The 144,179-nt window shown below is 40.5% G+C and overlaps 1 protein-coding gene and 1 pseudogene across 4 annotated transcripts; one reads left to right on the top strand and one right to left on the bottom strand.

The window, feature by feature from the left end:
• Positions 1-1,672: 1,672 nt before the first annotated feature.
• SLC25A24 (solute carrier family 25 member 24) lies at positions 1,673-59,726 on the top strand. Of its 4 annotated transcripts, none has more exons than XM_030868871.2 (11): positions 2,079-2,183; positions 5,874-5,964; positions 20,951-21,077; positions 24,571-24,658; positions 28,941-29,052; positions 31,006-31,164; positions 33,430-33,582; positions 39,712-39,819; positions 41,292-41,459; positions 56,205-56,355; positions 57,615-59,726. In XM_030868871.2, exons 2-11 carry the CDS (start codon positions 5,947-5,949, stop codon positions 57,797-57,799), a joined length of 1,269 nt encoding a protein of 422 aa, XP_030724731.1. In that variant the 5' UTR covers positions 2,079-2,183; positions 5,874-5,946; the 3' UTR covers positions 57,800-59,726. The 4 variants fall into 4 exon arrangements, with proteins under 4 accessions (XP_030724730.1, XP_030724731.1, XP_069902834.1 ...); XM_070046733.1 differs by lacking the exon at positions 2,079-2,183 and adding an exon at positions 5,546-5,564; XM_030868870.3 differs by lacking the exon at positions 5,874-5,964 and having other exon boundaries at positions 1,673-2,183.
• A 9,877-nt stretch (positions 59,727-69,603) lies between these two features.
• Positions 69,604-70,116, bottom strand: LOC115859898 (protein LTO1 homolog pseudogene; annotated as a pseudogene).
• Between the last annotated feature and the right edge of the window lie 74,063 nt (positions 70,117-144,179).

Here is a 144,179-nt window from a genome sequence, read left to right on the forward strand (position 1 = left end):
ATTTAAGTCTGAGATGACCATTTCAAGCAGCTTCTCTTTAAGTACAGAGTGTTCATAGCAGGGATTGAAAGAGGTTTTTAAAGACGGATAGAAAATCTGATGACGTTTGAAAGCCTTTCCAAAGGAAGAGGATAATTCTTAACAAAACTGGAAATTGTAAGTAAAATAAGCAAACAAATTGGTTTCAAGATGATTTTACTCAACAAGCAGTCCTCAGTTTACAAACTCTCGATTTGCATATGTCTTAAATATATAAAATAGTATGAGGGGAAGTAAATTCAAGGTCTGAGTTCCTGGATTTTGTTGGAACTAGTTTTTGTTTAGTGTTTCAGAAAACGTGGGCAGATCCTTATTTATAGTACAAGTACAGATCTGTATCCCCTGCAGGTAACAGGAACACTGTGATAGTTTCTATAAGCAGCTGTGGATGAACAGAGAATTATTACAATTAATATCTCATCTGATTGGCACTTGAGAGTGTTACGATCTTTCACATACAATATACAACCTTGTTGTTATGAGGCAGATATTCATACTCTCATTTTACTGAGGAGAGAGGCTACCCAGGGAGGTTATGCCACATCTCCAAGTTTACACAGCTGAAGGATTAGGACCCTGTCTGGTATTTTCTTTGGAGGTCCACTGTTCCTTTGCTTATCCCATGTTATGCAGTAAGAATTTCTGTCTTTCCTGGGCAATAAACCCCAAGCCTTGTAACTGCATCCATCTTGAGAAGGAGGGGCCTGAGGTTTTCCTAATAAGTGCTGATGGCAGATGCTCCCTAAGATTTATCGGGGCAGATCACACTAACTAAGCTGTAGGGCAAAGTAAACCCTCTTTTTACCACTGCCCACCTGGATGGATGTTGATAATTTCTGCAAAAGACCCTTGAGTGCCCCCTAACCCCGCGCCCAGTTTTGTGGAGCTATAATTATATGATACTGTATTAGTTTTAAGTGTTCCTTTTTGTTTCTTAATTGCTTTCAGATTTAACTCCTCTGCTTCTTAAAGCTTAATTCCCATCCCAAGTGAGCAGCCACCCAACTCTCTCATTTTTTGTAAATAGAAAACAGTCCCACATATATACACTAACAAACGTAAAATAGATAGCTAGTGGGAAGCAGCCACATAGCACAGGGAGATCAGCTCAGTGCTTTGTGACCACCTAGAGGGGTGGGATAGGGAGGGTGGGAGGGAGGGAGACGCAAGAGGGAAGAGATATGGGAATATACGTATATGTATAACTGGTTCACTTTGTTATAAAGCAGAAACTAACACACCATTGTAAAGCAATTATACTCCAATAAAGATGTTAAAAAAAGAAAAGAAAAGAAAACAGTCCCAGAGATGTGTAGTGTCCGTGGAGTTGCACGAAAAAGTGCGAGATCTGCGCGAGACAAAGCCCGAGAAGGCCCGGTGTCCCTGCAGAGAGGACTGTTTCTGGGCAGTTCGCCAGGGTACCAAGCCCGATGGGCAGGGAGCTTGAAGTTAAGTAACCTGAGCTTCCAGCTGCTCCCTCAATCCTCCCGTTCACCACCACCACCACCCCTCCTCCGTACCCCGTCCCACCTTTAATACCCTGATGCAGAATCCCACAACCTCCCGGGACTGGCTCCTCGGGCCGCACCCCTGACAGCTCCAGTAGGGACGCCGCAGAGCTTACCTCCCAGGTCCCACAGCCCCTCCCGGGCCGCACCCTGCAACCCTTTTACTTCCTGCCCGCTCAAGGCAGTGCCTAGCCCGTCCCCCGCGCCTATTGGGGAGGCCGGCGCCGGGCGAGCTCCTCCCCAGGCAGCAGCGGGAGCGGCCACTCCCCGTGCACCGAGCCGAGCTCGGGTGGGGACTTGGCTCTTTTCAGCTTGTGCGCCGCGGGTCCCTTACAGCCAGGCCGCGGGCCCCTTACAGCCAGGCCTCGCGCCCCTTACAGCCAGGCCTCGCGCCCAAGCAGCCTTCGGCCTCCCTGGCTTCCCTCGGCTGGGCCGGCCCGCGCCTCCGGGACCATGCTGCGCTGGCTGCGGGGCGTCGTGCTGCCTGCGGCGGGCTGCCAGGACGCGGAGCCTCCGACGCGCTACGAGACCCTCTTCCACAAGCTGGACCGCAACGGGGACGGCGTGGTGGACATCTGCGAGCTGCAGGAGGGGCTCAAGAGCCTGGGCATCCCCCTGGGCCAGGACGCCGAGGAGGTGGGTCGCTGCGGGGCCTGAGGGCCGGAAGGGCTGCGGGGACTCTGGGCGCTTCCAGGACGGAGGGCGGCTGCCCGCGGCTCTGCAGGAAGTAACTGGAAGTGTGGCTTCCAACCCGCGAGTGGGTTCAGAAGCTCGGGAATGGGGCCAGGTACCCCGGAACGGATGCGCATCAGGATCTGAAAGGCTACCGGTACTTTTACAGAAAAATTAGGGCAGTGGACCCTCTGACTCACTCTGAGAATTAAAAATCCTGTGCCCAGTACTTTTGGTCTGAATGCATCCCAGGGCTTTTTAAGCCTATGCAAAAATTTAGCCACTTTTTTTCTTTTTTCTTTTTTTTTAGCTCTCACACTTCAGTGAGCCCCAAGTTCTGTAAAAAGTCTCACATTTTGTATCTCTTCGAAGCTGCTTTCTTACACCAGCTAGTTTGTCTACTGTTTCAAAACTGTTTGAAAACCAGTGGTATGTTTCCCCCAACCTCCTGTTGAGGAGGAGAGGCAACATTCCATTGTTTAAGACATTCTTAATGCCCTAAGTACATAAGTTGACCTGAAGGGTTGGCCCATCCTACGAGCAATTTCAGCTTCTCTGAGTCATTTTAATTGTGTCCCTGAAGTGCAGCCCCTATCAGCAGAGATATTTGGAACCTCTCCAACCCCACTGAAACGTAGGAGGACACTTTGGCATTCCCTATCCCAAGAGTAAAGTGCTATTAAGCTATAAGAGCCAAAAACTTTTTATAGTAGTTATATTTTAAGCTACTCATTCAATGTCTTTAGTAGTTACAGGCCTCTTCAGGTTACTATTTCTTCTTGAGTCAGATTTAGTAAGTTACAACTTTTAGGAAACTGCACTTTCTGTCCAAGGCTCATAATATTTATATTCACTTGTGATTTTTAAAAAGTTCTGACTGTTCTGTAGTTATGTTCTCTGTTTTATTCCTGATATCTCCCCCCCCACCCCTGTTTCCTCTTCAATCTTGCCAAATCTTTTTTTCTTGCCAACCTTTTTTTTTTCCCTTTCAACCTTTGTCTTTTTTATTCATACACTGAAAGAGCCAACTTTTGGTACTTTTTGAAGATTGTCTCCATTTTTAAAATTTTCTTCCATTAACTTTTATTTCCTTCTACTTTCTTTGGGTTTACTCATTTGTTCCTTTTCTAATTTCTTGAGTTATTAATAAATGCTTGATTTATTAATTTTGAGCTACAATATCACTTTAATCACTTCTTTAGTTGCATCCCGTAAGTTTGTACTTTTGTTGTAATTTAGTTCTAAGTATCTTCTAATTTCCAATATGATTTCATCTTTGACCCATGAATTATTTGTGTGCTTTAAATTTCCAACTATATGCTTTTTTGGTTGGTTCTTTGAAAATATGAATAAAATAGACAAATCTCTGGCAAGACTGATTAATAAAAAGAGAGAGGAACTCAGGAATAAAAAATGTCTTTAATTTTCCAAAATTTATATAAGAACAAATTATAAAATAAGTTGTATAAAACTGTGTGTATGCAAACATATAGAACAGGATGGTGTATATTTGTCACACACACAATATATGTATTCTATACATATACATAAAATATATTTTATACCTACATACATATACATAGTATCTGTGCTCATGCCAGATATTATTAACTGTTCCCAGCACTCTTTTTTGATGGGTATATTCTTCAATTAAATGTTAATAATAATTACTTCTGGATGGTAGGAGTTAAATTACCTTGTTACTTTTTTCTTCACAATTTTTGTATTATTTCAATTTTTTAAAATGATCATGCATTATTATTTTTATGATTAGGAAAAAATAGAGTTTGTTTTTTTTTTTAATAAATATCACCTCCTCTGTGATGAGCTTTTCTGGACCACCCCCTATAGAAGAGTTGGTCTCACCCTACTATTTGTAGATCTTTGTCTCCTATATCACTACTACTATAATTTTCAAAAGGTACTATTTTTATTTATTGACTGTGCCCTCCACTAAGACCAAACATCTTGAAGATGAGGGTCATGTCTCAGTGATCTAAGCACAGTGGTACAAAAAGATTTAAGGCTGTGATTTGAAATACCCTAAACAAGACAGTGGCTCATTTGAAATAATTAAAAGAAAAAAAACCTTAACGGTAAAGCAGTTGTTAGTGCTTTTATTTCCAGCATATGTAGGACAAGAAAACCAAAAATTTTCCTGTTGCTAGATACCTAGAAATGTTGGATAAAATAAGACAAATATATAAAAGACTATTTTTTTAGAGCAGTTTTTTGTTTACAACAGAATTGAGAGGAAGGTACAGAGATTACCTACCCATACACCCTCTGCCTCTAAACATCACATACATAGTCTCCCCCATTGTCAACATCACTCATCAGAATGGTACATTTTTTACCAAAGGTGAACCTACATTGACACCTTATTATCACTTTAAGTCCATAGTTTACCTTAGGTTTCACTCTTGGTGTTGTATGTTCTATGGGTTTGGACAAATGTATAATGACATGTATCCATTATTATAATATCATATAGAGTATTATTACTGCCCTAAAAGTCCTCTGTGCTCTGCCTATTCATTCCCACATCCCCAACCACTGATCTTTTTATTGATTCTATAGTTTTTCCAGATAAACATCTTTTTACATACATAGATGAGCTTGTAAGAAAAATCTAGTCAAACCACCTGGGTTTAAATCTTGGTTCTGCTACTTACTAGTTAACTTTGGGCCATTAAAAATATCTTTTTAGCTTCAGTTTTCTCATCTGTGACAGAGGTAACATGAGTACTTATAGGGTTATTGTGAATAGATGAATTAAAATACGTAAAGTATTTAGAATAATTCATGGTACCTAATAAGCAATCAGTTAGCCTTTAAATTATCTAAAACTGTTACTACTGTCAAAATTTCCTCTATAATTGCACATTTGCTAACTTTCCTTTATAATTCTGTTGATTTTCCCTTTTATTTTAAAAACAGACTATATAATGGACTATACTGCTGGTGTATTCAAATTTAGCATTGTTTTAGCTTCTCGGTGAATTGCTCCTTTCATCATTATGCTTTCTTGCCTACCCTTATAGCATGGTTCCCCCCATATTTTACAAATGCCTGAGTCATTGCACTAGCCAGGTGTTCCCCTTAAACAGGTTGTTTTCCCAGGTCACCGCTGGGAAATCTTCAGCTTTGGGCTCCCGCCTTGTACAAAGCATCATCCTTCCCCCATGTTCCACTCCGGGCTCTTTGCCTGCTGGGCAGTGAATGAGCCAGTTTCCAAACCCCATGTTCTTACCTCTTGTCTTGGGCTACTGCTGGTGCTAACTGCGTCATTTCTGATTCTCCTAGGAGCAGAAACCACGATGGGATTGAGTGTGCAAAAGAAGGGTAAGGGAGAGGAAACAGGAGTGTTCGCCTGTAGAGTGATCTGACCTGGCCTCCACAGGCCACTCCATGGCACCCACAGATGTGCTTCTCAGCATAGGTGTGGGGAGTGCTCCCTTATCGTTCTCAGCCTCTCTTCCTCAGGGAGGACAGTGGGACAAACTACGGTCCCCGTTGCTTCACTTGGTCACAACTGGTACTCATGATTTCCCTTCTTGACTATCTATTTTAAATTCCACTCACATTCAGCTAGAATCTCTGCAGATCTTTGTGACTTACCTGGTTGTGTGACCTAAACTTTCCTTTCTGCAGTATCTGAGCTTCTCAGGCCAATGTTGCTGCATGTGCCCATTCACAGTTATAACTGGGCATCCCTGGAGTCCACATGGATCATCTGAGTTCCGTAAGTATTCCTCTCTGTCTCGGTGGTGTAGAAGCAGCCCTGCTTCCTGCTGATCAGGGCCAATTTACACCTACTAAGAGGGTGACTTCTTTTCTTGCCTGTTGGTCCCTGGACACAAGGAGTTACAAATGTCCAGGTGGAAGCTATAGCTTGTAGTTCAGTGGGACCCTCATTGTGTTCCCTGACAGGAGTGTATCTATCCTGCTTGGGGACCAGAAGCTAACACTGCAGAGCCCAGAGTTGTGGGGATGGGAAGCAAAAAGTTCCCATTGGGTCATTGGGAGTGATAGTAAGTGGGACCACTCCTGCTTCCACCTCTTAGTTCCTGGACTCATGTGTTCTTCCTTTTGGGGGCACAGAGCCACATGGTAGGTCTCTGATTTAGTGTACATAACGGTATCCCGAAGGGTGGCAACCCATTTTTGCCAAATATTGTCTCCTAGGTGGTGCTTCGGCTGTGCTTTCAGTAGGACATTGCAGCATTCTGTGAGGTTGGCTGCTTCCTGATGGTGTGGGGTGTGAAATGGCCAGTGGATCCAGTGGTCTCGGGCCCAGGTGCACACCTCTTACACTATGACGGGATCCCCTGGTCAGATGCTGTGTTCTGTAGGGATTTCACGCCTGTGGATCAGGCATTCCACAAGCCCCCAGATAGTGGTGCTATCTGAACCTTTGTGGGCAGGAAAGGGAAACCCCTACCTTCCTCTGAGGAAGACCCAGTGCCCCTTACACCACAGGAGGCACCCAATATAACTGACTTTCCACCGAGTGACCAGTTGGCCTTCTTGAGGAATAGTGTCATGTCAGGGCCAGGCAAGGGCCAGATCATGAAAGGCATTGAGGACCTGCCAGGTGGTTTGGACTTTTATCAATTGAGTGATGGGAGCACTTGGGAGATTTTAAGCAAGAGGGGACACAGGCAGACTTATGACTTAGGAAGATCACTCTGGTGGCTGTGCAAAAACAGGAGGAAGAGAGGGTGTGGAGGGGAGCCTGGGTGACAGTAGCCAATCACATACTTGGAATTAGGGTTACATGGTCAGTCTTTATGGGGGAGAATTTCAGAGGCGTAGGTCAAGGGTTTGTATAATGTCAAGGATTGGGGAGATTACCCACTGGAGTATCTAGAAATGAGAACTATGGGGTGATTCTTCAAGGGAAGGTTTCAAGATAATTTGCATCTAAAACAAATACTCAGCCTAAAGTGAAATCTCTATAAATTTCCATCTGACTTGATCTCATCTCCATGTTGCCAAGCTTTTGTAACGAATTTGGCAAGTAGAAGAGAGCAAATTTCTATTTAAGTTCCTTTAGGCCTTAAATGGAAAGAATGTGGAACATAATAAGGAATACAATAACTAATTGTTACTAAGTGTTCCAAAAGTATACAGGGAAGGGAAAAGACATCAAGGCAAGTTCTGAGACAAAATTAAGAACCAGCTAGAGGCGAACTCACTATGGTTTCTTCTGATATGAGTGACCCTGGTTTTCCATGTGTTTCTAAATCTCCTCATTATGAAATTAGTGTTTTAGAAGAGATAAAATTCACATTAAGTTCTCCTGTGACTCAGGAATTGAGAGTAGAAGGTAGTATGAGGAACAAGGAGATACAGTAGTTATTACTAATTTTCCCATAAGAATCTAGTAATCCTGTCTGCTTTTTGCATTATTTTCCATCGTTTCCTCCCTCCTCCCTCTTTGCCTCCCCCTCCTCATTGTTTTTCATCAAAGGCCACGTTAGAACATTTTAAAAGGCAATCCCAGTGTTTGGATGTCACTTGAGGTACTCTGAGGAAAAAAATTTCAGAACATCAAAGAGCAGAAGAAATAATCTGAATTTTAATTTACTGAAATGGAAATCAGAAAAATAAACTGATGATGAAGAGTCAGCAGTTTTAGCTGGAAGTATGCTTATTTTGGTTCAATTTAGGCTTGGAAGACTTCAGAATAGTGTAGAACCAAAAAAAAAAAAAATCTGGATTTAGAATTAAGGCAATAAAATGATGAGATGATCAAGTCTATGTTTTGCTCTCTTCTATCAGTTATATAAAATGCTGTTAGTCTGTTTTCTTTATTCAGAAGTCTGGCTGTGACTTCTATCTTTTCTACTTGGTCTTAAGACTCTTGCGCCTGCCTGGATGTCTGTCTTCTATGACTCTTTGTGACTACTTGCATTCTCTGCAATGCCCAGGGAAGGATCATTCCCTGTGGACTGTAAAATTCTCTTTTGTTGGAGAATTCCTTGTTGATTGGGCCACAGCACATCTTGTGAAACAACATTAGATGTTTGCCACTGCTCAACAGCTCTGGGGAGAAACGTTTATTGCGAAGCTTGCAGTAGTACTTATGACTAACCATGGCATAATCTCTTCCTGGCAAACGCATGGGTAGTTCAAGGACATGGGATGGTCCTCTTTGTGTTTTCCGTACTTGACATGATGAGTAAATAGAGCAAAAACTGACAGATAACGGCTTGATTAGATTATCTTTATGAATTAAAAAAATTTTATTTTGGGGGAGCAGTTTTATGTTCACAGCAAAATTAAGAGGAAGGTCTAGAGATTAACCATATCTCACCTGCCCCCACGCATGCATAGCCTCCCCCATGATCAACATCTGACACCGAGTGGTAACATTTGTTACAGTTGATGAACCTACATTGACATATCACCCCAAGTCCATAGTTTACCTTAGGTGTTGTATATTCTATCGGTTTGGACAAATGTATGATGACGTGTATCCATCTTTACAGAATCATACAGGGTATTTTTCACTGCACTAAAAATCCTCTCTGCTCTGCCTATTCATCCTTCCACCCATTTCTCCAACTGTCTGGCAACCGCTGATCTTTTTAATGTCTCTATAGTTTTGCCTTTTCCAGAATATGATATTGCTAGAATCATACAGTATGTAACCTTTTCAGGTTGGCTTCTTTCACTTAGTAATATGCACTTAAGATTTCTCCATGTCTTTTCATGGCTTGATAGCTTTTTTCTTTCTCGCACTGAATAATAGTCCGTTGTCTGGATGTACCACAGTTTACTTACCCGTTCACCTACATCTTGGTTGCTTCCAGTTTTGGCAATTATGAATAAAGCTCCTACAAACATTTGTGTTTAGATTTTCATGTGCACCTACATTTTCAGCTCCTTTGGGTAGATACCAAGGAGCATGATTGCTGGATTATATGGTAAAAGTGTGTTTAGTTTTGTAAGAAATTGCCAAGCTGTCTTCTAAAGTGTACCATTTTGCATTCCCACCAGCATGAGAGTTCTTGTTACTCCATATGAATTTTAACATTCAAGTTTTTAAAGAGTACTCCATATTTTTAAAAGTAACTTATGTAAAAAGTGGAATTTTGACTGTGAAACTATACTTCCACATTTCCAGTGGTGCCCGATGAGGGACCAACATGTATGTGTATAGGGAAGCCAGAGCTCTCAGTGGTTACGGAAAGTGGCGATTAAGAAGACGCCATAAACATTGTTTATGAGTATCTCCTGGACCCCAGTTGACTTAACTTCTGCCCATTTTGAGATTATCCTCCCAAGTGTGCTGCCGGAATCTGTGCAGATGGAGATGGGACTCCTGTTCAGCAGCCTTGCTCTGGAGCCACTGCAGATACTGAGTGAAGATAAGGAACTGGGGGAGAGGATCACAGAAGGAAAGGCCCACATGGTCAGATTTTCATTCTGGTCCCAAGCTTCATTACAATAATTCCCAAGTGCCTTAACCTTAGAAGAAGAAGTCTTAGGTGTGACCAGACAACTTAAAAAACAAAAAAATGTTGGACCAACACCACCAGTCATTATGGCCCCACAGTCCATGTCTCAAAACTCCCCTACCCACTTTTCTCTAAAAAGAAGTTCTACCTTTAGAGACAGACCTGTGTGGAGGTCTCTCAGGAAGCTTCTGGAGACAAGGCTCCTCCTGGAGTGAGATGGGAAACAGGGAGTCTGATTGGCTGATCTGGGAGTGAGGCCGGAACTCCATGGCCTCACACTTCTGGCCTGGCCTCCAGCACCAACCCCTCCGAGGCTCCCAGCGCATCTCGTGCTTCTGCTCTGGAGCCGTGGCGATGAACCGTCCCCTTTCCGTTCTGTACCTGGCCCAGGGGCTTTGGCTTTGGTAGCAGAGAGGCAGCTGCTACCTTAGGTCTTTTCCAACTCGGCCTGTGGTGGGCAGAGATCACCATCCTCCCTCTCACTTCCAGCTCGGGGAGACTAACGGGGGTCAGAGCGTGGACCACCCGAAGCACCTCTGCCGCCAGAGACATCCCAGATGGACGCCTTCGATGAAGAACTGTTTTCATACCTAGACCATAATGAAGATGGGACCCTGGACATCCTTGAACTTCAGGAAGGCCTGCAGGACGTAGGGGTCATTCAGGACGAAGGGAAGGTGGGCTTCAGTGGGGCTGTGGTCAGAGAGATGTTGGGTCTGAGAATTCTGGAGGGGCCTTGGGCAGAGAAGGGTAAAGCCAGATTTACACGTTCCCAAGCTTGATGCTGGGCCCCACTATAGTTTTCAGGTCTGTTACCAGCGTTACTGTATGAAGAATAACAACGTTACTAATACTCCTCTCAAGAATTTTTCTCAATTTTCTCCCTGGCTCTAATAACACTTCTAAATTCAAATTGCTCTCAAGATGTTGGCTGCAACCTTGTTTTTGGAGTCACCTTGTTCAGTGTACTCACCTGTTATTAGTAGCCTAGATGTGCATTTAGGCCAAAGATGCTCTCTTCCCACTTTAGGGAACTGGCATAATCACTGTGCATTTTGGGAGTTATGTGGTAGTTGGAAATTCTCTAATAGTGTATTTTGGTTTCCGTTCTTGGAAGGAGGGCAGTCAGTCTGAGTGGCTTGTACTCTTGGGGTTTCTCCCAGGCTGATGTTTCCTCATAAGGTGCCTTTATCATCACTTTTTTTTTTTGCGGTACGCGGGCCTCTCACTGTTGTGGCCTCTCCCATTGCGGAGCAACAGGCTCCAGACGCGCAGGCTCAGCAGCCATGGCTCACGGGCCCAGCCGCTCCGCAGCATGCGGGATCCTCCCTGACCAGGGCACGAACCCGTGTCCCCTTCATCGGCAGGCGGACTCTCAACCACTGCATCACCAGGGAAGCCCTATCATCAGACTTTTGAAGAATGAGCTTGGGCATTTTTTCCTTTGCAAATCTTTTCCCCAGCAACCTAGATGAGAGGATCCTTCTCAGTATGCCGTGCCTAATGCATATTTCTATCAGTATATTTCCAAGTTATCTTCTGTTCATAAGTTATTATTGAGTATAATTATTACTTTCCAGTGATCTTTGCTCTTTGGATGTTTAACCCAATAGATGGAGATCCATGAGAGTTAAAGACTGGCAAATTCATTTAAGATAATTGGCACTTCATGCTCAAAAAACTGTCAAATGAGTTCTGTCGTGTTAAGATTTGGTAAAACTCTTCCTATTAGCCATGTGAACTTTGGGAGTCTTTATTTTGTCATTCACTTAGTCATTGATCATTTGTATTTTTAGCGCCTTCTATATGCCAAGTACTCTGTCCTGGTTTCCTCATTTGTAACATCAGAGGCCTGGACTGGATGTTGTCCATGGACCAGACCAGTCCAAAATATTATCTCTGTAAAGTTTACTTGGATTTTTTTTTTTTTTTTTGCCTCTAGGTTTTTATTCTTTTTTTTCTTTTTTTCATTTTAACATCTTTATTGGAGTATAATTGCTTTACAATGGTATGTTAGTTTCAGCTTCACAACAAAATGAATCAGTTATATATATACATATGTTCCCATTTCTCTTCCCGCTTGCGTCTCCCTCCCTCCCACCCTCCCTATCCCACCCCTCCAGGTGGTCACAAAGCATCGAGCTGATCTCCCTGTGCTATGCGGCTGCTTCCCACTAGCTATCTACCTTACGTTTGGTAGTGTATATATGTCCATGCCTCTTTCTCGCTTTGTCACCGTTTACCCTTCCCCCTCCCCATAGCCTCAAGTCCATTCTCTAGTAAGTCTGTGTCTTTATTCCTGTTTCACCCCTAGGTTTTTCATGACATTTTTTTCCTTAAATTCCATATATATGTGTTAGCATACGGTATTTGTCTCTCTCTTTCTGACTTACTTCACTCTGTATGACAGACTCTAGGTCTATCCACCTCATTACAAATAGCTCAATTTCGTCTCTTTTTATGGCTGAGTAATATTCCATTGTATATATGTGCCACATCTTCTTTATCCATTCATCCGATGATGGACACTTAGGTTGTTTCCATCTCTGGGCTATTGTAAATAGAGCTGCAATGAACATTTTGGTACATGACTCTTTTTGAATTATGGTTTTCTCAGGGTATATGCCTAGTAGTGGGATTGCTGGGTCATATGGTAGTTCTATTTGTAACTTTTTAAGGAACCTCCATACTGTTCTCCACAGTGGCTGTATCAATTTACATTCCCACCAACAGTGTAAGAGGGTTCCCTTTTCTCCACACCCTCTCCAGCATTTATTGTTTCTAGATTTTTTGATGATGGCCATTCTGACCGGTGTGAGATGATATCTCATTGTAGTTTTGATTTGCATTTCTCTAATGATTAATGATGTTGAGCATTCTTTCATGTGTTTGTTGGCAGTCTGTATATCTTCTTTGGAGAAATGTCTATTTAGGTCTTCTGCCCATTTTTGGATTGGGTTGTTTGTTTTTTTGTTATTAAGCTGCATGAGCTGCTTATAAATTTTGGAGATTAATCCTTTGTCAGTTGCTTCATTTGAAAATATTTTCTCCCATTCTGAGGGTTGTCTTTTGGTCTTCTTTTTGGTTTCCTTTGCTGCACAAAAGCTTTTAAGTTTCATTAGGTCCCATTTGTTTACTTTTGTTTTTATTTCCATTTCTCTAGGAGGTGGGTCAAAAAGGACCTTGCTGTGATTTATGTCATAGAGTGTTCTGCCTATGTTTGATAGTTTGAGTTTGATAGTTTCTGGCCTTACATTTAGATCTTGAATCCATTTTGAGCTTATTTTTGTGTATGGTGTTAGGGAGTGATCTAATCTCATACTTTTACATGTAGCTGTCCAGTTTTCCCAGCACCACTTATTGAATAGGCTGTCCTTTCTCCACTGTACATTCCTGCCTCCTTTGTCAAAGATAAGGTGACCATGTGTGCGTGGGTTTATCTCTGGGCTTTCTATCCTGTTCCATTGATCTATATTTCTGTTTTTGTGCCAGTACCATTCTGTCTTGATTACTGTAGCTTTGTAGTATAGTCTGAAGTCAGGAAGCCTGATTCCTCCAGCTCCATTTTTCGTTCTCAAGATTGCTTTGGCTATTCGGGGTCTTTTGTGTTTCCATACAAATTGTGAAATTTTTTGTTTTAGTTCTGTGAAAAATGCCAGTGGTAGTTTGATAGGGATTGCATTGAATCTGTAGATTGCTTTGGGTAGTAGAGTCATTTTCACAATGTTGATTCTTCCAATCCAAGAACAGGGTATATCTCTCCATCTATTTGTATCATCTTTAATTTCTTTCATCAGTGTCTTATAATTTTCTGCATACAGGTCTTTTGTCTCCTTAGGTAGGTTTATTCCTAGGTATTTTATTCTTTTTGTTGCGATGGTAAATGGGAGTGTTTTCTTGATTTCACTTTCAGATTTTTCATCCTTAGTGTATAGGAATGCCAGAGATTTCTGTGCATTAATTTTGTATCCTGCTACTTTACCAAATTCATTGATTAGCTCTAGTAGTTTTCTGGTAGCATCTTTAGGATTCTCTATGTATAGTATCATGTCATCTGCAAACAGTGACAGCTTTAATTCTTCTTTTCCGATTTGGATTCCTTTTATTTCCTTTTCTTCTCTGATTGCTGTGGCTAAAACTTCCAAAACTATGTTGAATAAGAGTGGTGAGAGTGGGCAACCTTGTCTTGTTCCTGATCTTAGTGGAAATGGTTTCAATTTTTCACCATTGAGGACGATGTTGGCTGTGGGTTTGTCATATATGGCCTTTATTATGTTGAGGAAAGTTCCCTCTATGCCTACTTTCTGCAGGGTTTTTATCATAAATGGGTGTTGGATTTTGTCAAAAGCTTTCTCTGCATCTCCTGAGATGATCATATGGTTTTTCTCCTTCAATTTGTTAATATGGTGTATCACGTTGATTGATTTGCGTATATTGAAGAATCCTTGCATTCCTGGAATAAACCCCACTTGATCATGGTGTATGATCCGTTTAATGTGCTGTTGGATTCTGTTTGCTAGTATTTTGTTGAGGATCTTTGCATATATGTTCATCAGTGATATTGGCCTGTAGTTTTCTTTCTTTGTGACATCCTTGTCTGGTTTTGGTATCAGGGTGATGGTGGCCTCGTAGAATGAGTTGGGGAGTGTTCCTCCCTCTGCTATATTTTGGAAGAGTCTGAGAAGGATAGGTGATAGCTCTTCTCTAAATGTTTGATAGAATTCGCGTGTGAAGCCATCTGGTCCTGGGCTTTTGCTTGTTGGAAGATTTTTAATCACAGTTTCAATTTCAGTGCTTGTGATTGGTCTGTTCATATTTTCTATTTCTTCCTGATTCAGTCTTGGCAGGTTGTGCCTTTCTAAGAATTTGTCCATTTCTTCCAGGTTGTCCATTTTATTGGCATAGAGTTGCTTGTAGTAATCTCTCATGATCTTTTGTATTTCTGCAGTGTCAGTTGTTACTTCTCCTTTTTCATTTCTAATTCTATTGATTTGAGTCTTCTCCCTTTTGTTCTTGATGAGTCTGGCTAATGGTTTATCAATTTTGTTTATCCTTTCAAAGAACCAGCTTTTAGTTTTATTGATCTTTGCTATCGTTTCCTTCATTTCTTTTTCATTTATTTCTGATCTGATTTTTATGATTTCTTTCCTCCTGCTAACTTTGGGGTTTTTTTGTTCTTCTTTCTCTAATTGCTTTAGGTGCAAGGTTAGGTTGTTTATTCGAGATGTTTCCTGTTTCTTAAGGTAAGATTGTATTGCTATAAACTTCCCTCTTAGAACTGCTTTTGCTGCATCCCATAGATTTTGAGTCGTCGTGTCTCCATTGTCATTTGTTTCTAGGTATTTTTTGATTTCCTCTTTGATTTCTTCAGTGATCACTTCGTTATTAAGTAGTGTATTGTTTAGCCTCCATGTGTTTGTATTTTTTACAGATCTTCTCCTGTAAATGATATCGAGTCTCATAGCGTTGTGGTCGGAAGAGATACTTGATACAATTTCAATTTTCTTAAATTTACCAAGGCTTGATTTGTGACCCAAGATATGATCTATCCTGGAGAATGTTCCATGAGCACTTGAGAAAAATGTGTATTCTGTTGTTTTTGGATGGAATGTCCTATAAATATCAATTAACTCCATCTCGTTTAATGTATCATTTAAAGCCTGTGTTTCCTTATTTATTTTCATTTTGGATGATCTGTCCATTGGTGAAAGTGGGGTGTTAAAGTCCCCTACTATGAATGTGTTACTGTCGATTTCCCCTTTTATGGCTGTCAGTATTTGCCTTATGTATTGAGGTGCACCTATGTTGGGTGCATAAATATTTACAATTGTTATATCTTCCTCTTGGATCGATCCCTTGATCATTATGTAGTGTCCTTCTTTGTCTCTTCTAATAGTCTTTGTTTTAAAGTCTGTTTTGTCTGATATGAGAATTGCTACTCCAGCTTTCTTTTGGTTTCCATTTGCATGAAATACCTTTTTCCATCCCCTTACTTTCAGTCTGTATGTGTCTCTAGGTCAGAAGTGGGTCTCTTGTAGACAGCAAATATATGCATCTTGTTTTTGTATCCATTCAGCCAATCTGTGTCTTTAGGTGGGAGCATTTAGTCCATTTACATTTAAGGTAATTATCGATATGTGTGTTCCCATTCCCATTTTCTTAATTGTTTTGGGTTCGTTATTGTAGGTCATTTCCTTCTTTTGTGTTTCTTGCCTAGAGAAGTTCCTTTAGCAGTTGTTGTAGAGCTGGTTTGGTGGTGCTGAACTCTCTCAGCTTTTGCTTGTCTGTAAAGGTTTTAATTTCTCCATCAAATCTGAATGAGATCCTTGCTGGGTAGAGTAATCTTGGTTGCAGGTTTTTCTCCTTCAACACTTTCAATATGTCCTGCCACTCCCTTCTGGCTTGCAGAGTTTCTGCTGAAAGATCAGCTGTTAACCTTATGGGGATTCCCTTGTGTGTTATTTGTTGTTTTTCCCTTGCTGCTTTTAATATGTTTTCTTTGTATTTAATTTTTGACAGTTTGATTAATATGTGTCTTGGCATATTTCTTCTTGGATTTATCCTGTATGGGACTCTCTGTGCTTCCTGGACTTGATTAACTATTTCCTTTCCCATATTAGGGAAGTTTTCAACTATAATCTCTTCAAATATTTTCTCAGTCCCTTTCTTTTTCTCTTCTTCTTCTGGAACCCCTATAATTCGAATGTTGGTGCGTTTAATGTTGTCCCAGAGGTCTCTGAGACTGTCCTCAGTTCTTTTCATTCTTTTTTCTTTATTCTGCTCTGCAGTAGTTATTTGCACTATTTTATCTTCCAGGTCACTTATCTGTTCTTCTGCCTCAGTTATTCTGCTATTGATCCCATCTAGAGTATTTTTAATTTCATTTATTGTGTTGTTCATCATTGTTTGTTTCATCTTTAGTTCTTCTAGGTCCTTGTTAATTGATTCTTGCATTTTGTCTATTCTATTTCCAAGATTTTGGATCATCTTTACTATCATTATTCTGAATTCTTTTTCAGGTAGACTGCCTATTTCCTCTTCGTTAGGTCTGGTGGGTTTTTATCTTGCTCCTTCATCTGCTGTGTGTTTTTCTGTCTTTTCATTTTGCTTATCTTACTGTGTTTGGGGTCTCCTTTTTTGCAGGCTGAAGGTTCGTAGTTCCTGTTGTTTTTTGTGTCTGTCCCCAGTGGCTAAGGTTGGTTCAGTGGGTTGTGTAGGCTTCCTGGTGGAGGGTACTAGTGCCTGTGTTCTGGTGGATGAGGCTGGATCTTGTCTTTCTGGTGGGCAGGTCCACGTCTGGTGGTGTGTTTTGGGGTGTCTGTAGACTTATTATGATTTTGGGCAGCCTCTCTGCTAATGGGTGGGGTTGTGTTCCTGTCTTGCTAGTTGTTTGGCATAGGATGTCCAGCACTGTAGCTTGCTGGTCGTTGAGTGAAGCTGGGTGCTGGCGTTGAGATGGAGATCTCTGGGAGATTTTCGCTGTTTGATATTATGTGCAGCTGGGAGGCCTCTTGTGGACCAGTGTCCTGAAGTTGGCTCTCCCACCTCAGGCACAGCACTGACTCCTGGCTGCAGCACCAAGAGCCTTTCATCCACAGGGCTCCTTAATTTGGGATGATTCGTTGTCTATTCAGGTATTCCACAGATGCAGGGTATATCAAGTTGATTGTGGAGCTTTAATCCGCTGCTTCTGAGGCTGCTGGGAGAGATTTCCCTTTCTCTTCTTTGTTCTCACAGTTCCCAGGGGCTCAGCTTTGGATTTGGCCCCGCCTGTGCGTGTAGGTCGCCGGAGGGCGTCTGTTCTTTGCTCAGACAGGACGGGGTTAAAGGAGCCGCTGATTCGGAGGCTCTGGCTCACTCAGGCCGGGGAGGTAGGGAGGGTCACGGAGTGTGGGGCGGGCCTGCGGCGGCAGAGGCCGGCGTGACGTTGCAGCCTGAGACGCGCCGTGCGTTCTCCCGGGGGGAGTTGTCCCTGGATCCCGGGACCCTGGCAGTGGCGGGCTGCACAGGCTCCCCGGAAGGCCGTGTGGCTAGTGACCTGTGTTCGCACACAGGCCTCCTGGAGGCGGCAGCAGCGGCCTTAGCGTCTCATGTCTGTCTCTGGGCTCCGCACTTTTAGCCGCGGCTCGCGCCCGTCCCTGGAGCTCTCTCAAGCAGCGTTCTTAATCCCCTCTCCTCGTGCACCAGGAAACAAAGAGGGAAGTAAAAGTCTCTTGCCTCTTCGGTAGGTCCAGACTTTTCCCCGGACTCTCTCCCGGCTAGCCGCGGTGCACTAACGCCCTGCAGGCTGTGTTCACGCCGCCAACCTCAGTCCTCTCCCGGCGCTCCGACAGAAGCTGGAGCCTCAGCTCCCAGTCCCGCCCGCCCCGGCGGGCGAGCAGACAAGCCTCTCGGCTGGCGAGTTCCGGTCGGCCCGATCCTCTGCGCTGGAATCTCTCCGCTTTGCCCTCCGCACCCCTGTTGCTGTGCTCTCCTCCGCGGCTCCCAAGCTCCCCCACTCCGCCTCCCGAAGTCTCCACCCGCGAAGGGGCTTCCTAGTGTGTGGACACTTTTCCTCCTTCACAGCTCTCTCCCGCTGGTGCAGGACCCGTCCCTATCCTTTTGTCTCTGTTTAGTTTTTTCTTTTGCCCTAACCAGGTACGTGGGGGGTTCCTTGCCTTTTGGGAGGTCTGAGGTCTTCTGCCAGCGTTCAGTAGGTGCTCCGTAGGAGTTGTTCCACGCGTAGATGTATTTCTGGTGTATCTGTGGGGAGGAAGGTGATCTCCGCGTCTTACTCTTCCGCCATCTTCCTGGAAGTCTACTTGGATTTTTAAATTGTGTTTTTCCTTTTAAACCTAAACGTCCTTCATGCTTTTTTAAAGCTACTCTTGTACTTAGATTTTCACATGTGACTTGTATTGATATTTGTTTATTTGATACAAACCTTTCATAAGAAATTCAGGATTATGCCATAAACAAGTTTAACGCTTTAAAACACATTTCTTCTTTATCAAAACAAATTTTTTTGCATATTTGTCTTTTGTTTTTGGTAAGAGGTGGTGTGAGCCATATAAAGGCTTTTTATGACTGATGATGTCTCACGTATCAAAACTCTGGCAGTCTCTGCACCAGCCACATAGAACCGTATATTTCAGGGAAACTGCTGTGGCTTTTCCTCAGGTGATGGTGACATCTCTAGGAAGTTTTGATGTGAGTTTTCACCCCCATGTCTCCAGATTCCGTAGTAGAAGTTTATTTATATAGATTGAGAATTCAATTGATTTTTTAAATATAGAAATGGTACTTACATACTGCTAAGAAAGAAAAGATACAACTTTTTATTCTGATAACAGATTTTTTGAATGATATTTGATTTGGTTTGTTTTTTTGCTGTGAAAGGTGAGAGACTGAATATGCAAATAGACAGTGTTAGACCATATTTAAAATTGAACTTTGAATTTCATAATGTGTGCAAATGTCAAATCACTATGTAGTACACCTGAAACTAACTTAATATTGTATATCAACTATATTTCAATTAAAAAAATTTTGAACTTTGACCTAAGACCTACCCAGAAAACTACACCTTGTTTATAATAAAAAATCCAGGAAGCCAACCCGCTGTAAGTCAGACTTACTGGAAGCCAGAATGCTATCTCTAGTGACAGTCCAGGAAGCTAAACAATAACTTGTGTAACAGTCAGCCCCAAATGGCCAGAAATTAATTGATAACTGACATGTTCCCCAATTTTTGTCCCTGCTTCCAACTTAGGACCAACCAGAAAAAGCCAAATATGCCCCCCTAACCAATCACACAGGATGCCCCACTTTTGCTTTAGCCCACCTACAGTTTTCCCAGGCCAACAGTCTCCAATCAGGGCACACCCCAAAACTCCTTTTTTTTTCTACTATGAAGCTTTCCCACTCTTCTTCCTGCCTTTGAGCCAAAATACAAGTGACAGTGGTTGACTTCCTTGCTATAGTAATCTCAGAATAAACAGCCTTTCCTTTTCTCCTCTGACTGGTCTTTATTTCCACAGAGGGAACAGGCAAGAAAACTCAAAAGTCAGAGTCATTAGACAGTTGTAACTCTGGGAATCTTTATTTACCGTAACAAAGGCTAATGAAATATGGGTAAAAAAATCAGACTGTTCAAAGATAACGTTAGAGATGTCCTTTAACTTGTAATTTCTAAAATGATAGTTGTTCACTGTTATTTTCATTGACCGAGATATAAACTTCTTAGATGAAACTTCAGTACATAAATGGGGCCCCAGAATGCTGTGACATTTTCTCTTGGATTATGCAAATCTCAGTGTATGTGTGGAGTAATCAGAAAATAATTTCCAGATGAAAATCATCCTCAGTCTAATTTGTAAAAGTAATTAAATAGCAATAATTATTTTTCAGTGACACTACAAATGTATTTGCTTTTAAAACTAAGTAATAATTGATGGCATTTAGGTTGCAGATAAGAGAATCCTAGTCATACTAGTTTAAACAAAAAAGGCTAGAATTCTTTGTAGATACCCTTTATTAGTTTGAGGAAGCACCATTCCTAGTTTGCTCAGAGTTTTTAGTCACAAATGATATTGAATCCATCAAATGTTTTTCTGCATTTATTAAGGTAACCACATGACTTTTCTTTTTTATTCTGTTACTGTGGTGGATTACAAGATTAAAAAAAATATGTTAACCCAACCTGGGATTACTGTAATACATTTATCTTGTGTATGTATGTGTGTCCATATATAGTGTTATGTATATATTTATTATGTACATATGTATATATAATATATAGTATTATATATGTACATATGTGTATGTATAATACATATAGTATTATATGTGTATATATATAGAGTATCAATTTATATATTGTTGTATTCATATAATTATATATATAGTATTATCAATTTTATATATTATACCCATATATATTATGTATATATATATTATGTGTGTGTATATATCAATACATATATTTGTGTGAAATAATATATTATTTCTTTCTCAAAAGGAATGATTTTTCTTAATAGAGATAGACAGTTTGATATGACAGCTTTTTATAAGAATCATCTTTAGGAAAAGATTATTTAATTTTGGAAATTAAAGGGAAAAATACTATTTTAAACATTTAAATTTAGGTCAAGATTTTGTCTTCTATCTTGGGATTTATAAAATACAAGTCTTAATAGGAAAACAGCCAATCTGCTTGACGTACAAAACATCTAGTATTTTTAACCCATATAAAAATATCTCTAATTTTTTTCTTTTTTGTAGAAAATTTTTACTACTGGTGATGTCAACAAAGATGGAAAGCTGGATTTTGAAGAATTTATGAAGTACCTTAAAGACCATGAGAAACAAATGAAATTGGCATTTAAGAGTTTGGACAAAAATAATGATGGTGTGTCTTTCTTTTCTATTTATCACCAGCTATGAAGAAGCACATCTCATGCTTCCAAAAGTCTAAAACAATGTATATTTAGTCAGTCTGTTTTTAGATGATAATTATTACTTGTGTTAATACTTGTTTTTCTTAGTAATGTGATTTTTATATAGAATGTTTTTAGTGAAGAAAAGTTATATGTAGCTTTGCCTAATGAATCATAAACTGTGAGTAGGGCCTTTGTAAAATATTAATTATGGAACCTTATACTGATTTGACTTAAAGCTATGGGTTAAAAATAATAATTATGTTTTTTTGCTCTCTGGGCAACAGAGTTATTTTTATTCATACTAAGCATGAGTATTATATATTCTAAAATTTAAACAACTTTCAGATTATCTTATATTTGATAGTCTTTTTGAAAGAATTACATGTGATCAAAGAAGATGCTCTGATTCTGAAAGTTAAAAAAGAAAATAGCAGATAGACGTTTAAATATATACCTTCTGATTGGGATTATAGTTTTTCTATTTAGATTAATAGCTTAGAGTCCCAGTCATGTGGAGCAAGAAGTAAGGGCCACTGTAGGAGAAAGGGAAGAGCTATCAAACCCTTATCACCAGAGGCAACCTTTGATAGGAAGAGGGCATTTATTTTAAAAATGTATAATGCAGGGCTTCCCTGGTGGCACAGTGGTTGGGAGTCCGCCTGCCGATGCAGGGGACACGGGTTCGTGCCCCGGTCCGGGAAGATCCCGTGTGCCGCGGAGCGGCTGGGCCTGCGCGTCCGGAGCCTGTGCTCCGCAGCGGGAGAGGCCACAACAGTGAGAGGCCCGCGTACCAAAAAAATAAAAAATTTAAAATAAAAAAATAAAATAAAAATGTATAATGCAGCCTCAGACCCCTCCCCACGCATGAGTGGTCAAGGCCATTTCATTCAAGATTTGTTATTCAAGAAACAAGTTAAACAAATAAATTGGGAGAAAATATGGTTCATACCAGGGATAGGCAAACTTTTTTTTTTTTGTAGAAGTCCAGATAGTATTTTAGCTTAGTGGGCTGTGTGATCTCAGTTGCAGGTACTCATTTCTGCTGTCACAGTGCAGAAACTGTCATAGATAATATGTAAATGAGTAGGCATGGCTGTGTTCCAATAAAACTTTATTTACAAAAGCAGGCAACTGGCCTTATTCGGCCAGAGGGTTATAGTTTGCTGATCCCTGATTTTTACTGAACATTAACTTCAGTTAGACTCAAGGCAAGTTCCTTCAAACAAAGAAACAACTAAACCCTTTGAATGGTTTTGATGATCGTTCAAATCTGTGACTTGGCCAGGAAGAGCTGAGTTTGTGGTGGAAAGTAGTACTGTTAGAATATTTGTTACCACCCATAAACCTTACATTGTATGTTCCAAGTCTACCTTAGTCCAATCTTGTAGCAAAATTCAATTCTTACAATCAAATTGATTTCTTCCCACAAACTTTCATCCCACCCTGAACCCTGTAAAGTTCAGCTGCAGAGAAGGGACTGTCTATATAGTGTTAGGGCAGGCAGTAGCGGGAGATGAAGTTACCTCAGGATCATCTCCAGATAAGTAGAGGCTGATCGTTCAGTATGTACAGTATGCACTATCAACGGTCCATTTCAGAAAATTCTAAATGAACCAGAAGAAATAATTAAAGGTGAAATATTTTTATTTTTTATTGAGGTATAGTTGATTTATAATGTTGTGTTAAAGATGAAATTTGTAGTAAATACAAACAGTTTCCCCTCAGTTTATCTTGTTTTTGTAATTTAAAAACACTTTTTCATTACAGGTTCATACTTTTGTTTATTAGACTTTCTTAAAGCAAAGCATATACAGTCTATCCTCATTATTCATGAATTCTGTATTTGAGAATTTTTCTACTTGCTAAAATTTAACTCCACAAATAACCCCCACATCAATACTCACAGTGCTTTTGCAGTCATTCATGGATTTGCGCTGAGCAGCCACAAATTTCATTTTCTCGGTGAGCACATTTCTAAAGCTGAGATAGAAAGAGGCGATGCGCTGCGTTCTTGTTTTAGCTTTTTTATTGTAAACAAGTCCTTCTGCAGTCTACTTGGTGCCATGTGTTTTGCATTTTTATGCTTTTTATTGGTGATTTCACTATTTGCAATGGCTCCCAAGAACAGTGCTGAAATGCTGTCGAGTGTTCCTAAATGTGGGAAGGCTGTCGTGTGCCTTTGGAAGAAAATAGGTGTGTCAGAAAAGCTTCACTCAGGCATGAGTTATAGTGCTGTTGACCATGAGTTCAATGTTTATGAGTCAATAATATATATTAAGCAAGGTGTCTTTAAACAGAAACACACAGAAAACAAGGTTTTGTATTGATTGGTTGATGAGAATATTGTGACCAGAGGCACAGGAGCCTAACCCTGTATTTCCCTTAGGAACAGCGTTTCGGTTCTTTAGTTCTGTGTTCATGGTGACCTTATAGAAAGTAACTACAGTGAATAATGAGAATCAACTGTACTCCTTTGAGAGTGCAGCCATAAAGGAGATTATTCAGAGTGGTATTTGAAAAATTTCATCGCTAACAGGGTGACGCCTCTAACTGCTCTTACATTGTCCAGATTCTCGTGCTGCTCCTTTCTTCTCCCTGGGAGAAGTCTCTCCAAATCCTGTCATTCCTTCAAAGTCCTTCCCTTAAAGGGAGTCTTTCCTTTCACCACTAACAGTAATTTTTGTCTTCCTCTTTTCCTGGAGAACTTTGCTGTTAATCCTGGTTTGGCATCAGACCCTTTGGTTTGTTTACCTGTTCCATGCGTCTTAGTCTTAGGATCCTCATGGGTCTGTGGGATGCTTGAGGGAAATGCAATCTTACATTTATTGCTTATGTTTTCTCTTTCTTCTTCTCTTCTGATTCTTCTCCTTTCTACAACATGCTCTAATTGCTCTTATAATAATAATTTTCCTACTTCCATCATCCTACTATCCTGCTTTATTTTTATTGCCAGATTTCTCAAAAGAATATTCCACACTCTTTGGCTTCATTTAGTCATTTTCTACTTTCTTTTAACTCAGTGCCTTACATATTTATGTATAATAAATGCTTAATCATTTATTAAAATGTAGAAATGCATGCTTTAAAATTAATAGATCCTAGCTTAATTGAATTTACCTCAAAGTCAGAGTATCTTGATTTGAATCTCAGTTCTGCTGCTTCTTAATGTCATTTCTTGGTAAGGCCATGTACGCTCTCAGTCTTTTCTTTAGATGGAATGTCATTATTTACCTACAAGGCTGTTATGACTTTTGAGTGAAATAATGTGTGTATATTTGTTTAATATATTTGTTGAAATTTGAGTTGGTGTTGCAATATGTACTTAAGCAAATCTATAGCTCATCTAAATTCACAATTTTACCTTAATCAGTCCGAGCCTCTCCCTTATAAAGTGAGGGATTTGAAATTCGTGATTTCTAAGGTCCTTATCAGTTCTAAGTTTATAATTTTTATTTTTTAAAGGAAAAATTGAGGCTTCTGAAATTGTCCAGTCTCTGCAGATACTAGGTCTAACTATTTCTAAACAACAAGCAGAGTTGATTCTTCAAAGGTAAGTGCTTCCTCTATTGACAGTTTTTTTTTTTTACTTTTAGTATCCTGTATTAGAGATCTGCCTTTGTAAGTGTGGCTTAAAACAAATCCTTGTACCTTACCATTCCTCACTATGTACTTCCAATATCTTTCTCCCCTTTTTCTCGCTTTTCATTTTGTGTGTATACATATACCTAAAGTGTAGGACTGGGAAAACTCTTTCAAGGCCTCCAGGGCTGGTGCAGTAGAAGAAGCTCTGTTTTCCCTTTTACGTGACTCCTTTACCACTCACACAAAACACTTCACTTCTGAAACTTCTGGTCACTGAGTATGTGGGTTTTTTTCCCCACAACAAGCAATTCTAGCTGACACTAGCTGGGTGTCCTACAACATAACTCAATTCTAACATTTTCTACCTGGAGGTAGTGTCAGATCCCACAGATTAAGGACTCAGTTTCACAAGACTGCTCTCCACTTCAGATGCCAATCGCAAGTAGTAGGTACCCAGATTACCCACATCTTCTGCCTGACTTGACTACACATCAGAGGTTCCCGTGACGTTCTCCCCCTTGGGTTCAGTTACTTGCTAGAGGAGCTCACAGAACTCAGGGAAACATTTACTTATGCTTACCAGTTTATTACAGGATATTATAAAGGATACAGATGAACAGGCAGACAAAAAGATACGTAAGGAGAGGCCTGGAGGGTCCTGAGCACAGGTGTCTTTGTGGAGTTAGGTGTTTCACTCTGCCAGTGTATGGATGTGTTTTCTAACCAGAAGCTCCCTAAATCCCGTGCTATTGAGATTTTTATGGAGGCTTCTTCATGTAGGCATGCTCGATTATTAACTCCATTTTCAGTCCCTCTCCCCCTCTGGAGAATTGGGGTGGGATGGGGGTGGGAAGGGGGCTGAAAATTCCAAGCTTCTAATCATGACTTGGTTTTTCTGGTGACCAGCCCTCATCCAGGAGCCATCCAGGAGCCCACCCAGAGTTGCCTCATTAGAACAAAAGATGCCCTAGTGCTCTTATCACTTAGGAAATTACAAGGGCTTTAGGGGCTCTTGCCAGGAACAGGGAACAGAGACCAAGTTATATATTTTCTATTATCTCACAGTGTTTTAAAAGGCAGAATTGGATTGTGTTTTCAGTAGTGGAAATCACGGACCTTCCCTTGAGTGCTCAGCCATCAGTGTGACTCGTAATACCTCCAAATGTCAGCTTCCTTTCTGCCGTTTCACTGTCTCTTAGTATACTCAAAACTGAATTCATGGGAGAGAAGTCTGAAAGGTGCTGATTGAAACAGCTGAGGCTGAGCCATCAGAGTATGAGAATAGGAATCACTTGGTTGAAATACAGCCTCCTAGTTCTACTTTTTCAGTAGACGATATGGGTGGGGAGTAGCTGAAATAGGTAGGCAGTCGCTCCCAAACATGTGTGCTTCATGTATCTTTATCTTCCGCTCTCAAGTAAAATCCATTTTCCATTTAGGCTTTCATATCCATCCCTCTTTCCTCTAATTTTCTTATCTCTAGTTCCCTCTCCACATTTATTGAGGACCTTGTGGCACTTGTCAAGTAGTCATTTTCTCTTTAGGTCCTAGGAAACTTCAGTATTCGTGCCGGTGACTCCTCTTTCTAGCGTCAGTGTTCCTTGCCTTCCTCAACACACCTGAGACTTTTATTCCATTTTGCTTCAGCAGCCCACTCCCTCTCAGGATTGTATCATAACTTGAAGCCACTCCTCGTCTGACTTCAGACTTCAGACTTCACTCCTCGTCTGAAGTCTTAAAAACCTGTATCCTACCTTCTGACCCTTCTTCCTCCAGATTCTACACTGTCTTGCTCCTATGGTACTTGCGTTTTGACTTACAGATCTCTGGCCCCTTCATTTCCACCAGTCCGTCAATCTCCTCTTGATCGATTCCTTCCACCACTCCTACTTACTTTCCCCCAATCCTGAACCACCCTCTCAGTTGTTCTCTTTGCCCCAGCATTTGGGCTATGAAACATTTCTAGAGAAAAATGAAACCATACAGGCCCAAGAATAACCAAGACATTCTTGGAGAACCCTAAGGAGCTGGGGGCCTGCCCTATCAGATATCAAAGAGTTGTTATAAGCTATAATTAAGACTTAGTGGTATTGCTACACAGATAGACAAGTTGACAGGTGGAACATACCATCCCAGAAACAGACCCATCTGTATTTGGGATTTGTCACATGAGAGAAGTAACTCTGCAAATCCCTGGGAAAAGGAGAGACTATGCAATAAATTGTTCTGGTGCACCTGGTTATCCATGCAGACAGAAATACAGTTGGGTACCTGCCTCACGCCATGCACAGAAATCACAGACATAGAAAACAAACTTATGGTTACCAAAAGGGAAAGGGAGGGTAGGAAGGATAAATTAGGAGTATGGGATTAACAGATACAAACTACTATACATAAAATAGATAAGCAACAAGGATTTACTGTATAGCACAGGGAACTATATTCAATATCTTGTAATAACCTATAATGGAAAATAATCTGAAAAAATTATACATATTACTGAGTCACTTTGCTGTACATCTGAAACTAACATAATACTGTAAAACAACTGTACTTCAATTAAAAAAAAATCAAACTAAATGTGAAAGTTACACTGCAGTACCTTTAGAGGAAAAAGAAGCAAATGTCTATATCTCAGTATAGGGAAGAATTTATTTTAAAAAAATACAGAAGTCAGTAACCATATATGAAAAGATTGATAAATTCATCTGTATTATAATTAAGAGGATCTATTCATGGACACTGTAAATAAAATGAAAAGACAAAGAGAAGGTACTTGCTAACTTATAACTTGAAGGATTAAATCAACTATATAAAGAACTATACATATCTAAGAAAAAGACACAACCCATTAGAAAAATGGGCAAAAGATATGAACAAGCATTTCACAAGGGGAAAAACATGAATAGCAGATGAATATGATGAGATGCTCAAATTCGTTAGTAAGTTGAAGAGAAACGCAATTTAAACCCACAGTGAGACTATCTTATTTAAGAAGTTTGTCAACACTAAGTGTTCTGTAGCTTTAAGCTGCAGAGTTTGGAATTCATTTATTCATTCAACAAATATTTGCTCTGCGCCAGGCACTGTTCTAGACACTTTGGTCATATCAGTGAATAAAATAAAAAATCCTTGCCTTGTGGAGGATGCTTGCATGCGTGTGTGGGGGGTTGAGGGGTAGGGTCAGACAATAAACAATTGCATTAAAATAGCAAATAGTGATTAAAAAATAGAGCTATAAATATTTTAACCCAGAAGAATAGTGTCATAAACATCAGTAGTAACTAGGACTCTTATGCAAATATGGAATGTTAACACCTGTGTGCTGGGACAATTGAAAGTTTAAGTGTAACTTCATGAATGCAATCAAAGTTAAAAGTGACACTGGAAAATATAATCATAAATATCTGAAAATAGCATTTTATCTGACTGCCATCTTTATGCATCACTTTCACACAAGTCATAGAATAAATTCAGAGGAGACACCAAAACTTTTTTTTCAGATATATTCATTAATTCAATAAATAAATGAGCACTTTCTTTGTACTGCCCACTTTAGATGCTGGGTCTACAGTAGTGAACAAAACTATCAAAATCCTGGGCAGTTTAAAGTTGCTTTTAGGAAAATAAACAGGTACAAATGACATTATTACCAAGAACCTACTAAAATAAGCAAAAAGTTAATGGCTACAATATGTTAACATATTAATTAATTAACATATGTTAATATGTTAATTTTAAATGTTGAAGATAAGGTACCAGGATTTCTTAAGACTCAGAAGGCCCAATCACCAAGTTTGATTTTATTTTTTACAATCATTGGTAATTTTCTTAGCTTAGAGAAAATTGGAGAAGGAAATTGATAGTGTATTTTGAGTATATTCTGAAGTCACATCCAAATGTTACAATAGAACATTAAGAACTATCTTCTTGAGCCAGTGTAAGAAAAAATGGATCATAAATTCATTCATTGCTACCCCGCAGTTTTATCTTCCAGCATTAGTGTTTGATAGCTCATTGACTTGGAGTTTGACAGAGCACCAAAAGTAGCCTTTAGTGAGACCTGTAATTTGTGGGTCTATTTTTATCTAAATGATTAAAACAGATCATCGAATGCTTGTTGCTCTTTCCAAAAACCTTTTAAGAATATTAAGTTGGAAGAGAAACTGTCATTCTGCAACATGGCCAATAATGTTAGTTTTATTTATACATTTTATTTTGTTCTTTAATCAGCTTCTTTTTATTTTCAGCATCGATGCTGATGGGACAATGACCGTGGACTGGAATGAATGGAGAGACTACTTCTTATTTAACCCTGTTACAGACATTGAGGAAATTATCCGTTTCTGGAAACATTCTACTGTGAGTACGCTTTATGTATTAATTTATACTTATTTGGAGCTGTAAGCAATTGGTGTGGTTATCATCCAAGAGCACTCTGTAACACTTATGGGCCATGGTGCCCGTCTCAGTAGCTCTTTAACTTGTAGAGTTCTACGTATTCTGTTAGGTGTATACTCAGAGTATATTAAAGCTTTTTTTTTTAAATTAATTTTATTTTATTTATTTTTGGCTGTGTTGGGTCTTCGTTGCTGCGGGTGGGCTTTCTCTAGTTGCAGCGAGCGGGGGATACTCTTTGTTGAGGTGCGTGGGCTTCTCATTGCAGTGGCTTCTCTCGTGGATAATGGGCTCCAGGCACGCGGGGTTCAGTAGTTGTGGCACATGGGCTCAGTAGTTGTGGCTTGTGGGCTCTAGAGCACAGGCTCAGTAGTTGTGGTGCACGGGCTTAGTTGCTCCGCAGCATGTGGGATCTTCCCAGACCAGGGATCGAACCCATGTCCCCTGCATTGGCAGGAGGATTCTTAACCACTGTGCCACCAGAGAAGTCCTGGGGCTTTTACTTTTTATAGATAATATATTGTCTAAATAATCTCAGTACCTCGTGGTTGATAATGACCAAAGATCCCTTCTGAAACTTGCTTGTTCAGTCAACCACCTACATTTATCTCTGGCTTAAGGCACCTATAATAATAATCATGGAAGGTTAAAATATCTTTGGCTCATCTGCTTAGTATTGCACACCTATCCATCTGTATTCTTCTAAACTTTCAAATTTTAATTAAATTACATTAATATCCTACTGAAATATCCTGGGGTAAATGAAATTCATTTCATTCTGCAATCTGTTCCTGAAAACAGTGGGAACTCTTTGAAGGAATTTTTATTTTTCTAATGGGCTTGACTTCTATACATATTCCTGGATTTCAGTACATTTTATATGCACTAAATGAAGCCTAGAGTTCACATTGTTACTAGTAACAATGCCTAAACTTACCTAGAGCATTGTAGAATTATTGGTGACTAATGCCTTTTCAACTATGAGTATAAAATAATACTATATTTGTAGTTCAGTTGCCTTGATAAATTTTATACTTATGTGAAGTCATATTTACATAATCAAATTCTTATTGTATCTTTGGAGATAGTAATAGTTGAGGCTACAATCATGTATCCATTTTATTGATTGTAAAATGAAGAAATAGAGGGTTACTACTATAGCAAAGCTCCTTACCCTGACAGTCTTACCTATAAAATCTTTTACACTAGAATCATTTAGATAATAAAGTTGTAAAAATATTATTATAGAATTTTGTTTCTGTCAAGCTATGTTTGTAACCTATAGTAATATTTAGAGAAGATTGGAAGGTAGATCATTTTAAACAATACCTCTCTGTAAGCTAAATTTTATATAGAATGTATCGCATGTTTTAAATGACAAGTCAGATTTATAAAAATATTTACAGACAGTCTATATAGGAAATGAGTTTAGGGGTACTCAAATTACAGTTTTAATTTAATTTTTATTTACATCTTTAGAGCACATATCATGTTATCAAGTGTAATGTGGATATAATTTTGAGATAAAGTGTGTATCTTTGAAGAACTGACAAATTGTTTTCTTTCTGTAGCTAAGGATTCACTACCTCTGATCAAATGCTGCTCTTTCATTCTGACTTAGACCTAGAAGAGAAAAGTTATTCTGAATCTATTAAGAAAAAAGTTGTGATTTTTGGTTTTGTAAATTTGTAATTACTGTTAATTTTCATTTCTTGCGGACCGATACTGTACTTCATTTAGCGTGAATAGGCTACTTATAATTGCCTATATGCTCAGATTGGTTCAGTACAGTACTTTCTAAGGATTGAAGCTGATCTTAATTATAAAATATGTAATTCTTCTTTCAAAGAAGCAAACCTTCTGGAATGATCTGTCTTTAATTGATGGAGCCTGGGGCTCTTTCTTCCATTTTAACAGGGTATTGACATAGGAGATAGTTTAACTATTCCAGATGAATTCACGGAAGATGAAAAGAAGTCGGGGCAGTGGTGGAGGCAGCTTTTGGCAGGAGGTGTTGCTGGTGCCGTCTCTCGAACAAGCACTGCCCCTTTGGATCGTCTGAAAGTCATGATGCAGGTGAGCTTTGCGATCTTCTAAGTTTGCCCAAAATATCCTGAAACAATGAGAAATACGGTGCTTTGAAAAAAGTTTAAAAATTTTGCAGTGATAGTCATACCTTTAAAAAGAAATCTCTCAATTTTATTGCTATTAATCCTAAATTCAGTCCATGTTAAGTATTTCAGTGTTTGACCAAACTTTAAATTGTTGGTACATGTGTTTGATGAACTTTTAATCTTGGCTTTCTGTGACTATTCAAATGTTTAATTAGAAAAGGAAATCTCTAGCCATTATTGTAGGGTTCTCCTTAAATTACTTATATTTTCCTTGTATTTTGTGTTCTTTCTCAAAAGAGGGTTTTTCTGAAATCTAGAATCTTGAAACAAGGATGTAACTTAAAAAATTATTCTAAAGCTGAGGTTGGCAGGAAAGACCTGGTTTTATAAGCTGACTTTCCTATTTACTAGCAGTGTAGGCTTGGCTGGTCAGAGTGAAAAGAAAGAGGGAAAGGAAAGGATTAATATTTATTTGGTGCTCATTATGGTAACCCATTTAATCCTCTAGTAACCCTGCATGGGGGGATTTTATCCTCATATTATCTGTGGGGAACACAAGGCTCAGAGAGTTAAATAACTTTTCCTTTACAACAGATTAGACAAGGAATGGAGTATTTCTGGCTCTAAAGCTCATGGTTCTCACACTGCATGAAACCCCTGAGGCCTCATTTTCCTTCATTCTAGAATGGGAATAGGAATATCTAACAAGGGTGGTTGTAAGAATTAAATAATGTAAGGTATGTGAAAATGCCTGGTAGGCTGGAACACCCTGCTGGAACATACTAGCTGCTTAAAAAAGGGTTTTAAAAGTTGTGTTGTTATACCTATGGTCAGCACTTTTTATATTTGCCATTAGATTTCTGTACAAAATGATTTCTGACAATATTTTAAACCAGCATCCATTGAGAATGTACCTACATCTCAAAATATGTTTAGGGGTAAAGATACTGCTTTAAAAAAAAAGGAGAGGGAATCGGCCTGTATGTTTTTCTTTAGGAACAATAGTAAATTGACTTTGAGAGAGCTTGAATAAGCATTCATCTTTTCCTTTGTCGTATTTTATTGTGAAGTTTATTTAAAATAAAATGGATATATTTAGACTTCTGTTCCTGAAAGTTCAGGGGTTTCCCCAAACTACCTTCAGATTCATTAATTCACAGAACTCACTGGAAGCTTTTATACTCATGGTTATGGTTTATTACAGTGAAGGATATATATTAAAATCAGCCAAGGAAAGAAGAGCATAGGGCTTCCAGGGAAGTACCAAATGCAGAGTTTCTGTTGTTTTCTCCCCAGAGAGTCAGAATGTATTATTTCCTGACATTGGCATGTGACAACATGCACAGAGTTGCACACCAACCAAGGAGGCTCACCTGAGTCTTTGGTGTCCAGAGTTTTCATTGTGACTAGATCACATACTGCCCTCATGGCTGACCTTTAGTCTTCAGCCTCTCCCTTCCTCCCTTCTTGGTTTTTTTTTTTTTTAATAGTAGTCACTCATTTTGTGTAAGCAGAAACAATCAGAAGCATAGCTGACTTCTTTAATTACTTTTGGTTTATTAGATTTAATCAGTTTTATATAGAGGCAAGCATAAGGTCTAGTTTATTTAAACAACTATCACATCGGTAGTATGAGCCAGATAATTCATCAGTATTCACTGGGTTAGGCAGTTGGTACATGAGATTTCGAGATAAGCTGTAGAAGTTACAATTTTTATTTTTGGTGTCAGGCTGTGTGTATTCTATTCTCTATGGCTCTGATAAACATAACATCCAGATTGTGTTGAGTCCCATTTATATTTCAAGTCAGTATTACTTCTCAGGGGGAGGGATAATATATTACATTCAGTATATTTTTCTAATTTTTCTTATACTGAACTTGCTCATGTTCCAAAGGGTGTTCCATAGCCTAATAAATAATAAGTTGGTTCATTTTATCTTACGAACATTGTTCATAATTTTACTTTTGATCATGCCTTCTCTGTTTGCTTTCCCACACTGAGGGTTACGATTTTTCTTAGTTTTAGATTCAGAGTCAGGCTTCTAAAATGATGGTAATAGTTCTTCCCCTTATATATTTTCTCAGCCTTCTATAGTCTATTTTCAAATACATCTTCATGCAGTAATAAATAATACTGAAGAAAAGAGAGTGGATTGTATGGTTACTTTAGAAATAGTAATAATAACATCCCACCAGTATTTCATATCGTTTTGCTTTTGTTTTTAGGTCCATGGTTCAAAATCAGAGAAAATGAACATATATGGCGGCTTTCGACAGATGGTGAAAGAGGGAGGTATCCGCTCACTTTGGAGAGGAAATGGTACAAATGTAATTAAAATTGCTCCTGAGACAGCTGTTAAGTTCTGGGCATATGAACAGGTAATAGTTATCACCTGTGGAATTTGTTATCAAAGGGGAGTTAATAAACTGATTCAATAACAATTATCATACAATGCTTTTTAGATTATTATTTTAATACATGATAATTTTCCACATATACTCCATGAGGAATTTCTCTTATAGGAGATTAGACTAGATAACCTCAGAGATCCCTTATGACTCAATTCTGGGATTCTGAATTTCATATTACTTAAAAAGACTTTTGTGTTCTTTTCTAAGTAGCTCTTAAAGGAAATGTAAGATTTTAGCTTATTCATTTTGAATTCAGAATAGAAGCTGCACACTCACATAAGTTTTTGTGAAAGTATCCCCATCCGGCATCTGGAAGGAAAACTTTTAAGTTGGAGTCCTTTGTGTAATTTGACATTGCTATAAAATTGAGTTGAATTTAGAGTGAAAGCTCCATGAAGGCAGGGGCTTGGCTTCTCCTCCGTGCACTCCAGCATTTAGACAGAGCCTGGCGTGTGATAAGTGCTCAGTAAGTGTAGAATGAGTGAGTGAATGAGTAAACGAATGAATGCATTTACCTCTGAATCAACTTCTCTGTTGACTTAGATTGTTTAGGATGCTTAGATATTAGGATGCTGCTTCAGCATAACTTGGTGTTAAGAGGAAATACAGTAGTGGATTTTAGAGTTTGGCTTCTCTTTGTCATTAGCAGAATTGTCTAGTTAAGCACGCACAAAATGATTCTTTCCGATACTTCTTCCATCATTGTTAACCATAAGAACCTTGAAATTGAATTCCACCTTATATTTTGTATTATTTCAAATAGATTTTTGATAATTTTGGAGAACATTTTGTTCTTGAGCAACAGAAGACTCTTGAGAAGATTACAAAGTCTAGTGGTGTTTTTTTCTTGGCTTAGGAAATAGAGAAGCAAAGAAAACATTGAAGAAAATGTAGCCTCCATGATTTTAATTACAGCTTATCTTTGGGAAGTATATTTTCCTTCTGTGGATGTTTGAGGATACATATCACAACTAGTAAGGGCTAGCATTTTAGATACCTGTAGGTTATTCTGATCACATACTTGGATTTTATGATAGGAAAACCAGACCCTAAAATAAATAAGTATTCAAGTATAAAACCATTATTCCATATGCAGGAAGTCAATATTTTTGAAAGTCTGTATTATTGCAAGCAAATGTATGTATTATACTTTATGCTACTTAGCAGATTCTTACCTTGAACACTACCAACAGGCATCCAGCCAGGCTCCTTTCTCAGGCCTCTTCACAATATTTAATTACTGCATGCTAACTTTTCTTAGATATCAAGAGAAAGCTCTCTGCACAGTGTGGTATAGTGTTCTTGTGGTCTCTGGGACCTATGATGCCTGTCCATTTTCTGCCCCCTGCTGAAGGTCCTTTCATCCCTCAGGGTTCTCTTAAGTCCAAAGCCCAGCTTCCTATGAGAAGCATTTCCTAAGCATCCTAACCAAAACTGATGCCTCTCCTGCCTGGTTTCCTTAGAGTACTATTTTACAGAAGATCCAATTTTCCATCGGATATGGAAAACCCATTGTTTTTCCCAGTGAGTTGTAAACTACCTTGGCATAAATGTTATGCCATATATATTCTCAAATTTCCCAGAGTACCTAACTAGCTCACTTCTGTATTCAGGTAGGTCTTGTTCATTGAATAACTAATAGTTTAGAAAACGAAGAAAAGAATATTTTCAGCCTGGTACGTAGCTCTCTTAAACACATCAACATGGGATAAAGCTGCGGTCCATTTGGGTCCTCATTGCCATAGCAGTTCAATTGGATCAGGAACAGGGTGGCAGTACGGTGTTGTGTTCTCATGGTTTCAGCTGCCATCTGCATTCTAACTGCTTTCCATTCTAACATTTTTCTCTTCATCTCTATACCTGCACATCCACCTGAGCACTGCATATCTGTGCATCTCCGCTTACATATCCCAAGGGTACTTTACAGTCATCCCTGCCCCACCCCCCACTCCAGTGACACACACACACACCATTCCTCTTCCTATAGGTCATATGGTGGTGAACATCTTTCAAGACTTTGCTCGGGAGTTATTTCCTCCCTTTGTTTCCCTCTGTTAGCACTCTCACACTGAATTCTGATGATCTCAGTACTTATCTCTCTTCTTAAGGAGGCTGTGAGCTTCCTTAGGCAGGATCTGTTTTCAGGTGTGTGTTCCCGGCACCTTGCCCAGTGCCAGTAAATCCTCATTGAATGAGTGTGGGTCTTACGTCCATTAAGATGAAGGGGAAGATGGGTATTTGAGCAGAAGCAGCAGCCTGTGGACAGAAATGTTGGCACAGGAGAGCATCACTCAATAAGGAAGCTGAAGGTGGTCCACTGGGCTTAAGTGTAGTGGAGTGTGTGTCCGGGAAGATGATGATGAAAGCAGGCTGGACAGATAGGCAGGAGCCAGATGTGATAGGAGTCTAGATTTTATCCTGAATGTGGTGAGAGGGTTATTGAAGCATCTTACGTAGGGAAGTGGAATAAGTATATTTACATTTAAGAAAGATCAATGTGGAAAAAGAGTGAAGAGGTATTGGAAGAGAGTGAGGCTGTAGTTGAGGCAGGGAGACTATTTAAGGAAATATTTCAGGAATTCAGGTAAGAAATGAGTACCAGTATAAGGAGACGGCTGTAGTGATTGAAGAAAAACTGAAATGAACTGAAAACTATTTTGGGAAATAGAAACAACAGAACTCACTGAGTGAATGTAGAGGTGAGAAAGAGGAATCAAGGGTGATACTCTGGTTTCGAACTTGAGCAACTAAGTATGTAGAGAACACAATAAGAGGAACAAGAGGAACTGATTTTGAGGGAAGACAACAGGTTGCATTTTGGACATGCTGGGTTTGAGTTGTTTCTGTAATACGTACAAGGAGCTGTCCAGTAGGACAGGGAGGTTGTGATTGAGGTGAAAAGCCTTTGGAATGGAGCCCTCAGGAAGGCTTACAGAATGAGAACAGTTCTGGGGATATGTCCAGGGAGAAGTAGGAGAAACTTGTAGAGGAGACTGAGAAAGAGAAGCCAAAGAGACAGGAGGAAATCCAGAGAAAGTGACGGCCTAGAAGTCAGAGGAAGAAGAGGGTTCCATGAAGGGTCAAATACTGCAGGGTACTAAATACAATAAACAGTTTATCTTTCAGAATTTACCAGCTCCGAGACGGGAAAGCTTGGTATAAATGTTTCAGTGAGGTAATGAGATGATAAACCAATTGAAATGAGCTGAAGTGAACAGGAGGTGAAGAAAACTGGACAGTAGACACCTTTGTTGGGAGCTTGACTTCAGTGAAGGGAAGGAGAAAAGAAGAGGGAGAGAGTGATAGGTTAGAAGCATGTTGGGTTTTGATACGTTTCATTTTGATGACATGCCTATGGCTGAAGGAAGCATGTCAATACAAAGAAGGAGGTTAAAAAATATAAGTGAGAGAGACTGATGACAAGTGCAGCAGGTATTCAGAGGAAGTATGTGTGTGGACTAGGGAGTGGGGGGTGGAGGGGCTGGGGGAGAAATAGGTACTAACCAGTCTGCTGGCAGGATTAGCCTTTGACTGTGTGGAGGACTGTTCTCATGTCAGCTCGGGAAGAAAAAGATATAAGTGGATGTGGGTGATTTTGTGGGAAGTGGGCAGGAATACCAAGATATCCTTGCTTGGTGGCCTCTCTGTTCTTCCTTGAGTTCCCAAGAAAGGACTTGTTTTGAGAATGAGGGAGGAAGCGGTATTGGAAGCTGGAGGAGAATGGAGAAGGTTGAAATGGTATTCAAACAAATGGAGAGAGAGTTGAGATAGATAGGATGGATGGAAAGAAAGAAAAAGAAAGAAATAAAGAAAATTGTAAGAAAGAAAGGAAGGGAGGGAGGAAGGAAGGAAGAGAAGGAAAGAAAAGAAAAGAAAAAAGAAAAGAAAAGAAGGAAGAAAAAGAGAAAGAAAGAAAGGAAGGAAAAATTAAAATCCTGAAAAGGATTTTAGGCTGGCTTTGAGAGCACAGCTAAGTCATCTTTGAGAAAGTCAAATTCTGTGGCCTTGAGCAAGCCACCTAAAGTCTCTGTGACTGTTACCTCCTTTCTGGGGTAGGAATTAAGCTTGGTGACATAGTGTTAAGCACCTGTCCCTTTGCCTAACCCTGTACAGGCTCTCTGTCCTCAACTCTTACCTTTGTGCATTGTATGTTCTGGGGTGCAGGGGCCCCAAACCCCTACACTTTAAATATTTATTCACCAATCACTAAAGAATACTTTTGATAGGTGCTTTTGGGATGGGGGTACACTATGTAAACGATGTCTCTGAGGTTCCTGTTCATACGCAGGACGGTTTTCAATAAATTATATTTAATGATGGTGATAATCTGACATGCAGGAAAATCAATAGGGCCTACGCAGAAGGGAGTTTTGGTTAACATTCTGATGCAGTTCAGGAAATGGAGCCTGTGGAAACATTGCTCTTTGGGGGTAAGCAGATATCTGCTATTTGGGGAACTTTGTGAAATCATAATATATTTAATTTTTATCATGAGCAGAGAAACACAGTTTTACTAGGAGGAAGTATTCCTGTGTTTTTGCATTGGGCTCTTTGGATCCCAGGAACAGAGACTGGCTGGCTCAGGGAAGGAGGCTGGAGGTGCCTGCGGCATTAAGGGGAGGAGCCTGCGGCATTAAGGGGAGGAGCCTCAGGAAGTGCAGAAAGTGGAACCTCACTGACCTGTCCCTTCTCCATGTGTCTGCTTCTCTATTGCTTTATCCATTTCTCCCTCAGGTGTCAGTGCCTAATTATACCTGTAGACCCACCTCACATTTCTAGGAGAAGGAATCTGGTTTACCTGGCTTATAACCACAGTCTGTGTTTGGACAGAGATTTTCTCTCCAAGTTGTAGAAAGACAATATTGAATATATTAGTAATAACAACAACAATAACATTTACTGAACATTTGCCATTTGCCCAGCACTGTGCTGTGTTACGTGTATTATCTGATCAAATTCTTTCAACAACCCTGTGAAACTGGGGTTATCACAGATGAGGAAACTGCATGTGGACATGTTCATAAACTTGCTCAGGGCCACATAGACCTAGGGTTCAAGCCCAGGTCTGCCTGACTGTGGAGCCCATGATGTTAACATCCTGCCCTATCGGTATTTCGGCTGCATTTGTGCCAGATTTCCCCCTTTGGCCAGATCAGCCATGTCGGTTGCTTTAGTACTGGTGGGCCAGGCGGGCTCTGGGGTCGAGATGTTAGTATGGTTAAATGTATTACCTACAAAAACTGTTTTTCTAAGTTGTTTTGTTAATATTTGTCACTTATTTATTAGTTTTACTTATACTGGTGAAAATAAACTCATCTTAAAAAAAGGAAAACTATGGGGAAAATATCTAAAAACTGTGAACACTTTATTAACCTGTGCATCTGAGGAAGAATGTTGTGATGAATCTGTTTTAGCAAAGGAGCTACCGGGTCCCCTCTGTGATCATCTGTGTTTTGTGGAATTCTAACTTGAAAATCACTGTCCAGTAAACTGAATGTATTAGCATTCAAACCTTGCTTTTCTGTTAGATATTGTTAATGCAGTGCATTAATAATTAATCATTAATGTGCATTTTGAGAAACATCATATTGTCAATTGATTTCTAGGAGCTGATTTGTATTTTTGTATTGTCTTAGCTTGGCCTGCCATAACAAAATACCGTACGCTGGATTGTTTAAACAACAGAAGTTTATTTCTCACAGTTCTAGAGCTGGGGAGTCTGTCATCACGGTGCTGACCAATTCAGTTTCCAGTGAGGGCTCTCTGCCTGGCTTGCAGATGGCCACCCTCTCACTGTGTGCTCACATGGCCTTTCCTTGGTGCATACATGTTGGGGGGAGAGAGAGAGAGGGGTGAGGGGTAGGGAAGGAAGGAGGGAGAGAGTGAGCATGTGTGTGAAAGAAGGAGAGAAAGAGAGAGAGGCCCCACCTCATGATCAAACCATAATTACCTCCCAAAGGCCCCAGCTCCAAATACTATCGCATTGGAGGTTACAGTTTCAACATATGAATTTGTGGGGGGGAGGGGGAAGGGGGGGAAGAACACAATTCATTCTGTAGCAGGTATTAATGTGCATTTAAAACTTTATTTACACAGTACAAGAAGTTGCTTACTGAGGAAGGACAAAAAGTAGGAACCTTTGAGAGATTCGTTTCTGGTTCCATGGCTGGAGCAACTGCACAGACACTTATTTATCCTATGGAGGTAAGTACCATTGTGAAGTCTGATTGCATTAACGGTGTTTGTATTATTATCTATTACTGTGTAACAAGTTATCCCAAGATTAACAGTTTAAAACAACAAGTATACATAATCTCACGGTTTCTGTGGATCAGGAATCTGGGTGTAGCTTAGCTGGGTTCCTCTGGCTCAGGGTTTCTCACAGCCTATAGCAGGGTGTCAGCCAGGGCTGCAGTCACTGCAAGGTTCAACTGGGGATGGATCTGTTTTCAAGCTTATTCACATGTTTGTTGCCAGGTTTCCCTGGCTGTTGGTTGAAGATATCAGTTCCTTATTGCAGGGTCCTCTCCATAGGATGCTTGAGTATCCTCACAACATGGTAGCTGGTTTTTCCAAATCAGTTATCAAAGAGAGCACCCAAGATAGAAGCTGCTATCTTTGGTCACATCTGCTCTATTCTGTTGGTCACAAAGACCGCCCCTGGTAGAGTGTGGAAGGGGACTACACATGGTGTGAATACCAGGAGGCAGGGATAGTTGGAGGCCATCTTGGAGGCTGGCTCCCATAGTGTTGATAAGAATTATAGCACCCATTCCTCTCCAAAGAGTTTCTGTACCATAAAGTTCGTAATGGAACCTTAGAATTTGGTGGTAATCCTAACTGGACATCCTTTTATTAGAGCATAGGTTAGCAAACCATGGACCTATGGACTGTTTTGTACAACCCTTGAGCCAAGGATGGTTTTTATATTTTTACCTTTTTAAGGTGGTTTAAAAACAACAACAAAAAAGCAATACCAAAGAATATGCAACAGAGACCTGGTATTTCAGTCCTGCAAAGACGAAAATATTTACTTTATAGGAAAAGTTTGCCAACTCCTGCTTTAGAGCAAGAATAATATTGTAGATGTGGATATCTTTATTGATATGACAAAGCGTTTTTCAATAACTGATAAGACTTAAGAAATACTGTTAGTTTTCACCTTTGTGGTATGCATATTAATATAGCTTTCCTTGCAGGCATCTTAATATGATTGTTCATATTACTCCACACACCCCTCAAAAAATATCCTAACTCAATACGTAGGCTTCCTCTTATATCCTCCATCTCAGTTAATAGCATCACCTTCCCTCTTCTCTGCTGGCCCCATCCCAAGTTCCAAGCTAGAAACACTGGGATCATCCTTTACAGTACCATTTTCCCCACCCTCCATATCTAATACATCACAATTTTGTTAAGATGTCAATAGATTATCTTCTATTTCCTCTGCTACTGCCCTAATTTAGATCATCTTTACAGCAAAAGGGATCTTCTTGGCTCTGGTCTTAGACCCTTCAGAGAGATAATTTGTGAGAGAGAACACATCAACAAACTGGACAGTCATTTGAGTGACAATATATGCTAGATATTTGTTCTTTGTAAAGTTACGTTTTTTGAATTCTGTGATGATAGCATTGATGTGAATAATAATATTCATTATATTCTTTCATAACCAGGTTCTGAAAACCAGGCTGGCTGTAGGCAAAACTGGACAATACTCTGGGATGTTTGATTGTGCCAAGAAGATTTTGAAACATGAAGGCATGGGAGCTTTTTACAAAGGTTACGTTCCCAATTTATTAGGCATCATACCTTATGCAGGTATAGATCTTGCTGTGTATGAGGTGAGTTTGTAGCAATCTTTTGAATCTGAAAATGTAGTTAAATAGTTCTCATTGTTAGAATTTGACTTTATATAGAGAGGTACATATGTACCAGGAAACAGTTTGTGACCAAAAGTAGGTTCAAGGGTGTGTTCTTTTATCTTTCTTTTCAAGTTCCTTGAATATGAGACCCCATATGCCTGTGGTCACTTTTGTATTAGATTTCCCTGTTAATTATTTTTATTAATGAAGAGAATACTCTCACATTCAGATATAGTTGTTCACTTCGCTAGCACCATATACACAAATTAAATCAAAATAGATTAAAGACCTAAATATATGACTGGATACTATAAAACTCCTAGAGGAAAACATAGGCAGAACACTCTTTGACATAAATCACAGCAATATTTTTTTGGACCCGTTTCTGAGAGTAATGGAAATAAAAACAAAAATAAACAAGTGGGACCTAATTAAACTTAAAATCTTTTGCACAACAAAGGACACCATAAACAAAACAAAAAGACAGCCTATGGACTGGGATAAAATATTTGCAAACAATGCTACCAACAAGGGATTAATTTCCAAAATACACAAATAGCTTAATATCAAAAGAACAACCCAATCAAAAAATGGGTAGAAGTCCTAAATAGACATTTCTCCAAAGAAGACATACAGATGGCCAACAGGCACATGAAAAGATGCTCAATATCGCTAACTACTAGAGAAATGCACATCAAAATTATAATGAGGTATCACCTCACACCAGTCAGAATGGCCATCATTAAAAAGTCTACAAATAATAAATGCTGTGGAGAAAAGGAATAATAATGGTGTGGAGAAAAGGGAACCCTTCTGCACTGTTGGTGGGAATGTAAATTAGCACAGCCACTATGGAGAACAGTAGTGAGGTTCCTTGCCAAATTAAAATAGAACTGCCATATGATCCAGAAATCCCACTCCTGGGCGTATATCCAGAGCAAACTCTAATTTGAAAAGATACATGCACCCCAGTGTTCATAGCAGCACTGTTTGCAATACCTAAGACATGGAAGTTAACCTAAGTGTCCATCAACAGATGAATAGATAAAGAAGGTGTATTTATACACAATGGAATATTACTCAGCCATAAAAAAGAATGAAATAACGCTATTTACAGCAACATGGATAGAACTAGAGATTATCATATTATGTGAAAGACAGAAAGACAAATATCGTATGATATCACTTATATGTGGAACCTAAAAAAATGATATAAATGAACTTATTTACAAAACAGAAATAGACTCACACACATAGAAAACAAACTTATAGTTGCCAGAGGGGATAGTGGGAGTGGGAGGGATAAATTAGGAGTTTGGGGTTAACATATACATACCACTATGTATAAAATAGTTAACAACAAGGACCTACTGTATAGCACAGGGAACTATATTCAATGTCTTGTAATAACCTATAATGGAAAAGAATCTGAAAACAAGAATGTATAACTGAATCACTTTGCTGTATACCTGAAGCTAATAAAACATTGTAAATTCACTGTACTTCAATTAAAAAAAAAAGGTTATTACAGATACAATTGTTCAGCTTAGCAGATGATATTAGGGATTTTTTTTGAGGAGAGAAAAATAAGCAAAAATAGCACATTTTCTTTGGTTTGTTAAAATTTAACATTGATAAAACCAAGAGACTGATGTGGGTAGTGCAGATTCATTCCTTGTACTTGTCAACCTGAAGAAACCTAGGAGGCAATAATCAAACACAATGCATTTATTTGGGATCAAAGAATTGCAATTCGGTACACATAGATTTGCGTAGCAATCTGAACAGTGTCTGTTAGGGAATAAAAGTCAGGGGTTTTCTGGGGGGTTTTTTGTTTGTTTTTTTTGTTTGTTTTTTTGCAGTACGTGGGCCTCTCACCGTTGTGGCCTCTCCCATTGCGGAGCACAGGCTCTGGACGCGCAGGCTCAGCGGCCATGGCTCACAGGCCCAGCCGCTCTGCAGCATGTGGGATCCTCCTGGACCAGGGCACGAACCCGTGTCCCCTGCATCGGCAGGCGGACTCTCACCCACTGCGCCACCAGGGAAGCCCAAGTCAGGGGTTTTTAATGGTAAAGAAGGGAGGTTTGCATTACAAAGACTTTTAGTTGGAGCTGAAGGCAGAACCTAGTTGACTAAACATGATTGATTGCTAAGGCTATCATTAGAGGGAGGTAAGTGTTCATTACTGTGACAAGTTGCAGGTGTTCTTGCAGAGTTCTTGGGCTATCTGTGGTGTGGCCCAGTTCATACGTTTATGGTTCCACCTGGTGAGACAGGCATAAGGTCCACCTCTTGAGTGGCCTTCCAGCTTCATTTTAAAACCCCTTGACATAAGTGACTCCATCTTATGTCACATATCCCCCTTTTGATCAAGATCATTCTCTAAAAGCATTGCCAATCAACTTACAGATTTGCTTTGTCTCACATTGATGGGATGGACCTGTCCCAGAAAGTCATGTCCCATGTTGGGGGGGGGGAATTTTTAATTTCCAGTGGTTATTTCAAGGAGTCAGTGTCATAGGGTTAGACCATTGGGCAACAGGGAGGCACAGGAAATGACTCCTAGGAGATTTGGTGGCTTGTAAGGCAGTTGTCCTTGTGGCCTGATTAGCCAAGTTATTTCTTTTGGTTTCATCTGAATTTAATTTTGGATGCCTAGGTACCCTAATGATGGCTAGGACAGATGGAAATTGGATCAATTCCAACAATTTATTGACCCAATTTTCATTCTTAATCTGGCTTCCCCCTGAGGTTAAGAATCCTCTTGGTTTCTAAAGCATGCCAAAGTCATCAGCTACCCTAAAGGCAAAGCGACAATCTGTATAGGTATTCACAGTTCTACCTTCTGCTAGGGTGCAATCTCTAGTTAAACCATGGAGTTCTGCCTGCTGGGCTGAAGTAGCGGTCAGCAGTGGAGCTGCCTCAGTTATTTCAAAGGAGCAGATGATTGCATACCCAGTACAATATTTTCCTTTGCCATTTTTCAAACAAGAACCATCAGTAAGCCATGAAATCTCAATGTTAGCAACAGGGGTTTCTTGTAAGTCAGCTCTAAGGGTTAATAACTGATCAGTCAGGGTCAGACAGTCATGAGGAGTTTTGTCACTAAGTAAAGGGAGAAGGGTTGCAGGGTTGAAGTTGTTGTAGCGGGAACGGGTTGTGTGAGAAGTCAGTAATGAAATTTCATGCGGGGTAAGACAGCTTGCAGGAAGGTGTTGAGTGTGATGAGAATTGTGCAAGCCTCCTACCGCATGGGGGAACATAGATGGTGAGTGGAGAGCCCGTAACTATTTCCTCAGTTGATGCTGTAAGGGCTGTTGCTGCTGAAATAGCTCTCATGCTGGAGGAAGGCCTCTGGCTACAGGTCTGATTGTTGAGTGTAATATCCAAGGGGTTGGTGTTGACCTCTGTGCCTTTGAGTAAGCGCTCCTAAGCCATTTCTCTTCTTTCGAACATGAAGTGGAAAAGGGGAAGCTAATAATTAGTATGTCCTAAAGCAGGGGACTGCAGAGTCCACTTTTCAGGTTCTGGAGCCCTAAAGACGTTTTCTTACCACTCTAAAGGATCTGGTCTTTAAGCTTTGAGAGGCTGGGCAACTAAAAAATTAAGTATCCAGTTTCTGTAGTATCCAGTCAGCCCGAAATATCTTTAAAGTTGTCTTTTGGTCTGTGGCTATGGGAAATTTAAGACACTTTGAATCCTATTAGGGTCTTAAAGGAGTCCTTAATCCGGGATCAAGGGTCCTAGGTATTTGACCTGTGTTTGAATAAGTTGTAATTTCTCTTTAGAGACCTTTATAACCTTTAGTTGCTAACAGCCTGGGGAGATGTATGCTATCTTGCTCACTTGCCCCGTTGGAAGACAAGCAAAGAAGGTCATCAACCTATTGAAAAGGATGGACACTTACAGAAAAATGACACCTGCTAAATCTGCTTTTAGGATCTGTAAAAAGTAGGAAGGGCTTTTAGTCTAGACTTGTGGCATGACAGTCCAGATGTATTGTCCTTCCCACATGAAAGAAAATAAAATTTGACTTTCACAATCCACAGAGATGCTGAAAAAGGTGCTACAGAGGTCAGTTGTAGTGAAAGATTTATTCTCTGTAGGTATTGCCATTAAAAGGGTATGAGCGTTAAGGGCAACTGGATGATGATTGATGACAATGTTATTTTTTTATTTATTTTTTATTTTTTACATCTTTATTGGAGTATAATTGTTTTACAATGGTGTGTTAGTTTCTACTTTATAACAAAGTAAATCAGTTATACATATACATATGTTCCCATATCTCTTCCCTCTTGTGTCTCCCTCCCTCCCACCCTCCCTATCCCACCCCTCCAGGCGGTCACAAAGCACCGAGCTGATCTCCCTGTGCTATGCGGCTGCTTCCCACTAGCTATCTACCTTACGTTTGGTAGTGTATATATGTCCATGCCTCTCTCTCACTTTGTCACAGCTTAAAATTCCCCCTTCCAATATCCTCAAGTCCATTCTCTAGTAGGTCTGTGTCTTTATTCCTGTCTTACCCCTAGGTTCTTCATGACGTTTTTTTTTTCTTAAATTCCATATATATGTGTTAGCATATGGTATTTGTCTTTCTCTTTCTGACTTACTTCACTCTGTATGACAGACTCTAGGTCTATCCACCTCATTACAAATAGCTCAATTTCGTTTCTTTTTATGGGTGAATCATATTCCATTGTATATATGTGCCACATCTTCTTTATCCATTCATCCCATGATGGACGCTTAGGTTGTTGCCATCTCCGGGCTATTGTAAATAGAGCTGCAATGAACATTTTGGTACATGACTGTTTTTGAATTATAGTTTTCTCAGGGTATATGCCCAGTAGTGGGATTGCTGGGTATATGGTAGTTCTATTTGTAGTTTTATAAGGAACCTCCGTACTGTTCTCCACAGTGGCTGTATCAATTTACATTCCCACCAACAGTGCAAGAGGGTTCCCTTTTCTCCACACCCTCTCCAGCATTTATTGTTTCTAGATTTTTTGATGATGCCCATTCTGACTGGTGTGAGATGATATCTCATTGTAGTTTTGATTTGCATTTCTCTAATGATTAATGATGTTGAGCATTCTTTCATGTGTTTGTTGGCAGTCTGTATATCTTCTTTGGAGAAATGTCTATTTAGGTCTTCTGCCCATTTTTGGATTGGGTTGTTTGTTTTTATGTTATTGAGCTGCATGAGCTGCTTATAAATTTTGGAGATTAATCCTTTGTCAGTCGCTTCATTTGCAAATATTATCTCCCACTCTGAGGGCTGTCTTGTGGTCTTCTTTATGGTTTCCTTTGCTGTGCAAAAGCTTTGAAGTTTCATTAGGTCCTATTTGTTTATTTTTGGTTTTATTTCCATTTGTCTAGGAGGTGGGTCAAAAAGGATCTTGCTGTGATTTATGTCATAGAGTGTTCTGCCTATGTTTTCCTCTAAGAGTTTGATAGTTTCTGGCCTTACATTTAGGTCTTTAATCCATTTTGAGCTTATTTTTGTGTATGGTGTTAGGGAATGATCTAATCTCATACTTTTACATGCCCTGTCCAATTTTCCCAGCACCACTTATTGAAGAGGCTGTCCTTTCTCCACTGTACATTCCTGCCTCCTTTATCAAAGATAAGGTGACCATATGTGCGTGGGTTTATCTCTGGGCTTTCTATCCTGTTCCATTGATCTATCTTTCTGTTTTTGTGCCAGTACCATACTGTCTTGATTACTGTAGCTTTGTAGTATAGTCTGAAGTCAGGGAGCCTGATTCCTCCAGCTCCGTTTTTCGTTCTCAAGATTGCTTTGGCTATTCGGGGTCTTTTGTGTTTCCACACAAATTGTGAGATTTCTTGTTCTAGTTCTGTGAAAAATGCCTTTGGTAGTTTGATAGGGATTGCATTGAATCTGTAGATTGCTTTGGGTAGTAGAGTTATTTTCACAATGTTGATTCTTCCAATCCAAGAACATGGTATATCTCTCCATCTATTTGTATCATCTTTAATTTCTTTCATCAGTGTCTTATAATTCTCTGCATACAGGTCTTTTGTCTCCTTAGGTAGGTTTATTCCTAGATATTTTATTCTTTTTTTGCAATGGTAAATGGGAGTGTTTTCTTAATTTCACTTTCAGATTTTTCATCATTAGTGTATAGGAATGCCAGAGATTTCTATACATTAATTTTGTATCCTGCTGTTTTACCAAATTCATTGATTAGCTCTAGTAGTTTTCTGGTAGCATCTTTAGAATTCTCTATGTATAGTATCATGTCATCTGCAAACGGTGACAGCTTTACTTCTTCTTTTCCGATTTGGATTCCTTTTATTTCCTTTTCTTCTCTGGTTGCTGTGGCTAAAACTTCCAAAACTATGTTGAATAAGAGTGGTGAGAGTGGGCAACCTTGTCTTGTTCCTGATCTTAGTGGAAATGCTTTCAGTTTTTCACCATTGAGGACGATGTTGGCTGTGGGTTTGTCATATATGGCATTTATTATGTTGAGGAAAGTTCCCTCTATGCCTACTTTCTGGACAGTTTTTATCATAAATGGGTGTTGAATTTTGTCAAAAGCTTTCTCTGCATCTATTGAGATGATCATATGGTTTTCCTCCTTCAGTTTGTTAATATGGTGTATCATGTTGATTGATTTGCGTATTTTGAAGAATCCTTGCATTCCTGGGATAAACCCCACTTGATCATGGTGTATAATCCTTTTAATGTGCTGTTGGATTCTGTTTGGTAGTATTTTGTTGTGGATTTTTGCATCTATGTTCATCAGTGATATTGGCCTGTAGTTTTCTTTCTTTGTGACATGTTTGTCTGGTTTTGGTATCAGGGTGATGGTGGCCTCGTAGAAGGAGTTTGGGAGTGTTCCTCCCTCTGCTATATTTTGGAAGAGTTTGAGAAGGATAGGTGTTAGCTCTTCTCTAAATGTTTGATAGAATTTGCCTGTGAAGCCATCTGGTCCTGGGCTTTTGTTTGTTGGAAGATTTTTAATCACAGTTTCAATTTCAGTGCTTGTGATTGGTCTGTTCATATTTTCTGCTTCTTCCTGGATCAGTCTTGGCAGGTTGTGCATTTCTAAGAATCTGTCCATTTCTTCCAGGTTGTCCATTTTATTGGCATAGAGTTGCTTGTAGTAATCTCTCATGATCTTTTGTATTTCTGCAGTGTCAGTTGTTACTTCTCCTTTATCATTTCTAATTCTGTTGATTTGAGTCTTCTCCCTTTTTTTCTTGATGAGTCTGACTAATGGTTTATCAATTTTGTTTATCTTCTCAAAGAACCAGCTTTTAGTTTTATTGATCTTTGCTATCGTTTCCTTCATTTCTCTTTATTTCTGATCTGATCTTTATGATTTCTTTCCTTCTGCTAACTTTGGGGATTTTTTGTTCTTCTTTCTCTAATTGCTTTAGGTGCAAGGTTAGGTTGTTTATTCGAGATATTTCCTGTTTCTTAAGGTAGGATTGTATTGCTATAAACTTCCCTCTTAGAACTGCTTTTGCTGCATCCCATAGGTTTTGGGTCGTTGTGTCTCCATTGTCATTTGTTTCTAGGTATTTTTTGATTTCCTCTTTGATTTCTTCAGTGATCACTTCATTATTAAGTAGTGTATTGTTTAGCCTCCATGTGTTTGTATTTTTTACAGACCTTTTCCTGTAATTGATATCTAGTCTCATAGCCTTGTGGTCAGAAAAGATACTTGATACAATTTCAATTTTCTTAAATTTACCAAGGCTTGATTTGTGACCCAAGATATGATCTATCCTGGAGAATGTTCCATGAGCACTTGAGAAAAATGTGTATTCTGTTGTTTTTGAATGGAATGTCCTATAAATATCAATTAAGTCCATCTTGTTTAATGTATCATTTAAAGCTTGTGTTTCCTTATTTATTTTCATTTTGGATGATCTGTCCATTGGTGAAAGTGGGGTGTTAAAGTCCCCTACTATGAATGTGTTACTGTCGATTTCCCCTTTTATGGCTGTTAGTATTTGCCTTATGTATTGAGGTGCTCCTATGTTGGGTGCATAAGTATTTACAATTGTTATATTTTCTTCTTGGATCGATCCCTTGATCATTATGTAGTGTCCTTCTTTGTCTCTTTTAATAGTCGTTATTTTAAAGTCCATTTTGCCTGATATGAGAATTGCTACTCCTGCTTTCTTTTGGTTTCCATTTGCATGGAATATCTTTTTCCATCCCCTTACTTTCAGTCTGTATGTGTCTCTAGGTCTCAAGTGGGTCTCTGGTAGACAGCATATATATGGGTCTTGTTTTTGTATCCATTGAGCCAATCTGTGTCTTTTGGTGGGAGCATTTAGTCTATTTACATTTAAGGTAATTTTTGATATGTATGTTGCTATTCCCATTTTCTTAATTGTTTTGGGTTCGTTATTGTAGGTCTTTTCCTTCTCTTGTGTTTCTTGCCTAGAGAAGATCCTTTAGCAGTTGTTGTAAAGCTGTTTTGGTGTTGCTGAACTCTCTCAGCTTTTGCTTGTCTGAAAAGGTTTTAATTTCTCCATCAAATCTGAATGAGATCCTTGCTGGGTAGAGTGATCTTGGTAGCAGGTTTTTCTCCTTCATCACTTTAAATATGTCCTGCAAGTCCCTTCTGGCTTGCAGAGTTTCTGCTGAAAGATCAGCTGTTAACCTTATGGGGATTCCCTTGTGTGTTATTTGTTGTTTTTCCCTTGCTGCTTTTAATATGTTTTCTTTGTATTTAATTTTTGACAGTTTGATTAATATGTGTCTTGGTGCGTTTCTCCTTGGATTTATCCTGTATGGGACTCTCTATGCTTCCTGGACTTGATTAACTATTTCCTTTCCCATATTAGGGAATTTTTCAACTATAATCTCTTCAAATATTTTCTCAGTCCCTTTCTTTTTCTCTTCTTCTTCTGGAACCCCTATAATTCGAATGTTGGTGTGTTTAATGTTGTCCCAGAGGTCTCTGAGACTGTCCTCAGTTCTTTTCATTATTTTTTCTTTATTCTGCTCTGCAGTAGTTATTTCCACTATTTTATCTTCCAGGTTACTTATCCGTTTTTCTGCCTCAGTTATTCTGCTATTGATCCCATCTAGAGTATTTTTAATTTCATTTATTGTGTTGTTCATCGTTGTTTGTTTCATCTTTAGTTCTTCTAGGTCCTTGTTAAATGTTTCTTCCATTTTGTCTATTCTATTTCCAAGCTTTTGGATTATTTTTACTATCATTATTCTGAATTATTTTTCAGGTAGACTGCCTATTTCCTCTTCATTTGTTAGGTCTGGTGGGTTTTTATCTTGCTCCTTTATCTGCTGTGTTATTTTCTGTCTTCTCATTTTGCTTATCTTACTGTGTTTGGGGTCTCCTTTTTGCAGGCTGCAGGTTCGTAGTTCCCGTTGTTTTTGGTGTCTGTCCCCAGTGGCTAAGTTTGGTTCAGTGAGTTGTGTAGGCTTCCTGGTGGAGGGGACTAGTGCCTATGTTCTGGTGGATGAGGCTGGATCTTGTCTTTCTGGTGGGCAGGTCCACGTCTGGTGGTGTGTTTTGGGGTGTCTGTGGACTTCTTATGATTTTAGGCAGCCTTTTTGATAATGGATGGGGTTGTGTTCCTGTCTTGCTAGTTGTTTGTCATAGGATGTCCAGCCCTGTAGCTTGCTGGTCGTTGTGTGAAGCTGGGTGCTGGTGTTGAGATGGAGATCTCTGGGAGATTTTCACCATTTGGTATTACGTGGAGCTGGGAGGTCTCTTGTGTACCAGTGTTCTGAAGTTGGCTCTCCCACCTCAGAGGCACAGCACTGACTCTTGGCTGCAGCACCAAGAGCCTTTCATCCACACGGCTCAGAATAAAAGGGAGAAAAAGTAGAAAGAAAGAATTAGTAGAAGTAGAAAGAAAGAAAGAAAGATAGAAAAGAAATAAATAAAGGAGGGAGGGAGGAAGGAAGGAAGGAGGGAAGGAAGGAAAAAAGAAAGAAAGAAGATAAAGTAAAATAAAATAAGATAAAATATAATAAAGTTATTAAAGTAGAAAATAATTATTAAGACAAAAAAAAAAGGGGGGGGGGACGGATAGAACCGTAGGCCAAATGGTGGAAGCAAAGCTATACAGACAAAATCTCACACAAAATCTCACACAGAGATGTGTATGTGTATACACATACACACTCACAAAACAGGAAAAGGGGAGAAAATCATAAATCTTGCTCTAAAAGTCCACCTCCTCAATTTGGGATAATTCATTGTCTAAAGGAGGGAAGTAAGGAAGATAAAGTAAAATAAAATTATTAAAATAAAAAGTAATTATTAAGAAAAAAATTTAAAAAAGAAAAATAACACGGACGGATAGAACCGTAGGACAAATGGTGGAAGCAAAGCTATACAGACAAAATCTCACACAGAAGCATACACATACACATTCACAAAAAGAGGAAAAGGGGAAAAAATCATAAATCTTGCTCTCAAAGTCCACCTCCTTAATTTGGGATGATTCGTTGTCTATTCATGTATTCCACAGATGCAGGGTACATCAAGTTGATTGTGGAGCTTTAATCCGCTGCTTCGAGAGATTTCCCTTTCTCTTCTTTGTTCGCACAGCTCCCGGGACTCAGCTTTGGATTTGGCCCCGCCTCTGTGTGTAGGTCGCTGGAGGGCGTCTGTTCTTGTCTCAGACAGGACGGGGTTAAAGGAGCCGCTGACTGGGGGCTCTGGCTCCCTCAGGCCGCGGGGGAGGGAGAGGCACTGTGTGCGGGGCGGGCCTGCGGCGGCAGAGGCCAGCGTGATGTTGCACCAGCCGGAGGCGTGCCGTGCGTTCTCCCGGGGAAGTTGTCCCTGGATCCCGGGACCCTGGCAGTGGCGGGCTGCACAGGCTACCCGGAAGCGGGGTGTGGATAGTGACCTGTGCTCACACACAGGCTTCTTGGTGGCGGCAGCGGCAGCCTTAGCGTCTCATGCCCGTCTCGGGTCCGCGCTGTTAGCCGCGGCTCGCGCCTGTCTCTGGAACTCCTTTAAGCAGCGCTCTTAATCCCCTCTCCTCGCGCACCAGGAAACAGAGGGAAGAAAAAGTCTCTTGCCTGTTTGGCAGGTCCAGACTTTTCCCCCGGACTCCCTCCCGGCCAGCCGTGGTGCACTAACCCCCTGCAGGCTGTGTTCACGCCGCAAACCCCAGTCCTCTCCCGGCGCTCCGACCGAAGCCCGAGCCTCAACTCCCAGCCCCACCCGCCCCGGCGGGTGAGCAGACAAGCCTCTCCGGCTGGTGAGTGCCGGTCGGCAGCGATCCTCTGTGCGGGAATCTCTCCGCTTTGCTCTCCGCAGCCCTGTTGCTGTGCTCTCCTCCGCGGCTCCGAAGCTTCTCCTTCCGCCACCCGCAGTCTCCACCCGCGAAGGGGCTTCCTAGTGTGTGGAAACCTTTCCTCCTTCACAGCTCCCTCTCACTGGTGCAGGTCCCATCCCTATCCTTTCGTCTCTGTTTATTCTTTTTTCTTTTGCCCTACCCAGGTAAGTGGGGGGTTTCTTACCTTTTGGGAGGTCTGAGGTCTTCTGCCAGGGTTCAGTAGGGGTTCTGTAGGAGCTGTTCCACGTGTAGATGTATTTCTGGTGTATCTGTGGGGAGGAAGGTGATCTCCGCATCTTACTCTTCCGCCATCTTCCCGGAAGCCATGCGACAAAGTTATTAATAGCCCTCAAATCTTGGACAAATCTCCGTCCTCTTTTGTGGAGTTTCTTAATGAGGAGAATGGGTGTATTACAGAGACTAGTGTAGGGGACTATGAGGTGTTGTGTTTTGTATTCCTCTATGATTGGTTTAATTTCTGCTAAGGTCTCAAGATTTAAAGAATATTGTTTAATGTTAGGAAGAGGCTGACTGCGGTCAATTTGAATTTTAATTGAGGGAACCAAATGAACCTGCCCAACGTGGGTTGTGGATTTTGCCGAGTCTCTCAGGGACGTTCTTGAGTTTTAAGTTTATGTTACCTTCCAAGCTTGTCTTAAGGGCAAAAACTGCTGATAGGTTTGAGGAGCTTGGAATGCCATCAGTTGTTGAGGGGTTGAATTAATTTCAAGGATACTTTCACCTCTTGGGACAAAGGGATACAAGTATTGATCTCTCTTCAAGTCTCTGCTTTCAGTTCCTTTGGGTGTATACCTATCAGTATACAGAATTGCTGGGTCATATGGTAATTCTGTGTTGAGCTTTTTGAGGAACAAACTGTTTTCTATAGAAGCTGCACCATTTTTCATTCCCGCTAACAGTGCGTTTTCATTCATCCTTGTTAATATTTGTTAGTTTCTGAGTTTTGTTTTTTGATAGTGCCCATCCTAACAGGTGTGAGACAATATCTCATTGTGCTTTTGACTTGCATTTCTCTGATAAGTGATGTTGAGCATCTTTTCATATGCTTGTTGTCCATTTATTCATCTTCTTTGGAGAAATGTCTATTCAAGTCCTTTGCCCATTTTTTAATTAGGTTATTTTTTATTGTTGTTTAATTGTAGGAGTTATTTATATATTTTGGATATTAAATCCTTATCAGATATATGGTTTACAAATATATTCTCCCATTCCGTAGGTCACCTTTTCACTCTATTGGTTGTTTTCTTTGCTTCACAGAAGTTTTTAAGGTGATGAAATCCATTTGTCTATTTTTGCTTTTTTGCCTGTGCTTTTGGGATCATAGCCAAGAAATTGTTGCCAAAGCCAAGGTCCTAAAGCTTTTATCCTGTGTTTTCTCCTAGGAATTTTATAGTATTAGGTCTTATGTTTCAGCCCTGGATTTATTTTGAGTTAGTTTTTTGTATATGTTGTAAGATAAGGATCCAACTTCATTCTTTTGCCTGTGGGTATCCAGTTTTCCCAGCACCATTTTTGTTTATTAATTTTTGGCCCCACTGCACAGCATGTGGGATCTTAGTTCCCCGACCAGGGATCGAACCCGTGCCCCCTGCAGTGCAAGCACGGAGTCTTAACCATTGGACTGCCAGGGAAGTCCCCCCAGCACCATTTGTTGAAGAGACTATCCTTTGCCCAATGTGGGGTCTTGTCACCCATGTTGAAGATCATGCGCCCATGTATTCAAGAATTTATTTCTGAGCTCTCTATTTTGTTCCATTATTCGATGTATCTGTCTTTATGCTACCACCACATTATCTTGATTGCTGTTGCTTTGTAATATACATTGAAATCAGGAAGTGTGCGGTCTCCAACTTTGTTCTTTTTCAAGGTTATTTTGGTTAGGTGGGGTCCCTTAAGATTCTATTTGAATTTTTTTTCTATTTCTTCAAACAATGTCATTGAAATTTGAATAGGGATTACATTGAATTTGCGGTTTGCTTTGGGTAGTGTATTAGTATGTTTGGGCTACCATAACAAAATACCAGAGACTGGGAGGGTTAAACAAAAGAAATTTACTTTTTCACAGTTCTGGAGGCTAGAAGTCCAAGATCAGGGTTCTGGCTGATTTGGTTTGAGGTGAGGCTCTCTTACTGGCTTGCAGACAGCTCCCTTCTTGCTATGTTCCCAGAGGGAGAGGGAGAGAGAGTTGAGTGAATGAATTCTCTGTTATTTCTTCCTATAAAGACACTAATCCTATTGGATCAGGACCCCACTGTTATGACCTTGATGTTGCCAGAGAACCTTCATAAGGTGATAGAATTTTGAGAATATCTATAAATTGAGGGGTACAAAGCCAATAAAGAGGGGGAGACAAAAATAAATAAAATGAATAAGTAAGAAAAATATAGTGAGATCTGAGAGGCAAGGAATGATAATGGATCCTAGGATGTAGAAGAAAATGATTATGGGACACACAGAGAGGACTTACAAGATCATGTATATTTTATAGGATTTTAAATTAATTGTTTTAAAAGTGCATTTTCCTACCTCCCCCCCCCCCATTCTGGTGTTAATAGTGTAAATAGTTGCTTAGTTTCTAGTGAATCACTTTTCTTTTCTCATGTTTGTAGTTCAGACATGGTTGTCTTTAGCCTTATTGACTTTTTCTTGTCATATTACAGTACTAAATGGACCTTAAATAAGACACTTAAATATAATCTTTGTTTTCAAATTTATAGAGATTTTCTTGTTATATAATTGTAAGGTCCAAGTATGCAGTTACATTTTATCTTAAAATATTTAAACTAGTATATAATTTCCCCCACATATTAGCATATATTTTAATACTTCAGATATTTTTTATTTAAAAAGTAGATTATACATTTCTCTCAATTAATTGCCTTCTAATGGAAACACAAAGACCTAGGATAATAGGGAAGAAGCATAGCCTGAGGATCCATATACTTGATTCAGCACCCTTGTTTAGAAAACCCCACTGAGACTAATTTTCCTCATTTCTAAACTCAGAAGAATAGCTCCACCTCAGAGCTTTTGTAGAAGGACTGAATGAAATAACATATGTGTAAAGTACAAAATTAGATGCAGTTTGTAGCATTATATTATTTTCATTGATAAGCACCGTAGGAAATGTTTAGATCCTAGTCTGGTGTGCTGTGATCTTCACATTTAGTTAGAAGGAGATGAGCACCCAGTCACACCTCTCATGTTTTGAATCCCCTGTGGCTTCCCCACCTCTCTACAGAGCGGCTGCTTCCTACAGTGGCTGTGCCGCCCAATCTTGCAGAAATGTGTCCTGTCTCATAAGGATGAGAGTAGCTGTGAGAACATTCATATTGAGTGAAAGCAGTTGTAAAGTTAGTTGTTTATTATTTTTCTTCTTTTCTGTTTCTCTGGCAGCTCTTGAAGTCCCATTGGCTAGATAATTTTGCCAAAGACTCTGTAAACCCTGGAGTCGTGGTGCTGCTGGGATGTGGTGCCTTATCCAGCACCTGTGGTCAGCTGGCCAGCTACCCCTTGGCTTTGGTGAGAACACGCATGCAGGCTCAAGGTGAGTTTTGGATACAAGGATGACACTGATAAAGTAGTGCATCAGTAACGTGCTTTTGGAACTTCAGGTTCCACTGAGACAGCAGAGTGTGGTTTTAAGAGAGTATTTCTCAACGTTTTTGCATTATTGCCTCCTTAAGGAAGCTTTTTAGAAATTCTTTTCCAAATCAGTTCCTCTTCATGAAATTTTAATACCACGGCTACTCTGTGCATATATTGTATGTATATCTGTGGTTTATGCACAGAGTAAGATTTTCATGCTCCCGTTGAGAGTGCATGTTTTAAGAGTACAGTTCGCCCTTCATATTCGTGGGCTCTGCATTCATGGATTCAACCAACTGTCGATCGAAAATATTCAGGAAAAAGACTCCCAAACTCCAGAAAGTTCCAAAAAGTAAAACTTGCATTTGCCATGCAGTCCACTCTTTACATTTGTATTTACAGATCATCTACATTGGAAGTACTGGTTAATTAATGATTGACTGCTTGGTTGGGGGAGGGAGGTTGGTACTCGGAAGAGAGATTGGGGATAGAGGCGTCTCAATGCTCAGGGAGTACTGTTTAAAGAAATGGTAGTGGGTGAGATTGGCCAGGGATAAAGCAGAAAGTGAAAGAAAGGCACAGAATGAATACTACTTTAGCATAGCAATAAAAACCAGCAAATCATAAGAAAAGAGAATACTGAATCAGACGGCAGGAGAGCCAGGAGGGCGCTGTGTAATCAAAGTCGAGGAGACAGTGTCACAGTGGGGAGGAATCACAGTTCAGAAGTTGTAGGTTCCATAATAACAAACAACTCCAGCCACCATTTACTGAGAATTTGACAGATGCCAACTGCTTTACATATGTTGCTACTGATTCTTTCAGTGCTGTGCAGTTTTCATTCCATTTACAGAAGAGAAAGACCATCAGCTTTCAGCTCTCTCACTTGGCTAGCTAAGTGTGTTGGGACAAGTTTCTCTATCTTTCTAAACCTCCGATTTCTTACTTATTAAATGGGTATAATAACACTTGCCTTAGAGGATTGGTATATAAAGTAACTAACTCAATATCTAACACAGAGTAATCACTCATATTTGTTATAATCAAGGCATTCACTGTTAGGTGCCATACAGGGAGAATTATTTCTTGGGCCCCTTGGAATAAATTTTATCCTTTTATTCTGTTCGTTCTAGAAAATCATTCTGAATCATAATTGCATAGTCATAATAAAACATGCATGAATATTAAATTAGCCTGGTTTATTTTTTAATTTTCTAGCCATGGTAGAAGGAACCGCACAGCTGAACATGGTTGGGCTCTTTCGACGAATAATTTCTAAGGAAGGAATACCAGGACTTTACAGAGGCATCACCCCAAACTTTATGAAGGTGCTTCCTGCTGTAGGCATCAGTTATGTGGTTTATGAAAATATGAGACAAACTTTAGGAGTAACTCAGAAGTGATATGCTGAATTTTTTGCTTTAGCATAGTTATTGAAACTTTCAACCATCTCCAGAGTGACCTTTTCTCCTAGAGCTGCAACAAGTCCATGGCAAAAAGAAGCTGTATTTTTTTTTCACAAAAGGGAAGAGCAAATCATTGGTAACTTCAAACATTTGGACTCAATTTTATACATTCAGAAATGCTAAAAATCATTGTCTTGATAAGCTCATACAGTCTTGAAAAGGCAATAAAATTATATTTTTTCTTATTAGTCCTTTCTACAAATCTCTGCCTGGAATCCTAAATCTGAAAAAATGTACTTGCTGAACTAAATTTGCTTTGTGTGAATTATAAATCTTTGATCTTTATTTTGGTTGGTTCAAGTTTATGCCAGTTCCTTTATACTTAAATATCTTTTTCTTAAAAACAAAATGATTGGAAAACCTAGAAACTTAAATTATTTATGTATTTTGAATGTCTTTATAAACTACTTAAAATTTCCTTGTAGGACCATTCATGGAGAATCATTGCATGAAAACATAATCTTACAGCAGCCAAATAGGTATAAGGTCTATAATCTTTTTTTAAGCTGAATAAGAATGAACATAAGCGGCAGAACTTCAAGGCATGTGAATACCCTGGTCCACTTATAAGATTTTTGTGTAAGGAAGAGTGATAAAATAATATTTATTTCAGTGTGCACTTCTCCATTTGTCTTGTACTGTTATTTGGTTCCCAGGATGACACACTGATTGTCAGTATATTACTGTTAAATTATCAACACAAGGCAACTTATTTGAAAAATTCTGTTTATTGTCATTGCTTTGAAAAGCACCAGGAAACAAAACCCTTTTACTTGTATCAGTTTCTGAAGAGCATCTCTCTTCTCTTTGTCCTTTGTTTCCTACTTGAGTCAGACTTCCATTTTAATCAGGAAGGCTTCTGGGGACCATTCTTGGTTATCTGAAATTTCTTAATTACATGAAGTAGGTTGAACATGGGTGAATGGCGTTCTCACTTCCCCCTCACTTTTAATTTATTTGACCCTGCAATTCTCAATTTGGGCAGCACAAAGCTAGGAGAATAGTATATATTAATAGTAGTATATATTAATTTTATATATTTGGTACTATGAATGAAAGGCCCAATTTACAAACATGTACATTCATATTTTCTCTTTCCCCCAGCTTAGAAACACATTATGATATAGAAAATTTGATTTATAATATTGATAGCATGTTTTTATTTTACTGAAGCCATTTTTTTTAATCAACTATCTTTTCTGATTTGTGTGATTAGGACTTAGAAAAATATTTATTAATTGAAGTTATTCTTATCATTTTTCAATTTAGTTCTGTTTTTTAAATACCTTTATTGGAGTATATTGGCTTTACAATGGTGTGTTAGTTTCTGTTTTATAACAAAGTTAATCAGCTATACATATATCCCCATATTCAATTGAGTTCTTAAACTCAAGTTTTATTTCTAGTAATTTGTTATAAATTGCCAACATTTTAATGGAAATGTAGTGACATAATAGACATTTACTTTATTTGAAACTACCTCTCATATTTTCCGAACCAGAGAGAAATGTTGGACTTGTGTTTGTGAAACATATCCTAACATATAGTTTTCATTATGTTAATTATACCTGATAAATGTCTCAGTGTTTTTATAATACATATGATAAGAATGGGACTCTTATCTTCAGGGTGTTTGTACTTTTGAATAATACATAAATGACAATATTAAGGAACATGATTAGCTCTTTTTTCACTTGTAAAATTATGAAATGAGTAAAATTTCAGCTACTGAAAAATATTCATTGTTCATTATGAATTTAAATTGTTTGCTCTTTAACATTTGTAAGGAATGAATGTGATTTATCTGTGTATCTTGTATCTTTTGAAAAGAGCCTGGAGTTGAAGATAGTTTATTTCTGGCATTACTGCATATTTACTTTCTGTTTATATTAAAATGTTTTTGAAATGTCTTGTTTCCTCATTTAAAAAAAATAGTGTAACTAAGGCAAAAAAAATGGCTGTGTCTTGCAGTTTATATCTTTGGCAGCAGTTTGAATAGTCTATAGAATTACTGAATAAGACTCACTGTAGTCTTTCCAAATATTTTGGCCTTTTCTGAACAGCTATAACAGTTATTACCTCTGTCATATATTTTGGTATAAGATGATGTTTTTCGTGATGTCCAGATTCCACATTCACCATTTAGGGTGATACCCCCGGGACTCATAGTGCCAAAGAGAGTCCAAAGTCACGGGGCTCCTTGGCACATCTTGGTGGAGTAGCAGTTTGTCTTGAAGTTGTGGGAAACAAAAGCTAAGTAAGTTTACTGGTAAGTAATTAAAACAATTTTATAATGCAGATTTTACACCTATAAAGATTATAAAATTTGATTAAAAAAAATAAAACAAGACTGCAAAGAAATTCTGCTTTCCAACTTGAATGCTACCCGGCCTCCAGGAAAAACGTATTTGCCCTCCTTGGCTCTCAGGGACCCTTTATTAGAAAAATGTCGCCAATTTGTTTCTTACACGTTTGTCTTGTATCCCCATCCAGAGCGTAAGCTTCACGTGAACAGGCACTGCATTTTATACTATTTTGGTTTTTGAGCTTTACATCAGGTCACATGTATAAAAGTATAGCATAGGTTCCCTATGCCCAAATAAGAATTTTCCCAGCTCTTTTGTTCTCATGGAATTTCTTTGTTTTGAGAAGAGCACCAAACGAGTAATGATATGTGTGAAGAGGAGCAACAAATAACCCTCCTTTTCCTCCTTTGCCATATTCCCTGCTTGGGAGAAACACAGAGCAGACTGAGCTCATCAAATCGCTCTCCGGGAGAGCATGCCCTGCAAAATTCCATCTGCCCTTCTGCTTCCATGTAGGACAGAGCTGTGCAAAGGTCCAAGCTGCCTGGGCCTGGACCTGGACCTGCTGCAGCCCTCTGACCACAGTGCAATTGAAGACACCTGTTCACAGCCTTCTGGTTTTTTTGTTTTTTGCTTGTTTTGTTTGTTTGCAAATTGGACTCCACAAGCCTATACTCAGATGCTCGGCCATAGCCACTGCAGCGTTGTTTGTTGTGAAAGCAGAAGTGCCCCAAGCCTGGGCCACTTGGCATTTATTCTGTAAACATTCACTTGCTCATTGGTTCTTTCAGTGAGAATTTATTAAACACCTACTGTGTGTCAGATACTTTTAGGGGCTGAGGACACAGCCTTGAACAGGACTCCATACTTTTCCTAATGGAGATTATCTAGTGGAGACAGACAACAAACGAAGTAAGTAAAATATGTAATAGGTCAGATGGTGATTAAGTGTAGAAGGCAATGCTGGGGCCGAGGTGGCAATTTTAGGCAGAGAAGACCTTGCTGAGAAGGTGCTGTTTGAATAAAGGGCTGAAGAGGGCACGGGAATAGGCCACACTGGTGTCTGGGAAGGGCCTGGACCTGCTGCAGGCACTGGTGTCTGGGAAGGGCATTCTAGGCAGAGGGAATGCAGGTAAAGGCCGTGGGAGGAGGGAACATCGGGGAGGTCAGTGTGCCTGGAGTGGGGTGAGCAAAAAAGAAGGTATTAGGCGATGAAGCCACAGAGAGCTGGAGGGAGGCCTGTCTGCTGAGCACTTCCGGTACTGCAATAGCCACAGTTCCTTGGTAATGTTTCCTAACCAAGATTCAGATGTCTCTCCTCTGGGGGTGGGAGTCTCATTATTGGAAACATCACTGGAAAACCTTGCAGTTTCTGTAACTGTCGTGTCCATCACACACAATGGTTTTCCCTGAAACTGCTGTCCCAACATGATGGCATGTGTATAGGCTACTCTTTGCCTTTCCTTCTCTGGGAAGGGTTTTAATTTTTAAAAAGACAAATTAACTTAGAGACCTTAAAATCTTTCTAGACATTTTCCTAAGAATTAGAGAACTTGAATCTTAGCAAACCAACAAAGCTGTCATTGTGCTCACTTCCTTCTCTGGCCACCTTGTAACTGCCCAGGATTTATTTGTTTATAATTTATACAAATTGTACAATATTGAAAACAATCCTTTTATTTTTTGTTAGTTGATATTGTCTTGCTTTGAATTTACTTCCACCAAGTCAAGATAATAGTAACTGAAGAAGTGATTTGTATTTTGTTACTTTTAAAAGAGGGCCAGGGATTTTAAAGCATTATGAATTACTCTTTCAAACCTAACCTTATCGCAGATCCGTGGTATTTGCTAATCAGGTGTGTTTTCCAAGAGTTTACACTCATCTTTTTACACACCATTCTACAATACAGTCACAACCATGGGTTCAGGATGAATTAGCTTAAATTCCAGAACCTGTAATCAATGTCAGCCACAGATATGCATCACTCAACCCCCAGGGGAGGTCTCCACATGAATCTTAGTGTGCCAACTGGGATGTGCAAAACATGTGACATTTCTGAATTTTCTTTAAATTAGCTTAAATCCAGCTGGAAGCTCCTATACCACTCAGTGTTGTGCAAGTGACCTGGGATCTTGGCCCCTATGGACACTGGTCATGGTCTACCATGACCAGTTGCTGCTAAGGGGCCCTTTGTTGCAGCCTGTGTGGTCCCTTGGACCCCATGGCTGTGCTGTGCTTGGCATGGGGGTAGTTGGTAAGACATGGGGCATCTGTACCTGGGGTCTGGCCTTTCCATTCTGCAAGGGTTAGGAGTTGAATGTGAATCTCTCCATATCTTAGGATCCACCAACCTATGTCTCCTTTCCAGGCCCTGGGTTTGTCCCTTTTCCTTTTTGCTCCTAAAGGCACCCATCTGCTCATCCCCTGGGACTCCTGGCATCCTCTCTGCAGGTAACTTAGATGCTTGCAAAAGACAGAAGAGCCTCTGATTGAAAGTGACTTCTGTTTTCCACTTTTAAAAATCACTGAGGGAAGGAGATATTAAAGCCCTGCCTCCTTGTCTGAAATGAGATGAAAGGGAACATATAAGGGGAATAAATACAAATTAGTCTTTCACTCAGTTATCTTGCTGTTGGCTCTCAAAACACCTCCTGCCCCTTGTACTCTGTGTCTCAGGAATGAGCATTATTGTGCCGCAGAGTGGTGGGCTCTGCTCACGTGAAACAACACATCATTCAGCCTACTGAATCTCTAAATCCCCAGAACGTTACTGATATGTGGCAATGTAGCCTCACAGCCAGACGGTTCAGTAAATAGTGTCCTGAGTGAAAAGTCAACAGTATAATTGAGAGCTGACACTTTTCAAGGAGATGGAAGGAGATGGGAAAGAGAGGAGATGGAAAGAAGAGGGTAAAATTAATTGTAATGTGGAAAAGGATGATAAGATTCTTTGGAGTTAGAACTGTTTCTAAATCTGTTTTGTTTTTGGATGATTTAGGGCATATGTGTGTAAGCCCTCAGAAGACATGGGTGATAAGGTGCAAGTGTAGACTTACAGGTAATAAGGACTCGGGTGCTTGAGGCTTTTGCAGTAAAAGAATCTTCAGGCAGACTGAAGGTGAGGAGAAATTTTTAAGTCCATCCATTTGTGATTTGTTCCTCCTCTGATTTTGTTCCCTTCCCTCTTTACTCTTTATAAAGATGTCCTTTCTGGAGAAAAATGAGAAAATCTTTCATAAGGTAATAAAACTATATCAAGGAGAGGAAAAAGTCAGTAAACAACTGAAGAATTTTGCTGTAGTTTGAAAATTTTGCTATTTCATATGTTTGTTTTCTTTAACTAGTAAAAATGTATGGCTATTGTTTTAGGGACTTCTGACCAGATTATGAGAGATGCTCCTCTCTTTGTCAGGCCTTAATAATTCACTTATTTTTCTTACAAGGCAATGAGCACAAAGATTGAGAACATCAAGAGCCATACATTGGCCAAGATGATGTTATTCGGCGAAGTTCTTTCTATTTTTCTATGGTACTATTAACTTATAAGCAGATGGTGACTCCTGGTGAGGTATTTCCCTCCCCTTTTCAGAATTCCCAGCAGTGGAGTTCCCCTTGGTCAGGAGGGGTAGGAAGAAGGACCTGGAGAAGAAGGTTCAGTACAGTGCTGTGGACATGCCCTCAAGGTGAGAAGTGAACCGACAGCCTTATTTATCACCATGATAATTGCTCATGATGTTATTCAGCTATAGATTTGCCCACTTGGGGCACCATGGGCCATAAATATGGTTCTCTAGTCACTAATATAGACTTTCCAAGTATCAAGCATGCCTAATTTCTGAGAGAGAGAGGGGGAATTGACTGATGAGTTTGGCAGCCCACTTCATGCCTTCCCTTGTTGAGCTTGTATAAATTCTCTCTTTAAAAGCAAACAGCACAGCCTTTGGGAACACTCGTACAATCAAGCTCTTCCTTTCCCAGGTGGTTGGATAGTCATATAGCAAATGGCTAGGAGCCTCAGCCCAAAGGAACAGTATTTTCCAAGGATTTCTTGCCATAATTTACCCTTTGTCTTACTGACTGGGAACAGAGGAGTTACAAAACTCTTTAAGTAGATCCTTGTATTTGTTCCATCATGCAATCAATGCAAAGTGAAATGGGAAGGCTGATTTTTACCTGTGGTGGTGATAGCACAGGACCAGTAAAATAGTGACACCTGGCCCACAGAGCAAGGCTTCGAGGGTGCTGGTCATGGGAGCTTTACCCACAGCAGCCCAAAGACCACCATTCCCAAAGTATAAACTGTTAGTTCCTAGTTATTGATTTAATTTTTTAATTTTAACACTATGGCCTATCTTTTTTTTTTCCCGGTACGCGGGCCTCTCACTGTTGTGGCTCCTCCCGTTGCGGCAGGCTCCGGACGCGCAGGCTCAGCGGCCATGGCTCACGGGCCCAGCCGCTCCGCGGCATGTGGGATCTTCCTGGACAAGGGCATGAACCCGTGTCCCCTGCATCGGCAGGCGGACTCTCAACCACTGCGCCACCAGGGAAGCCCACTATGGCCTATCTTGCATTAGCTTTTCACTTAGGACCAGATACGATTGTTCAGTTTCAGATGATTCAAATTAAGATGATCTACAAAGTGAGGTAAGGCCAAGTTTACTTCAGCCTTTTAGGTCCAAAGTTTATACTCTTGACTCTCATAAAGTGTAATCCAAATGGTATATGCTCCTTCTGAGGGAAATCATTTTTTGCCAGGCAATAGAATGGTGACTTTAACTGGGGTGGGGGATGGTCTCTGTATCCTTGTTGATTGCTGCCCTTACGAGGATACTGACAGCCTTGGTTGGGTAACTTAAATGGACACATGTACATAATTGCCAATTTAATGTTAGAATGAACTGTCGAGGCTTTTCCCTGCTATGGGAGGAGTCATCTATTGCAGTGCATATTTCTTAGAGCAAAGCCAGGTATTTTTATGGAACCTCCAGGATTTCCAAAGTGAGCCAATAAGTATGTACCTCATACCAATTGCATATATAATATGTACAAAGTAATACAGATTAAGGAGGAAGTTACAAATTTAATAAACTTGTTTGGAAGAACAAAAGTAAACTAATTTTTAGTAAGGAGACATTGTAACTTCTCAAGCAGATCTTCTTAGACATAAGTTGAGTCTTCGAAAGTCATATTTTTTACATGGCCTTCTTGACGTATAATTGACATTCGATAAACTACTCATATTTAAAGTGTATAATTTGATGTGTTGACGTATCTATTTACCCATAAACACAATCAAGATGATGCACATACCGTCACCCCTAAAAGTTTCCTGTTGCCCAAGAAATCACTTATCTGCTTCCTTGTTATCACTATAGATTAGCTTGCATTTTATAGGATTTCATATAAATGTCTGGCTTCTTTGACTCCGCATACTGGTTCCTTTGTGGTGTTATATGTGTCAATAGTCCATTCCTTTTTATTGCTGAGTAGTGTTCCATTATAGGGATATTCTACTATTTGCTTATGGACACTGACCTATTGATGAGCATTAGCACTGTTTCCAGTTTCGGCTATTACAGATAAGCCGCTATGAACATTTATGTACAAGCTGTATATGGGCATGTGTTTTTAATTTCTCTTGGGTAAATACCTAGGAGTGGCATGATTGTCCCACTTGTTCCACATCCTTGCCTTTCTGGATATTTCTCAATTTTAGCCACTCTAATAGGAGTTATGGTATCTTATTGTGGTTTTAATGTACATTTCCCTCAAGATATGCGCTTTTTTTGCCACCAGTTTTGGTAAAAACTGTGTTTATGAGTGTATACATATGTCAAGGCTTATCAAATTATAAGTTTCATCATGGTTAAGTGTCTTTTCAGATATTTTGACCATTCTGGGGGGTTGTTTGCCTTATTTTGGAGTAGTGAGAGTTCTCTCTATATATTGTGTATGAAGGTCCTTTTTCAGGTATATCCCAATCTGGTGATTGTCTCTCCACTCTCTTAGCTATGTCTTTGAAGAGCAGTTTTTAGTTTTGATGTAGTCCAATTTATCAATTTGTTCTTTTTGAATCATAGTATTATATCTAAGAAAAATTTCTTAGCTTTTAAGATTTTCTTCAAATTTTAAGAACATTTTCTCCTGTGTTTTCTTCTAGAAATTTTGTAGTTTAAAGGCCTTGAATTTAGATCTATCATCTGTTTGGAATTAATTTCTGTGTATGGTGCAAGGTATGGATTGAAGTTCTAGCTTTTGCATATGAGTATTCAATTGTTCTGGTACCATTTGTTGAAAGGACTATTCTTTCTCTACTGAACCACCTTTGTACCTTTGTTGAAAATCAGTTGTCCATATATATGTGGGTCAATTGTTGGACCCTATTCTGTTCTGTTGATCTATTTGTGTATTTTAATGCCACACTGTCTTCATTACCGTGGCTTCATAAGTCTTGAAATCAAGGACTGTAAATTATCCAAACTTGTTCTTCTTTTTCAAAGTTGTTTTGGCTATTCTAGATCCTTTGCATTTCCATATGAATTTTGGAATCAGCTTGTCAATGTCTACAGTGAAGCCTGCTGGCAATTTGATTGGGATTACATTGAATCTATAGATTAATTTGGGGAGAAATGACATCTTTCTTAAGATGTCAGAAGAGAAGGTATCTCTCTCCATTTATGAATTAAAAAAAATTTTCTTGATAATATTTTATAGTTTCATAGCAATATGTTTGAATCTAACAAAAAGTCATAACATTGAGTAAAAATTGCAAGTTGTATAAGAATACTTATGATATGTCACCTTTCATATAAGTTTAAAAAACCCACCACAATTAGTTACCAGTATAGTATTTAAAAATAACATATAGTTTAAAATATAGTTTTAAGAAAAGCAACATTCAGATTAGTGGTTGTTGTTGGGTGGGAGGGGGTTATAATTTAGGGGGCTTTCTGGATACTTCAGCAATACTGTTACATCTTAGGCTGAGTAATGGAGACACATCATATTTTATATATACATACATATTTTTATATAGAATATTTCATTGAACTATTTGAGTCAAAACTGTAAAATAGCTGTATAATTTCTAATCTACTTAAAGAAGACAAAGGAAACATGAGAACTTAATCAGCCTGACAGAATTGAGCAAAGGGGATGTAAAAGAAACAGTGAGAATGTGTTATGTACATATCACATGAGCCTGTGTCTATAAAGCTTGTAAATGCACAGATAGGATCTCTACTGAAACCCACAGTGTTATTCCCTGGGGGCAGGGAGTATCATGGGTGGGCTGTGCATGAGGACTTTCACTTTTTAATGGAGACCTACATATTGTTTAAATTTGTACAACTAATATGTTTTACTTTTATAACCTTTAAAACCATAAAAAGCAAAGTGAGATTGTATTCTGTATGACATTTTGTCATCTTAATTGCCCTGGTCCTGGGCTTGTCTGCCTTCAGATTTATCCCTTGCCCTTGCCCTTCCCCTGCCCTGCTCTGTATTCCTAGATGTGACTCCTCCAGGTAATGTTTCCCAGGCTCTCAGGTCTGCCTGCTCCCAGGGGGAGCTGGCCAGTGGGGGCACTGGCAAGAGACTGGGGGGCAGAGGAAGAGGGAAGCCAGGGTATTTCTCCCTGTGCCTCTGCCTTTGGAAGCACCTCTGGCAGCACACACATCTAGACCCACCATTGCAAAGTTCAGAACACCAAGGGTAAAGAGAAAAGATCTTAAAAGCTTCCAAAATGGAGGAGGAAACACAGACCATCTGCAAAGGAATAAGAATCAAAATGCATCAGATTTTGCAGCTGTATCCCTAGAAAGTAGAAAAGTGATAACCTAGAGTCAAAAGCAATGCAACTGTTTACTAAACTGAAGATGAGAACAATAAATTTCCAAAGTGAAAGGAAGTTTACTTCCCGCACATTATTTCTTAGGATATATTCAAGTAAAACTAGGGAGTAAATATACCAAGAAAAAAAGGAGAACGGGATATAGGCAACAGTGGATCCAACCAGGGAAAGCAGTGTCAGGAAGTCTGAGGCTGACAATAGGTGCAGAGAGAAGGAGTCCAGACTGGAGCAGCACCATGGAGGGCACTGCAAAGAAACTCCACAGAGAAGAGGGGTTCAACAGAACACCTGATCCCTGATGGGCAGAAGAGGTTAACGAAAAATGTCATTATGAAACAGAGGGAAAAAGTGCAAGAACATTAAAAGACAGAAACTTCAGGAAAAATGGAAAAGACTGAATACAAAAGAAATGTAATTATAGTGAACACCAGCTCTGCAGTGAAAAATACTGTGTAGTCACATAAATGCACTTATTTTTTGCTTTAAAATATGCTGTTTATTTTTTCTCCAATTATAAAAATAATACATTATCCAAACGGATAGTTTAGGGAGCACAAAAATCCACCCAGGAAAATGACAACAAAAGCCCCTCCATCCCACTAGCCAGAGATAAGCGCTGCTGGTGTCTGTGACAAAGGGGCATCTGAGGCCGCACGGTATGTACAGATGATGCCTTTTAAGTCCGGCAGAAGACAGAAGAACTCACACTAAAAGGAAGGCTGCAGTAAGGCTCCTAAGTTTCTGCACATAGAAGGGTGGCCTTAAAGTCTCCTCCTCTTGACCATTTTTGATGCTGCAGAGCCCCACCCACCAGGGGACACAGGAAGAGCACGTCCTGGCTCCCTGGGGACTGGGCTGGCCTCTCCTCTCAGCCAGATGCCCACGTCCATGGCCACAGGGGATGATGCCCCAGGACTCCACGGGGCATAGCAGGGACCTACAAGCAGGAACCCCAAGCCTGTGGGTGTGACTGTGCGTTCCAGAGCGGGCACCAGGAGACAGGGCTGGAGTCCCAGCTCTGCCGCCCAGTGCCCTTGGATCAGGCAGTCTCTTGGGCCTCAGTTTCCTCATCTATAAGACGGGAATAACGCCCACCTCATGGATTCCTGAAGGGACTTAAATAAAACATGAGAAGCAGGTCACAGAACTGGCACATCTCAAGGGTCAATAAATGTCACAGAACCCATCACTCCTTCCCATTAACCTGCTTCGTGTCAACCCTGTGGCTCTCATTTTTTAAAAAACTGTACCTCTGAGCACTGACCAAAGCCCAGGGGGTAAAGGGGAGGTTTATCCTATCCAGAGCCAACCGGAGTCTAGATCCAGCCAGGCCTGCCAGGTGATGAGAACCCGTGAGCCAGCGGCCTGGACCCTGGACCAGAGAAGAGCAGCCCTGCGAGGGTTCTGCCAGGGCCATGTTCACACAGCAGAGCAGACAGGGCCCAACAAAGGACGGGCTTGTGTGGAGGGGCCCCATGGGGGGCACCGAGGCGACTCAGCAGACCTCGGGGGAAGGAAGCCTGTTCACAGGCCAAGCTGGAACCCTCCCTGCAAAACAATGAATCCCCCATCATTGTTTTGCCTTTAATCACATTTTTAAACACTTAACATACGAACATCTGTTCCTTGATGTTTCGTCTTTGTGCATCTGTCATCCTCAATATGAAAGTCTGGAACCTTCTGCACTAATTTTAAAGTCGGGCTGAACGTTTAGTAATGAACAAAGCTGCTTAAATTTCCCTCTAATTCTGTCTAAGTCTTCGTGAAGTTTATCATAAGTAGGGTCAGCATAAGGGAATTTCTGAATCATTCCAATCAACGATTCTAAGACCTTCATCTTTTTGCTGTCTTTCTCAGTGGCGGAACCGTGCAGGAGACATCTCCTAGCAAAAGCAAAACCTTGGTAGCACCCGATCTCAGATCCGATTTTAGCTCCATGTAACGTGCCATACTGTCTTCCTTCAATCATACCCAAACTACTTCCTTCTTCATAGCCTTCCTGATACCTTTCCTCGTGAAACCTCTCATCCGCCATCACGATGGCGTCGAACATGTCCTGACTCCCGGGCCGGCAGCCGGCCCGACCACAAACCATGCCCCTCGAGCTCCGGCACCTGGCGCTGCGGCCGCAGACCCGCGAGGCTTGGGCACGGACGCCTAAATGCACTTTTATTTTTTTATTTATTTATTTTTTTAACATCTTTATTGGGGTATAATTGCTTTACAATGGTGTGTTAGTTTCTGCTTTATAACAAAGTGAACCAGTCATACATAAACATATGTTCCCATATGTCTTCCCTCTTGCGTCTCCCTCCCTCCCACCCTCCCTATCCCACCCCTCCAGGCTGTCACAAAGCACCGAGCCAATATCCCTGTGCCATGCGGCTGCTTCCCACTAGCTATCTACCTTACTACGTTTGTTAGTGTGTATATGCCCATGACTCTCGCCCTGTCACAGCTCACCCTTCCCCCTCCCCATAACCTCAAGTCCGTTCTCTAGGAGGTCTGCGTCTTTATTCCTGCTTTACCCCTAGGTTCTTCATGACATTTTTTTTCTTAAATTCCATATATATGTGTTAGCATACGGTATTTGTCTTTCTCTTTCTGACTTACTTCACTCTGTATGACAGACTCTAGGTCTATCCACCTCATTACAAATAGCTCAATTTCGTTTCTTTTTATGGCTGAGTAATATTCCATTGTATATATGTGCCACATCTTCTTTATCCATTCATCCGATGATGGGCACTTAGGTTGTTTCCATCTCCGGGCTATTGTAAATAGAGCTGCAATGAACATTTTGGTACATGACTCTTTTTGAATTTTGGTTTTCTCAGGGTATATGCCCAGTAGTGGGATTGCTGGGTCATATGGTAGTTCTATTTGTAGTTTTTTAAGGAACCTCCATACTGTTCGCCATAGTGGCTGAACCAATTCACATTCCCACCAGCAGTGCAAGAGGGTTCCCTTTTCTCCACACCCTCTCCAGCATTTATTGTTTCTAGATTTTTTGATGATGGCCATTCTGACTGGTGTGAGATGATATCTCATTGTAGTTTTGATTTGCATTTCTCTAATGATTAATGATGTTGAGCATTCTTTCATGTGTTTGTTGGCAGTCTGTATATCTTCTTTGGAGAAATGTCTATTTAGGTCTTCTGCCCACTTTTGGATTGGGTTGTTTGTTTTCTTGTTATTGAGCTGCATGTGCTGCTTGTAAATTTTGGAGATTAATCCTTTGTCGGTTGCTTCATTTGCAAATATTTTCTCCCATTCTGAAGGTTGTCTTTTGGTCTTGTTTATGGTTTCCTTTGCTGTGCAAAAGCTTTGAAGTTTCATTAGGTCCCATTTGTTTATTTTTGTTTTTATTTCCATTACTCTAGGAGGTAGGTCAGAAAGGATCTTGCTGTGATTTATGTCATAGAGTGTTCTGCCTATGTTTTCCTCTAAGAGCTTGATAGTTTCTGGCCTTACATTTAGGTCTTTAATCCATTTTGAGCTTATTTTTGTGTATGGTGTTAGGGAGTGATCTAATCTCATACTTTTACATGTACCTGTCCAGTTTTCCCAGCACCACTTATTGAAGAGGCTGTCCTTTCTCCACTGTACATTACTGCCACCTTTATCAAAGATAAGGTGTCCATATGTGCATGGGTTTATCTCTGGGCTTTCTATCCTGTTCCATTGATCTATCTTTCTGTTTTTGTGCCAGTACCATACCGTCTTGATAACTGTAGCTTTGTAGTATAGTCTGAAGTCAGGGAGCCTGATTCCTCCAGTTCCTTCTTTCGTTTTCAAGATTGCTTTGGCTATTCGGGGTCTTTTGTGTTTCCATACAAATTGCGAAATTTTTTGTTCTAGTTCTGTGAAAAATGCCAGTGGCAGTTTGATAGGGATTGCATTTAATCTATAGATTGCTTTGAGTAGTAGAGTCATTTTCACAATGTTGATTCTTCCAATCCAAGAACATGGTATATCTCTCCATCTATTTGTATCATCTTTAATTTCTTTCATCAGTGTCTTATAATTTTCCGCATACTGGTCTTTTGTCTCCTTAGGTAGGTTTATTCCTAGATATTTTATTCTTTTTGTTGCAATGGTAAATGGGAGTGTTTTCTTGATTTCACTTTCAGATTTTTCATCATTAGTATATAGGAATGCCAGAGATTTCTGTGCATTAATTTTGTATCCTGCCACTTTACCAAATTCATTGATTAGCTCTAGCAGTTTTCTGGTAGCATCTTTAGGGTTCTCTATGTATAGGATCATGTCATCTGCAAACAGTGACAGCTTTACTTCTTCTTTTCCGATTTGGATTCCTTTTATTTCCTTTTCTTCTCTGGTTGCTGTGGCTAAAACTTCCAAAACTATGTTGAATAAGAGTGGTGAGAGTGGGCAACCTTGTCTTGTTCCTGATCTTAGTGGAAATGCTTTCAGTTTTTCACCATTGAGGATGATGTTTGCTGTGGGCTTGTCATATATGGCCTTTATTATGTTGAGGAAAGTTCCCTCTATGCCTACTTTCTGTAGGGTTTTTATCATAAATGGGTGTTGAATTTTGTCAAAAGCTTTCTCTGCATCTATTGAGATGATCATGTGGTTTTTCTCCTTCAATTTGTTAATATGGTTTATCACATTGATAGATTTGTATATATTGAAGAATCCTTGCATTCCTGGAATAAACCCCACTTGATCATGGTGTATGATCCTTTTAATGTGCTGTTGGATTCTGTTTGCTAGTATTTTGTTGAGGGTTTTTGCATCTATGTTCATCAGTGATATTGGCCTGTAGTTTTCTTTCTTTGTGACATCCTTGTCTGGTTTTGGTATCAAGGTGATGGTGGCCTCGTAGAAGGAGTTTGGGAGTGTTCCTCCCTCTGCTATATTTTGGAAGAGTTTGAGAAGGACAGGTGTTAGCTCTTCTCTAAATGTTTGATAGAATTCGCCTGTGAAGCCATCTGGTCCTGGGCTTTTCTTTGTTGGAAGATTTTTAATCACAGTTTCAATTTCAGTGCTTGTGATTGGTCTGTTCATATTTTCTATTTCTTCCTGATTCAGTCTTGGCAGGTTGTGCATTTCTAAGAATCTGTCCATTTCTTCCAGGTTGTCCATTTTATTGGCATAGAGTTGCTTGTAGTAATCTCTCATGATCTCTTTTATTTCTGCAGTGTCAGTTGTTACCTCTCCTTTTTCATTTCTAATTCTATTGATTTGAGTCTTCTCCCTTTTTTTCTTGATGAGTCTGGCTAGTGGTTTATCTATTTTGTTTATCTTCTCAAAGAACCAGCTTTTAGTTTTATTGATCTTTGCTATTGTTTCCTTCATTTCTTTTTCATTTATTTCTGATCTGATTTTTATGATTTCTTTCCTTCTGCTAGCTTTGGGGTTTTTTTGTTCTTCTTTCTCTAATTGCTTGAGGTGCAAGGTTAGGTTGTTTATTCGAGATGCTTCCTGCTTCTTAAGGTGGGCTTGTATTGCTATAAACTTCCCCCTTAGAACTGCTTTTGCTGCATCCCACAGGTTTTGGGTCGTTGTGTCTCCATTGTCAGTTGTTTCTAGGTATTTTTTGATTTCCTCTTTGATTTCTTCAGTGATCACTTCATTATTAAGTAGTGTATTGTTTAGCCTCCATGTGTTTGTATTTTTTACAGACCTTTTCCTGTAATTGGTATCTAGTCTCATGGCGTTGTGGTCAGAAAAGATACTTGATACAATTTCAATTTTCTTAAATTTACCAAGGCTTGATTTGTGACCTAAGATATGATCTATCCTGGAGAATGTTCCATGAGCACTTGAGAAAAATGTGTATTCTGTTGTTTTTGGATGGAGTGTCCTATAAATATCAATTAAGTCCATCTTGTTTAATGTATCATTTAAAGCTTGTGTTTCCTTATTTATTTTCATTTTGGATGATCTGTCCATGGGTGACAGTGGGGTGTTTAAGTCCCCTACTATGAATGTGTTACTGTCGATTTCCCCTTTTATGGCTGTTAGTATTTGCCTTATGTATTGAGGTGCTCCTATGTTGGGTGCATAAATATTTACAATTGTTATATCTTCTTCTTGGATCGATCCCTTGATCATTATGTAGTGTCCTTCTTTGTCTCTTTTAATAGTCCTTATTTTAAAGTCTATTTTGTCTGATATGAGAATTGCTACTCCAGCTTTCTTTTGGTTTCCATTTGCATGGAATATCTTTTTCCATCCCCTTACTTTCAGTCTGTATGTGTCTCTAGGTCTGAAGTGGGTCTCTTGTAGACAGCATATATAAGGGTCTTGTTTTTGTATCCATTCAGCTAATCTGTGTCTTCTGGTGGGAGCATTTAGTCCATTTACATTTAAGGTAATTATCGATATGTATGTTCCTATTCCCATTTTCTAAATTGTTTTGGGTTCGTTATTATAGGTCTTTTCCTTCTCTTGTGTTTCTTGCCTAGAGAAGATCCTTTAGCATTTGTTGTAAAGCTGGTTTGGTGGTGCTGAACTCTCTCAGCTTTTGCTTGTCTGTAAAGGTTTTAATTTCTCCATCAAATCTGAATGAGATCCTTGCTGGGTAGAGTAGTCTTGGCTGCAGGTTTTTCTCCTTCATCACTTTCAGTATGTCCTGACACTCCCTTCTGGCTTGTAGGGTTTCTGCTGAGAGATCAGCTGTTAATCTTATGGGGATTCCCTTATGTGTTATTTGTTGTTTTTTCCTTGCTGCTTTTAATATGCTTTCTTTGTATTTAATTTTTGACAGTTTGATTAATATGTGTCTTGGCGTATTTCTCCTTGTATTTATCCTGTATGGGACTCTCTGTGCTTCCTGGACTTGATTAACTATTTCCTTTCCCATATTAGGGAAGTTTTCAACTATAATCTCTTCAAATATTTTCTCAGTCCCTTTCTTTTTCTCTTCTTCTTCTGGAACCCTTATAATTCGAATGTTGGTGCGTTTAATGTTGTCCCAGAGGTCTCTGAGACTGTCCTCAGTTCTTTTCATTCTTTTTTCTTTATTCTGCTCTGCAGTAGTTATTTCCACTATTTTATCTTCCAGGTCACTTATCCGTTCTTCTGCCTCAGTTATTCTGCTATTGATCCCATCTAGAGTACCTTTAATTTCATTTATTGTGTTGTTCATCGTTGCTTGTTTCATCTTTAGTTCTTCTAGGTCCTTGTTAACTGATTCTTGCATTTTGTCCAATCTATTGTCCATTCTATCTCCAAGATTTCGGATCAACCTTACTATCATTATTCTGAATTCTTTTTCAGGTAGACTGCCTATTTCCTCCTCATTTGTTAGGTCTGGTGCATTTTTATCTTGCTCCTTTATCTGCTGTGTGTTTTTCTGTCTTCTCATTTTGCTTATCTTACTGTGTTTGGGGTCTCCTTTTTGCAGGCTGCAGGTTCGTAGTTCTTCCTGTTTTTGATGTCTGTCTCCAGTGGCTAAGGTTGGTTCAGTGGGTTGTGTAGGCTTCCTGGTGGAGGGGACTAGTGCCTGTGTTGCGGTGGATGAGGCTGGATCTTGTCTCTCTAGTGGGCAGGTTCACGTCTGGTGGTGTGTTTTGGTGTGTCTGTGGCCTTATTATTTTAGGCAGCCTCTCTGCTAATGGGTGGGGTTGTGTTCCTGTTTTGCTAGTTGTTTGGCATAGGTTTTCCAGCACTGTGGCTTGCTGGTCGTTGAGTGAAGCTGGGTGCTGGTGTTAAGATGGAGGTCTGTGGGAGATTTTCGCCGTTTGATATTATGTGGAGCTGGGAGGTCTCTTGTTGACCAGTATCCTGAAGTTGGCTCTCCTACCTCAGAGGCAGAGCCCTGCCTCCTGGCTGGAGCACCAAAAGCTTTTCATCCACACGTCTCAGGATAAAAGGGAGAAAAAGTAGAGGGAATTAGAAGTATGAGGAAAGAAAGAAGGAAAGGAGGGTAGGAAGGAAGGAAGAAAGAAAGAAACAAGCAAAGAAGGAAAGAAGGCAAGAAGGAAAGAAAGGAGGGAGGGAGGGAGGGAGGAAGGAAGGAAGGAGGGAAAGAAGGAAAAAAGACAGAAAGAAAGAAGATACAGTAAAAATAAAATAAAGTATAATAAAGTTATTGAATTAAAAAATTCTTATTTAGAACAAAAAAAAAAAGGGACGGATAGAACCTTAGAACAAATGTTGGAAGCAAAGCTATACAGACAAAATCTTACACAGAAGCATACACATACACCCTCACTAAAAGAGGTAAATGGGGAAAAATCATAAATCTTGCTGTCAGAGACCACCTCCTCTATTTGGGATGATTCGTTGTCTAAAGGAGGGAAGGAAGGAAGGAAGGAAAGAAAGAAAGAAAGAAAGAAAGAAAGAAAGAAGGTAAAGTATAATAACGTTATTAAAATTAATTATTAAGAAAAAAAATTTTAAAAAAAAACATGGATGGATACCCTAGGACAAATGGTGGAAGCAAGACTATACAGACAAGATCTCACACAGAAGCATACACATACACATTTACAAAAAGAGGAAAAGGGAAAAAATCATAGATCTTGCTCCTAAAGTCCACTTCCTTAATTTGGGATGATTGGTTGTCTATTCAGGTATTCCACAGGTGCAGGGTATATCAAGTTGATTGTGGAGCTTTAATCCGCTGCTTCTGAGGCTGCTGGGAGAGATTTCCCTTTCTCTTCTTTGTTCTCACAGCTCCCAGGGCTCAGCTTTGGATTTGGCCCTGCCACTGCGTGTAGGTCGCTGGAGGGCGTCTGTTTTTTGCTCAGACAGGATGGGGTTAAAAGAGCCGCTGATTCGGGGGCTCTGGCGCACTCAGGCCGGCGGGGAGGGAGGGGCACGGAGTGCGGGGCGGGCCTGCGGTGGCAAAGGCCGGCGTGACTTTGCACCAGCCTGAGGCGCGCTGTGCGTTCTTCCGGGGAAGTTGTCCCTGGATCCCGGGAACCTGGCAGTGGCGGGCTGCACAGGCTCCGCGGAAGAGGGGTGTGGAGAGTGACCTGTGCTCGCACACAGGCCCCTTGGTGGCGGCAGCAGCAGCCTTAACGTCTCCCGCCCGCCTCTGGGGTCCGCGCTTTTAGCCGCGGCTCGCGCCCGTCTCTGGATTCCGCGCTTTCAGCCGCGGCTCACGCCCGTCTCTGGATTCCGCGCTTTCGGCCGCGGCTCGCGCCCGTCTCTGGATTCCGCGCTTTCGGCCGCGGCTCGCGCCCGTCTCTGGATTCCGCGCTTTCAGCCGCGGCTAGCGCCCGTCTCTGGGGTCCGCGCTTTTGGCCGCGGCTCGCGCCCGTCTCTGGATTCCGCGCTTTCAGCCGCAGCTAGCGCCCGTCTCTGGGGTCCGCGCTTTCAGCCGCGGCTCGCGCCCGTCTCTGGGTTTCGCGCTTTTAGCCGCGGCTCGCGCCCGTCTCTGGAGTTCCTTTAAGCAGCGTTCTTAAACCCCTCTCCTCACGCCCCAGGAAACAAAGAGGGAAGGAAAAGTCTCCTGCCTCTTCGGCAGGTGCAGACTTTTCCCCGGACTCCCTCCCGGCTAGCCGTGGTGCACTAACCCCTTCAGGCTATGTTCAAGTCGCCAACCCCAGTCCTCTCCCTGCGCTCCATCCAAAACCGAAACGCGAGCCTCAGAGCCTCAGCTCGCAGCCCCGCCCGCCCCGGCGGGTGAGCAGACAAGCCTCTCGGGCTGGTGAGTGCTGGTCGGCACCGATCCTCTGTGCGGGAATCTCCCCGCTTTGCCCTCCGCACCCGTTGCTGTGCACTCCTCCGCGGCTTCGAAGCTCCCCCCTCCGCCTCCCGCAGTCTCCGCCCGCGAAGGGGCTTCCTAGTGTGTGGAAACTTTTCCTCCTTCACAGCTCCCTCCCACTGGTGCAGGTGCCGTCCCTATTCTTTTGTCTCTGTTTTTTCTTTTTTTCTTTTGCCCTACCCAGGTATGTGGGGAGTTTCTTGCCTTTTGGGAGGTCTGAGGTCTTCTGCCAGCCTTCAGTAGGTGTTCTGTAGGAGTTGTTCCACGTGTAGATGTATTTCTGGTGTATCTGTGGGGAGGAAGGTGATCTCCGCGTCTTACTCTTCCGCCATCTTCCGCCTTCCTCAGTCACTCTTGTGTTAGTTGTGTGACCGTTAGTGTCCTGGTAGAGCAATGGCTTCCAGGAGCTCTCAGATGATCCCGTGTGCAGCAGACAGCAGGCAAGACATGGCGTCAGGCTTTGCTTTAAATGCACTTTTAAAATTAAACTATAGGCTGAACTCCCAGGACTTAGTATAGCTATAGAACAATGCAACTGAGAAAGAAAATATAATCAGAAGTTGAGAGGTGGGAGGCTGGGCGGTGGGGTGGTGTCTGCAAGTCTTCATCTTAGAGGATGAGATGCTGCCTATTGTGGATGGAACAAAAAAGAAAGCTGTTAGTATATACTGAAAGTTACAAGGATTTCCAAAGAAGGATTAAAAAATGGTGGTATTGGGAGGATGGGAAGGGGAAGTAGGGTGTGTGCTAGGGACTTGCTCATCTAGGTACGATGGCTGTAGTGGGTGCAACCAGTGCCCTGCCCAGACACCTGGTCCTGCCCATGGCAGCACACAGCAGCTCTGTGTCCAGTTGCCAGCTTCTGCATTTCTTTGCTCCCGGGTTTTGCCTGCCAGAACTCACTTTGCTGACAGGAGCAGCCCTAAACCAGTGATCCTGGGCTCCGTTGTCCACTGGCTCCATTTTGCCCTGGGGTCTAGCTCCAGGTGCCCACAGTGGCAGCTGGTTTGGTGATGTACCCTTTCCTGGCTGCCTTCCCCACCTCATCTTACTTCCCCATCCTGCTCTTGAATCCTTGTCTCATGGTCTACTTCTGAGGGAACCCAAACTGAGGCAGTCTGCCCCCCGCAGATCTGAAAATAGCAGCAGAAGCATTTTACTCAGAGAAACAGCTGACAGACATACGGGGAGTTACCTCTACCTGGACCAGGACTGGAGGTGGGAAGGGGTGGAACTGATGCCTTCAAATAGATGCCTGTATGTGTACCTGAAAAACAATCATTTAAAACATAAAGCAAACTGGAATAATGTGACAAAAGAAACCAAAAGAAGAGAGCACGAATGTATATGGGCGGCCTGGCCTGGGCTCTAGGTCCAGATCCCTTAACTTTTTTTTTTTTTTTTACATCTTTATTGGAGTATAATTGCTTTACAATGGTGTGCTAGTTTCTACTTTATAACAAAGTGAATCAGCTATACATATACATATATCCCATATTTCCTCCCTCTTGCGTCTCCCTCCCACCCTCCCTATCCCACCCCTCTAGGTGGTCACAAAGCACCAAGCTGATCTCCCTGTGCTATGTGGCTGCTTCCCACTAGCTATCTATTTTACATTTGGTAGTGTATATATGTCCATGCCACTCTCTCACTTCGTCCCAGCTTACCCTTCCCACTCCCCATGTCCTCAAGTCCATTCTCTACGTCTGCGTCTTTATTCCTGTCCTGCCCCTAGGTTCTTCAGAACCATTTTTTTTTTAGAAAAAATAGATTCCATATATATGTGTTAGCATACAGTATTTGTTTTTCTCTTTCTGACTTACTTCACTCTGTATGACAGACTCTAGGTCCATCCACCTTACTACAAATAACTCAGTTTCGTTTCTTTTATGGCTGAGTAATATTCCATTGTATATATGTGCCACATCTTTTTTATCCATTCGTCTGTCGATGGACACTTAGGTTGCTTCCATATCCTGGCTATTGTAAATAGAGCTGCAATGAACATTGTGGTACATGACTGTTTTTGAATTATGGTTTCCTCAGGGTATATGGCCAGTAGTGGGATTGCTGGGTTGTATGGTAGCTCTATTTTTAGTTTTTTAAGGAACCTCCATACTGTTCTCCATAGTGGCTGTATCAATTTACATTCCCACCAACAGTGCAAGAGGGTTCCCTTTTCTCCACACCGTCTCCAGCATTTATTGTTTGTAGATGTTTTGATGATGGCCATTCTGACCGGTATAAGGTGGTACCTCATTGTGGTTTTGATTTGCATTTCTCTAATGATTAGTGAGATTGAGCATCCTTTCATGTGTTTGTTGGCAATCTGTATATCTTCTTTGGAGAAATGTCTATTTAGGTCTTCTGCCCATATTTGCCGATCCCTTAACTTTGCTTGAACATGTCAGTCACTTTTGAAAGAGAGCCATAAACTGAGGTACATTATCACATGGATCTGAACAGATGAAAAATATTCTCTGCAGATACTGAAAAAGTACAACTTTAATCATAATAATGGGGGATAAATATCCTTCCCACCTTGTTTTCACTATTGAGTAGGAAAAGACACACAGAATACATTGGTAATCACTGTAGAAATGAGACAGGATTTGTTAAACACTCAGTACTTTATGTGGTACTACTTTATGCTCTTATATAGGGCGCTACTGCATAGTTGTCATTTATAGAACATTTTGTGTCTTGGGTTTAAGTATGGATGCTTGTTGTTGGCATTTTCCCGATAGTACACCATGTCTCGAATGGAAGCTATGACTCAGGACCCCGTAGAAGCAGTTCTTGATGTCCCAAAAGACCTGCACCAAACTATTACAAGTAACCGTCATGGCCTCCATCCTCCACTGGGTGGCCGACTTCTCCCAGCTCTGCGGACTGCAGATACCCAGAGCTTCTCAGCTTTCTCCCTTTGCCTCCATCTGGAAAATCACTGGGCTGCCTCTGGCCAGATTTGAATTTCCTGCATGAACCATCATTGCCTTGTTTAGAGAAGGGAAGGTAGGGTCAGCTTGTTACCATTCCGGGAGAGAAGGTGACAAAGAAGGTCCTTTATGTGTAACATTGAAGAGAAAGGTTTGTTCTTATTTTTTTTAGACAATTTTTCAAAAATAGAAAAATTCTGTGTTTTACAAGTTCAAATTAGAAATGATTGAAAAAAAAACAAGCATTACTGGTCATACACAGAGTTATATTTAAATGTTCAGATATGAAAACTGTGACCATAGAAGATATTTGGGGATATTTGTTTTAATGGTGTGATGAATATTTTTTCATTTGCTTAAAATATTTTGAGAAGTGTACTCATAATTCAAGCTTGGAAGTACAAGGAGGGGTAAAATAAGTGTAAAAATAAAATAAAACAAGTAAAATGCACCACAGAATTGTTTACTCACAAAATTGAGTTTACTCTATTCTCCTTTGTTTTTTGTTTTGTTTTGTTTAAACAAGAAGTTGTTTTCCTTGATTGCACTGTGGTTGACATGTTTTAAAAGCAATACAGTTTAGGTTTCAGATTAAGACAAGCTTGCTCTGGTATATCCCTGGAATAATTAGCATCATGGGAAAAATTTAATATTACTATTAGGCAAATCAATCTGTATTTTTGGATTAATCTAAAGTATCCTTCAATTCTAGTAAACAGGGTTTTTTTTTAATGCTAAATTCTTATTTCAATGTTATGCAACTGCATAAGTATAAATATTTGTTCAATGTACAATTGTGACATCCGTAGGGAATTTCTCAGGGGAAATAAGACTGCAAACACTTTATTGCACAGATTCTAACAAATTTGAATCAGAGGAAAATAGAAATTAGGATGGGGAGGAGAAATGGTAGGTTCTGATGTAATGATGGCCCCCCCCCACATGACAGTGTCCACCAGCTGCTCACCTGTTTTCCCAACTTCCTCTGATAGCAGGAACTGAGAAGTGCCAGCCTTCACCTCCTTTGCCTCTTTTTTCCTCCTTCCTCTCACCCACCACTCTTTGAGTTGTTTTTCCCTATCATTTTTTAACTTCTCAATTGTCTCTTTCCCCTTGTTTGTTAACTTATTAAAAAAATGCAAACTGGTCACCCCACAGCCTGATGCCTTCAGAGGAAAATGCTCGAGAACTGAAAAAGAAAATCAAGATAATAAAACTGGCCTTCTTAAATTGGTATAGTCCTTCAACCCTGCCTAATATTGGGATGAGCTTTTCAGCTCATTTCCCTCAAGATTCAGAGAAATGTCAGTGCTTGAAAAGAAAACACAGAAAGGATCCAGAGCTGAGATCTGGTGATAATCTGGCCAGTTTTTAGCCGGGAGTACAATTTTCTCATCAAATGATCAGTATATAGAACTAATAAAAAAGATTCTTATAAAAATGAGAAAGAAAAGATTATAAAAGTAAAGATTGAAATTATAAGGCCTATTCAAAAAGAATAGAACATATTGGTATAGATTTCCAGTTTTAATTATTTTTATTGTTTATTTTAATTCGGGGGATATTGTTTTTAGTGTGTGATACTGATTCTGAAATCTACTTGACATTTAAACACTGATTAATACTAATGATTTTCACCAGGTCTCTCTGGGGCTCTCTCTTTAAGCCCTAAAACTTGACTGCACATTAGAATCACCTGGGTGGGGGGCCAGAAGCGATCAATTAAATGAGAATCTCTGCAGGTGGGATACAGGCACTGCCTCCCGCCCCCCCCCCCCCCCCCACCAAGCAATGATTCCAGTGTGAAGCCAAGGTTGAGAACCACAGCAAACTTGTTTCCTTCTGACCACTGCATTTAAATGATGTCATTAATGGTTGAGATGAAAGGACTATAAATAAAGGGTAATGTTCTCTGGCCTCCTACAAAGAGGAGAGCAGGATAGAGAGCTGATAGGATTAGATGACAGATTAGACAGAGGTTTAAAGGAAATTGTTGAGTCAAGGATGACTAAGTTTTTGACCCAAGAAAGATAGAATGATGAAGTTGCCTTTTATCGAGATGGAAAGACTATGTTAATACCAAAAAAGGTGGGGCTGAGTGGGCAGGTAGAGAACTGGGTTTGAAGCATTTGAAATTTGAGATGCCTCTGAGATATCTAAGGCTAAATTCAAAAAGGCATATCTGGGGCTTCCCTGGTGGCGCAGTGGTTGAGAGTCCGCCTGCCGATGCAGGGGACACGGGTTCGTGCCCCGGTCCGGGAAGATCCCACATGCCACAGAGCGGCTGGGCCTGTGAGCCATGGCCGCTGAGCCTGCGCGTCTGGAGCCTGTGCTCCTCAACGGGAGAGGCCACAGCAGTGAGAGGCCCGCATACCGCAAAAAAAAAAAAAAAAGAGAAAAGAAAAAGGCATATCTGGAATTCAGGGGAGAGGTAGACATAGACATTGAGAGTCAACAGCATCCAGGTGGTATTTAAAGACAGAAGCTAATTATCAGAGAAGTGAGTAGAGATAAGGAGGAGATGACAAGGGATGAAGACTGAAGCTGGGTGCTCCCGTCTAGTAAGAGGTCAGAGAGATGAGGAGGAAGCAGTCCAGGTGATGAGAAGGAGTAACTGTGAGGTTAGAGGAAAATCTGAAACATGGGCTGTGTTAGAAACCAGGTAAGGTGAGGACTGAGGATGGACTCTTAGCTTTCCCTTCATGAAGGTCACCTGGACAATGAGAGGAAGAAGATAAGTGGGTGACAGAAAAGAAAATCCTGCCCTCCCACACGTGATTTTCTCCAGTATTTATGTTCCTAATGTAAGCACCAAGAAAGCACATAGCTTGATTCACCACCTAGGGTTTAACTGGGCAGGTGCTGTGAAAGTGCAGACCAGAACGGAAATTGCAAATACTGGAGAGGGAATTGTTGACGTCAGGAGCGTGGAGTCAAAGCAGAGGAAGGGGAAAGGAGGAGATGGATGCATAGCAATGTGTGGGTTGTTGGACCAGAGGTCCTAATGAATTTGCAAAACAAAGGTGGTGGGAATGATTAGCATATAAATTGAGAGGAGAGAGGGTGGGTCAGACAGATTTTGAGTTCTGAGAGAGAAACAGTTTGGAGAGCTGACAGTTTCTCATGATCCAGCTACTTAAAGTCTTTAATGAATGAGAGTTAGTGAATAAGTGGTCAGATGGCAGGACCTTCGGTGGGATAGGGTTTAACAAGAGGTGGATGTGGCAGAGAACTTCAAGATGGCGGAGGAGTAAGACGTGATCACCTTCCTCCCCACAAATACATCAGAAAAACATCTATATGTGGAACAACTCCTACAGAACACCTACTGAATGCTGGCAGAAGACCTCAGACTTCCCAAAAGATAAATTTTTTTTTTCCCTTTCTCTCTCTTTGTGAGTGTGTATGCGTATGCTTCTTTGTGTGATTTTGTCTGTATAGCTTTGCTTTTACCATTTGTCCTGGGGTTCTGTCTGTCCTTTTTTTTTTTTAGTATAGTTTGTAGCACTTGTTATCATTGGTGGATTTATTTTTTGGTTTGGTTGCTCTCTTTTCTATCTTTCTTTTTAATACTTAAATTTTTTTTTTAATTTTTAGTAATTTATTTTATGTTTTATTTTAATAACTTTATTTTATTTTTTTCTCTTTCTTTCTTTTTTTTCTCTCTTTTTTTCTGAGCTGTGCGGCTGACAGGGTCTTGGTACTCTGGTTGGGTGTCAGGCCTGTGCCTCTGAGGTGCGAGAGCCGAGTTCAGGACACTGGTCCACAAGAGACCTCCCGGCTCCATGTAATATCAAACACTGAAGCTCTCCCAGAGATCTCCATCTCAACACTAAGACCCAGCTCCACTCAATGACCAGGAAGCTCCAGTTCTGTATACTCCCTGCCAAACAACCAGCAAGACAGGAACACAACCGCACCCATTAGCAGAGAGGCTGCCTAAAATCATAATAAGTTCACAGACACCCCAAAACACACCACTGGACGCGGTTGTCCGACCAGAAAGACAAGATCCAGCCTCATCCACCAGAACACAGGCACTGGTCCCCTCCACCAGGAAGCCTAAACAACCCACTGAACCAACCTTAGCCACTGGGGGCAGACACCTAAAACAATGAGAACTATGAACCTGCAGCCTGTGAAAAGGAGACCCCAAACACAGTAAGTTAAGCAAAATGAGAAGACAAAGAAATATGCAGAAGATGAAGGAGAAAGGTAAAAACCCACCAGACCAAACAAATGAAGAGGAAATAGGCAGTCTACCTGAAAAAGAATTCAGAGTAATGATAGTAAAGATGATCCAAAATCTTGGAAAAAGAATGGAGAAAATACAAGAAACGTTTAACAAGGACCTAGAAGAACTAAAGAGCAAACAAACAATGATGAACAACACAATAAATGAAATTTAAAATTCTCTAGAAGGAATCAATAGCAGAATAACTGAGGCAGAAGAATGGATAAGTGACCAGGAAGATAAAATAGTGGAAATAACTACCAGAGAGAGGTGTAAAGAGAAAAGAATGAAAAGAATTGAGGACAGTCTCAGAGACCTCTGGGACAACATTAAATGCACCAATATTTGAATTATAGGGGTCCCAGAAGAAGAGGAGAAAAACAAAGGGACTGAGAAAATATTTGACGAGATTGTAGTTGAAAACTTCCCTAATATGGGAAAGGAAATAGTCAATCAAGTCCAGGAAGATCAGAGAGTCCCATACAGGATAAATCTGAGAAACACACCAAAACACATATTAATCAAACTATCAAAAATTGAATACAAAGAAAAAATATTGAAAGCAGCAAGGGAAAAACAACAAATAACATACAAGGGAATCCCCATAAAGTTAACAGCTGATCTTTCAGCAGAAACTCTGCAAGCCAGAGGGAGTGACAGGACAAATTTCAAGTGATGAAAGGGAAAAACCTACAACCAAGATTACTCTCCCAGCAAGGATCTCATTCAGCTTCTATGGTGAAATTAAAACCTTTACAGACAAGCAAAAGCTAAGAGAATTCAGCACCGCCAAACCAGCATTACAACAAATGCTAAAGGAACTTCTCTAGGCAGGAGACACAAGAGAAGGAAAAGACCTACGAAAACAAACCCAAAACAATTAAGAAAATGGTAATAGGAACATACATATCAATAATTACCTTAAATGTAAATGGATTAAATGCTCCAACCAAAAGACATAGACTGGCTGAATGGATACAAAATAAGACACATATATATGCTGTCTGCAAGAGACCCACTTCAGACCTAGGGACACATACAGATTGAAAGTGAGGGGTGGAAAAATATATTTCATGCAAATGGAGATCAAAAGAAAGCTAGAGTAGCAATTCTCATATCAGACAAAATAGACTTTAAGACAAAGACTATTACAAGAGACAAAGAAGGATAGTACATAATGATCGAGGGGTCAATCCAAGAAGAAGATACAACAATTGAAAATATTTATGCACTCAACATAGGAGCACCTCAATACATAAGGCAAATACTAATAGCCATAATAGGGGAAATCGACAGTAACACAATCATAGTAGGGGACTTTAACACCCCACTTTCACCAATGAACAGATCATCCAAAATGAAAATAAATAAGAAAAAGAAGCTTTAAATGATACATTAAACAAGATGGACTTAATTGATGTTTATAGGACATTCCATCCAAAAACAACAGAATACACTTTCTTCTCAAGTGCTTATGGAACATTCTCCAGGATAGATCATATCTTGGGTCACAGATCAAGCCTTGGTAAATTTAACAAAATTGAAATCATATCAAGTATCTTTTCCGACCACAATGCTATGAGACTAGATATCAGTTACAGGAAAAAATCTGTAAAAAATGCAAACACATGGAGGCTAAACAATACACTACTTAATAACCAAGAGATCACTGAAGAAATAAAAGGGGAAATCAAAAAATACGTAGAAAAAAATGACAGTGAAAACATGACCACCCAAAATTTATGGGATGCAGCAAAAGCAGTTCTAAGAGGGAAGTTTATAGAAATACAATCCTACCTCAAGAAACAAGAAACATCTCAAATAAACAACCTAACCTTACACCTAAAGCGATTAGAGAGAGAAGAACAAAAAAACCCCAAAGTTAGGAGGAAAGAAATCATAAAGATCAGATCAGAAATAAATGAAAAATAAATGAAGGAAACGATAGCAAAGATCAATAAAACTAAAAGCTAGTTCTTTGAGAAGATAAACAAAATTGATAAACCATTAGCCAGACTCATCAAGAAAAAAAGGGAGAAGACTCAAATCAACAGAATTAGAAATGAAAAAGAAGTAACAACTGACACTGCAGAAATACAAAGGATCATGAGAGATTACTACAAGCAACTCTATGCCAATAAAATGGACAACCTGGAAGAAATGGATAAATTCTTAGAAAGTACAACCTTCTGAGACTGAACCAGGAAGAAATAGAAAATATAAATAGACCAGTCACAAGCACTGAAATTGAGACTGTGATTAAAAATCTTCCAACAAGCAAAAGCTCAGGCCCAGATGGCTTCACAGGTGCATTCTGAAACATTTAGAGAAGAGCTAACACCTATCCTTCTCAAACTCTTCCAAAATATAGCAGAGGGAGGAACACTCCCAAACTCATTCTATGAGGCCACCATCACCCTGATACCAAAACCAGACAGGGATGTCACAAAGAAAGAAAACTACAGGCCAATATCACTGATGAACATAGATGTAAAAATCTTTGACAAAATACTAGCAAACAGAATCCAGCATTACACTAAAAGGATCATACTCCATGATCAAGTGGTGTTTATCCCAGGAATGCAAGGATTCTTCAGTATATGCAAATCAATCAATGTGGTACACCATATTAAAAAAATGAAGGATAAAAACCATATGATCCTCTCAATAGATGCACAAAAAGCTTTTGACAAAATTCAACACCCGTTTATGATAAAAACTGTCCAGGAAGTAGGCATAGAGGGAGCTTACCTCAACATAATAAAGGCCATTATGACAGACCCACAGCCAACATCGTTCTCAATTGTGAAAAACTGAAAGCATTTCCTTGAAGATCAGGAACAAGGCAAGGTTTTCGTCTCTCACCACTATTATTCAACAAAACTTTGGAAGGTTTAGCCACAGCAATCAGAGAAGAAAAAGAAATAAAAGGAATCCAAATCATAAAGGAAGAAGTAAAACTGTTATTGTTTGCAGATGACATGATACTATACATAGAGAATCCTAAAATGCTACCAGAAAACTACTAGAGCTAATTAATGAATTTGGTAAAGTAGCAGGATACAAAAGTAATGCACAGAAATCTCTCATTATGAAACATCTGAAAGAGAAATTAAGGCAACACTCCATTTACCACTGCAACAAAAAGAATAAAATACCTAGGAATAAACCTACCTAAGGAGACAAAAGACCTGTATGCAGAAAACTATAAGACACTGATGAAAGAAATCAAAGATGATACAAACAGATGGAGAGATATAATATGGTCTTGGATTGGAAGAATCAACATTGTGAAAATGACTATACTACCCAAAGCAATCTACAGATTCAATGCAATCCCTCTCAAACTACCAGTGGCATTTTTCACAGAACTAGAACAGAAAATTTCACAATTTGTATGGAAACACAAAAGACCCCGAATAGCCAAAGCAATCTTGAGAAAGAAAAACAGAGCTGGAGGAATCAGGCTCCCAGACTTCAGACCATACTACAAAGCTACTGTAATCAGGACAGTATGGTACTGGCACAAAAACAGAAATATAGATCAATGGAACAGCTTAGAAAGCCCAGAGATAAACCCACGCACATATGGTCACCTTATCTTTGATAAAGGAGGCAGGAATGTACAGTGGAGAAAGGACAGCCTCTTCAATAAGTGGTGCTGGGAAAACTGGACAGGTACATGTAAAAGTATGAGATTAGATCACTCCCTTACACCATACACAAAAATAAACTCAAAATGGATTAAAGACCTAAATATAAGGCCAGAATCTATAAAACTCTTAGAGGAAAATATAGGCAGAACACTCTGTGACATAAATCATAACAAGATACTTTTGACCCATGTCCTAGAGAAATGGAAATAAAAACAAAAAGAAATAAATGGGACCTAATGATACTTAAAAGCTTTTGCACAGCAAAGGAATCCATAAACAAGATGAAAAGACAACCCTCAGAGTGGGAGAAAATATTTACAAACGAAGCAACTGACAAAGGATTAATCTCCAAAATTTACAAGCAGCTCAATATCATGAAAACAAACAAGCCAATCCAAAAATAGGCAGAAGACCTAAATAGACATTTCTCCAAAGAAGATATACAGATTGCCAACAGACACATGAAAGAATGCTCAACATCACTAATCATTAGAGAAATGTAAATCAAAACTACAGTGAGGTATCCCTTCACACGGGTCAGAATGGCCATCATCAAAAAATCTACAAACAGTAAATGCTGGAGAGGGTGTGGAGAAAAGGGAACCCTCTTGCACTGTTGGTGGGAATGTAAATTGATACAGCCACTATGGAGAACGTATGGAGGTTCCTTAAAAAACTAAAAATAGAGCTACCATACAACCCAGCAATCCCACTACTGGCCATATACTCTGAGAAAACCATAATTCAAAAAGAATCATGTACCACAACGTTCATTGCAGCTATATTTACAATAGCCAGGACATGGAAGCAACCTAAGTGTCCATCGACAGATGAATGGATAAAGAAGATGTGGCACATATATACAATGGAATATTATTCACCCATAAAAAGAAATGAAATTGAGTTATTTGTAGTGAGCTGGGTGGTCCTAGAGTCTGTTCTACGGAGTGAAGTAAATCAGAAAGAAAAACAAATACCGTGTGCTAACACATATACATGGAATCTAAAAAAAAAGGTTCTGAAGAACCTAGGGGCTGTACAGGAATAAAGACGCAGATGTAGAGAATGGACTTTAGGGCACGGGGAGGGGGAAGGGTAAGCTGGGACGAAGTGAGAGAGTGGCATGGCCATATATACACTACCAAATGTAAAATATATAGCTAGTGGGAAGCAGCCGCATAGCACAGGGTGATCAGCTCGGTGCTTTGTGACCACCTAGAGGGGTGAGATAGGGAGGGTGGGAGGGAGATGCAAGAGGGAGGGGATATGGGGATATATGTATGCATATAGCTGATTCACTTTGTTATACAGCAGAAAGTAACACACCATTTTAAAGCAATTATACTCCAGTAAAGATGTTTAAAAAAAAATAGAGGTGCATGTGGAGGGAATGTCTAGGAGTTGAAGTGGACAGTGAAGAGCACACATATCCCGCCTCTCACCCCATGGAGGGCACGTGGTGTCCTCATGGGAGAGAGAGGCTGGAGTAGGAGAGGGGAGGATGGGAGAGGCTGGCGGGGGCAGGGTAGACTTTTATGAGGCTACAGTTTGCAAGAAGGTAATGAGAGGGGGAGTGTAAAAAGTGTGCAGGTAAGACTCTGCTCAGCAATGACACCTGTCAATCTCCCTCCCCTGTTGGGGTGGGGGGAGGTGCTCCTTGAAGCTTGTGCTTCCGAGGGTGCTTCTCTGTGGCCTGAGGCAGGGCACTGCTGGGGGCTATCATGGGGGGGAGGGACAGCTAGTCCAAACAGAATCATCGATTCACGGTTGGTAAGAAAGTATGCGGCCATGGTACAAACCCCAAATGTGGGAGTGTGAAGGAACCTAAACACTGAGTGGGAGAAATAATGGGATGCACAAGTGGGCAGGGGAGGGGACAGCATCCTGGAGGCAGAGCAAGGACCTGCTTTTTTGTGCAGTGACTTTTTAATTCAATCCCAGTGAGGTCTGGTGTGTGGGCGTGGTTCATTTACAAGGGCAGGAATAGGCTGAGCAGAAGGCAAGATTTTCAAAGAGGGGTATGTAGTAATTACTACACAATGACAAAATTAGAAAGAATGAAAGGAAATGAAACATTGTAAACTGTAGAGGCTGTGCTTTTTAAATCAAGAATAGCCAATTAAGCTGTTTTGTTATATAATATCTCACTCATTAGTCATTGCATTTCCTCTGGTTGTATGTACCATTTCCATGAAGTTGATTTTTATTCCATTATGAAGGAATAAATCAAATCCAGTGAAAGGAAATCTGTCCTCATTGCTATCTACAGGAGGAGGGGCTTGAACCAAAAGTCTTTTGTGGTTTAAGAAGTTTGGTTTCAATTTAATAAAGAAGAGGAGCCTGAAGGATAAGAAAAGATGTCAGGTTTTGCCTTTTCCTCTTGAAGTACATAAATAGAACAAAAAGAAGGAGTGAGATGTAGACAATGGGAAAGAACATGAAATCAACCCAGCACATGTTAAATGTTGATGGGATGCACAAGTACCAAGGATTTGTGGTACCACTGAAAATAGAGTAATTAATTCTACACGTTTTTGTTGGTGTCTGTTAATAACTGTCTACCGGGGACTTTGCTAGGCATTAGGCATGTGTGAAAATAAATAATATGTAGTTTTTGTTCTCAGAGCTCACAGTCTATTGAAAAGGCTGACATGAAAAAACAATTTCAATTTAAAGTGATAAGTGATTTAACGAGTTTGTACAATGGGAACAACAGATGGGGTGTTGACAAGGCGTCATAGAGGAGATGACATTTTTGCTCAGTTGTGAAGGACGAAGCGAATTTTGCCACACAAAGAAGATAAGCAAGGGTGTTCTAGAGGGAGGGAGAGAGGCAGAGTATGGAAAGGCAAAGAGGCATGAAAGGGTGTGTGTGTTTGGGAAATTGTGAGTTGTTCTGTGTGATTGGAGTGTTCGCTGTGATGAATGGCTAGACAGATAGATTAAAACCAGATATATGCCATGCTGAGGAGCTGGGCTTAAAAAGAGAGCCAGCCATTGGAGGGATTTCATCAGAAGGGAGTGACAGGACCTGTCAGATCTTTCCAGAAGATGGATGGGTTGGAGGGGAGTGAATTGGAGGCCGGTACAAACTGGAGGCAGAGAAACTACACTCTCATCTTTCATAGCTGCAGCCCCAGGGTCAGGTACAGTATTCGGCATATGGTTGGTGCTTGACAAATACTTGTTGAGTGAATCAATGAAGGAAGGAAAGGCAGGACTAGTTGGGGTGGTGGCTGCAGGATGTTGAGAGGAGCTGTATCTGAGGATGGTTGTGTCTCCCTTCCGCTCCTTGCCAGGTCCACTCACCCATGCCTCACAGCCCTGCCTACTCATAAAAGCAGAGAGCCCATGAGGGAGACTGAGAAGGAAGGAAGGAAGCACCGAAAAGCTGGCATCACAGAGCCCAGGATGAGACAGTTTTTCACAAAGGAAGACATGGCCAACACCGTCACGTGCAACAGGGACGTCCAGCAAGGACAGGTCCTTGGGCATTGCCAGGTGTGAGATCCTGAGTGACTGCAGTGAGAAGAGTTTCTGGGAGCGGCAGCAACAGGCTCCAGCTGGCAGTGGGCTGAGGAATGAATGGGGGGAAGAAAGAGGAGAGCGTGAGTGTGGACCTTCGCTCGGAAAGCTGGGCTGTGAAGGGAGGAGGGAGCTTGAGGGGGAGGCAGGATCAGTGGCATGCTCTTTCGTTTTTTTTGTTTTTAAGGATGGTAAGTTTATGAACTTTAGAAAAACCAGCAGAAAGCAGAGGTTAGGGAGATGGGTTTGGCTAACTAGGGATAATGAAAATTTTTTTAGTTTTAAAATTGAAACCTGCACTGTAAAAGAATGAATAGATGTCAATAATGGAAATAGGATGAGGTGGAGGAGAGAATGCTAGATGGACGATTGAAAACCTGGAAACTAGTCCTTTCTTTGCGACGACTCAACTGTGTGAACTTCACTAAGCTATTTATCTGCTCTGAGCCTTTGTTTCACCTTTAAGACAAGTGATGCTCTCTGGAATGGTCTGTTTCAGCCACAGAACTCTATAATTCAAAGTGTTATAAGTTTGGTAATATACACTTATAAAAATAAGACTTTTCCCCAAATGCAGTTTGCCTCACGTATAACTTAGCTATATTGTTTTCGGAATTTTTGCTTTATATTATCTTTAAGAATAAATGAGATAGTGTGTGAGAAGGAACTTTAGAGTTTTAAGAAGTAAAACAGCTAAATTTCTACTCATTAATAACCATGCTAGTATTCTTGACCCAGAGACCTCACATGTTTTCCCTTTTTTGTATATATTACCCCAGAGTATGAAATCTTAGCAGAAGGGGAACTAAAATTAAATTAGCTCCTTATCTAAAGATTTAGATGCCCTGGTACAAGTCTCTTAAGGATAATAAGCTAATAATTTCCCTGTGGATAGCAAAATTATGGTTTGCATAACTATTTCCTCATGATTTAACTGAAAATATTAAACATTAGGCACTCGGATACCAGGGACTCTAATACAGGATAACCCATTTCCATCTTCTGTCTCTGCAACCCTTGCAGCTGATGAGTTTTAAATGAAAACAGAAATGCTCATGAAAGACACCGCTGCATTTAGACGTGAGTTGGGCCATTCTCGGACATATTTAAGCACTTGGTCATGGGCCATGAGGTAGATGCCATTTCCAGGGTTCAGTGGAGAGCAGAGGCCAGTAGCTGCCTTGTCCGGCATCACGCTCCAGTATCTGGTGATGCCACCCAAGCATTCACACCCTCAGACCTGGCAGCGCAGCAATCGGCTGGCTTGTCCTTACGCCAAACTTATAAATAGACCTGCTGCACGGCTCTCTCCTCCACCTCCTGAGGTCTGTGTTTTAGAGATACAACCAGTCGTGCTGGCTGGAAACCGGACGGCCATCCTCAGCTTCTTCCTTTTTCTTTTCCCCATGTCCAATGCATCAATTACTTTGGATTTTGCTGCTTCCATAGTCTCTCTTCTGGCTCCCTTTTGCTCTTACTGTGTTCATTGCTCTAATTTCAACAATAGCTCCCTCCTTTTTCTCCTGCTTCCCAGCTTTGCTCCTTTCATATCCACCCTCCATCCTGCTGCTAGATCTTAAAGATGGCATTCAAGGCCTTCCTGTTTGGGCCTCTGATGCCTCCAGGGTCTTCTTTCTCACCCCTGCTACTACTTTCATGTCTAGATTCCAGCAAACGGTGGTGGTGCCCTGTTTCATCTCTTTGCACAAGGCTTCTGCTTGCCCATACTGCCTTGTCCTGACTTTTTCTGCCTCTGAAACTTCTATTCATGTTTTCTATTATCTTCCCTTTGAAAGCCCTCCTAGTCCAGTCTCTCCAATGAACTATAGAAGGCACGGCCAATTTCTCTTTTTGTATAGATTAGAGGTTCTACATCGTATTTACAGGTTTAGTTTCATCTGTCTCCACAACTAGACTCTGAGCTTCTTAGGGGCAGGAGACTAGGTCGTACTCCTCTAGCACATAATAGGTGCTCAACACATGCACGTGAATGGAACTAAATTTTGTTTTTGTCCTTCTTTGTCAGCTATGTAACCCTTTCATTTTTATTTTCACAAATACATTTCTAGTAAAACAGAGAGCTCTTCTTTTGCTTTTCACACATATCCTAATAATAATAACAGCTTCGATTTATTGAATACTTTCCAAATGACAGGCACCGTTCTAAGAATTTTACATACTTTATCTCCTTTGTTCCTCACAACAGCCACGTGAGGGAAGCAGTATTGTCCTTATTTTGTGCCTGAAGAAACTTAGTCTCAGAGATGAAGCAACTTGATCAAGGTCCGGCAGCAGACTTTGGAACGTGCCTGCAGACCTGGCTCTCCTGAGAGCGAGGTGTACACTCTCAGTTATCTTGTACCTGCCTCTTACCGACAGTAGTTACCATTTGTTGAATGGGTTTTGGCAACATGATCTTGGTCACTTCTTTTAAAAAGATATGTTTAAAAATGCACAGTGTGTGAATACCTTCTCTTATTTAAAAGAGAAACATCGCAGAAAGAGTTCTTTGACCAGTGATCTCAAACCCATCCCCCAGCCCAGAGGAAGCTATGAGCTTTGTGTGTAGTCTTCCAGATCTTTCTCTGTGCTTTTACATGCACTGCACACACCTACATTGTACAGTTGACCCTTGAACCACCTGGGTTTGAACCACACGGGTCTACTTATATGTGGATTTTTTCACTAAACATGTACCAGAAAATATGTAAATAAGTACATGAATCCCTGGATGTGGAACTATGGATGTGAGATCCTGCAGGGAGGTTGGCCCCCTTAACCCTCACGTTGGTCAAGGGTCAACTGTGTTAGTTGGGTAAAAGCAAGCTACTTCAGCAAAGAGGACCCCAAATACAGCTGATTAAAGAAAATAGACATTTATATTCTCTCACATAATAGTTGCAAGGTGAACAGTTCAGGTAGAAATATGGCTTTGTCCACATGGCCAATCACATGGCTTCCTTCTGTTTTATTCTTGTCTGCATGGTTGAAGTTAAGTTAAAGAGAGCTCCAGATCCTACCGTCAGGAAGATGCCAAGGCGCTCACACCTGTGTTCTCAGGAATGGATCTAATAAAGGCACACCTCACATTTGCTGACGTTCCATCAGTGGGATATGAACATTTCAAATCTGAAAAATCTTCTGTCAAATAACTTGCTGTATTGGGCAGCTGTTTACATGGTTGCCAGCTGTACATGAGAGTCTTCCTAAATTCTCATTATCACTTGATATTGTTAGATTTTTCAAACTTTTACCAACTGAAAGGATGTGGAATATTTCATTTTTCTGTTGACTTTTTTTTTCTTATTGATTTGTAAGCCTCTCTCCATAGTAGACGCTAATCTTTTATTGGGGACATATATGCCAAACAGCATATATCTCCGTCTTTAACTTGTCTGTTAACCTTGTTTATGGTTGGGTTTCTCAACCTTGGCGCTACTGACAGACTGGGCTGGATCAGTCTCTGTTGTGAGGGCTGTCCTGGACATTGTAGGACGTGTAGCAGCATCCCTGGTTTCAGGGCGTTAGATGCCAATGGTATCCCACCTCACTTCCCCAGTTTTGGCAGGGAAAATATATCGCCAAATGTCGCCCGGGAGGCAAAATTACCCCCAGTTGAGAACCACTGTTTATAAAAAGCTTAATTCTTAGTACAATTGATAATGCTTTTTCTTATGATTTTGCTTTTTTCATCTTGTTTAAGCAAGCCTTTCCTACTCCCAGATGATACAGCTCTGCTCTTTTATTTTCCTCTAGTATTTTTTTTTTTTTTTTTGCGGTATGCGGGCCTCTCACTGTTGTGGCCTCTCCCGTTGCGGAGCACAGGCTCCAGACGCGCAGGCTCAGCGTCCATGGCTCATGGGTCCAGCCGCTCCGCGGCATGTGGGATCTTCCCGGACCGGGGCACGATCACGTGTCCCCTGCATCGGCAGGCGGACTCTCAACCACTGCGCCACCAGGGAAGCCCTCCTGTAGTATTTTTGTAGTTTATTGTTCTTTGAAGAATCGTTAAGTCTTTAATGCCCTGGGAATTATTTTTGTGTAAAATGGGAGGCGAGGATCCGTAGCAGAGCCAGTTTATGTGCCATCTCAAATCTCCTTGGCTCTGCCTGGAGTGGCTACCTGCCCTGTTTCCTGGCCAGAGTTACCCTGGCAATGGTTCTCTTTGCTCTCATGGTTATAAAGCCATGGCCACGGAGGCCATAAACTAAGGAGCTCTTGTGTGGCACTGACTGAGAAGGAGAGTCCGTCATACCCGCACCCTGAGTAGATGGGACCTGGGGAGGCTTGGAACTTCTGCAGGGGCTGCCTGGAGGGACACAGAACCAGGGAGTGCGAGGGAGTCAAAGCCCCAGCAGGTGGACTTCTACCAAGAAAGAAAAGAGGGGAAGGGGAAAACCAGCCTTTATATTGCTTGTCTGTGCTCCTCCGTGGAGTTCCAAGACACAGTGTTTCATGTCACCTTTTGGGAGGCGTCCTGCGAGACCAAGCAGTGAGCTGTTCTGGTTGCAGGGCTGTGGCTCAGTAACTCACCTCCGTGCATTTGTTCTCCCTCCTTCCTGCAGTGCAGGTTTAGCACGTAGGCATTTACCCGGGCCTGTCTTCACTTCAACATTTACCTCATATGGATAACGAATTTCCTTAACAGCTTTTATCAAATTCTGCCCCCCCTTTTTTCATTCTGATGATGATTTTTGCTGTGAGTAACAAAAGTTGCAACAAAAAGTAGCAGGGCCAGGACTCGGGTAAAGTAACTGAGGGACTCGCCTTGGGCGCAAATTTGGGGGAGGGCACCAAAAAAGTCAGTAATAAAGACTAATACCATTTAAATGCAATGTTTAAACAAGTCAACATTAATGCAAAAATTTCACAATGAGCAAAATATTGAAATTTTAAATAAAGCCAGAATCTGATCTTACATTTGCTTGATTTACACACTCCCCCTAATCCTGGGGGAATTTAGTAATAAGTAATACAGTAATAAGAAATTACTGTATTACATGACAAGAAATCTATAGGAAGATAAGGGCAGGCAGGCTCCAGGCATGTCACAATCATCAACTCAATTATGTCATCGAGGACCCAGATTCCTTTCTTCTTCTATTCTGCTAGCATCAGTGTCAGCTTCAGCGCAAGATTAGTGTCCCATGGGATTGCGACTTGCTGCAACATCCCAGAAATTACATTCACAGGTGATCACATGCAGAGGCAAAGAGGGGACACACCTGCGGGTGAAATTCTACTAAATTGTGTTTTGGACCAAAACAGGGGAGCCTTTGTGTAAATTAACTCGATGATATGTTTTCTTCCTAATATCTAGTGTAACTTCCTTGAGGGAGATTGAATTTTGGGAATGGGAATAATTATGGGAAAAGTGGAGACTTAATTTTGTGATTTTGGGGGACGCTTCAGGGAGGGCAGGTCTGGGTGGGCTCTGGGAAACCAGAGGTACAAGAGCACTGGGAAATTTAGGCAGAGAGATGAGGTACCAGAAGGAAGGGAGGGGAACGAGGGGCATGAGAGAAGGAGGCTGAGGACTGACTTGTTGAGGACTGACTGAGTGTGTAGGACCTGCCTGCTCCCTGCTCCCTCCATACCCTTCAGGACCTTGGATAAGGGTCTCATTTCCAGACAAGCCTGAGCAGTCATTTGACCTTCAGGCTGTGGCCACTCTCTCACCTGCTCCAGTGAGTGGCTCCATTGACGTTTACACGGGAACCTGGGGACATTTCCCAAGCTGGCTAGGCAGTGCCCTAGGAGCTGTGTGTGTGTGTGTGGCCTTTCTGTCTCCAGTGGCACTGTGGAGGCCATCAGCCTGGTTTGAAGCATGAAGACATCTTCCCTGTCTCCTGATGTGGCAGGTCAGGCCAGGTCTGGAGGGCCCTCTCTTGGTCACCTGTCACACTGAGCTGGGCTGGCCCTTTGTAGGCTCAGCGTCATGACCCCAGCCTGGGGTTCACCAGACCCTTGGCTAACTGATTGCTGATCTGATGGAGGTGGGTCTTTCCAGGATGAAATGATGCATCTGACCTGTACTTAATCCATTGCTCAGCTCATTCCTCCCCACGTGTGGAGAGTGGGAGAAAGCAACTTATTTGATTGACTTTGGGAGGACCTGAACACGTGTGGCTCAGCCAGCTCCCCTCCACTTTTTTTTTTTTTTAAAGAAGATGTTGGGGTAGGAGTTTATTAATTAATTAATTTATTTTTGCTGTGTTGCGTCTTCGTTTCTGTGCTAGGGCTTTCTCTAGTTGTGGCAAGCGGGGGCCACTCTTCACCGCGGTGCACGGGCCTCTCACTATCGCGGCCTCTCTTGTTGTGGAGCACAGGCTCCAGACGTGCAGGCTCAGTAGTTGTGGCTCACGGGCCTAGTTGCTCTGCGGCATGTGGGATCCTCCCAGACCAGGGCTCGAACCCGTGTCCCCTGCATTAGCAGGCAGATTCTCAACCACTGCACCACCAGGGAAGCCCACCCCCTCCACTTTTACTCCTTTTGGAGTTGCCTGTCCACAGAACAGGCTTATTTTAATCTGATTTCTGCCATACATGATGTGGCCTGACCCGGTCAGGGAGGCCTCTGATTATTCAGCTGGGGATGAGGGGTGGGTGCTGGTAAGTCTCTTCAGTCTGGGGGCGTTAGGAAGTGCATGTAGTTACACATCCAGGCCACATGCTCTAATCCAATTACATCAGAAATAAAGCTGTCTGATGCCTTCCCCCTCACCTCAATGGCCCCTAAAATCCTACCCCAACAATGGAATTTATTCCAAAGGAGAGAGGGACATAAAGAATCTTCTTCCACAGGAAACTTTAAATTTGCTCATTTATTCAACAGATACTTATTAAGTGCACACCAGGTGCTAGGTGCTGGATATGTTGCAGTGACCAAATCCAGCATCATGGAGGTAATATCCAGTGTGTGTGTGTTGGGGGCAGGAAGGGGGGAAGGTCAGTAAACAGAGAATCCGCAAATTAGTTAATGACAAATGTTAAAGAATTTTACTATGAAGGAAAAGTGCTGTAAGAGTCACTTTCTCTCATCCAGATCAGCCTTCCCCAGCTTCAAAGACACCATCCCACACCCTGTTTCCCACAAGGCATGGGGCACCGGGCAGAGTGAGCCATGGAAATACCCTTATGTGTCCCCGGGGTAGATATGTAAATTACACTCATAGTAGTTCTGGCTTACAGAAGTATCTTTAACTAGAGATGTTAAATTGCTAAATTAAAAGAAGAGGGAACAACTGCCAGAAAGAAAAATGTTGAAAAAAGCATTGTATCAAGGAAATAATTGCTTAATCACCCCACGCTGTTCTACTCCTTTAAGAATATGAACAGGAACAGTCTTTTGGTGTTGGAGGGTTCAGAGCAGGCATCAGACTCCACTTAGAAGTCAGGAGCAGTTCTTAAGCTGTGCTCTAAAGCGTGTGGGTATGGAGAGAGGGCCCAGAGAGGCCGGGGGATCCTCCTGTTCAAAAGTATCTCTCCAGTATGCCCATTAATGAGAAATTTTTCTTGATTTATGAATAACTGCTTTTGAGGGTTAAATCTGTTAATAATCTTTTTCTTTTGTATAGATTAAGATAATCTGTATTGGGATACTAGCAATTTGAGTTGAGAAATTGAGGAAGTAATAATAATGACTATTGTTTACCGATAATTGAACTGACTGATTTCCGTGAATTATCTGTTAAGGATTTTTTGAGGTTGGTACTATTATTCCAACGGGTTTTGAAAAGGTAAGTGAGTTGCTGAAGGTTGTGCCTCTATCAATTGGCAGAGCTGTGATTGGAACCCAGGACATTCTGACTCAGAGTCAATGCTTTAGTCTGTGGAGCATTTCTGGGAAGAAAGGGAGGCAGTATCTCTGGGAGGCCAGGAGGCAATGTGAGAGGGAGATGGAATAATAATGATAATATTGAGTCAGGTAGCTGCAGTTTATTGGTTTACTCTATGCAAACCATCTCATATATGTCATAGCATTTACCCTCTCAACAACCCTAGAAGGACAGCACGTGGTCCTTATTTTACAGATAAGAATAGGGAGGCTGAGAAATGTTGCACGACATGCTCCAAGTTACACATCTTCAGGGTCCAGAAGACAGCTTGGATTGCCAGACAAAATGATACCATTTCAGTCCATCCCCAAGGCCATAAACTGCTGGTGCTGCTTAGAGATGGACATGCTGTTCGCAGCAGGAAGTACCCTCAACTCCATGATTCTGGGCATAAACTACCTTGGGAAGAAATTGAGACCCAAGAACTAGAATTCTATTAAGTTTATTTTCCTACTCTGAATTTGTTATATTTACATATCTAATTAGCTCAGAATCACACGTAGAGTTTAATCTGCATGTCTTCCTTCGGGAGCTTTGGGCCTATTGCAGGAACTCCGTTTACATCGGGAGTCCTGGACCCTGAAGGTAAGTGTGGGGAGGAGTAGCTGGAGGAGGATAGACTCAGGTGGCCTCTGTGGCTGCCTGAGAGTGGGCTAGTCTGGATGTGTGTCAGCTTTGCCTCACATTCCCTGAGCCCCCAGTTTCTCCCAAAATGGTATGGAAACCCCCAAGTTGCTTGGTGTTACTCTGTCAAGGTCATCAGAAGACACCCCATCCCAGAGCCACTCACGAGCATGAGCCCCTGGGAAGTATGGAGGGGACCATCAGTCTCTTTTTAAAAATGCAGTGACCTTCTGGGGAGAAATAATCTGTGTTATGGCAGCATTTCATGGGGACTGAGACTAGAACCCTGAGTCAGGGTGGGCTCAGGAGTTTGTTGCCAGAGACTGGAGCAAATGGGCCCCTGTCACTATTGCTGCCAAGAGCTGAGCCTAATCTACGGTGTTCCAACTACCACCTCAATTCCTTCTTTGTGGACTCCCCAGAAAGCCCCAGGTGCTCTTGCCATGCTACTCAAGTCCCAGGAAATGAAGTATGTTCCCCAATTTCCCTTGGTGTGTAAATGCAAACTAAATGTGATGTAGGGCTACATTCACAGATTTGGCAAGTTAATTAACTGTGTTTTCAGGAAGTAGAATTAGGCATGCTAATAAGACCTTAAGTGAAACACAAGCCAGGCTGTCTGATGAAAAAGGGCTTTGCTGACAACTTCATTAAACATATATGAGGAAGTGAGTCACGCATTTCAGCAGAGGAAATCCAGTAGACAATGGGTAGGAAATAATAGGAACACCAGCAAAGCTTAGAGATACGTGAATGCAAAGCATAGTTCTTAGGAAAAGAGTAATTGGTGTTGGGATGGATGCATGCCATTACAGAGAATTAATGAGGCTTCGTTTATTCACTCATTAAAAAAAAGTTTATGGAGCTATTTCTTTTATCCCAGGTACTGTACTAGACAAGGGAAAAGGTATGAAGAACAAGATTTAGGGCCGACCCTCTTGGTACTTTACAAAGTCTAATGGGTTAACATTATCAGGAGTTTTTTAGGGAACTATAGGCTAGTGGACAATTTGGGAAAATTATTTACTAATATTCTTGCTTTTTTGAATTTTGAAACATAAGTCAAAGGTGTATAAAATGCAAATGTACAGTTTAATGAAAAATAAGAAAACAAATACCTGTGTAGCTGTGCCACAGTTTAAGGAACCGAACATTACTAAAACCTCAGGAGGCTCCAGTGAATACCTTTCCAACCTAATGCTCTTCTCAGCGCCCCCCAAAAATAGCTACCCTAAAATTTGTGTTAAGTATTCTCTTCCTAGTTGTTTTCCTTTTGTATGTTTCTCTAAACAATATTTTGGAGATCTGCAAAGTGTATAAGTGAATCTAAAGGTCACTTTGATAAGAATTATCTTCAGTATGATATTAAATCTTTCTCACCAAGAATAGGACATGTCTCTCCATTTGTTTAGGTCTTTCACACCCTTGCAATAAAGTTTTTTTTTTTCTGTAAAAGGATGTACATCTTTTGTTAAGATTTTCCCTTAGCTAAATGTATTTTTTTTTAAGTATCTTAAAGTGTACCTATTAAAAAATTATGATCCCTGACTGGTTGTTGAGGGTGTAGAGCAATGCAATTGACATTTTTGTAGGGACTTTGTGAACAGCAATTGCTAAACTCTGATACTAACTCTAATGATTTGTAGCTGCTTTTGAATTTATATGTGTACTGTCATATAATATTCAAATATTGGCATATTTATTACTTTCAAATCCCTTCTAAAAATATTTTTCTTATCTTACTGTACAGGCTAAGATCTCTAGTACAATGTTAAATAGAAGCTGAGGTAAATAGGCATCCATGTCTTGTGCCAGGCAGTGACTGACAGTGAAATGCTGAAAGCACTAGGTTTTAAATTTTTATTTTTATTTATGTATTTATTGACATATAATTGACTTACAATATTGTATTAGTATCAGGTGTACAACATAATAATTTGATATTCTTATACATTACAAAATGATAAGTTTAGTTACTATCTATTACCATACAAAGTTATTACAATATTATTGACTATATTCCCTATGCTGTACATTACATCCTCATGACTAATTTATTCTATAACTGGAAGTTTGTACATCTTAATCCCCTTCACTTGTTTCACCCATCGCCTTACTGTCTCCCCTCTGGTGACTGTTCTCTATATCTATGAGTCTGTTCCTGTTTTGTTATGTTTGTTCATTTGTTTTATTTTTTAGATTTCACATATAAGTGAAACCATACAGTATTTATCCTGAAAGCACTGTATTATGTATGGTTGGCTGTTGGTTATTTTTAGATATCCTTCAATAAGTTAGGGACTTACTATTTCTAGTTTCTTAAGGTTTTTAAAAAATAATAAATGGATACTGAATTTTATTAAATTCTTTTCTTATTTCTATTGAAATAATCACTTAGATTAATTAATGTTTGACATTAAATTTTGACATTAATTAATTAATGTCAAACTTTTATTCCTGAGAAGGAAAATCAACTGATCATGTTACATTATCATTTTATAAATTTTGGGATTCAGGGTTATTTTATTTCCTTAGGATATTTCCATTTGCGTTCATGAGTAGAGCCTAACTCAGTGATCAGTTTCCTTTCTTGTAGTGTCTTTGTCTGGGTTAGGTATGAAATTATGGTAGCCTGAAAATATGAGTGTGGGAGGGATGATTCTTCTTTTATGTTCTCTGGAAGAATTAATGTAAGATTAGAGTTATTTTTTACTAGAATGTTTGGTAGAATTTGACTGTGAAGCTCTCTGGGTCTAGTTTTTTTTGTAGAAAGGTTTTAAAATATTGATTAAATTTATTTAATGGTTGTAGGAATATTCAAATTTTCTATTTCTTCAGTTATTGTTGATAAGGACTTTTCTCTCCCTAAGGATTGGTATATTTCGTCCGGTTTTCAAATTTACAAAAAGCTGTTTATCATATTCTCTTTTTAGTATCCGTGTTTAAAATATAGCCCCAAATCCCAGTTAAGCTTATTATCTTTTCCCTGAGCCATTTTTTCCAGTGAGAGGATTTATTGGTTATTACACCGCTAGTTCAACCTCTACTCCCAGCCACCATTATCATTTTGAAGGTTGATCACTAATTCAGGTGTCCGTACCTTGACCAGATATTTTCCCCAAAGCTGAGTTTTAATTGGTCATTTTGTACCAAAACTTCCTCAATTGTTATTTACCCCAAGGTTGAGAGACACTGTACAAGTCCATCAATTTGTGGACTCTCTTCTTTCTTGCCCTTTTCTGCAAACCAGCCAAATCCTCTGTGAGCTCCTATCGTCCCCGTGGCAACTTGTTGAATGCAGCCAATTGTAACTAAAGCATATAACTAACATTTTGCTTTCTGAACTCTTTCCCTAGGGTTATAAATTCACTAGATATATTATCTGCCTTCTGGGTTACTGTGGTGATAGTTCTGCCAACTGCTTCCCACTGTATAAAACCAATTGCCATTCTAGCTTCTAATTAATTTCCATGCTGCTGACCAGCTGACCATTAAGCCAGTGTCCCCTGTTGAGGGTTTTCGTTATTAGCAGAGTCCTCCTTCTAACTGGTAAAATACCAATTTCCATGTCTTTCAAGGTAAACCTGGGTTGTGCTGTAGTACCAAATGACTTCAAAACCTCAGTGGCTTCACACAACTTTGCAAGGTCAGCGTAGATGGGCAGAGGCTCTGCCCCGCACAGTCACTCCTTGACAAAGCGCTGCCAGAATAACAGCAGTAAGGGAAGGGGTGGCTCTGCTGGCTGCTTGCTTGTTTGCTCATGGCCCTATTCTTCGTCCCTCCTCTGCTTTGCTCTGTCATGTAGGAAGCTGACACTTAAGGCCCTGTTTGACGGGTTCCCATGTCAGCTGTCTTCCTCGTGGGTTTATCGATTGGGAGACTCTGGAGGGAAATTCCTGGGTATCTGAGATTCTGAAAGGCTGAGACTATTGTCCTCTCCCATCCCCATGTGTCGTGTTTGAACCGAGACTTGGAGCCTTTGAGGGCTCCTCTCAGTTACACATGTTCTCAGACCTGCTTTCTAGCTTTCTCCTTGAGTGGCGTCTCTTTCTGGTGGTGAGCATTTGCCAGCATCTTTAGGTTGTTCAGCTTGGTTTCATGCTGAGTTTTGGAGAGATTCAATAACTTCGAGCTGTTGCCATCATTCTTTTTCAGGAAGTCCCCTGGGGCCACTTTAAATTCTGTTTTGAGTTTTTGGACCACAGAATTGGTGTGAACTTAGAGTTTGAACCCGTGAGAGAGAGCCCTCTGGTTATGAGCTCTTAAGGGGAATATTTTTTCCCCTTCCACCCAGCATCCAGGTAGAGGCCGACTGCTCCTTTCAGCATAGAGGAGTTTTTCATTACTTTTTTTCTGAGGTTGTAGCCCTTTGCTATCTCAGCTTGGTGTAGCGGTCTTCTATTTGAAGCCCTACCTTAGGTAGTATCTAGTATTTCCCCCACGCATCCTGCAGTTTAACTAAATGTTTCGCCAGGATTAGCACAAACCCTCCATGCAGAGTTTTATACTTGCTTACCACTCAGAATTCCTGCTCTCATTTCATTTCTGGCTTCTGTAGATTCCTTTGAATGCAGCTCAGTGATGCATTCAAAATATTTTAAGAAACATTTTATCCTGCATTTTAGTTGATTCAATTTTGAGGGTTGTTCAGAGTATCTAATCTGTCCATAATGCCAGAAAAGGAAGCCTATTTCTAGTCTTTACTTTTTATTCCTTCTGTAGCACAGAAAGCAAAAGTCACTGGGACACTAGTCCCCATTTTAAAGTACCATGACCACACTAAAAAGACATGAGAAATAGATGACTGGTTTAGTATGGATTACTAGCTAGTAACATGGTAAATGGATACGTTTGCATATTAGTCACTTGTCTGGAATTCCTCAGGTCCTCCTGTAGGCTGGAAGGTGGGGGAAAATGTTTAATCATCTCAAATTAAAAAGAGAAACACATACTTGCTACAATAGATCTAAAGATTCTTGGGTGGAGGAGGCTTGCATTTGGGATTGCTGGATTTAGCAAATAATACACTAATTTTTAAAATATAAGTATGTTTCAGGCAGTCTTTGAGATATCCTTAGTCCAAAAACTGTTATCTGACATTAAAATTTGACTGGGTATCCTTTATTTTATCTAACAACCCTGCTTGCATTTCTCTTAGTCACCTCTTGCTCACATTTTCTGCTCACAAATTCTTCTTCTCTCTGTTTCACCTTTCATGGATATTCCCTTCTCTTTGCTCTTGGTTAACCTGAAGGGAAGAGTTCTCTGATTTCTATGAAATATATTGTAGGCATCTATTCATGATTTGGAGGTTGATGTCATGTTTGTGTGATATTGCAGCAGAGCCTAGAAAGCAATTTAAAATAGAATATTAGCTATCCCTGTTCTTCAAGATCAACAGCTATGCCCACAACTTTGAATTTCTGCACAGACATCTATTGTCTGGTCTTTTGTTACTTTACCAGCCTTCTCTCTCTCCATGATGAAAGGAAAATAAAAATGAGGTTGGTGTTGCTAAGTGAGCTCTCTAAAATGGAGCAAGGTGCCATTAAGGAAGCGTGACTTATGCACATCTCAGCCTGGATGGAATCTGACCTTTGACCTGATGAAGTCATCAAAACCTCTGCCAGAAACTCAAGACACTTATCAGACCTAAAATAACTTGTGAAAGTCTATCAACTTATTGGACCCATACCCTAAAACAACTTGTGATTCCTTAAGGACAAATATTTTCTTTCTTTTTCTAAAATTCAAGTGTAGTTTTTACAGTATTGTGTTAGTTTCAGGTGTACAGCAAATTGATTCAGATATACACGTATTTCAGATTATTTTCCATTACAGGTTATTACAAGATATTGAATATAGTTCCCTGCGTTATACAGTAAATCTTCGTTGTTTATTTTATGTATAGTGGTGCGTATCTGTTAATCCCATACTCCTAATTTATACCCCCTTTCCCCTTTGGTAACCATAAGTTCATTTTCTATGTCTGTGAGTCTATTTCTGTTTTGTATGCAGAATTTATTTGTATTATTTTTTAGATTACACATACAAGTGATATCATATAATATTTGTCTTTTTCTATCTAACTTATTTCACTTAGTATAATATTCTCTAGGTCAATTCATGTTGCTGCAAATGGCAATATTTCATTCTTTTTTATGGCTGAGTGATATTCCATTGTATAGGTATACCACATCTTCTTAATCCAATTATCTCTTGATGGGCACTTGGGTTGTTTCCATGTCTTGGCTATTGTAAATAGTGCTGCTATGAACACGGGGGTTCATGTATCTTCTCAATTTAGAGTTTTTGTCTTTTCTGGATACATGCCCAGCAGTGGAATTGCTGAATCAAATGGTAGCTCTATTTTTAGTTTTTTAAGAAACCTCCATACTGTTTTCCATAGTGGCTACACCAGATTATATTCCCACCAACAGTAGAGGAGAGTTTCCTTTCCCCACACCCTCTCCAGCATTTATTATTTGTAGACTTTTTGATGATAGCCATTCTGACCCATATGACGTGATACCTCATTGTGGTTTTCATTTGCATTTCTCTGTTATTAGTGATGTTGAGCATCTTTTCATGTGCTTGTTAGCCATTTGTATATCTTCTTTGGAAAAATATCTATTTAAGTCTTCTGCCCATTTTTTGATTGAGTTGTTTATTTTTTTGCTATTGAGTTGTAAGAGCTGTTTGTATATTTAGAAATTAATCCCTTGTTGGTTGCATTGTTTACAAATATTTTCTCCCATTTGGTTGTCTTTTTGTTTTGTTGATGGTTTCCTTTGTTGTGCAAAAGCTTTTAAGTTTGATTAGGTCCCATTTATTTATGTTTGCTTTTATTTCTTTTGCTTTGGGAGACTGATCTAAGAAAATGGTGCTATAGTATATATCTGAAAATGTTTTGCCTATGTTCTCTTCTAGGAGTTTTATGGTATCATGTCTTATATTTAGGGCTTTAAGCCATTTTGAGTTTATTTTTGTATATGGTATGAGGGAGTGTTCTAATTTAATTGATTTACATGTAGCTGTCCACCTTATCCAATACCACTTGTTGAAGAGACTGTCTTTTCTCCATTGTATGTTCTTGTCTCCTTTGTCATAGATTAATTGAGCACAGGTGCATGGGTTTATTTCTGGGCTCTATTCTGTTCCATTGATTCATATATCTGTTTTTGTGCCAATACCACACTTTTGATTACTGTAGTATTGTTTGAAGTCTAGAGGTGTTATTCCTTCAGCTTTGTTCTTTTCCCTCAAGATTGCTTTGACAATTCTGAGTATTTTTGGTTCCATATAAATTTTAGGATTATTTGCTCTAGTTCTGTGAAAAATGTCATGGGTATTTTGACAGAGATAGCATTAAAACTGTAGATTGCTTTCGGTGGTATAGCCATTTAACAATATCAATTCTTCCTATCCAAGAGCATGGGATATCTTTTCATTTCTTTGAATCATCTTCAATTTCTTTTATCAGTGTTTTATAGTTTTCAACATACAGGTCTTTCATCTCCTTGGTTAAGTTTATTCCTAGGTATTTTATTTTAATTTTTGACACAATTTTAAATGGAATTTTGTTTTTTACTTTCTCTTTCTGATATTTCATTGTTAGTGTAAAGAAATGCAACAGATTTCTGTATATTAATCTTGTATCCTACTACCTTGATGAATTAATTTATTAGCTCTAATAGTTTTTGTGTGGAGACTTTAGGGTTCTCTATACAGAGTATCACATCATCTACGAATAGTGGATACCTTTTATTTCTTTTTCTTGTCTGATTGCTGTGGCTAGGACTTCCAATACTATGTTGAAGAGAAGTGGTGAGAGTGGGCATCCTTGTCTTGAACTTGAAAGCTTTCAACTTTTCACCATTGAGTATTATGTTGGCTATGCATTTGTCATAAATAGATTTATTATGTTGAGATATGTTCTCTCTATACCCACTTTGGTGAAAGATTTTATCATGAATGGATGTTGAATTTTGTCAAATGCTTTTTCTGAGTCTATTGCAGGGGTCCTGCAATAGAGGTGAGTGGCGGGTGAGTGAGCAAAGCTTCATCTGTATTTACAGCCACTCCCCATCACTGGAATTACTGCCTGAGCTCCACCTCCTGTCAGATCAGTGGCAGCATTAGATTCTCATAGGAGCACAAACTCTACCGTGAACTGCGCATGCGGGGTATCTAGGTTGTGCACTCCTATGAGAATCTAATGCCTGATGATCTGAGGTGGAGCTGAGGGTGTAATGCTAGCACTGGGGAGCAGCTGCAAATACAGATTATCATTAGCAGAGAAGTTTGACTGCACAGAGACCATAATAAATCAACTGCTTGCAGACTCATATCAAAACCCTATCAGTGAGTGGCAAGTGAAAATTAAGCTACATTTGGTGGCAGGTTTTTTGGTTTTTTTTTTGCCGTACACGGGCCTCTCACTGTTGTGGCCTCTCTTGTTGCGGAGCACAGGCTCCGGACGCACGGGCTCAGCGACCATGGCTCACGGGCCCAGCCACTCTGCGGCATGTGGGATCTTCCTGGACTGGGGCACGAACCCATGTCCCCTGCATCGGCAGGCAGACTCTCAACCACTGCGCCACCAGGGAAGCCCTGGTGGCAGGTTTTATAGTGGCAAGTGAGTTGATGTACTTCAGTTGTATAGCTGCATCTGGTGGCAGGCATTAAGTCAGAATCCGACACTTATTTTAGTCTGCGCTTGGCCCGCCCATTATTTTATTTACTACTTCCGTCTGCACCTCTTTCCTGCACTACGCACTTGCTCAATCACAGTTTTGCTAAGCCCACAAGCTAACCCTAGCCAAAATGGGTAAAAACAAATGTCGCTGGAGAGCTTCTTTGAAAAGGGGGAAAGACCCAATGATGAGACGGCAGAAGACTCTAAGACTGGCAAAAAGAAAGCTGCATTTAAAAGAAAATACCAAGTCCTACTTAAATTACAGGTTCATTGCAACAGGTGATTCACATTCTCCAAGCCTGCTTTTTATAATATGTGGCGACAGGCTATCCAACGAAGGCATGAAACCTTCAAAACTGCTTTTCCACATGGAGACAAAACACCCTGCTTTAAAAGACAAACCTTTGGAGTTTTTCAAAAGAAATAAACGTGAACATGAAGAACAGAGCAATTATTGAAGGCCACCACTTCGTCAAATGTGTCTGCACCGAGAGCATTATTCTTAGTGGCTAACCACATTGCTAAAGCTATGAAGCCCTTTACTATTGGTGAAGAGTTGATCCTGCCTGCTGCTAAGGACATTTGTTGTGAACTTTTAGGAGAGGCTGCAGTTCACAAAGTGACAAGTGTTCCTCTTTCGGCTAGCACCATAACTAGACAAATTGATGAAATAGCAGAGGATATTGAGGAACAATTGTTAGAGAGGATTAATGAGTCACCACGGTACGCAATCCAGGTTGACGAGTCTACCGATGTTGACAACAAGGCAGCAATGCTTGTTTTTGTGTGATATATTTTTCAGGAGGATGTGCATGAGGATATGTTATGTGCATTCTTTTTGCCAATTAACACCACAGCTGTAGAACTATTCAAGTCTTTGAATGATTACATATCAGGAAAACTGAATTGGTCATTTTGTGTCAGTATATGCATGGACGGAGCAGCTGCCATGACTGGACGGCTTTCTGGTTTCACTACTCGGGTCAAAAGGGTCACTTCTGAATGTGAGTCTACGCACTGTGTCATCCATAGAGCAATGCTGACGAGCCAAAAAATGTCACCTGAATTTAACAACGTTTTGCAGGAGGTGATTAAAATTATCAGCCACATTAAAGTACATGCCCTTAACTCACATCTGTTCTTGCAGCTCTGTGAGGAGATGGACGCAGAGCACACACGTCTTGTCTCATACACAGAAGTGAGATGGCTTTCTAAAGGCAGATCACTGGCCAGAGTTTTTGAGCTATGAGAGCCGCTCCAGAGATTTCTTTTAGAAAAACAGTCACAACTGGCAGCACATTTCGGTGACACAGAAGGGGTCACAAAATTTGCTTACTTGTGTGACATATTCAACCTGCTCAACGAACTCAGTCTGTCAATTTAGGGGAGACCAACAACTGTGTTCAGTCGACAGATAAAGTAGCTGCATTCAAAGCCAAACTGGAAATATGGGGGTGACGAGTGAACATTGGGATTTTTGACGTTTCAAACATTAGCAGAGATTTTGAAAGAGGCTGAGCCAGGGCCTTCTTTCTCCCAGTTGGTGCATGATCACCTATCTCAGCTTTCAGAAGAGTTTGAGCATTACTTCCCAAACACAAAAGACCCCCACACTGGGAAGGAATGGATCTGTGACCCATTTGTGAATAAGCCAGGTGAATTGACTTTGTCCGTGCTAGAAGAGGATCAACTGCTTGAGATTGCAAATGACAGTGACCTTAAAAGTATGTTTGAGACAACTTCAAATCTCCATACATTCTGGATTAAGGTCAAGGCGGAATATCCTGAGATTGCCACAAAATCACGGAGAAGCCTGCTTCCATTTCCAACATCCTATCTTTGTGAAGAATGGTTTTCTGTAGTGACAGCAACCAAAATGAGATTACGGAGTAGACTGGACATAAGCAACCCACTTCGGGTGTCACTGTCTCCTATCAACCCCAGATGGGACCATCTAGTTGCAGGAAAACAGGCTCAGGGCTCCCACTGATTCTGCATTATGGTGAGTTGTATAATTATTTCATTATATATTACAATGTAATAATAATAGAAATAAAGTGCACAATAAATGTAATGCACTTGAATCAACCCAAAACCATCCCCCACTCCCGGTCCAGGGAAAAATTGTCTTCCACGAAACTGGTCCCTGGTGCCAAAAAAGTTAGGGACTGCTGGTCTTTTGAGATGATCATGTGGTTTGTCTTTCCTTTTGCTAATATGGTGTATGGCTTTGATTTGCATCTGTTGAACCATCCTGGAAACCCTGGGATGAATATTTTCCGACTCAAGTCAGATTCAGTCACCATTCTCGCTGGGCACCTTAACAACCTTGTGGCTTTTTGTCTTTATGAGCCCCTGGCTCTTTCTCTTCCTTGGAATGCTCTTCTGGGGTAACCCAAATTTGTGTCTCTGTAATTATAATTCTTAAGATCCAAAATGAATTCTATTCTTATTTGCAGCTTCCTGCATTATTTTTTTGGTTGATACCATCTTCTTTTATCTCCTCCCTCAGTTTCTACCTTATTCTCAAACCACACCCCACCACTCCCCTTTCCACAAAAACTTCTTACTTGTTACATAGGGCAATTTAATTCTCCTTTCTTCACTCTTCCCCTATCCTGCACCCATCTTAAGGGATATCTTTCTACAACCAAGGGCCAATCAGGATGTTATAAGTAAAAGGTACTTTTCTCTTAGAAGGATCCTGCCACCTAGTTTTTTAAACCAATATCTTTTCTTACCTTCCTCCCCACCCTGCATGATTTTTAGTGTTTATAGATGTGAGCATAAAAGAAGAGAGAGGAAGGAAAAATCCTTAATGGAAGTATTGAGACTAAGCTGTGTTGAAAGGAATTAGGAACACCAAGTGTTGTGAAATTTAGTTTTATTGATAGAAAAATTATTCAAAGGCATTTAAGCTTTGGTGGATCCAACAATTGTACTCATATATTCTAACTGGTATCAAAACAGTGATTACAAATAAAATATACAACATCAAATTATACAGTTGCTTTTCATGAAGATTTATAGTTAAAATGTCATGTTTTCATAATAATGTATGGTTAAAACATTTTTTGTTAGTAATTTTTTTCGTTATAGCATCAAAAAAAACCCCAAAATTTATAGCACCCTATGTACTCTAGTTACTTATTATTACCAGTAAGTTATATTTGCTTTTTTTTTTTTTTTTTTTTTTTTGTGGTACGTGGGCCTCTCACTGTTGTGGCCTCTCCGGTTGTGGAGCACAGGCTCTGGATGCGCAGGCTCAGCGACCATGGCTCACGGGCCTAGCCGCTCCGCGGCATGTGCGATCTTCCCAGACCGGGGCATGAACCCGTGTCCCCTGCATCGGCAGGCGGACTCTCAACCACTGCACCACCAGGGAAGCCCTCTTTTTTTTTTAATTTCAGAATTTTATTCTGGATGCAAAGGTGGTCTTTAGGAGATTGGAGGATTCCCAGCAGGGGAGGGCCATGATCCAATTTACATTATAAATATTCCACTTTGGCTCCTATATGGACAATGATTGTGGGGTTATTGTCCAGGTAGTTAATGGAAAGCAGAATCACAGGACCAAAGGGAAGTGATGCTGTCCATCCCCCCGCCTGCAGGAAACTCTACCCACAAACCACTCCCAGGTAGATGTGAATCCATCATGCTTCCAGAATTCTCAAAAGGCCAAGGATCCAGGGAGCCAGGGGCATCTCTGTCCATGGAAAAGTGACAGGTCTAAGGAAGGATGAACAACCAGTAAAGCCTCACTAAGCAACCAGAGAATCAGGCTTCCCCAGCAGGCCCAGGGCTCAGTCACAGAGCCCCCAGAGATTTCTTAATCACAGTCTGAAAAGCAGTCATCTGGAAATATAGCCCAGATTGACTCCATGGAGGTGAAGGCATCAGGCATGGACCAGCTGCCTCTTCTAGAAGCACAAAGCACTTGAAATAATTCATTTTAATCCAATTATTTTCAACCTCAGCTCCAAGAAGCAGTAAAGGTTTGGCAGGAATATTAATATTAGTTAATATTTATTGAGCACTCACTGAGTGGCAAGAACTAACCATTATTAACCCCAGTTTACAGATGAGGAGATTAAAGCCCGGAGGCAAATCATATTTGTCGAGCCCCTCCAATGTGAAGTTCTGGCCAAGAACTTTCCCAACATCATCATTTGCAAGGTTCCACAATAGCCTTCCAAGATGGGCAACACTGTCCCCATTTCACAGGTGAAGAAGCCCAGACTCGGGGGCATTAAATTACTTGTCAAAGGCCAAGAAGCAAACAATTGGAGGAGAAAGGGTTCAGCCTAGACTCACTGTACTCTGCTTGCCCCACTGCACACAAAATGGAAGCTGGGAGAATCAGGACAAAAGACAGGTCCTCTGGCTCCTTGACTCTTCTAGCCATTAGATGACTCTACTTGCAAGTGGCAAATAGGAAGTGTCACATGGTTTCTGCTTGTCAGAGTAATGGCCTGCATACAACCAAGCCATGCTAGGGCACAGGGACCCCGTGTTTCTCACAAGGTCCCATTCCCCTGCCATTAGCATCACTGAACTTCTTGCTTGTGATGACAAGCCCTATACATCATGACTGTTTCGTCTTCCAAGAATGCCCGCAGAGACCACCACAGCCATTTGCTCCATGATCATGGGTGGAGTGTTCAAGAAGTTTCCTAAACTGAAAGTATGTTTTGCACATGGAGGTAAGACCCTATCTGTATTAGTCAGCTTGGGCTGCCGTAACAGAATATGACCACAGACTGGGCAGCTTAAATAACAGAAATGTATTTTCTCACAGTTCTGGAGTTCCCAGATCAAGATGCCAGCACAGCTGGTTTTTGGTGAGGTCTCTCTTCCTGGATTACAGAAGGCCACCTTCTTATTATGTCCTCACATGGCCTTTTCTTTGTGTATTCACAGGAAGAGAGAGAGAGAGTTCCTGTGTCTCTTCCTCTTCTTATTAGGACACCAGTACTGTCAGATGAGGGTTCCACCTTAAGACCTCATTTAACCTTCATTATCTCCTTAAAGGCCTTATCTACAAATACAATCACATTGGGGGTCAGGGACACAATTTTGGAGGGACACAATTTAGTCCTGGTAGTTGTTCTATTTATAAAGTATATGATGGTTCAAGGACCAAATTCCATTTCTGCAGACAAGTTTAGTTTGGTTGGCACAGTTTACTTGATTTTGCCTTGTTTTTCATTTAAATCTCTCATCAGACCACAAGCTACCACAAGCTCTCCAGTTTGCAATAGTCCCTACCATTCACTATTGTTTACAAACAGGCCTGTTTCATTCATTTCCATTTCCTGCTTGGTTCCTGTAGGTAAGTGAGTTTGTGACTCTTGAATACACACACACAATATCAAACTATACATATTGTTCTCTAATCCACTTTTCCTTCTCAACAGCACGTGGAGACATCTTTCCATGTCAGTGAGTACAGCGCTTCATCATTTTTGATGGTTGTATATGCATGACAATACATTTTATGGATATGCCATCATTATTTAGATATTCCCCAACTGAAAGGCTGCCTCTGTATTTTTCTATTATAACCACGCTACATTTGAAAACCTTGACCACACATCTTTATACACTTGTCTTGTCTCTTTAGGATAAATTACTTAAATCTGAATTTCTAGATGAGTTAACTTTATTCTTTTTGCTGGGTCATCTCTCGCATTTGGAACCCAGTAGATCCTCTGTAAATACAGTTAACTAGCTGGGCTACAGTAACTTCTCTTTGCATACAACATGAGGGTTGAAAAGAATCCTTTTCAGTTAACACTAACCCCTCAGGAATGGGCTTTACTTGCAGGTGGTTCCTTCCCCTTCACAGAAGGAAGAATCTCCCATGGATTCAGCATGCGTCCAGATCTGTGTGCCCAGGGCAATCCAACCAACCCAAAGAAATACCTTGGTTCTTTTTACACGGACTCCTTGGTTCATGATCCTCTGGCCCTCAAGCTATTAACAGATGTCATAGGAAAGGTAAGCCAGGGCTGCCATTTGGATGACTTACGGGGAGCAGAGTGCAGGATCAGCAACCAGTTGCTTGGTCTCTCCTCAAAAGCCACATCACATCACTTCTGCTGCATTTTATTCATTAGAAGCAAGTCACTAAATCTGGCCCACATTCAAGGGGAGTGGAATTCGGCTCCACCTTTTTTTTTTTTTTTTTTGGCTGAGCTGGGTCTTCATTGCTTCTTGTGGGCCTTCCCTAGTTGCAGCGAGTGGGGGCTACTCTTCATTGCAGCTAGCAGGCTTCTCATTGCAGTGGCTTCTCTTGTTGTGGAGCGTAAGCTCTAGGCACGCAGGCTCAGTAGTTGTGGCATGTGGGCTTCAGTAGTTGTGGCATGTGGGCTCAGTAGTTGTGGCTCACGGGCTGTAGAGCTCAGGCTTAGTAGTTGTGGCACATGGGCTTTGTTGCTCTGCAGCATGTGAGATCTTCCCACACCAGGGCTTGAACCCGTGTCCCCCGCATTGGCAGGGGGATGCTTATCCACTGCGCCCCCAGGGCAGCCCGGCTCCACCTTTGGGTGCCTCCAAATGACAAGTGGAGCAGAGCATTGTGGTCCCGGGCACGAGAGGGAGGCCCGGGGCAGGAAAAATAAAGCAAAAGACTAGGGCAAGCTGGTAGGGTGGGCCCCGCGCACACGCATGGGTGGCGGCAGGGGTGAAAAGGGCTATTTGCTTTTTAAGATTATCAAAATGACAAATTTAAACATATTCCTTCATAAGTAGCACTGAGTAATAGAAGCAAATTGGTGCCTTTACATGAAAATGATTGTTGTCACATGCCTCTGATGTTATGGTGAGTGACTTGCTGAGAACAAATAGAGCTGCTCCAAGTACACATGGCCCTTATCTTGGTCACTTTAGTATGACCACCACTTGCTGCAGTTCTGTGTGCTGGTTTAGACTTCTAAGGATACCACTTCCTCAACCAGCAGATTTCATGCTCACCTCAATGCTCCTAATGTCAATCTGCACTTCTCTGTGGATCTCCATTCTTAATTGACAAGGGCCAATGTCTTGCAATGTAGGGCAGAATTTTTCAGCATCATTGGCAATGAAAGTTAGAGATTACACACAATTTTATTTTGAGATGATAATGATCCTTGATGAGGACCTGTGATAGTTTGCATTTTTATACCCAATTCTTCACCACTCCTTGCTTCCACACCCTTGCCATGGCCTTACTGTGGCTGAAAGGGGTTTCCTTATCCTTGACTTTGGGCTCAACTTAGTGATTTGTTCTTGCTAATGGCATGTGCACAGAAGTGGTAGTGTGCCAGTTCCAAACCTAGGCAGTGCATTTCCACAGCCCCTCTTGCACCCTTGTCATTGACATGAGAAGAACATGCCTGGCTAGCCCACTGGTCCAAGGAGGATAAGGCACTTGGGGAGCAGAGCTGCCCCCGCCATGCCTAATCTAGATCAGCCAACATGCAGATGCATTAATAATAATAAATGAGTGTTGCTTTAAACCTCTCAATTTCAGGGAGTTGTTTGTTCTGTTTGTTTTGTTTTCATATCATTTTTGTGGCATTAGATGATAGACCAGCAGTTTCCTAAATTTTTTAAAGTAAAATGTTACAACAGTTGAACGAAGGATGACAATTTTCAACTTGCCTGTTAATTCTGATTGATGTTACTAGCTGCCTGTTGCATTGTTCTGAAAAGGAATTTGAAATTGAGTCTAGGTTTAGCACAAAATTAATGGGATTGATTATTAATGTCTGCCACAGGAGTGGAAAGGGAAAGTGAAAGAATATATGCTATACATCTTTTATCCTAACTCAGACTCAACTTAAGTGTGAGTGGCTATTAATGACTGGTAGGATAAATGAATTGTCTTTGAACCCCACTCAACTCATTCTATTTTGTATTTTGTTTTCTTTCCAAAATACCTGCTTTCTGTAAGTATTGTATATGTGTGTGGGGGATACTGTGGTTTGTTTGGCCTTCTCCACACCCACTGTAATTTCCTTCTAGTGTGCCTTCTCGTGCAGTGGAGGCTAGAAAGCTAAAAGTCACATTTTTAAGACTCCCTAAGGTTATGGTTGTAATTTAGGTTTTGCCAATCAGATGTATTTGTGTAACTCAGAGCTGAGTTGGGTCAGGGTCTGAAGCATCATTGGGCTGACAGGGATTGTGATAGAGTAGCAGTTTCTTCAGTCGGCAAAGAAATTATTTTTCTCAATTTCTTCCTGCCCTTCTTCCTGCCACTCATCTTTGGTTCTGAATGATTCCATTCCATGTAGCCTCTCTGGTAATTCTGGTGACAACAGGTATGTCCTCCTAGCATGCCCTTAGACAGTGACTGGCTTTGTCCCTTTCCAGCCCTCCTTAAATTATTGATGACAGCATTCCTTTGAGACAGTAAAGTATTTGATTTTTATTTTCCCTGGAAAAAATCAGGAGTAGCTTAAGTTACATGAGTCTTGTAGATGCATTTCTGAAAGGAAGCCACACAATTGGGCATGGTATTGGAGCTGGGCAGCTCTCAGGGGTGGGGTGGGGGGAGGATTGGGTTTCTTGCCTAAGAAAGCTCTTGTAGTCTGATCCTGGGAGTGAATGTAATTGACTTCCGAAGTAGTTTAATCTAACATCCCACTCAACTGAGAAATTTTCTTTTACATCATCCTTAAGAGGGCTAATCTCTCACAAAACATGCCAGCAAAGGGGGGATCACTAGCTCATTAGAAAATGCTAACTCACCTCAACACAGGGTGTATTTTATTTTGGGAAGTGATAATTTGCAAGAAAAAGTTCTGAGGTCAAATACATTAGGGAAACATTTTATAAAATTGCCCCCTTTTGGAGAGTCATCATGTAAATTAGCATAATAAGAGCTCTGCAAAAATCAGAATGGGGAGAACTTTCTATTTTGTTTAAGCCAGAATTTTGTAAACATTTGGCCATGGAACTTCCCCCCCTCTTCACAGAAGTGATATAAGGTCACATTTGGGAAAATGCTGCAATAATTTTAGAACTCTTTCTAATGAGACAATTGTTTGTTTTGTATCTTCTCTCACACTTATACCAATTTGTCTTAATTATAACCTGGAGCCATAGAGACAAATGATTAATCTCCTTCCCACATAAAAACCTGATGCATGGTGGTCGCCTCAGGACTGGGAGTGGGTGAGGGGTGGAAGGTGTGGGTGGAAAGAGAGGGCATCATGAAGGATAGAAAAATAGTCAGTCTATCAATTTGTCTTTCTGTCTGGCTTGTGACACACATATTCTGACCCAATTCCCTCTTTACTTTACCCCATAGAGTGGCCTTTCTAATCTGACCATGTTCTTCCCTTTAAAACTTTAGTGCTTCCCATCATGGAATGGATAAATTTCAGCTTCCTTGACAAGGCATACAAAGTGCTGTAGGATCTGGTTCTTGCTTCTTGCATTTTTTTTTAGGTCAATATTTTCTCTCCTCATTTCACTTGCATTTGAAAGACAGCAGTAGTGAACTACTTGCAGTTCTTGGAGCCACAATACCATTTCACACCATCTGGGCTTTGCACAGGCTGGTCCCTGTGCCTGGAAGAATATCCTCTCATTCCCCATCCCCACCTTGTTCAATGGCCTTCACATAGCCATTATCCACTCCCAAAACCAACATCACTGTATCTGTAAAGTTTTATCTGAATTCTCTCCAACATAGATTCCTAATAGAGATAACCACTACTTGGTACTACCCTTGAATGCTGTACATAATTTTATTTTTTGGTCTTATTACTCCATGGTGGAAGTATTTGTTTGTACGTTTGTCTCTTATTACATACAGGTTTCTGAAGATAGGGATTGTGTTCGTTTTCTAGGGCTGCAGCGGTAAAGTACTACAAACTGGGTGACCTGAAAACAACAGAAATTTACTGTCTTGTAGTTCTGGAAGCTAGCAGTCCAAAATCAAGGTGCTGGCAGAGATGTACTCCCTCTGAAATCTGTGTAGGAATCTTTCCTTGCTTCTTCCAAGCTTCTGGTAGTGGCTATCAGTCCTTGGTGTTCTTTGGTTTGCAGCTGCATCACTTCAGTCTCTGCCTCTGTGTTTACATGGCATTCTCTTTGTGTGTCTCTCTACTCTTTTTATAAAGACACCAGTCATTGGATTAGAGACCCAACCTAATCCAGTATGACCTCATCTTAACTAATTATATGTTAACCACCCTAGTTCCAAATAAGGTCACATTCTGAGGTACTGGAGTTTAGGACTTCAGTATGTTTTGGAGGAGGATACAATTCAATCCATAGCAGAGACTGTATCTCATTTATCTGTTGCTACTGAGTAGATGCTTAATAAATATTTGCTCAGTTGAGGCCCGTGTTTAAAGTTAAACATTTTGGTTGTCTGGTTACCTGCACTTTTCCTCTCTATTATTTAAAATATTGTTGTGGGGCTTCCCTGGTGGCACAGTGGTTGAGAGTCCACCTGCCGATGCAGGGAACGCGGGTTCGTGCCCCGGTCTGGGAAGATCCCACATGCCACGGAGCGGCTGGGCCCGTGAGCCATGGTCGCTGAGCCTGCGCATCCGGAGCCTGTGCTCCACAACGGGAGAGGCCACAACAGTGAGAGGCCCGCGTATCACAAAAAAATATATATATATATTGTTGTGAATATCTTTGTGTATCCATTTTTTTTCTTTGCCTCTGCTGTATTAGGCCTATCACATAAATTCCTGAAAGTCAAGTTCTTGAGTAGGGGCCAGGCATTGACTCAGGCCAACTAAAGAGATGATGACAAGGGTACAGTCAGGTGGGCAGTTGATTCATTTGTGGTTCATTACTCCTTCATCAATGTGCCTACTAACTACCAGATGCTGGGTTACTGAAAAATGGTGCTATGATCCATTCCTTCCTGGAGTTTATAATCTAAGAGCCCTAAGCACTGTGTAAATTGTTGGGGATTAGATAAACTATGATCCCTACCCTCAAGGAGCTCCCAGTCTAGTGGGGGAGATTGACACACTGAGTGATAATTACAACCCAATCTTGAGTATAACACAAAAGTATGTGCTGTGATAGCTTTAATGAGGGGCACCTAAGCCAGCCAGAGTGGAGAGTGGGGGATCTAAGGGGGGTTTCTGGAGATGGTGACAGCTCAGCTGAGTATAAATGATGAATAAGCTGGGTATGTTTTTGTGTCAGAGGATTTTGTGGCTCAGGGGATGAGAGGGTTTCCAGGCTCTAAAATCTGTTCCTTTGAGCTATAGTCTATTCCTGTGCCAGTGCTACTCTGTTTAATTACTAGAGCTTTGGAGTATATTTAAACATCTGAGATGACAAGTCTTCTTTCATTCATCTTTGTCAAACATTTCTTGGTTGTTCTTGTATATTCATCCTTCTTGTGCATGATACTGATTAGGACCAGGTTCAGCTGAAAACCCAAAGCCAACAGTGGCTTAAATTAGATAAAAGTGTATTTCTCTATCAAACAAAACTTGGAGCAGGGACACTATGGTGGATCCATGGTTAATAGAACACCAGAATATTCTATCCTGTTGTTTCACCATCTTCAACATTTGGCTTCTACCTCATGGTCTAAAATGGCTGCCCAAGCTCCAGCCTTAACATCTGGAGGAAGAAGTAAGTGGGGATGAATAGGCAAAGGGGGCATGCCAGCTGCCTTTTAAGAGGGGTTCCTAGTAGCTGCCACACAACATTTATAGTTACATCTTATTGGCAAAACATGGTCCCAAGGCTATACCTAACTGTTGTGAAGCCTAGAAATATATTCTTTGTTTTATGTGGCCAGGTGCCCAGCCTAAATTTTAATTACTAAGGAAAAGAGTTTAAAGAACATATATTGGGGCAGAAAACTAGCAGTCTCTACAATACTTTCTTCTTTCCCTTTGGGATTTTGGTGGAATTACATTAAACTTATAGATGAATTTGGGGGTAATTGCTATTGTTATGATATCACAGCTCTCTAACCAGGAGCATGGCTTGAATCTCGATTTATTTGGGTCTTCCTTTACATTTTTTAGCAAAAACAAAATTATTTTCCATAGAAATGATACACCTATCTTTTTTGTTGTTGTTGTTTTTTGATACACCTATCTTTTAAAAATTTTTTTATTTCAGAAGATTCTTAAGACTGCCTTCACTCAATTCCCCCTCCTTCTACCCCCTTTGCCTATGGTAACCATAAATCTTATCTCTTTTTCTATGTTTGTTTGTTTTTGTTTTTGAAGTATAACTGATCTATAATACTATGTTAGTTGCTGTTATACAACATGATTTGATATTTCTATACATTTCAAAATGATCACCATGAGTCTAATTATGATATGTCACCATACAAAGATGTTATATATTTATTGACTATATTCCTTATACTGTACATTTCATACCCATGACTCATTTATTTTGCAATTGGAAGTTTGTACTTCTTAATCTCCCTCACCTATTTCTTTCCTCTCCCACTCCCTTCTCCTCTGGCCACCACCTGTTTGTTTGCTGTATCTATAACCCTGTTTCTGTCTTATTATGCTTATTTATTTGCTTTTTAGGTTCTACACATAAGTGAAATCATACACTATTTGTCTTTCTCTGTTTGACTTATTTCACGTGGCATAATACCCTCTAGCTCTATCTGTGTTGTCACAAGTGGCAAGATTTCATTCTTTATCGTGGCTGAGTAATGGTCCAATATATATAAATCACATCTTCTTTATCCATTCATCTATTGATGGGCACTTGGGTTATTTCTATATCTTGCCTATTGTAAATAATGGTGCAGTGAATATAGGGGTGCATATATGTTTTCTAATTAGTGTTTTTGGTTTTTTTGGATAAATAACCACGAGTGGGATTGCTAGATCATATGGTAGTTCTGTTTTTAATTTCTAGATGTAATTTTTAATTAAAAAATTAAAAATATGCACCTATCTTTTAACATTTATTTCTAGATATCTATTTTGCTAGTGTGAATGGTGCCTCTTTTCTATTATTATTATTATTTCTATCTGGCTATTACTGGTATGCAAGAAAGTGATTAATTTCTGCACATGCTTATAACTGGTCACGTTTGTGACTTTTCTTATTAGTTATAATATTGGGTTGGCCAAAAATTTCGCTTGTTTTTTTCCATAAGATCTTCAGTTGATTCTATTTTCTTGATAGACAATTATAACATCTGAAAGTAATGATAACATTTTCCTGCTATTACTTATGCTTCTTAATTCTTTTCCTCATCTTGGTGCAAGGATTAGGGTCTCTAGAACAACACTGAAACAGGGAGGTGACATGGTCAGATTTACAATTCAGATACACCATTCTCATGGCTAACTGGAGAACAGATTCGAGGGGAAAAGGTAGAGGTAGAAGACAAATTAGGAGATTGTTAAAATACTGTAGGTGAACAGATAATGAGGTCTTAAATTGATTTAATGGAAGTAGGGATAGTAAGTAAGGAAAACATTAAAGAAATATTTAGGAGATAAAGCTAGCAGGACTTTGGTCCTTGATTAAATTGTGTTGGTGAGAGGAAAAGTCTTCCTGAAGTGATTATTGATGCAGTTTAATGAAAGAGAGTTTGTTGTTGAGGCCATGATCCTGACTCGTTGAATGATTATTCTGACAGCTTGTACCCTATTTGATTCCTGGAAAAGACAGGACAGAGATAGGCTAGAAGAGTTCACTTTATTTTTGCTAAAGCTTCAGAATCAAATGTTTATTTAGAGTAACCTTATTTTTCAGAGTGAGTTGCTGAAGTGGTATGTGAATGAAGTTTGTTACAATCAAGAATATTAATAAATTTTGAGTCTAAATTGTTGAATGGATGATCACATGGAGGTGAAAGTTGTTCATGAGGATAATAAGATTCTTAAGTCCTCAGTATAAGATAGGGGGTTGGTGATCCTGGCCATGAGTAAATAACAGCATGAGGGAGGGATAGAATGTAGTGCAGCTCGCATGTATGTCCTTGGAGAAAAAGTTTGGGGAAGATGGTAGAGAGGAAATGGTATGAATTGCAATGGAGAGCTAGAACTTGTCCCAAGGAATATGGATTGTGGGAGTTAAGTGACAAAGTAATAAAAAGAGTTTGAGTATGTGGGTAGGTGTGGAAGAGACTCAATGGAGTATGGGTACTCTTAGAATATGAGAAGTGAGAGCTGACTGGGAGTTGCCTGAGAACGGGATGGAAGTTATGGGTTATTTATACTATACAAGGTACATCTATACTATGTGTACTATATCTAGACTAGACTAGATTAGACTAGGGGTTTGGTGTGGGCAACTGAGATAAGGAGTAGCAGAGGCTTTGTGTTAGCAAATAACAATCTTTATTGGTGAGAGTTTTCTTTTATCTCTTGAGGAGAATCTTCCAAGATAGTTAAGGGAAAGCATTAGCTGGTCATCCATATACCTTATTTCTAATGGAAACATGAGGGCTGGAGGTGGCTGGGAGACTTAGAGTGGGTTAGGGAAAGTAACTGTTTGCCAGTATTCTCCCCATTTATTTGGAAATGGGATTGATGGAATCTAGGATTCTTATCTGGGTAGAGACAGATATGGGTAGAGGAGTCAGGGTAGCTAGTGGTATATTCAGGTCAGAACACATTCCTGAGATTAGACTGAAGAGGGAAAGTTTTGTGGCCAAGAGTACTGAGCCATAATATAGAGTCCCCCCTCCAAGTTGACATTAATCTTAACTTATGTGCCAACTGGGATTGAAAGAAGAAGAAAAATAATAATAGGCTGGGGCATAAGGAGGAACAGGAAGAGAAAGAGGAAGAAGGGGAGGAGGAGGGGGGGGGAGGAGGGAGAGGAGGGGGACGAGGAGGGGGAGGAGAAGGGGGAGGAGGGGAAGGAGGAGGAAGAAAGGGAGGAAGGGGAGGAGGAGGAAGAGAGGGAGGAGGAGGAGGAGGGGAAGGAGGAGGGGGGAAGAGGAGGAGGAGGTAGTGGGGGATTCCAACATTAGGATATATACCTCTTATTACTCTATTCCTACCTCTGGCTACCCACTTTAACATGTAGTTAGCTGGGTAAATGAATAGGAAAGGGTTCTCTTTAGTTTCCACGTATTGGACTTTCACATTAAGGATGAAGAAAATGCATACTACTAGAAAACATTTTAAAGAAATACTCTGGCTGAAGTTTCAATAGCACTCATGTGATGCAGATTCGGCATTCATTATTTTAATAGCTGTGTGATAATTTAGAATCACACTTGCCTCCTTGTGTGTTTAGAAACACACTTGTTTGGTTAGTTTAATTTTCCAAAATAAGGGGTCACTGGAATAGTTCCTGATCAGTGTGAGGAAGAAATCCTAAAGGGTTCGGGACTTGGAAGAATTACTTGCAGATGATATCAAGCCATCATTAGCCTCAAAGTAGAAGTTACATAAACAGTTACTGAGAGAAATGAACAGATATCACCACTACCTCTTTTTTTTTTTTAAAGCTTGTTATATTAAGGACCTTGTGTTATGGACCTCATAATATAAGAGGACATTTGAATAGATGATTTTGTGGGAGGTAATGTAAGTTTCTTGAGGACAGTGATTATGTCTTTTTCATGGTTGTATCTCTAATATCTAGCACTGTGTCTCACATTTAGAACATGAGTTTTTGTCTGGCTATAGTTTACATCCTACTTTTTCCTTGATTTTTAGGTAACAGTCTTATGAATTCAACTTTCAGGCATGGGAGTCCCCAGGTAGAGAAATGGAGTAAGTAAAACTTTCTGTGACACCATCAGATATTCTTGGTTTTGTGAGGTGGAAAGTTTCTTTCCAGATCATTCCTAGGTTGGTTGATAGAGGGCCCAGGGTCATCGTTAGGATGTATCAACTTAGATAAACAAGACCATACCACACATCTACTTATGATCATCCTTTCCTCTATTCTTTATAAAATAGAATTAGATTAACATGAACATCAAGAGCAGTTATGAAAGAGAAAAAACACAAAAATGAAAACAATGACAAGCCCCCTCCCCTTGCCCAGGGGCATATGTTTGAAAACATAGTTTTGAAGAGAGAGGTCATCTCCCTAGTGGAAGTAGTGTGGACTTTGGCTTCAAGTCCCAGCTCTGTTACCTACTAGCTGTGGGGCCTTAGACACCATCTCTGCTTCTCAGGTCCCTCACCCGAAGGATGGGGGTGATAAACACATACCCCATAGTATTGTAAGGATGAAGTTCAAGAATGTTGACAAACACTGTCCACCTGTAAAACTCGCACTCACCCTTTAAATAACAATCCAAATTCTGCTTCCTTTAAGAAGTCTTACCCAATTTCCCAAGGGCAAGGTTAGGTACTCCCTTCCTCTATGCTTCTATCATTGTTTGTATATACCTTCAAGAAAGCAACCATTAATTGTATTGTAATTGCATATTTGCCTATCTGTCTTCTAATGTAAGGTTCTTGAAGCCAGTCATTATGTCTTTTTCATGGTTGTATCTCTAATATCTAACACATGCCTCACATTTAGAACATGCTTTAAAATATTTTTGAATAAATGAATGAAGCACTTATTAGAATTTCTGGCTCGTAGAAGACGTACAACAAAGATTAATTCTTAACTTCCTTCCACTGTCCCTTTTTACATTGGTGGGTGTATCATGCAGGGGGTAGGGAGGAAAGAGGAAGAGAGAATTCAGATAGAGAGGTGCTTTAGGTTAATTTATACGTAAACAAAAATATTTTGGTTCCCCCATCCTTCCAGCTGCCTCTCTGGGTCACCACTCACCTGCGCGATGAAAGGAAGGTGGGTCTTCCCCCTCACTACCCCTGAAAACAGCTTTGATTTCACTCCAATCTTGCATTCCCTTCCTATAGGAATGCTGTTTTATTTCCCTAAGATCAAATGTTTGTGGCAGGCATTGAATACAGTAAAATATATTTCATTTATCTATTGATTTATTTTGTCTTAAATTCTTGATTTTGAGGAACTTCTTAAATCCAATATTCAAACAGATGCAGAGGAAGCCAGACTATTGGGGTAATTGGAGCATGTAGTTCTATTTGGCAGGAGAATTGGGACTCATGCTGGCTTCCACACTAGATTTCCAAGGGCAACATCCAGCTGATGGCTTGTTGCCTTCAGGACCTGACCTTGCACTGATATGAAACAATTCCTTGGAGTCCTATTTGTTGACCCAAGCTCTGAGCCTTGTTATTTGCTAAAGTGAGAAATGGTGTAAGTTTCTTCTCATAAGGTCAGTGCCCTGGGTTCCTAATATCACAAACAGATGTGTTTCCTGGGAAAGTCTTCCTGCCAGTTCACCATCTCTGGAGGATTCCTGTATGTCTAAGTACACTGATATCCAAAAATGATTCATTCATTCTCAGTTGATTTAGTCTACTAGGGTTGAATGAATATGTCTCATTTCTAGAAACCTCTTATTGTGAAAGGCATAAAGAACTTCCTCCGTACTATTTGACCATCAGGTTCGGCATGGTCCAATGAGGAATGTGTACATTTTTGGGAATAAGAGAGTTTCTGCTCTCCGAGAGCAGAAGATAACACGAGAACAGAGGGTTTAGCTGTGCTGCAAAGCAGTGGAGGGGTTTGGAATGGTGCGGGGCTAGGAGATAGGAGACCAGAGTTACAGCTTTTTCCTTTCATTTAATAATCAATGTACTCTGAGTCACATTTTAAAAACCCATTTCTGATAAAACTTTTGTAACTGTCAATATTGAACTGATAACATTCAAAGAGAAAGGCTTCTTTTCCTTTAAGAACAATTGTTTCTCACTTAGATGTACATCCCTTTTCCTGACACATTTGAAGATAGCATCCAATATTTAGAGGACCGGGTGGGGACACTCACTGAGATATTAGTATATAATCAATTGCCAAATCTGACATTTTTATGGAGAAAGTAATCTTTCTAAAGAGTTCATATTTCTAAACTGCTTTGATAAAAAATTTCTGAATAAAATTTGTTCTGAAATATCAGTGACTCAGAACTATCATGACTAGAAACATATAAAGAAAATAAATTTTGATTTTAAATATCATACGTCTCTAAGTTTTAGAAACAATTCTTTCTTTCTCTGTATCTTACCTTTTAGTTTTTGTCCTTACGCTTGCATATTTTTAGATAGTTGTGTTAACAGTGCACATACCGCTTTGTATTCTGCCTTTGTTTTGGCAATAGGAGATAAAATAAGTAATCAAAACAGGATTCTTTTGACTATAACTGTAACTAAAAACATTATTCATAAAATCACATAAGTAGGAAGAAAAAGAAATAAAAGAGTGTCTTATTTGTAGAACCTGTATTAACCAAAGCACATTAGAACAATATTTAAAATTTACCCCTCTTGCTCTTTCTGAATTTCTACTGTTTGAAAGACGCTTACATATCTGTTTGTGGAGCCCGTGGGATATCTCGTAGATGTTTGGGAACCCAGCAAACTCAGGTGCCTCATTCCCTGTCTCAGTCCATTTGGACTGCCGTAACAACATACCACATAACTGAGTGGCGTATGAACAACAGAAATTTATTTCTCACAGTTTTGGAGGCTGCAAAGTCCAAGATCAAGGTGTGGGCAGATTCAGTGTCCGGTGAAGGCCCACTTCCTGGTTCATAGAAGGTTGTCTTTTCATTGTGTCCTGACATGGCAGAAGGGACAAGGGAGCTTTCTGGGGTCTCTTTTATACGGGCACTAATCCCATTCATGAGGGTTCTACCCTCATAACCTCATCATCTCCCAAAGCCCCCACCTCCTAATACCATCACTGTGGGTATTAGCTTTCAACATCAGAATCTGGGGAGGACACCCATGTTCAGTCTATAGCATTCCCTATGCCATTTTCTTCTGTTGCCCTGGATATAACTTCCCAGGCTGCAGTTGACCAGCAAGCCCTGGGCAGGTACTTCCCTGCTCCTGGGGTGAGGTCTCCCATGACTGTCCGTCTCCCTTTGACCATACTTTGTTGTGCTGAGGTCATTCATGTGTCCTCGGAGAGGCTACAGTTCATATCATCTAACACGAAGTGGAGAGAATTGCTTCCTTGGATGTGGCATCATACATTCTTAACGGAGTCCTAAAGCAATTTTAGGATTCTGCCTTCCCTTTTGTGTTCTGCCACTTTCCAGTAATATCCAGTTTGACACTGGTAATAAGTTCAGACATTAGGAGATTGTCATCATTCCATATCCAGAGAAGCACTCCATAAGCACGTTCCTGACTCTCAGCTGTACTTGTACTTTGGCAGCAGGAAAGTTAATTTATGATAAGTGTATTGAGTTTCAATCTGAGATGGACTAGTTGGCAAAAACCTTGAGCTTCTTCTCCTTTAAATTATCTGGACAAAGCATAGCTCCTAACCCTCAGAGATAGAGTGAGGGTATAAAATAAAAGATTTGAGGGAGGGTGTGTCAGCAAATGCTGGCTCATGAACTCAAATTTAGAAATTTGTTGAGGCTTTAAATGCATGTGCCCAAATCTTTCTCCTCCTTCCAGGAGGGCTGGGGCAATAGGGTTCCTCTAGGAGCTCCTGTCCTTGGGCTGCCCCTTCTGTCTGCCTTTCCACAATAGTGCCGCAGTCATGACCTGATCACTCCCACTCAGACCTCTGAACTTGAAGGTTTTTAATTCTCTATCACTGATGAACTCTGATGAATTCTCTATCACTGATGAACACTGCTGACAGCAGTGGCAGAGTTATTTTCGTCACTGCTGCAATTCTATTATTTCCTATATGTTTTTTTAAACTGAGGACCTAGCAGGACTAATATTTGTCATGGTGTAACTATAAGCTCGTATCTCCCAGATGGAGAACAGTTATGTTGATGAAACTCCAAGGTCTTGCCAAATAAAATTAGGTCATAAAACAAACCTTCATATAATTTATGTCATTAGTCATTTTACCATTAATTTCTAGAAAACAGCAGTAGCTCCAAGATCCCTTGGGCCATCCTTTTAAATTGGACCCTTATGAGATGAAGAATATTATCTTTTATTTATCCTGGTATGTCCTATGCATTTGATAACAGCCACTTCTTAAAACGGTTCTTGAAAACAACTGGCTTCCTGGCATTTACTCTGGAGTATCCTGGATTTATGGCTTTGGTACACAGATCCCGCTGGCCATGGGAATAGGCTCCAGAGAGTTTACCACCCACTGAGAATAGCTTGCTCTGAAGTTGGCAGAGCAGGAATGGGTGTTGCCTACTAATCCAGAGATCCAAGTTTCACTCTCACGGGGATAGCTCCTTCTATGATAGGCTCAATTAAATGAGATCCAGGTGGTGGTAGAGAGAAGCCTCTAAGCAAGGTTGTTTGTACCCGATGAGTCGTGTTTCTGTAGCGAAGTGGCTCTTGCCCCTACCACTGGGACAAACTGGGTGACCCCTGAGAGCTTTGTGGAGGCCCTGGCAGCCCTGCAGGGATCTGGCCAGCTGGACCCCCACTCCTGCAGGCCCCATTGCCCTGCTCTGTTATCCACCACTACGGGGATAAATGATAGCAGTGGTGCCTTTTGGGAAGAGGGACTCCTTGTCTCCTCTCTGCCATGCCTTTTGTGCCCTGCAGAAATATACCCTGGGCCCCGAGGGTTAAGACCCTTCTAATACAAATCCTTCTCCAGGGTGCCTGAGTTGGGGAGGAGTTCTGAGACAGAGGCTACTATCCAGAGCCTTAGCCCTTGATGCCAAGACCAAACCACTGCTCTGGATTCCTTCCACCTACACAGTAAATTCCTTTTAGGATCCTCACTAGTCTTTCCTAATTCAGACTTAGACCCTCTTACTCCCAATCCATCAGACAATTTACGAAAACTTTGAATCTCAAAAAGAAGAATTTGGGGTCTTTCAGAAGTCTTTACTCTCTCTTTCTTAATTTATAGGTACATAAAGATTATGGTCAGACACTCATTAATTCTCAAACTTTAACACAAATGGACATATTGGGTGAGACATAATGAAAATCTGCCAGATTCCTGAGTCTGGGCCAGCATGTGCTCAGCCAATGCGTGTTGTAAAATATGATCACACTGAATATTCTTTTTTATAGCCTTCATGTTTTTACTTAATTTCATGAACATCCTTCCATGACAGTAAATGTTTTTCTATAGCATCATTTTTATGGCTGCAGAGTATATTTTGCTAAGCCTCTAGTATGAGACATTTATTTCCATTTTTTCACTATCACGAACAGTGATGAGATGTATACCTTTTTTTTTTTTTTGCGGTACGCGGGCCTCTCACTATTGTGGCCTCTCCCGTTGCGGAGCACAGGCTCCGGACGCGCATGCTCAACTGCCATGGCTCACGGGCTCAGCCGCTCCGTGGCATGTGGGATCTTTCCAGACCGGGGCACGAACCCGTGTCCCCTGCATCGGCAGGCGGACTCTCAACCACTGCGCCACCAGGGAAGCCCAGATGTATACCATTTTATAAACATCTTTGCATACATCACTGATTGCTTCCTTAGGATGATTTCCTAGACGTAGAATTTGCTGGGTAAAAGGGCACTCCAGTTACACCAACACCAGCAGCTTACAGGGCTTTGCAAAGGGCTGTCAGTAGTCATCTAAAATAATTCAAGAAACATTCTCTTGTGGCTTTTCTTTTAAATGGTCCATAAGAGAATGCAATCAAGGCTTAGAATTGTTCACACGCACAAGCACACGCACACACACATACACGTGGCTACTACTGAATCTCTGAATAACAAGCTAGGACTGTACAGTTTTGTCCACTGCTTTCTCTCAAAATATCTTTTATTGAATATATTTTTAATATTTGCTTTTCAGCAAAACATAATGACAGTTGTAATACTAACAATTGCCAGAAAGGGTTTTCCCTAATGCTCTGAGTATTTGTGTGTCAAAGGAAGAGCCTTTATATCCTTTCAAAGGAACAGCAAATATGATGGGGTGAGAGTGGGGACAAAGCAGCATCTCAAAGGCCTTCCTGTTGGGGACATGTCTTAGAGAGGTCGGGAAGTATTTACTGGTGGGGGTAGGGCTGGCTATCTCCCCCATCAGATTGTATGTAGCCTTAAGAATACTATGTCTCAATGATGAGCGATGTTTGTCATTTTGGCTTTTAGTTTGTCTCCTGGGACCCTCTTCTAGCCTTCTCAAACTTCCTGTAGCATTTTGGCTCTAGAATTGTGACATTTTGTCTTTTTCCCTGAGGTCTCAGGGAGAGTGAGGGAACCATCTGTGCTTGTCCTCAATCCTGTGTTTAAGAGATAAAGAAGCAATTACTTCTCTCCTCAGAAAAGCTCTTTTTTCTGTCCAGCCTCTGCCTTGATCTCTCTTCAGTAAACAGTAAAAGCAATGTAGCAATCCACAGCCGTGTAAGCCTGTGGCTGGCGGCTGCCCCCAGCTACTTTAGACTGCATTAATAAAAATACAGCATATGGGCTGAATAAAATACCTATCCCTTTGTGCCCTAAGTCTTCATTCCACAAACATTTCCTATGCATTATGCACTGGACACTGGGAGAAATATTGAGATTCAGGGCTGAAAAGACTGTCCCACATTTAAGGAACTCAGGCAAGGGAGACAGATGTGGCAACAAACAATTGTCATATGATGATACAATTATTGTAATGAGTGTTTGTTGAAAGGACAGGAGGTAGTTCAGGAGGTGGGCCACCTGGGCAAATAGCCAATGAGGTCTTAGAGGATAAATAGGTGGAGGATAGATAGACGAGAGGAGGAGGGAATTCCAGGCAAGGGAACATCATATGCAAAGTCATGAAACTAGGCTAGTTCATGGAGAGTTGGGTGGAACATCAAGTATTCTAGTTTTGCTATGAAAATATGTGTGGATGGGCAGGAAATGTGGTTAGAGAAATAGGCAGGGGCAGGTGATGGGAGGGTTCTTATATGTCACATGTGAGAGAAACTAATTGTCCCCCAATATTTGTTTTCTTCTGTCTTCAACTAGCAATAGACAGTTTTGCTGGGCACGTAGCTGCTAGGATTAAAGACTACATTTCTTAAGCTCCCTTGAAGCTAGGTGTGGCCAGAAACTAAATTCTGTAAACTGTGTCACCTGGCTCCAGGAATTCTACTCTTAGGGCCTTAAAGACAGTGGAGCATGAGTGCATCCTTTAGGTTTGTTTAGTCTTTGTCCCTTTCTCCATCTAAATTCTGGAAAGCAGATTATGTCAACCATACAGAACAAGATAGAAAGCCTGGTCCCTGGTTTCCGGATGCCATGGAAAACGGTATAGCCCCAGACCACCTACCCAGATTTCTACCTGAGACAGAAATAAATTTCTGTTTCCTTTAAAAGAAAATTATTTTGAGTTTCTGTCTCTTGCAAACATACCAGATCCTGACTAATACGTTATGCAGACAAGTTTAGATTTTGTGCTATTGCTGATGGAGAGGCAGTGGGAAATTGCTGCGGCTCGGGGAGCAATGTGGTGGGAGTTGCATGTGAGAACCATCTCCTGAAGACCCTGTGAAGGGTGGATTAGAATGGGACAGGTGAGAGGTTGGTGGAGCCATGCGATTATGTAGTGGCTTTGTACCTAGTCAGCTGAGTTAAACCGGAATTCGACTTCCCAGAATTTCCTTCCCTGTGTGGTTCTCAGTTAGGATTGGCTTCAAGATAAAGATTTGAAAGGGTAAAGTAAAGCAGCAGCCATGTTTACATGGAAAGTTGATATAGGGTCGGCGCTGCTGCAGCTCAAACACATAATCTGGAATCTGCTGGTTCACCTTCTTTGCATGAGGCAGCGGCTGGGACCACAACTAATTCAACTACTGCTTATCTCCTCTTTCAGCTCCTCTGATTTCTGGGCCAACTGTGGTTTAGATTCTGGATAAAGGCTGAAGGCTTGGAAGTGATGGGAGACTGACGAGCATCACAGTTTTCCTCTTAGGTTCCAACTTACGCTTGGGGGTTCCAGTTTATCCTTGCTCTCCCACTACCGGTCCATCTTTCCTTCCCAGCTGCCTGATGTGCTGACTTCAAACCAGCACCAAATGAAGGAGCAAACTGCACATAAACGCTTTAATCAGTTCCCCAGGCTGCATACAGTCAACTCCATAGGGATTTGACTTATTATAATAAGTCTCTTATCACTCTAACTGGTTCTGTTTTTCGTTCTTTTTTTTTTATTTTTAAACATCTTTATTGAAGTATAATTGCTTTACATTGTTGTGTTAGTTTCTGCTGTATAACAAAGTGAATCAGCTATATGTATACATATATCCCCATATCCCCTTCCTCCTGTGTCTCCCTCTCACCCTCCCTATCCCACCCCTCTAGGTGGTCACAAAGCACCGAGCTGATCTCCTTGTGCTATGCGGCTGCTTTCCACTAGCTATCTACCTTACATTTGGTGATGTATGTATGTCAATGCCACTCTCTCCAGCTTACCCAAAGCTGCCTCTTCGTCCCAACTTACCCTTCCCCCTCCCCGCATCCTCAAGTCCATTCTCTACATCTGCATCTTTATCCTGTCCTGCCCCTAGGTCCTTCAGAACCATTTTTTTCCCCTTAGATAACATATATATGTGTTAGCATACGGTATTTGTTTTTCTCTTTCTGACTTACTTCACTCTGTTTGACAGACTCTAGGTCCATCCACCTCACTACAGATAACTCAATTTCATTTCTTTTTATGGCTGAGTAATATTCCATTGTATATATGTGCCACATCTTCTTTATCCATTCATCTGTCGGTGGACACTTAGGTTGCTTCCATGTCCTGGCTATCGCAAACAGTGCTACAAGGAACATTGTGGTACATGACCCTTTTTGAATTATGGTTTTCTCAGGGTACATACCCAGTAGTGGGATTGCTGGGTCATATGGTAGTTCTAATTTTAGTTTCTTAAGGAACCTCCATACTGTTCTCCATAGTGGCTGTATCAATTTACATTCCCACCAACAGTGCAAGAGGATTCCCTTTTCTTCACAGCCTCTCCAGCATTTATTGTTTCTAGATTTTTTGGTGATGGCCAGTCTGACTGGTGTGAGAGGATACCTCACTGTAGTTTTGATTTGCATTTCTCTAATGATTAATGATGTTGAGCATTCTTTCATGTGTTTGCTGGCAATCTGTATACCTTCTTTGGAGAAATGTCTATTTAGGACTTCTGCCCATTTTTGGATTGGGTTTTTTGTTTTTTTGATATTAAGCTGCATGCGCTGCTTGTATATTTTGGAGATTAATCCTTTGTCAGCTGCTTTGTTTGCAAATATTTTCTCCCATTCTGAGGGTTGTCTTTTCGTCTTATTTGTGGTTTCCTTTGCTGTGCAAAAGCTTTTTTTTTTTTAAGATGTTGGGTGTAGGAGTTTATTAATTAATTTATTTATTTTTGCTGTGTTGCGTCTTTGTTTCTGTGTGAGGGCTTTCTCTAGTTGTGGCAAGCAGGGGCCACTTTTCATCGCGGTGCACGGGCCTCTCACTAACATGGCCTCTCTTGTTGTGGAGCACAGGCTCCAGGTGCGCAGGCTCAGTAGTTGTGGCTCACGGGCCTAGTTGCTCCGCGGCATGTGGGATCCTCCCAGATCAGGGCTCGAACCCGTGTCCCCTGCATTAGTAGGCAGATTCTCCACCACTGCACCACCAGGGAAGACCTGTGCAAAAGCTTTTAAGCTTCATTAGGTCCCATTTGTTTATTTTTGTTTTTATTTCCATTTCTCTAGGAGGAGGGTCAAAAAGGATCTTGCTGTCATTTATGTTGAAGAGTGTTCTGCCTATGTTTTCTTCTAAGAGTTTTATGGTGTCTGGCCTTACATTTAGGTCTTTAATCCATTTCGAGCTTACTTTTGTGTATGGTGTTAGTGAGTGTTCTAATTTCATTCTTTTACATGTAACTGTCCAGTTTTCCCAGCACCACTTATTGTAGAGGCTGTCTTTTCTCCATTGTATATTCTTGCCTCATTTATCAAAGATAAGGTGACCATATGTGCATGGGTTTATCTCTGGGTTTCTATCCTGTTCCATTGATTTATATTTCTGTTTTTGTGCCAGTACCATACTGTCTTGATTACTGTAGCTTTGTACTATAGTCTGAAGTCAGGGAGCCTGATTCCTCCAGCTCCGTTTTTCGTTCTCAAGATTGCTTTGGCTATTCAGGGTCTTTTGTGTTTCCATACAAATTGTGAAATTTTTGGATCAGGTTCTGTGAAAAATGCCATTGGTAGTTTGATAGGGATTGCACTGAATCTGTAGATTGCTTTGGGTAGTATAGTCATTTCCCCAGTGTTGATTCTTCCAATCCAAGAACATGGTATATCTCTCCATCTGTTTGCATCATGTTTAATTTCTTTCATCAGTGTCTTATAGTTTTCTGCATAGAGGTCTTTTGTCTGCTTAGGTAGGTTTATTCCTAGGTATTTTATTCTTTTTGTTGCAGTGGTAAATGGGAGTGTTTCCTTAATTTCTCTTTCAGATTTTTCATCATTAGTGTATAGAAATGCAAGATATTTCTGTGCATTAATTTTGTCTCCTGCTACTTTACCAAATTCATTAATTAGCTCTAGTAGTTTTCTGGTAGCATCTTTAGTATTCTCTATGTATAGTATCATGTCATCTGCAAACAGTGACAGTTTTACTTCTTCTTTTATGATTTGGATTCCTTTTATTTCTTTTTCTTCTCTGATTGCTGTGGCTGAAACTTCCAAAACTATGTTGAATAATAGTGGTGAGAGTGGGCATCCTTGTCTTGTTCCTGATCTTAGTGGAAACGCTTTCAGTTTTTCACAATTGAGAATGATGTTGGCTATGGGTTTATCATATATGACCTTTATTATTTGAGGTAAGTTCCCTCTCTGCCTACTTTCTGGAGAGTTTTTATCATAAATGGGTGTTGAATTTTGTCCAAGCTTTTTCTGCATCTATTGAGATGATCATATGGTTTTTCTCCTTCAACTTGTTAATATGGTGTGTTACATTGATTGATTTGCATATACTGAAGAATCCTTGCATTCCTGGGATAAACCCCACTTGGTCTTGCTGTATGATCCTTTTAAGTTCTCTTGGATTCTGTTTGCTAGTATTTTGTTGAGGGATTTTGCATCTATGTTCATCAGTGATATTGGCCTGTAGTTTTCTTTTTTTCTGACATCTTTGTCTGGTTTTGGTATCAGGGTGATGGTGGCCTTGTAGAATGAGTTTGGAAGTGTTCCTCCCTCTACTATATTTTGGAGGAGTTTGAGAAGGATAGATGTTAGCTCTTCTCTAAATGTTTGATAGAATTCACCTGTGAAGCCATCTGGTCCCGGGCTTTTGTTTGTTGGAAGATTTTTAATCATAGTTTCAATTTCAGTGCTTGTGATTGGTCTGTTTATATCTTCTATTTCTTCCCAGTTCAGTCTCGGAAGGTTGTGCTTTTCTAAGAGTCTGTCCATTTCTTCCAGGTTGTCCATTTTATTGGCATATAGTTGCTTGTAGTAATCTCTCATGATCTTTTGTATTTCTGCAGTGTCAGTTGTTACTTCTCCTTTTTCATTTCTAATTCTATTGATTTGAGTCTTCTCCCTTTTTTTCTCAATGAGTCTGGCTAATGTTTTATCAATTTTGTTTATCTTCTCAAAGAACCAGCTTTTAGTTTTATTGATCTTTCCTATTGTTTCCCTCATTTCTTTTTCATTTATTTCTGATCTGATCTTTATGATTTCTTTCTTTCTGCTAACTTTGGGTTTTTTTGTTCTTCTTTCTCTAATTGCTTTGGGTGTAAGTTTAGGCTGTTTATTTGAGATGCTTCTTGTTTTTTGAGGTAGTACTGTATTGTTACAAACTTCCCTCTTAGAACTGGTCTTCCTGTATCCCACAGGTTTTGGGTCATCATGTTTTCATTGTCATTTGTTTCTAGGTGTTTTTTGATTTTCTCTTTGATTTCTTCTGTGAACTCTTGGTTATTTAGTAGCGTATTGTTTAGCCTCCATGTGTTTGTATTTTTTACAGATATTTTTCCTATAATTGATATGTAGTCTCATAGCATTGTGGTCAGAAAAGATACTTGATATGATTTCAAGTTTCTTAAATTTACCAAGGCTTGATCTGTGACCCAAGATACGGTCTATCCTGGAGAATGTTCCATGAGCACTTGAGAAGAAAGTGTATTCTGTTATTTTAGGATGGAATGTCCTATAAATATCAATTAAGTCCATCTTATTTAATGTGTCATTTAAAGCTTGTGTTTCCTTATCTATTTTCATTTTTGTTGATCTGTCCATTGGTGAAAGTGAGGTGTTAAAGTCCCATACTCTGATTGTGTTACTGTCGATTTCCCCTTTTATGGCTGTTAGCATTTGCCTTATGTATTGAGGTGCCCCTATGTTGGGTGCATAAATATTTACAATTGTTATACCTTCTTCTTGGATTGATTCCTTGATCATTATATAGTGTCCTTCTTTGTCTCTCGTAATAGTCTTTATTCTAAAGTCTATTTTGTCTGATATGAGAATTGCTACTCCAACTTTCTTTTGATTTCCATTTGCATGGAATATCTTTTTCCATCCCCTCACTTTCAGTCTGTATGTGTCCCTAGGTCTGAAGTGGGTCTCTTGCATATATACGGGTTTTGTTTTTGGATCCATTCAGTCAGTCTATGTCTTTTGGTTGGAGCATTTAATCCATTTACATTTAAGGTATTTATCAATATGTATGTTCCTATTACCATTTTCTTAATTGTTTTGGGTTTGTTATTGTAGGTCTTTCCTTCTCTTGTATTTCCTGCCTAGAGAAGTTCCTTTAACGTTTGTCATAGAGCTGGTTTGGTGGTTCTGAATTCTCTTAGCTTTTGCTTTTCTGTAACAGTTTTAATTTCTCTGTCAAATCTGAATGAGATTCTTGCTGGGTAGAGTAATCTTGGTTGTAGGTTTTTCCCTTTCATCACTTTAAATATGTCCTGCCACTCCCTTCTGGCTTGCTGAGTTTCTGCTGAAAGATCAGCTGTTAACCTTATGGGGATTCCCTTGTATACTATTTGTTGCTTTTCCCTTGCTGCTTTCAATATTTTTTCTTTGTATTTAATTTTTGATAGTTTGATTAGTATGTGTCTTGGCATGTTTCTCCTTGGATTTATCCTGTATGGGACTCTCTACGCTTCCTGGACTTGATTGACTATTTCCTTTCCCATATTAGGGAAGTTTTCAACTATAATCTCTTCAAGTATTTTCTGAGACCCTTTCTTTTTCTCTTCTTCTTCTGGGACCCCGCTAATTCGAATGCTTGTGTGTTTAATGTTGTCCCAGAAGTCTCTGAGACTTTCCTCAATTCTTTTAATTATTTTTTCTTTATTCTTCTCTGCAATAGTTATTTCCACTATTTTATCTCCAGGTCACTTATCCATTCTTCTGCCTCAGTTATTCTGCTATTGATTCCTTCTAGAGAATTTTAAATTTCATTTATTGTGTTGTTCATCATTGTTTGTTTGCTCTTTAGTTCTTCCAGGTCCTTGTTAAACGTTTCTTGTATTTTCTCCATTCTGTTTCCAAGATTTGGATCATCTTTACTATCAGTACACTGAATTCTTTTTCAGGTAGACTGCCTATTTTCTCTTCATTTGTTTGGCCTGGTGGTTTTTTACCTTGCTCCTTCATCTACTGCATATTCCTCTGTCTTCTCATTTTGCTTAACTTACTTGTTTGGGGTCTCCTTTTCTCAGGCTTCATAGTTCTCTTTGTTTTTCGTGTCTGCCCCCATGGGTAAGGCTGGTGTAGTGGTTTGTTTAGGCTTCCTGGTGAAAGAGACTGGTGCCTGTGTTCTGGTGGATGAGGCTGGATCTTGTCTTTCTGGTCAGCATGACCACGTCAAGGGTGTGTTTTGGGATGTCTCTGAACTTATTATGATTTTAGGCAGCCTCTCTGCTAATGGTTGGGGTTTTATTCCTGTCTTGCTAGTTGTTTGCCATGAGGCATCCAGCACTGGAGCTTGCTGGTCATTGAGTGGAGCTGGGTCTTAGCGTTGAGATGGAGACCTCTGCGAGAGCTCTCACTGGTTGATATTACATGAGGCCGGGATGTCTCTGGTGGTCCAATGTCCTGAAGTCAGTTCTCCCACCTCAGAGGGTCAGGCCTGACACCCAGCCAGAGGCCCAGGACCTTTTTGGGAAGTCTGAGGTCTTCTGCCAGCATTTAGTAGGTGTTCTGTAGGAGTTGTTCACATGTAAATGTACTTTTGATGTATTTGTGGGGGGGAAGGTGACCTCCACGTCTTACTCCTCCACCATCTTGAAGGTCCTCCTGAACTTCCTTAATTTCTATAAGCCCATCTGGTAGCCAGGGCAAGGATGCAAATTGCAGGCTTGGCTAATCAGAAGTGATGCAAAGAAGAAAGGACAGAGGAGAATCCTTTCCATCACTGGCAATGAGGATGTTTCCAGAGCTAGTGGTCGGGTCACTGGGAAGAGACCCACACTTGTACGGAGACTGACTTACTTTCTTTTTTCTGCGCCACAGTCTGTTAGTCTATGCCCACTGCTGTGCTTGCTTAACAGAAACTAAGGCAGAAGCTACATAAGCAAAACCGCAGAACCAGCCAGAGCCAGAAGAGGCTAAAGTAGCAACAGTCAACTGCCCTGAACCGGTGCCAGGCTGACCACGAGGGTAGCACCTGCACCCTCTGATTGAACCTGGACTGATATTGTGTATGAAGATGGTGAGGGCGGGTCTATGACTTTCTTATTTACCACTGTGTCTCCAGAGTCTAGAATAATGTCTGGAAGATAATAGATACGCAATAGCTATTTTTGGATGAAGCAGTGGAGAGGATGAATCCGAGAGAGCTTGGGGAGGCAAAATTAATAGGACTTGGTGATTGCTTGGATGAGGAATTGACAGAGAAGGGTGAAATCAGCAGACTCTTGATGTTTTTAGCTTTTGGCAACTAGGTACAGATGATGTCAAATGCTAAGATAGAGGACCCGGGAGAGGGATCAATCGGGGGTGTATTTTCCAAAAGCGCTCTCCCTAGGATGATATTGAGTTAAATGAACCACCAGGTAGCTCTTCTGTACTAATGCTTGTATTCTTAGAGAGTTCTTGAAGTTGTGGGATTGGAGATTGAATCAGACAGACTCTGCAGTTCCTTTTGGCCTTAGAATCCTGATATAGTGGGGAAAAGATAAGCTCTGCTTTGAATATACTGAATTTGAGAAGATGGTGGGGTATTGCTTTTGGAAGTATGTAGTAAACTGAAATTCAATTCATACATCAGGAAAAGGATCTAGGTTGGGGATTTAGTTTTGGGAGTTGTGTCAAAGCAGTAGTTGAAGCAATAGGCATGATTAAAAGAGTTTAAAAGTGATTAAGAGACCAGACTGAAGCATTAGGGACTGGCAATGCCAAGAGTCTGGAAGGAGAAGAGGAACTTGCAAAGGACACTTAAGGCAGTTATCAGTGAAGTAACAGGTAGGCCAGAGAGTGTTCAAGGGACTGAGGGAGGAAATGGTTTTAGAGAGAAGCACCAAATGCTGAGAACCATCACTAAGCACCAAATACTGCAAGTGAATGAACACTTAGAAGTATCCCTAGAAAGAGCAGTTCCTGTGATGCATTGGGATGAGAAGCCAGAGTGAGGTGAGTTGGGGAGTAGATGGGTGTTGATGGGTGAAAACTATGCTTTTTTGAAGCTTGGCTTTGAACGAAAAGAGAGATTGGGATAGGAGTTAAAAAGGGGTTCCCTGGTGGCGCAGTGGTTGAGAGTCCCCCTGACGATGCAGGGGACACGGGTTCGTGCCCCGGTCTGGGAAGATCCCACATGCCGCGGAGCGGCCGGGCCCGTGAGCCATGGCCGCTGAGCCTGCGCGTCTGGAGCCTATGCTCTGCAACGGGAGAGGCCACAACAGTGAGAGGCCCGCGTAGAGAAAAAAAAAAAAAAAGAGTACAAGAACTGGACAGAGAATTTTTAGGATAGGACAGTGGAGTTTAGAATTTCAGAGGGGGAGCTGTTGTGAATGACAACAAAGTCTGAGTGTGGACTTGGGTGGCTGAGGGGGAGTGGAGATGAAGTCATCAGAATTGAGATCAAGGAAGTGGAGGCCGAGATGTAGAAACACAGTCAATGTGGGCATTGGCGCCTTGGCAGATGATGATGAGATGGTGAGAAAAATGATGACCCCAAGTTCATGATGGATATGAGGGAGCTGACAAGAGATTGGCATATTGCAGGGATGAAGAAGAGAAGAGGTTATCATTCTCAGAGGGTGTGGGCCTCAAAGAAACGAGAGGTTATTTGTTCATTCAGTATTCAATATTAAGTGCCTACAGTAGTGACCTGGGAGCACGGGTGAAGCATGACTAGGGGAACCATCTACTGAGTGATCAGTGGGGTGGGGGAGATAAAACATCTACACATAGGAAGGAGTAACCTTTGAAAGGATCCAGATTTCCTTAGCAATTTTTAACCCTGGTTGCACATTCAAACTCCCTGGGGAGAGTTTAAAAATTACCATGCCTAGGTCCTATGCCAGTCCAATTCTATCAGAATCTCTGACAGCATCATCAGTAGTGCAGCAGCAGCAGTAGTTTTTAAAGGACCCCAGGGATTTCCATTGTGCAGTCAGGCAAATCACTGATGAGCAGGCAGTCCTTGGGAATAAAGAGGTTTCAGTTCTGAAGCTTACAGGGGCCTGTGGGAGCTGGAGGTGGGGTTTGGTGGGAAATGAGTGCTGAGTAGCACCTGCCTTTGGGACACAGGGGGCAGGATGTATAGTGGGGCCCCAGATATGGGGAGCTCTGATCATCTGCAGCTGAAGCCCTTGGCTGGAGGGCAGGAAGCAAAGCGGGGCCCAGGTGCAGAGCATCTTATCGTTGCCTGCAGCTGGGCGCCAGTGCCAGAGAGAGGACAGGAAGGGACGTGGGCCCCAGCCTTATTTCCCACTGGGAGGATACTTCTAGCAAGTTCTGTCATCAGTCCTCAGTACTATATTTGAAAAGTAACATGAGAAATTGGGGCCTGCCTTGAGAGGACAAACAGGAAGGAGACAGTTCAGGAAATCATGTCACATTAGGAATGAAAGAAGGAATTGAGAAATTGGAGAAGAAAAACCTTTGAGTGGCTCTGACAATTGTCATCAAGGAGTTGAAAGTCTGTCCTATAGAAGAGTGATTAGATTTACTGTGTTTAGCTCCAGAAGGCACACCAAAGAGTTGGAATTCAAAGGAAGAAGACTTCATCTCCGTTTAAAGGAAGACATTTCTAATAAATACCTTCCACCACACTTGAAAGGGTCACCATATGAAGTGGGGCTTTCTTCTAGACTTTACCAAGAGGTTGGATGGTCAGATCTATAAATGATTTAAGAACATTACAGCCCTACTTTGGGTAGGAGGCTTGATGTCATGATCTTTATGATCGATTCCTAGTCTTAGATTCCAGAAAATTCTTCGATGTGAACATTAAACATTAAAAAAAAAAATCTGAAAAAATCCTTGGTGTGTATTGGCTATTTTCTTGGGGGAAGAAAAGTGTTCGGTTTTTCTTTTGCTTTTAGTCTAGCATTGTACTTGGGAAATATAGGTTATAATATAGGTTATAATAGGTTTTTTTTGAAATTAAAAAGCAAATTCTTTCTTCATTGTATATATTTATAGCTTAACACATTAACAACAATATTTATAGGCCCTGACGTTTTCAGAACAATTTATTAGTTAATCCTCACAATGTTTCTATTTAAGTGGGTCAGTATTTTTACAGGAGAAACTTGAAAAAGAGAAATATCTATGTGCCTTGAGGAAGGTCATAGCTTAAGTCAGCAATGCAGCCAAAAATAACCAATTGCCATAATTTGCCAGGTATATATACAGCTCTGACAGTGAGCCCAACTGAATGTATAATACAGAGCATATCGATAAATATAGTTCCTGTTCAAATGGATTTCCACATAAACCAAGGCAGATGATAATTAATACAGAAAGAAGATAGCTTATGTTCTTTAGGGAGAGTCAGTAGATATTACCTTGTTTTCCATTGCTGGTGAAGAAACTACATTATAACCCTTTAAAAATGGCTTTACTGTAAACATGTTTAAAATTTTGGAGAAATTTAAAAGAAAAAAGGTTTTAAGGAATAACTTATCAAAAGCTGGAATAAAAATGACAACCCAGGGGTGGCTTTAGGAGGAGGTAGTAGGGCTAATTACTAAATAATTTTAAGGAATTAGATGCAGAAACTCTCACAGCTGTCCAGAGCTGCAAAACATGGGGGATGGTAGCTGGAAGAGTAGACACTTGGTCTCCAAGTGCCTATTCTTCCCTCTTTGGGGGTGCAAGGAGAAGGCAATTAGTGATACCTGCAGATTTTAAGGAATGCATAATTGTTTTTTGTTATGCAAATTATTATTATTAGTTTGGTCTGTCCTGACCTTTTAAAGAGAGTAAATAGCAAATGTAGTACAAACTGCTAATCCTCTCTGAGAGGATCTGGGCAGGTATGAGAATACCCCATCGTAGATTAGGAGAGGTAAAGAGGTGAAGGACCCCTTCTTTAGGAAAACAATAATGCTCTCTGAAGCTCCTGAGGACGTGGTATGAAATGATAAGTCTCCAGGAGGTCTGGTTTGCATAGGCCCTGACTTCAGAATTTAGAGAAAGTAGAAAGTTTCTTCTTCAAATAAAAAATAGAAACAGTGTTGGATTCAGGGGTCATTGTTTAAGAATTGATGTTCATAGTGTGAGAAGAGAAGCTATCTGCTTATACTTAAGTTTTAAGCCTTATTGTAATTTGTGCATCACAGTTTATGAACGGACTTACGTGTTCCATGATATTTCCACAGAAAGAACATGTGTCCTGAATTGTGAACTGAAAGCTGTGGCACCAGATATCCCCACCTGGGGGGATCCTGGACAGGTGGACGAGGTGATGATGGCCCATAGCATCACACTTCCCTGGGTACAAAGTCATCAAAGTATAGAAATTAGTGTGTCTCTAAGCTGCGAGTGTAAACCGAGAGCCCATCCACAGGCACAGGCACATTCACGTTTACCTCCATCTGAGGCCTTCGGGTGCAGATCACTTTTCAGGTAAGTGGTGAAATTTCAAAGCCAAAACATG

The sequence above is a fragment of the Globicephala melas genome, chromosome 1 (genome assembly GCF_963455315.2).
Source record: "Globicephala melas chromosome 1, mGloMel1.2, whole genome shotgun sequence".
Classification (NCBI taxonomy): domain Eukaryota; kingdom Metazoa; phylum Chordata; class Mammalia; order Artiodactyla; family Delphinidae; genus Globicephala; species Globicephala melas.

Bases quoted from the DNA above. Each gene is read 5' to 3' on its own strand.
- SLC25A24 (XM_030868870.3), top strand. From the start codon at position 2,001: ATGCTGCGCTGGCTGCGGGGCGTCGTGCTGCCTGCGGCGGGCTGCCAG. The intron at 39,820-41,291 runs GTAAGTACCATT...TTTCATAACCAG, and splicing joins CACTTATTTATCCTATGGAG to GTTCTGAAAACCAGGCTGGC. The intron at 41,460-56,204 runs GTGAGTTTGTAG...TTTCTCTGGCAG, and splicing joins TAGATCTTGCTGTGTATGAG to CTCTTGAAGTCCCATTGGCT.